Here is a 144,179-nt window from a genome sequence, read left to right on the forward strand (position 1 = left end):
CTACTGCCGGTGGCATGGCTTCCCTCTCAGGAGAAGTGCTCTATGATTGTTCTTGAGACTCAGCCCCCCAGCTGCCGAAAGCTACGCTGGCAAGACAAGCTCATGTTCTGGATTCCCTTTTCAGGGTCAGTGCAGAGGACGGTGTGGTGGCTTTCACCTGGCCAGGCCAGATGGCAGTCCGTAGCCCCGTCAAAAAAAGGCAGGGCCATCAAGTCCCAAGCCAAGTTTTGCTCTAGCTGTTCTTGATGGACAGCCTGAAGCTGGGTTGGGAAGTCACAGTCTGGAGATCAGCGAAGTAGGGGTTGATGTACACTTCTCCCAGCATGACTTCGTCTTCTTCGTCTTCGCACAGGTCAAAGAAGGCTTTCAGGAGGCCAGGGCGGGTGTAGTGCAGCACTATCACCACCATTCCGATCAGGAAGCAGAGCAGCCCTGGAACAGAGAGACCGACGTTTGAGAAATGGCATTTGGGAAATCAGAGCGAAAACTTAGGGTGACCCTATGGAAAGGAGGGCAGGGCTCCTGTATCTTTAACAATTGCATAGAAAAAGGAATTTCATCAGGTGTCGTTTGCATGTCTGCATCCCCTGGTGAAATTCCCCCTTCATCACAACAGTTAAAGCGGCAGCAGCCATGCCCTCTTTCGTAGGGTGACCGGATACAAAAGAGGACAGGGCTCCTGCAGCTTTAACAGTTGTGATGAAGAGGGAATTTCACTTGGGGCTGCATGCATACAAATGACACCTGCTGAAATTCCTTTTTCTATGCAATTGTTAAAGATACAGGAGCCCTGTCCTCCTTTCCATAGGGTCACCCTAGAAAAGGGAAAGCAGTATGGCTATCTGGTAATCCTTGGAAGGACAGATCGGGACCCAAGTTTGGGCCTGAAGTTCTGCACCCCTGTCTCATAGGAATCGAACAGGAGTTCTGCAGAGAGGCTCCCTCCCTCCCCCACCCACCCACCCATCACTCCCCAAGAACCCAGGGAAAACGCATTCAGATTCGAACCTGTGGCGAGGGTGAGCCAGAAAGACGCCCCATAGGCCGGCTTCAGGGTGGCGTGGCCAAACTGGATGACGCACATCGGAATGCTCCTCCCGGTGGAGTAGGACAGCAGTGCAAAAATCATGAACGCCCCTGTGACGAGGCTCATGTAGCCACCATAGACTGGCACCGGCATGGAGTAGAGCATGTTGGAGACGAGCCATGCGCAGAAGGCGACCCTGCGGGGAAAAGGAAGCGCCCAACATTTAACTTTGCTCAGGGGGCGGGGCCATGCCATGCCATGCAGGAAGTCCCCAGTTGGCCCCTGACGTCTCTAGCTGAAAGGGTCAAGGAGCTGTGGCTGGGAAGGAAATCTTCCTACTATCCAAGACTCATGAAGCTGATTGGCAGGAGAGTCAGGACAGGTAAAAGGAAGGACCTCTTCACACAGCGCATAGTTAAACTATGGAATTTGCTGTCACAAGATGTAGTGACGGCTTCCAGTTTGGATGGCTTTGAAAGGGGTTGGGCAAATTCCTGGAGGAAAAGACGATCAGTGGCTATTAGGGATGATGGCTCTATGCTACCTCCTGTATCAGAGGCAGTATGCCTGTGTACACCAGTTGCTGGGGAACATGGGCAGGAGGGTGCTGTTGCACTCACGCCCTGCTTGTGGATTTCCTGTCAACAGCTAGTTGGCCACTGTGTGAACAGAAAGCTGGACTAGATGGACCTTTGGTCTGATCCAGCCGGGCTCTTCTGATGTTCTAAGCATTTTTAGAGCCACGCTGTTCCCCTTGAACAGCTGGTTGGCCGCTGTGTAAACAAAAATGCTGATGGACCCAGTGGAGGCTGGTATCTTTGACTTCAGCGGGGCTGTGGATCCATTCCGGGTTTCAGTCAGAACCAGCCAAAACTCTAAAGAAGTTATCCCAGGTGCTGAACTCTGCCCCCAAAGTACGTTGAGCACCTAGGAATGACTCCAGCCCCGTGGCCTTCCGTCATAATCCTACGAAGAGGAAATATCCCCCTGCACTGCTAAGCTACTTGGCAGGGAAAGGGGGACCTCAGTCCTGCAGCTTCTGCTTTTCCTGCTGTTGCAGAAGCTGGTCTGCACAGAGCTGTTTTCCTCCCTACAAACAAAAATCCTTCCCTGGAGACTTTCCCTGTTGAGCAAGAGTTGAGGGAAGAACATGGGAGAAAGTTTCTAACAGCAAGAACTGTTCACCAGTGGGACAGACTCCCTCGGGAGATGGTGGGCCTCCTTCGATGGAGGCCTTTAAGCAGAGGCTGAACAGGGGTCTTGTCACTGCGGGATCCCTGCGTTGTATTGAGTAGGGGGTTGGATTAAATGACCTCCAAGGTCCCTTCTAATTCTAAAATCCTATGATGCAAAGAGATGCATGCGTATCGAGTCTTCCACGGGCCCCAAATGTTCTCCCAAGGGGCCTTGTCTTTCCATTCTCCATCCGAGGGTCGCATCTTTAAGAGCACGAGGCCCACTCACCATAGGGTAGCAGACGCATAGTGGCCGGCCATCCTGTAGAGGGCATTCAAGCCACAGGGGCTGCGTTCGCTGAACTTCTCTGCCACGTAGAGGATCGGGTTGGGCAGTCCCCGCTGCAAGCCTTCCTTGAACTCGTAGTCATAGTCGGATCCAAACCACCAAGAAAATTGCTCGTTGTAGTTGATAGTTTCGTTGAGCTGATCCACGGGGCTCCCTGTGAATGCAAGGTGGAGTAGGGTTTAGAAAAGGGGAAGGGATAAAGAGGTACCCAAGCAAGGCTCAAAGAAAGACCCTTTATCCACCCCTGGGCCATGACACTATCATGGTTTCTTGACACTATCATGGTTTCAAGCTGGTTTAGTTCAAGCAAACCCTAGTTACCATTAATCACAGTTTGCCAGATAGGAAGAAATGACAAACCATGGTTAAGCGATAGCTGGCATGAAAGCTTCCAAAGTCTTCCTCGTGGATGTGCTACAGGAGAGGGGAGAGCAATGAAGACTCACCAACCAGGGTGACGTTGACTCCGGTCAAACCAATGTGCAGTCCGATATCTGCATGCACCACAGCAGGGCTGAATGACTTGTAGGAGGTGTTGGCCCTCACCTGCCCGCTCTCCCAGTCGGAGGTGAAGTGGACAGCTGCAAGAGATAAAAAGGTTCCATGAGTATCGGGCATGAGCCAGTCTCCATTGTGATAGCAATTCCGCAGGATTATCAGGATCATTTAACCCTTTAGGGTGCAATCCCATCCGGATGCCAAACTCAGGGGCTGACAGGCATCCTATGCATAGCGGGAGAAGCAGCAGAGCTGATCTTCACCTCCATGCTCCTCCAGCTCTGCATTTTTGCTAGACGGGCATTTCTGCCCATCACCACTGGTTGGTGGGTCTTCATTGACAAAGGCAGGAGGGAGACTTCCAATGGCATTTGGGCATCAGCCTAAACCAGGGATGATGGGAATTTTGCCCGTCTTGCTACATCTCCATGGGGGGGGGGGAAAGGCTGGGGATAGCTCAGGTCAGAGATGGGGAAGGATACGTACCAACAATTACTCCTCCAATAAAAAGACTTGCAATGACCCGGAACAGCCAGTATAACCGCTGTCAACAAAAGAGATCAGAACGTCACAACTGGAAGAGAACTTGGCGTTTCTCTTAGATGGATTTCTGCTGCTGATGGCATCTCCCAATGATACTGTATATCCCTACTTTTAACAGCAGCCTTCCTCAACCTGGCGCTGTCTGGATGTATTGGACTATCCCTCGAATTATCTCCAACCAGCATGGCCATTCGCCATGGTCACATCTGGAGGCAGGGACCAGGGCTGGGCGGGGTGGGGGGCAGTGGGGCCAGTTGGCATGGGCCTACAATTTTGAGTTGGCCTACTTCCGAGTCCCCCTGGTAGAGGCAAAGGGGGGCCCTTTGGTAAAGATTTGTTACAAATCAGCTCTCTTGTGAGTGAGCAGTACTAACATTGACAAGGCAAAGTGGCTTGATTTTTCTGTTGTTGATGATGATGAATTTGCCCAAAGAAAAGCACGTAAAGCATTTCTGAATACATCTTGAATAAAAGCGCTTGCCATTACCTTTTTTTTAAATAAATCATTCTAGTTCATATGTATTTAGACCTGATTAAAAATACTTAATGAGCAGTTTGAAATGAGGCCTACATTTCCCATCTGGCCCGGGCCTATTACTGGCTTTGCTCGGCTCTGGCAGGGACATCAAGTTGGTTGGCCATTAACTATGTTAGCTGGGTATTATGGGGATAGATGTTGGCCGTAAGTGCTTCCCCCCACTCCACAGGGTTCCAGATAAGAGTACACATATCTGGAATCCTGCAGTGGGGAGTAGACGGGGTGAGCTTGGGCCAAAAACAAATTTCTGGAGGAGAAAGGGTTAAGCACCCTCCCCATTTCTGTCTCTCATTTACTCAGAACTACAGTCCTGCAAGGTTGGTTTTCATTTAAACACACACAAACCTTGAGGCTTCATTATACGGATCGGTCATACTACTTGATGGGGCGCCTCTCCCAACCTAAACCTACCTGGACACAATGACCAGCATCAGAGGCCTTCCTCCAAGGGAGGCTAGGAAGGTGGCAACAAGGGAGACGGCCTTCTCAGTGGTGGCCCCCGATCAAGGAATGTTTTCCCCACTGAGGTGTGCTTGGCGACAAGACTGCTACAGTTTTGACACTACATTAAGACTGCCGTCTACTCCTAGGCATTTGATGGTATAGGATGGGGCATTTATATCACTTGTTTCTATCAGCTCCAGTACTTTATTGTAAAATTTTTAGCTGTTTCAATTGTTTTAAATTTGGCATGTTAGAGATATTATATGATATATTATTATCAATTATGATCAATAATTCAATTTATACCCTGCCTATATACAGAATATCCTAGGAGACATTATCTTGCATTGTGATGTGTATTTTTTGTCAACTTCCCAGAGAGCTTCAGTTATTGGGTGGTATAGAAATGAAATAAGCAAATGCAATAAAATAAATATGCACAAAAGGAGCCACGGGCAGCAGTGGTACTCACAGCTCTGCCACGAATTCCAGGCAGGATCAGGAGGAAGCTGGCGGCGATGACCAGGAAGACAATGATGACAATGATGAGGTCAACATCAAACACGAAAGGCTTCCTGGACTGGGGATAGAAGGGGTAGATGCCATCGAAGAGGGTCATTTTGAGGCAGGCAGGATCTATGGAAGGAGACAGGGGTGGATGATGAGCCAGAGATTCTTAAGGCACAATCTTATACATGTTGAGAGAGAGAGAAATACTCCCAGCATGGTTTGCCTTTCCCATCTTTGAAAGGTATGCAAAAACCCCGCTGGATGGTGCGAGGCAGTCAGTGGGCTCTAAAAGGGAAGGTGAGGAGGTGGGTCACTTTTCTCTCCCTCCTGTAGCTTTCCCCCAGCTGAGTGGATGATGGGAGTTGAAGTCCAACACACATCTCTGGAGGTGCCAGGTTGGGGAAGGTTGGGGCGGGCATGGGAGGTTGCATTCCAGGGACCCAAAGCAGGGGGGTTCAGGTCAATCATTCAGGTAGAGTTAGAGCCCTGGGAATAATGTGTATCAGACAACCTCGAACATGCCCATCAACACACAGTGAAGGCTGGTGGCTCCGATTTCAGTGGGGTTGTTGATCCGCTCTGGGTTTCAGCCAGAACTCTAAAAGAGCTATCCAGGGTGCTGAACCCCATTTGGACCTCACTTTTAGAGCTCGGATAGAACCAGCTGGGATAGTTCCTTTTGAGTTCTGATTGGTTCTGAATGTTCCAATGATGCTGCTTCTCCTGCACACAGCAGGAGAGAGCAGCAATTCCGAGTTTAAAAACACATTGGACTTAATGAGGTTTTTTGTTGTTGTTGCGCAAGGAAGGCCAGAAGGGGTGGAAGGCGCACAGGAGGCAGATGAGGTCATGTGAGGGACCTGAGCAAACTCGGTGAGTGCCCTGTAAGGAGGGTGCTCCATCGTCGGATGGAGCTTTGAAACCAAGAGTGGGTTCACAGCCCCATAGAAATCGGAGCCTCCGCAGGCAGGGTTGGGTGTTTTTAAAGAAGTGTTAGACCAGGCAGAAAAATGGTACAGAGTGGGGAAACCGGGTTGGATACTGTGCGCAGCAGTGGCAGCATATATAAACACAGATAAGGGTTGGAAATTGATCAAACCACCCACCGCTTTCTGGTATCCGAGGGGGGGATTGGGGGGGGGGGAGAGAAACAGGAAATGTGCCCCTCTTTTTCTTCTTCTTCAGACTGCTGCCTTTTCAGCCAGTACTGCTCTAATTCAAATTTGCCGGAGGAGGGGGGCACTTGGATTGTATGTGGAGCCCCGCTCCCCCTCCATTAATGCAATTTCACCTAAAACAGCACAGATATATTCCTAGTCCCCTTTGGGTGGCTTTTTTCAGGGCTGGGCTAGGGTCATCCTGGCCTCCCCCTCAAAAAAAAAGTCTTTGCCCCTCCTTATGTGTGTGTGTTTTCCAAGCAAAAAACGTTAAAACAAAATAATAATAATAATAATAAACAATAATAATACAAATTTGTCTTTAAACGGCCTGGAAACAAGATTAACTGCCTCCCTACTTGTGGCCAGCACTCCACCCCCAGGACACTTAGGCGGGCGAGGGCCTGCCCTTGAGGGCTTCGAACATAAGAACATAAGCGCCATGCTGGATCAGACCAAGGGTCCATCTAGTCCAGCACTCTGTTCACACAGTGGCCAACCAGCCATCGGCCAGGGATGAACAAGCAGGACATGGTGCAACAGCACCCTCCCACCCATGTTCCCCAGCAACTGGTGCTTCTCCGACTTTCCTGTCCAGCTGCATATCCCACTGGTATAGTATCAGCGGCAAGTGGCCTCCTGTGCTCCCCCAAAGCCAGATCTGTTAGGCACCGTCCCATTTTCGCGTTATGTTCCAGAAGTAATATTAGAGCGAGTTACATGTACAAACCGTGTAGAGTAAGCTAGGTTCTGGGTCAGACTCTGCCCCAACGCTGTGCCCAGGGGAGCTCCAACTGGGGGGGGGGGGTTGCGCTTCATGAGAGCTGCCGCCCAAACTCTCCTTCACCCTCCTGTGATGTGGGGCAGATACCCTCGTGGAGTCTCCCCTGAAGCCCAGCAGGAGTAAACCCAGGCGTCCGGGAGGGGGGCTCCAAACAGATCGCCCCCTCCTTCCTCCCTTCCTTCCATCCCAAAGCCGCAGGGAAAGAGTCTTCCCCGATGTACAGCGTCACTTGCCCCTACATCTCTCTTTAATGGCCAAAGGGAACGAGGCACTCTCCATATGCTCAGAGAACGCTCCTCTGCCCCGGCTGGACGGGACTACGCTGCTCCAAGGCTCTAGAACTCCCTTCCCAGGGAGGCTAAGCTAGGCTGGCTCCCTCTGCGCTACAGATTCGGAGGCAGGCAAAAACTTTTTTGTTTCAGCAGGCTTTTGGAACTATATTGGACCTGTGTTAATGTACTGGATCCCCCCTCCCCTTTTTAATCTGTTACAGTTGTTTAAAATTTTTAAACATGTTTTTAATTTTACTGTAGGTTTAATTCTATTTTAACTTTTGCAATTTATATTTATATGTTTGAATTGTACATGTCTTAATCTTGTAAACCGCCTTGAGTCCCAGTACTGGGAGAAAGGCGGGATATAATAATAATAATAATAATAATAATAATAATAATAATAATAATAATAATAATAATGCCCTTTGCCCGGCCTTTTGTAACACGACATGGCCCCTATTTAGCGCACCTCGAGGGGGCTCGCAAGGTCCTTGCCCCCCCTCCCCGACGGAGCCCCCTCTTTCTCCCCACCCCGTCGGAAAAGGCGGCGCAGGCGCGTCCCGGAGTGCGCCCCCCTCCGCCCGGCCGCGGAGCAGCCGCCCGGGAGACTTACCCGCAGGGGCTTCCGGAGCGCCGTCGTCTAACCTGCTCCCAGAGCAATGCTGGCCTCGAGCGCAGGGCGCCGCTCTTATATAGCGGCCGGAGGGGTCGCATGCAGGTGCTATGCAAATGAGGGCTCCTTGGCTCCGCCCCCGCTTCCTCCTGGGTCCGCCGCGACGGGGCGCGCGGCATTTCAGACAGACGCGGAGGCGGCAGCAGCAGCAGCAGCAGCAGCAGCAGCGCAGGCAGCGCGCTCGGACGCAGCAAGCGAGCGGCGACGGTGGCAGCAGCAGAAAGGCGCCGGCCAGGTAAGGAGGCGACAGGTGAGGGAGCGAGTTGCTTGCTCGACGGGGAGGGCCGCAGATCCGCCGGCTGCCTGTGAAAGGAAAGCAGGGGTGGAGATCTGTTTCCTTCTCTGCTGTCAAGAGAAGGCAGGATGACCGCAGCGCCTTTTTGCCTGCAGCAATGAAGGCAAAAGTCCCGAGAACTAGGCAGGCGGAGGAGGAGGAAGAGGAGGAGGAGGAGGCTTTCGCCAGAGAGGAATCTTTCTTGGCCAGAGACAGCCCTACACTAGCTGCCAGCAACTGGTGCACTAGGCGAACCCTGCCATTGGCGCCCCACAAGCCCTGAGGGCAGATCTAGGCTGAGTTTTTTTGGTAAACTAGGAAACATTGTGAACCTATTCGCCATTGAATGATTTTAAATCATCATTATTTAAACAGTCATAATTATTCGGGTTTTCTACCCATCTGTCCAACCTATGTTTCTGAGATCACATAAAATAGAGACACCAAACGTTCATATTATCATTATTATTATTATTATTATTATTATTATTATTATTATTCCCCCTCCAATTTGATGCCCCACTTAACTGGGTGCCCTAGACGACCACCTCGTTCGCCTCTATGGACGGGCTGCCCCTAGTCTTGTCAGAACAACTGATGGTTTCCACATTGCCTGGATTTATTCCGGGGGTGGGTTCTGAGGCTCATGTGAGGGGCTTTGCTATTGATTGATTGATTGATTGCATTTCTGTACCGCCCAACAGCCGAAGCTCTCTGGGCGGTTTACAAATTTAAGACAATTCAAAACAAAATAATAGTATAAAATCATAATATAAAATACAATATAAAAGCGCAACCAAGATAAAAACAGCAGCAATGCAAAAATACAGATTTAAAATACAAATTAAAAACAGCAAAGTTAAAATTAATTTATAGACTGTTAAAATATTGGGAGAATAAACAGGTCTTCACCTGGAGTCTAAAAGAATGTAATGGAGGTGCCAAGCGAACCTCCTTAGGGAGCTCATTCCACAGCCAGGGTGCCACAGCAGAAAAGGCCCTCCTCCTGGTAGCCACCTGCTTCACTTCCTTTGGCAGGGGCTCACGGAGAAGGACCACTTTATTTGAGCGTGTTTTGATCTCTCCTCAAAACACACTCAAATAAAGTTTCTGAGCTCTGTCTAGCATTCAGGCAACATCCTGCTCTGTTGTCTTTTCCTTTCTAGCCATCATTCTTACAGAAATAACAACCAAAGTGGAACTTTACAAATATATATTTCACCCTTGGAGGGAAAACTTTTTTGCAGAAATAATTCTCCAGCCCTTTGAATCGCCATCACTGCAGTCAATTATGCAACGGAGGAGTAATATGCCAGACTGCGTCCTTTGGTCCAAATCATATTTCATTCGGACTTAGCAGGCTTACAGACCAGACTTTTGCTGCCTTATTGATGGCATTTTACAGGGGTCTAGGCGACGTTGCCGTATTCCTTTTTGTAACTCTCCTGTGTTTTCCCAACGCTTTTTCCATCTTTTTTCTTACTGCAGAAAATCCATTAAGGGAGAGATAGAATAGCTCCAAAATGCCTCTTGATTGGTGATTCGAGGAGTCCACCCCAATCTGAAACCATGCAATGGACTATAGATCCCATCATCAGTTACCATGCTGCTGGGGCTGATGGGGGTTGTAGTCCAAAACATCTGAAGGGCACCAAGTCAGGGAAGACTGTAGACAATACTGAACTGGATGGAACTAAGGTCTGACCATATAAGGAGATTCCTACGTTGATCACTGGCTGCTTCGGAACACAGTCTATTATACTTTACATGCTTGCTGTAGGGGATTTCTGCCCAAAGGATGATGCAGCTCAAAGAAGAATTGGGCACATCCTCGTTTTCTGTCTGACATCTAGCAGCCTGGCCCTAAAAATGTTTAGAACATCAGAAGAGCCCTGCTGGATCAGACCAAGGGTCCATCTAGTCCAGCATTCTGTTCACACAGTGGCCAACCAGCTGTTGACAAGAAACCCACAAGCAGAGCAACAGCACCCTCCTGCCCATGTTCCCCAGCAGCTGGTGTACACAGGCATACTGCCTCTGATACAGGAGGTAGCATAGAGCCATCAGCACTAGTAGCCACTGATCGCCTTCTCCTCCAGGAATTTCCCCAAACCCCTTTTAAAGCCATCCGAATTGGAAGCCGTCACTACATCTTGCGATTTATTATTATTTATTTAAAACATTTATATCCCACCCTATAACATTAAGATCTCAGAGTGGCATAGAGATAAAAGCATACAGTATAAAACAATAAATATGCACAGTTAAAAACAAATTAAACAATATATTTATTGTTAAACAATATATTATTTAAAAGTAGTTAAAAGAGTTAAAACAATGTGCCAGTGAGTTTAACCATCAAAGGCTTTGTTAAAAAGCCATGTTTTTACTTGGCGTGGAAATGAAATCAGTGTTGGCACCAATGTTGGTGATAGCAAACTCCATAGTTTAACTATGCGCTGTGTGAAGAGGTCCTTCTCTTTACCAGTCCTGAATCTGCATGGGATGACCCCAAATTCTAGTATTATGAGAGAGCGAGAAAAATGTCTCCCTCTCCACATTCTCCACACCATGCATAATTTTGTACACCTCTATCAGGTCTCCCCTTAGCCTCCTTTCTTTCCAAGCTAAACAATCCCAGCTGTTTTAGGGGAGTTGCTCCAGCCCTTTGATCATTTTAGTTCTCTTTTCTGCACATGCCAATTTTTTGTGAAGTTTGGGTTTTTCCGCAGAAAAAGTAACAGGAGAGGTGTCGTTTTCTTCCACAAAGCAATGCTAGGAGAAATGAACATTTTCACCTTGTGCATCCTGGAAAGATTGGAAAAAAGGAAAAACGAGTTCTCAGGATGCAGATATTTTATTTCAAAAAGCCCAATACATTTTGGCCTGTATTTTATTCAAAGGCCTACCTCAGGGGGCTGTAATGTAAATAACAATACATTAAAATACAGTAAGGATAACACATCCCCTTAAAATGATTTTGTTGTTTAAATTAATTAGGCACATTGCCCCATCTGAAAGTTTTGAAACTTTTAATATTGCCCATTGCCACTAGGGGCAGTATACATAGGTATTATTAAATGCATATCAAACTGGTTTACACAAAAACATAAAATACAAATCCTGACATGTTAGAAGATAGTATCTGAAGAATTTCCTCTAGCAAGATAATTGTCTCCTGTGATGATCTATGGAGACTGAGAAAGGCAACATTCAAATCCATCCTTATATTCTTGTTCATTTTTTGCTTCATATATATATATATATATATATATATATATATATGTATATAGGAAGGTGTTTCCATGTGGTTGCAATTAGTCCAAGGTCTCATTGTAAGACACTACCGCCACTGCTGTAGGAGACTGTCTGCAAATAATTGCTGAGTCACAGGGGTGGCAGAAATTCAAGGTCTTCATTCAGGCCACTCGGATTCAGAGATTTTAATTTAAGAATCCATTTCATTTCCCTTCTTAATAGTTGCTTGTCGTCATGTGTATTAAGTCTATCCAATGCCCAGAATTTTAAATCTGCACAGGAAAGCCTTGGTGAGCTACTTCAAATCATCCAGAGATCTACTAGTTGATAAATACAGGTCTATCACTAGTGTAAACCAAATTGTGCTGGATAGATCAGTGGTCTGACCCTCCTAAGTTTCTAACTCTAGTCTAGAAGTATGTCCCAATGAGTTTAATGGGAATGATGTGTCTTTAGGATTGCAGCCTAGGATGTTCTAAGCATGACAGTGACAGCTCTGTGTGGCAAATAGGTGCATTAATTGCCAGGAACCCAGCGTTATCAGTCACTCCCTACCAAGAGGGAGTCAGTGGGAAATCTGGATTGTAAAGAACTCTTCAGCACTTCAAGTGCAGGATTCACAACCAACTGCGACAACAGAAGTATGATGGATTTGTGTTGCTCTCAAACCCATTAAACTGAATTCACAGTCAGATATGTCAGCTTAGAAAGAATGTTCTGAATCTCTGTGATTTTTTTCTTTCGACATTGGCAAATGCGCCCACACCCCTGAATGACTCACGCACGGTAGTTATTCCAAGATATATTTATCCAACACAAATAAAGTTACCTGTGTTTTTTCTATCTACACCCTTTCAGATTCTTTTCTAAAGTGAGTTCAGAGTGTGTTGCCAATGGCGAAAGTGGGCTCGTTTCAGGGAAGAGTTGTATGACGTGAAGTATGGCATGGCGTCTGCTGGCTGCTTGCCTGGACTGTAGCTTCTGACGTCTCATCCTCATAATATCTTCAAGTAATAGAAGACTCATAAGAGGGGTGCCCGTGCAGGCCTGGAATATATTAAGTTCTAACTGGTAAATGGAATGAGGTATCTTGTATACTCCATTCTGGCTGGCTGGCACCCTGAATGGAAGCACTTCATGCTGCAACATTTTGTTGCAGGTCCACCACTTGTATTTAACATAAACATAATATTTTTCTTTTCTTTTCTAAAAAAAAAATTAAATCAATACAAGAAGGATAGGTGCAAGGGTGACCTGATAGCCAATGTAAGTGCCATATCTATGTTAACAATTAAAGGAAGCCAAAGACTGTGCCCTGTGCCAAAACATCCTTGTTGGCAGGGTGCAAACGTTACAGGTGACCAAAGGAGGCAGAAAAAGCGAAGTAGTTAATACTAAAGTAATCACTGGAACTGTGCGGAAAGTAAGTTCATTGTAGAAGAAAGCACAGAGGTACCGTATAATTCTCTGGAGAAGGCAAGCATGTGGATCACAATTAAAAGTGCTTCGTAGAAGTTTGTCAATTAACTGACAGACACCTACAGGAATGGGATCTCCACCTCTATTGGTGTAATTTCCACAGGGGTAGCTGTGTTCATCTGTCGCAGCAAAAACAACAAAGAGTCTAGCGACACCTTAAAGACTAACAGACTTACTCTGCATAAGTTTCACAGACGCTGTCCATTTCATCAAATGCATGAAGTATTAACTTCAAATTGGCAGATTTATATACACATGCTGGTATGCGCAGGGCCGGTGCCAGACTATTTTGTGCCCTAGGCAAGGCGAGCTACTTGCACACACACCCCAAAAATGCCAACTTCGATTTTTAAGAACAGACGTTTTGTAGAAAAAATAAAAAGCACAAAACTTGAAACTGCTAAATTTATATTTTAAATTGCAAGAATAAGTAATAATCAATCTTAGTTTATCTTTCACAAATACAAAAGAAAATATTTTGGCACACAAACCATTTTGAACTAAAGGGCACTCAGTATAATGCGTACCTCTGCCACTGACAACACAACATTAAAACCTTTTACTTCACACACTTTTAAGTACTACACCCCTCTGAAGTCTGCACCCTAGGCGGCTGCCTAGTTGGCCTAATGGTAGCGCCAGCCCTGGGTATGCGGACAGGAGAGAGAAGCGTAAAATGCGTTGACAGGAGGGAACTGAAATGCAAAAATTACCGACAGCGATAGCACCTCAACAGTTGCCATTAACAATGTTGTTCGGTGATCACACAGGTATCATTGCCATGGCGAGTCGATTAACATGTAGTGTGATTTTAAAATACACACACACACACCAAACTTTGTCCTTATTCAAACCAGTGGAAATAAGGTTGAAGCTCTTGATGAATTGTACAACAGGAATTTTGCGCTGATGTCTGTCTTTGACATTCTTTTGTTCAAGAAGTCATTGACAGAGTCTCCTGAGATGTTGAAATGTTCCTCTGCAGAACGCTGCCATTCCAAATGTCAGATTTGTGACTATTAATTCTTTTGCACAGAGACTGGCCTCTTTGTCCTATGCAGAATGCAATAGGACATTCCTCGGTCTCGTATAGCAATCCCGCAGAACTTCAGAGATACTGGAAAGTGTACCAGGGTCAAATCTCATGGAGGTTGACCATTTGGTGGTAGAGAGAAATTAAGGATGGGCTTTCCGTTAATATCTGTAATGCAACTTCAGGGGCTGTTTGTGTCATTCATGGGTGTTCAACTTTATGGCAGGGAGACCCACGTGGCATAGCCAGGGACGGGGGCAGGAGAGGCACCTGTATTCCTGTAATGCAGTGTGGTGTAGTGGCTAAGGTGTTGGACTGGGAGTTGGGACATCTGGGTTCTAGTCTCCACTTGGCCATGGAAACCCACTGGGTGACTTTGGGCCAGTCACAGACTCTTAGCCCAACCTACCTCACTGGGTTGTTGTTCTGAGGCTAAAATGGGAGAGGAGGATGATTATGTACACTGCCTTGGGTTCCTTGCAGGAAAAAAAGTGGGATATAAATTAAATAATTTTAATAAATAAATTTAATTAAATAAATAATTCCCTCCTGTGGAATTCCCTGCCTTTGGAGGTCAGGCAGGCTCCGACCTTGTACTCCTTTCGGCGCCTCCTGAAAACATCTTTATTCCAAGAAGCCTTTCTTTAACATGCAGCCTTGGATTTCTGTTTTTTGCTTCTTTTTAAATTTTGTTTTAACTGTTTTATTCTGTTTTTATTTTCATTTTACCTTGTATACCGCTCCGAAATTTTTTAATGGGGAGCGTTATATAAATATTCTAAATAAATAATAATAAATACTTCTCTGTAAGGAACTGTATGAAAGTTTCAAATATTACCAGGTATCACAGGATGTATAGAGGAATGTTTCTACATACTCAAAAAGCTCTTCTACTCAAAAGAACAGCTTAATGCTGGAAGAGATAAAACAAGTAAGATTACAGATTGGCTACAAGCAGGGATTGCTCCAAAATTTGTGTTCTTTTCTTTTCTTTTGATTTTTTAAAATTTAATTTAATTTTTATTATCAAATAAAATTGGTTGTTTAATAATGGTTTTAATTTTTGTGAACCGCCCAGAGAGCTTCGGCTATTGGGCGGTATAAAAATGTAATAAATAAATAAATAAATGCATTGCTACTTGCCTCCCTTCTTAAGAGACTAGAGAAAGAGTTGCAACAAGCTTCATATGCTGTAATTCAGGGGTGAGCAGAAAGTAGATCGGGCTCTACTAGTATATGTCTAGATAATTTGCAGTAGATCTGCAAGGGTTTCTGCTCCTAACCAGCAAAACAAAATGTAGTTTCTGCACACACACACATACAGACCTGGCTTAAATTAGGTTGCTAAAAAAGAATCGAGAGGAGGGGGATTTTTGTGTAAAATGACTTGTGAGCTTAATTCTGGTACTAATCACAAATTCCTGGGTTGGGCTTGTGCTCAAAAGCACGCTGTTCCTTATTTCTTATTGTATAACTGCTAGCCTGAACCACCATTTTACGCCTGGCTCTGGTTGGTGGAACTCACAGTTCTAGTGAAAGCAAACGAAAGTAACACATTCAATCCAGAAAGACTGAAGTCTACTGTAGTGAGGCTAACATATACTTTGGATTTGACTCGTGGCACCCTTAGCCAACAGGATAACTGCTACACTGACTTAACTGTGTGTGAAAAGTAAGCACGGGAGCACTGGGTTGAGGGGATCATGCAGGTGTTATAAGGGCAGAGTAGCCAAGTGGGGAGATAACCTGGTTCAAGCCATTCTGCCCTGCGTGCAATTTCAGTGATGCCCAGTCAATTTCGCCTGCGTTCTACTTAATCCGTGCTTTCTAGTCAACTTTCTCATAAGTGATTACTGCAACCTTTTGGTTATATAGGGAGTGTCCTATGGTCCTTGGCCCATCCAGCTCACTTGCTGATGAACTCATCTAGCTGGGTGTTATTCTTGACCAGTCCCTAACTATGTTATCACAGGTGGGGGCTGTGGTCCGGAGCTGCTTTTATCAACTACATATGCTCTGCCAAGTTCGCCCCTTTCCGTCAGAGGCTGACCTTACCATCGCAGTCCAGGCCCTGGTTACCTCCAGGCTGGACTATTGCAACCTGTTGTGTACAGGGCTTCCCTTGAAGCAAATCCAACGCCTACAGGCTGTACAAAATGCAGAAGCCAGGTTGGTCAAGGGGATCCCGAAGTGGTCTTCTATCACTTTGGCGCTTCGGGAGCTCCATTGGCTGCCGGTGGCTGCTAGGGTGCGCTACAAGGTCTTGTTGACCATGTATAAGGCCCTGCATTGCTTGGGTCATGGATACCTGAGCACTCGCCTTTCTCCTGTGTCTCACCACTGGCAGAGTCGCTCTCAGGAGCAGGGCGCCCTGATGGTCCCCCGCTACAAATTGGAATGTGCGGGGGCCAGGGCTTTTTCAGTGGCTGCCCCCCGATTATGGAACAATGTGCCACTGGAGATTAGACAAGCTCCCACTCTCAATTCTTTCAAACGCCTTTGTAAGGCGTTTCTATTTTCACAAGAGTTTGGGGAGAGGGTGGTTTAAACTGGGTTGAGGGGTTTTAATGGATTGAGAATGAGGGTTTTTAATGGAATCGTCTTAATGTGGGTTGAGGGTTTGTAATGGAATTGTTTTACCAGGACAATACCAGAAATGGTGAGGTGGTGCTATAAAAATGCTTTCAATAATAATTAAAATTATTATTATTATCATCATCATCATCATCATTATCAGAATGTATTTATTTATTACATTTGCTCAACTGACAAATGCCTTCAGGCAGTTTACAATCATAATCCACCCACCCAAAAAACACCCCACAATAAAATAACAAGCCATATATGATAATACCACAATGGATGTATCAAAATCTTTAAAACGTTAAGGGCACAACCTAATGCATGTTTAGAAAGAAAAAAAAGTCCTACAGCTCCCAGCATTCCCGAGCCAGCTATGCTGTCTAGGGAATGTTGAGTTGTAGGACTTTTCATGTTGCTGTAGTTGTCTGATTATGCATGGGACTGCGTCCTTAAACTATTAAAGATTAGATAGCCGTCACTAACGTTGATTAAAGATAAAATGCCTGCAGGAAGAAGAAGGTTCCTCTTCCTCATAGTTACCTATATAGTCATCCAACTCCGTTGCCTATGAGGCCAGACCTTTGGTCCATGTAGCTCAATTTTGTATTCTACCCTGACTAGGAATGGCTCTCCAGCCTTTCAAACTGGGGTCATTCCCAGCCCTGCCTGCAGATGCCGGGAATCGAACCTGGCACCTTCTGCATGCAAAGCAGGTGCTGTGTCGCACTGGGCTACCATCCTTCCCCAAAGGGGCCTCCTTCCTCCCCTCCACTTCTCGCGATCTTCCTCCTTGCAGACTTTATATTCCCTTTTCTTTGTAACACACAACTGCTCAGCCAAGGAGAATGTTTAGATTCTGCATTCTCAGAAAGAGCTGTTTTGCTCTGAAGAGTTTCTTGGCATCACTTGCATGCTGATGGGCGTCTTTTAGGTGCCGTATTTCTTCAATTCTAAGATGCACTTTTTACCCCATATAAACATCTTTAAAAACGGGGTGCGTCTTAGAATCGCGGGTGTGTCAGGTTTTTTTTTCTGTTGGTGGTACTGAAATTAGTGCGTGTCTTACAATCGATGGTGTCTTACAATCGAAGAAATACGGTATTTGCTGGATCCTCTGTCTGTAGAGGCAAAAAAGCTTCTTTTTGGTGGATTTGCACCCACCCATGTATGCTTTCAGTGATGGGAAGAGATGCCTTTTGAGTCTTATTTATTCGATTTCTGTCTTACCCTTACCCCCTGCAAAGAGTTAATAGCTGATGGGAGATCCGAACCCGGGTCTCCCCACTCAAAGGACAACCCTCTAGCTACTATAGCAGGAATAGGCAATGTGGCGCCCTCCAAAAAAAATTGACCACAATTCCCAGAATCACTAATCATTGGCCATAGTGGTTGGAGCTTATGGAAATTGAAGTCCAAAACTCCTGGAGGGCACAAAGTTGCCTATGTTTGCATTGCAAAATAGTTTGTTTTAAATAGCATTGCCAGAATGATAGATGAAGAGGATCAGGGGTCTGGAAACAAAGCCCTATGAGGAGAGACTGAAAGAAGTGGGCATGCTTAGCTTGGAGGAGAGAAGATTGAGGGGAGACATGATAGCACTCTTCAAGTACTTGAAAGGTTGTCACACAGAGGAGGGCCAGGATCTCTTCTCGATCATCCCAGAGTGCAGGACACAGAATAATGGGCTCAAGTTACAGGAAGACAGATTCTGGCTGGACACCAGAAGAAACATCCTGACTGTTAGAGCAGTACGACAATGGAACCAATGACATAGGGAAGTTGTGGGCTCTCCCACACTAGAGGCAATCAATGTGCAGTTGGACAGCTATCTGTCAGGGATGCTTTAAAGTGGATTCCTGCATTGAGCAGGGGGTTGGACTCAATGGCCTTATAGGTCCCTTCCAACTCTACTATTCTATGATTCTATGGTTGGGCTTCATTTAGGCTTGGCTTAATATTAAAAAGAGCCTAAATGCAGACACTACTGTCACCAGTGCCAACCTGCAACATATCCCTGGAATGTGTGAAATTCAGTAGTATATTTGAAAGGATATATAGATGGTCTTCCCATCACCACTGAATAATCGCGGCTAGCGAGATCAAGGGAAAGGGCTTTTGGATGAGAAGATGCAACACCCAGACAGATTTGGACCAACTCCTGGTCTCTCTGATTTGCATTATGGAGGCACAGGGCTCAGTAGTAGAGCACGCGCTTGGCATTGCACAAGGTCTCAGGTTCATCTCTAATTAAAGGTGGGGAAGATCCCTGCCTAAAATGCAAGGGAGTCCCTTCCATTCAGAACCTGCAATAGTGGGCTGTATGAACTGACCATTTCACTCACTGTAACACAGGTTCATATGGTCAGCTAAGCACACATCCCCTGGAGACTGTAGATGCTACCATCCCAAGAGATCTCAAAGCGGAAACTAGGAACCTGACTTCCGCGTGGCCGGTATTTGTCCCTATTGAGGCTTTTAACAGCCATTCACCTGGCTGGGTGCAGCAAGTGAGAATCTGTGTTTGTAAATTGGAGTGAATTCATAGGCAGATTGGCTAGTAATGGTATATATGCACTACTTGCGCTAGTGATATCTCAGAACTTGATTTGTGGGCTAGTAACTTTTCCAAACTTTATTTGAAAGCCTGTCCACCCAGTTCATTAAAAAAAAAACTGGTTTTGGAGGGGCTACATATTACCTGTGGTACTGGCCTTACCACGAAGAGCAGGGTCATGTGACCCACAATACATAATGCTTGTGTTGTGGTTGTTGTACATAATGGTTGATATTATAGAGTACAGCTTCTGTCAGTTGTTCTAAGCTCCTCCTCCTTTTCTGGGCACAGCCGGGCACGGCTCTCCCACACTAGAGGCCTTCAAGAGGCAACTGGACAGCCATCTGTCAGGGATGCTTTAGGGTGGATTCCTGCATCGAGCAGGGGTTGGACTCGATGGCCTTATAGGCCCCTTCCAACTCTACTTTTCTATGAGTCTATGATTCTATGATCACTCACCAGATGAGATCTCATGCATGTTAATTGTTCCTTCAAGGAAACATAACTGCCCGTTTCCTCCTGGTTTGGACCATGAAGCTGACAAGGTGGCGATTGCTCAAGGCGAGTGATTTCGGCCACTAAGTTCCAGGATCCCTACTTTCTCCACCCTGCAGGCATCACTGCAACTGAAAGGAAATAAGCCATAGTTCCTATGTGCAGAGCACTTAAGGGAAAGCCCCGGTTTTTCATCTTGCTCCCTTCTTCTTCCTGCTTAGAGAGAGACCAGTTTTTCTCCTTCTTCCCCTCCTTTCCCCCCTCCCCCCTCCTTGATCCATTTTGTCAAACTTTCCCTTTGCTAATAACCCTTTCCTAATAACCCGGGTCTCACGCAACAGTCCAGTTAAGTGAAGGGTAAGATGAGTCCTCGATTCATGTAAGCATTGCTGATCCAGGGAAGTCCCTTCAGGTTGGGTGTTTTAAATGCGGCCAACCTGTTGATATATATCGCAATTACCGCTCCTCACTTCCCTGCAGGCTGCATTTTGGAAACCTTATGAAACCCGGTGACCCATCACCTCAGCACATGCCAAGCATTTCTTTTGCAAAGATCCGCCCAGGGAGCTTCGGCTATTGGGCCGTATAAAAATGCAGTAAATAAATAAATAAGACCCACCCTTTACAAAAGACCCATTCTTTACGGAGTGTAAGATCCATTCAAAATCCAATGGGTATATTTGTAGGAGAGGGGGGAAATCACCTTCAGCCACTTTCCCAGGTTGGCTGCTTTGGCTGCCTATACGTCGCCGAGCCCAATTCAAGGTGCTGGTTTTAACCTATAAAGCCTCACACGGCTTGAGACCACAATACCTGACGGAACGCCTCTCCCGACATGAACCTACCCGTACACTGCGCTCAACATCTAAGGTCCTCCTCTGAGTGCCTACTTTGAGGGAAGCTCGGAGGAAGGCAACAAGGGAGAGGGCCTTTTCTGTGATGGCCCCCCAATTATGGCTCGCCTGGCGCCAACATTGTTACCTTTTCGGCACCAGGTCAAGACCTTTCTCTTCTCCCAGGCATTTAACAGCATTTAACAACATATGCTAAGTTTGTTTGTTTTTTTAATGGACCCCAGAACTGTTGTGGTTTAAAATGGATACTGTTTTATACTGTTGTTTTTATATATTTTTGATGGTTTTAAATTTTGTATATATATTTTTCCTTTTTTAAAAAAATGTTCACTGTGTTTTAACTTTTGTAAACCGCCCAGAGAGCTTTGGCTATGGGGCGGTATATAAATTTAATAAATAAATAAATAAAGTATAAACAGCCCTGGAGAGAAGCAGCTCAAGATGTCAATGGCCAAAGAATCCAATTTATTGGAAGACCTTTGGCCTGGCCTGTTATTCAGAAGGCTGACTTCTTCTGCTTTGGTGTAATCAGAACTCCCAGGGTTGTTAATCGAGAGCTGTTATCCTGAAGAATCATCTCCAGATGGAGCTCTGCCTCTGTTAACCGCTAGGGCTCATTCACCCATAAATAGTTTCCTGCCTTTTGGCCCAACGCTTGATTCTTTCCTACACGGATGATGGTTGCCTCTTCTGGGTATCTCTCCAGCCCTCTGTGTCATTCCTGATTCGGTGATGCAGCTGAGTTTTGATCTGCTCTCCTGGGCTTTGGCAGAACAGCTTAGCTGAGGATGAAGCGTGTCTGAGAGGGAGCCGCTGTGGCCATAGCAAAGCCGGGGAGGGATCATTTGCAAGGCTAAACAAAGGGCAAGAGAGAGGGAAACTCTAGGCTAGGAGCAGGCAGGCATTTGATGCAGCTGTTTACTGACTTCCCCTCTTAAAGATATTGTCTTCTCTTTTGGCAATACCAGTTTTCAGGCAACAACTTTCAGAAACGACTGGCTAATAAAAGTACAACCAGAATATTTATTTATTCATTACATTTTTATACCGCCCAATAGCCGAAGCTCTCTGGGCGGTTCACAAAAATTAAAACCATGATAAAACAGCCAACAGGTTAAAAGCACAAATACAAAATACAATATAAAAAGAATAGAATAGAATAGAATAGAATAGAATAGAATAGCACATTGAGAATGGCCGGGGGTTTTTAGCACTGAAAGCCAACTCAGTCCTCCATCTTAACGATAGAGGCACTCCAGTGCCTGTAAAATAACAAAGCAAGCAACACTCTTTCACCCATCTTGAGAGCTTTTTAAAGAGGGCTTCTAGAGTTACACGAACACTCGAGCTGAAGGCGAGCGCTCAGCCATGATACCACTCCATTTTGAGGACTCGTGGAGCCTTTTGAATTTGGGGGGAAAACAAAACAAACCTAGTAAATACCAGCAGGCTACCTCTCTGCAGTCTTTCTTTACCATGACATGAACTGCTTTTCTGCACGCACGCTCCACACACATCCCTTTCTTTCTTCCCGTTAGATTTAGGTTATTTGTTTCTACTGCCCAGGGAGCTTCGGCTATTGGGCAGTATAAAAATGCAACAAAATAAATAAATAAATACATCTCTCTTCTCGCCTATGGCTTGCACGTAATGCTAACTCACAGTTTATTTAACCCATGGTTGGTTGCCCTACTCAGGGTTTGACTGGTAGACAATCAAACAAACCACAGTTTGTTTTCTCAATCCCTGGGTTGTTTGTTTCCTTCTTCCTTCATCTACTGCCTCCCTGTATCCCAAATGCCTTTGGGACACTGTAGTCCTGGCATGTAGAGTTGTTGTTGTTGTTGTTACCATATTTGCCATCATGTCTGTAGCCTGACAAAACAACCAATGAACAACCCACGGTTTGTATGTAACAATAATCCATGGTTTAAACAACACAGACTTCACAACCCAAACATAAGCCATAGATTTTCTTTCTGGGTTGTTCATGGTTAACGCAGCTGCATTCACACATCACGACAAACCACAATTCAACAACCCAAACCATGGGTTAGTGTTATGTGCAAACTCAGCCACTGTGTCTAATTTTAATGGAAGGAAGGAAGGAAAGATTCCACTGCAATATAGCTGTCCCAATTCCTCTTCACCCTCAGTGATTGATCTCAAACTCCATACAAACACAAAACAGTTTGGTAAGGGAAGGATGCAGAAGTCTCCAGACACGTTCCCACACCCCAGTCAAATCGCACCCTGAAGCATGCTCGAAGTCCTACGTCTGGGGCACCCTTCTTTGTGGGCACACATTCCTGACTGCAGATAATTGCACCTCCTACAAAGTGCTTCTCCTGGCACAAAACACAGGCTAAGAGTCCCATCTGCTGTCATTCATATTTATAGTTAATTATAGGAGAAAAGTCCCCAGGTATAATTATTTGTAGATGTGAAATTGCACTTGCAGAGTTAGATAATGGCTTGAGACCTTTGTAAAGGAGCAGAGAAGGTTTTTAATTTTCATTGTTTCTGATGCATAGAAGATATAGGAAAAGATCGACATTTTTCAGGCCGTGGTTAAGAGCATCACACTCAGTCTTAGCTATGTTTCCTCTTCCCAAAGTCATGAATCTGATTCTTGGAAAGTGCTTTTTTTTTAAAAAAAAAAATACAACTAAGAATTGTGATAGTTTCCACTTGAGTGTGTGGAATCTACCACAGACTGGAACTATATGAATTGAACTATATGAATTGAATTGTGGAGCCCAGAACTGGATGCAATACTCTAGGCCTCATCTAGAGTATTGCGTCCAGTTCTGGGCTCCACAATTCAAGAAGGACGCAGACAAGCTGGAGCGTGTTCAGAGGAGGGCAACCAGGATGATCAGGGGTCTGGAAACAAAGCCCTATGAAGAGAGACTGAAAGAACTGGGCATGTTTAGCCTGGAGAAGAGAAGATTGAGGAGAGACATGATAGCACTCTTCAAATACTTAAAAGGAGGAGGGCCAGGATCTCTTAGCCATCCCAGAATGCTGGACATGGACTAATGGGCTCAAGTTAAAGGAAGCCAGATTCCAGCTGGACATCAGGAAAAACTTCCTGACTGTTAGAGCAGTACGACAATGGAATCAGTTGCCTGGTGAGGTCGTGGGCTCTCCCACACTAGAGGCCTTCAAGAGGCAGCTGGACAACCATCTGTCAGGGATGCTTTGGGGTGGATTCCTGCATTGAGCAGGGGGTTGGACTTGATGGCCTTAGAGGCCCCATCCAACTCTGCTATTCTATGATTCTATAGCTCAGTGGCAAAGTACATGCTTTGCACGAGCAACATCCCAGATTCAAGGGATGAGCTATCTTGATTGCAAAAGAGGGGGAAACTGGAATTTCATGGCCATTGTTCACTGAAGGCACAGAAAGAAGAGGGCTCATCTACACCAAGCAGGATATTCCACAATGAAAGCAGTATGAAAGCGGTATATAAAAGGCAAGAGCCACACTATTGCTTTATAGCAGTACTTGAACTGCACTGCAGGATCTACACTGCTGCTTTATAGTGGTACTGAAGTGCACTGACAACTGTTGGGGTCCATGATGCATCTGCACCAAGCAGAATATAACACTATGAAAGTGGTATGAAAGCAGTATATGGTATGTGCCATGGGTCCCAACAGTCATCAGAGCACTTCAGTACCACTATAAAGCAGTCGTGTGGCTCCTGCCTTTTATATACCGCTTTCATACCACTTTCATAGTGGAATATCTGCTTGGTGTAGATGAGCGCTGAGGCTGCCAGTGGTCCGGGGATGACGCTTGCCTGCCTTCCTCTCTGCCCATCCCCATGGCGTTGGGCTCCTATTGGCCCTGCTTCCTTCCTTTCCAATAGTTATTGTCAAAATATTCAAGACTTTGTGAATGCCCTGATGTGGCTACCCAACTAAAGTTTCAAATAAAGTTCTTCCTAACTTCCATCAGATCACAGAATTTAGATTCTCTCTGTGCAAATGTTGATATTGGGGGATATTGCAATGTGTGGTCCAACGAGAAGATTAAGTATATGAATCATGGCCACAGCCATGCCTACTGTGGCTGCGGTCATATCAACACAGGAAAGAGACAGCTGAAAAGTCTGTGTTAACATGCCCAGATCTGAAATTAACGCCTGTGTGGCTGACGTAAAATATTCCTGGAGGGAAACATTGCTCTCTTCGTGGACAGCCGATATTTGTATATTAGCCAGCCAGCCTCTGTTGAGGCGCCTCCATGTCAATCACTCCACAATATGATGAATTGAAAGATGACAGAAGCATCTGTGCAGCGAAAACAGCCATTACCGTCTGCCCTAGTAATGCCTGTGCTTTGTAAAATGTCTGTATCTTGTCAGCCTCCCTGGAATCAGTTTTGATGAAGGGCAGCATAAAGTAAATAAATTAAGTAGGTGTTAGAATCCTAGCATGGCCATGTATCCTCTTTTACCCAAAACAGTCCTCTATCGGAAGGTGCCTCTATCCACAGGGCCGGTGCTACCATAGAGGCCACTCAGGCGGCCGCCTAGAGCGCCAAGGTAAGGGGGGCATCGAACACCGTACCTGGAAGCTGCTCTCCCATAGCGGCTCTGAGAGGGCTGCTTCCGGGTGCGCCAGTATGAAGCCACCTGCCCGCCCCAGCATCCTGGCTTCGCTTTGGCTGGGCACCCACCCAGCCGAAGTGAAGCCACACCCACCCACCCACCCACCCCAGCATCCTGGCTTTGCTTTGGCTGGGCGCCCACTCAGCCGAAGTGAAGCCAAGCCACATCCCACCACACCCCAGCATCCTGGCTTCGCTTCGGCTGGGTGGGCGCCCAGCCAAAGCGAAGCCAGGACGCTGGGGCAGGCAGCTTCGGAACGGTGCGCCTGGAAGTCACTCTCCCAGAGCAGCTTCCAGCCGGGCGCGCCATTTCAAAGCTGCCTCCCTCCAGCATCCTGGCTTCATTTCGGCTGGGCGGGCGCAATGGCGCCTCGCGCCCAGGTATGCTGGGGTGGGTGAAAGCAGCTCACCTGCCTAGGGCGCAAAATAGTCTGGCACCGGCCCTGTCTATCCATTTAAAGATAGACAACCATAAAAAAACAGTTGCCCAACCACAGGGAGCACCTGGACAACAGACTGAACACGCAGGCAGGCAAGTAAGCCGGTCACAGCCTTCTGCACTATGTTGAGATATACAATATTTCTCTTTAAATTATCATTATTATTTCTAAATTTGCATGTATACATATAAATCAACACATGCACATTTTATGCAAACAACTGTCTTCTCCCGTCCTCATTTATTTATTTATTTATTTATTTATTACAATTATATACTGCCCCATAGCTGAAGTTCTCTGGGCGGTTTTCTGCATGTTGACATGTAATGATCCCTTAGACATGAAAACAACTGTTCCGAAGACTTTCTCTGTAAAGTAAAGGTTTTCACTGGCATGGTGAAAATGGCCAGAGCTGCAGAGACCACATTTAATTGATTTCCATGGGTGTAATGCGCAACCTCTTTCCCCCCCCTCTTTTTTTTCTTTTTCTTTCAGGAAAAAAATCCCCCAAGGGAAATGTGGGTCAGCCCCATGGGTGGAACCAAAATCCGCCACTTTGTTTCGCTTTGCTTTGTCCTGGCAAGTTTGTGGCACCCTACTGGTAAGTCAGTTTGATTATTTCGCTATCTGGTTAACCATTCAATATTTCCTTAGAAAAAAATCCCCCTAGACCTGTTACTCCACCAATAAGGGGGACTGTGAGTCATAAGAACAGGAGAACATAAGAAAAGCAGTATGCATCAGACCAAGGCTTCACTACTGCAGTTTTCCAAAGCGGCCATCCAGATTCTGTGTGAAGCCCACAAGTATGACATAGGGTCTATAACATCCTCTTGCTCATGTGTACATAGGTGTACTCAGGGCTGGTGCCAGACTATTTTGCGCCCTAGGCAGGTGAGCTGCTTTCACCCACCCACACCCACCCCAGCGTACCTGGGCGCGGGGTGCCATCTCACCCGCCCAGCCAAAGCAAAGCCAGGACACTGGGGTGGGGGGGCCGGAGGGCCGGAGGGCGGCTTTGGAACAGCGCACCTGGCCAGAAGCCACCCCAGTGTCCTGGCTTCGCTTTGGCTGGGCGCCCACCCAGCCAAAGTGAAGCCAGGACGCTGGGGTGGGGGCCATGGCTTCACTTCGGCTGGGTGGGCGCCCAGCCAAAGCGAAGCCAAGACACTGGGACAGGCAGGGGGCTTCAGAACGGCGCGCCTGGAAGCCGCCCTCTCAGAGCTGCTGTGGGAGAGCGGCTTCCAGGTGCGGCGTTTGGTGCCCCCCTTACCTTGGCGCTCTAGGCAGCCGCCTGAGTGGCCTCTATTGTAGCACGGGTCCTGGGTGTACTGCCTTTGATCCTGGAGGGGGCATCCAGCCATTGGAACTGATGACCAGCGTTAGCTTTGTCTTCAAGGAATTTGTCTGATACCCATCTAATCTGAAGTCTTCTTACCTAGTAGCTATCACCACATCCCATGCCAGCAAATTCTGTCATATAACTTGGCGCTGTGGGAAGACATCCTTCCTTTTATCAGTCCTGAATCTCCCACCATTCAGCTTCATTGGCTGGCCCTGGGTTCTAGTATTATGAAGGGACCTGCTATTATCCACTTCCTTCACACCATACATAATCTGATACAGCTTTATCATGTGTCCCCTTCCCCAAGCATTGTAACCTCCAGTCCCCTGCAAAATTCGGTTGCTTGTTTCTTCAAGTCATGCTCTTGGGGTTAGCATAGAGATGCTTCAACGGGCTTGGTCCAAGCTGTGATCTTGAATGTTTGGCATCAGAGTTTTTTTTCCTACTAAAAGTTGTTATTGGTCATACACTCAAACACAGACAGCTCTTCCATCTATTGGTGTACAGGAGGAAAAATGTATCCTTCCAATGCTGAAGTATCAATATCTTGGCTGTTCAAAGGCCAATTGGTGGTGATTCTTGAACAATCCCCACACACTGGGATAGAATTTGATAGGATGTCCACAGGAATATTTCAGTAACTAAAAGCTAACCTACATGGTACATTAAATGTGTAGATTGTAGCTGATCCTATTTTTTAAAACTTTAGTGTAAATGCATGGGACCCTGATCAGGATTGGGACCACCATAGGTGGGTGGGTCAAACCTTCCCACACAGCTGATTTCCCTACCTTAATTCAACACACACACACACACTATGCAAGGTCTAAAGAATTGGGGACAATTTTAGGGGGCAAAAGCATTTGGATGGGGGAGGTTGAACATCTCCCCCCCCACACTACCTGTGTGTGGCAGTCCTGATCCGGAACGGGGGCCCATGCACATAAACTATAGTATTAAAACAAAAAGTTAGGCTCATGCATTTAATGTAATGTTTGGCTTAATCCTAACTTAAGCCATACTTCTAACCTGAAGAGGTCTCTCTTGCTGTGTTTTGCATTCAATGGCCACTGTGAGGAGCCATCGACACGCAAAGCCATTCCTTCCAATATGCCGACCCCAGAGTGCCGATACTTTTCATCAAATCCCTTTCCAATATTTCCTTTCTGGGCTGTTCCTTGCCTGCTTTGTTCTCAGGTGCCCAAGAGAATATCCGCTGGGAAATTCAGCGTTACGACGGCTGGTACAACAACCTCATGTATCACAGACACAACTCTGCAGGTGAGAACTTTGGGATGGGGACGTTCAGCCTTCACTGCTGTCGCCGTCTGTTAATACAGGTGTCGCCGAAAAAGAAGGAGAGCATCCCCCACCAAAGGTGGCAAAACGGGATGTGGATTTGGACAAACTTTGCACATACTAATTCATATAGAGATGCACATTTAAAAAGAATTAGTATTATTTGAATTAAGGGTGCAAAATCCAGGTCTCTTGAGCTCCCAAGTCCAGTTCTCTGGGATTCCCCAGATGCCTTCTTTCCCCGATCTTTGTATGGTTTCCCAGATTTGTGCAATATAACCCCTACTAAAAAGTTGAGATGCCTCTGCTGTTACAGGCAGTAAGACCTTTAAGCTGCTATAGGCTGGTATTTTTGACCCCGCCCTTTTGCCTTTGGCCACACCCACCACTGGAATGTGGACCCTGAGAGCTTGTCTGAAATGGAATTTGACCCGTGAGCTGTAATGGGTTCAGCACCCCTGGTTTAGATAGAAGTGCAATATATCTCCCCAGAGTGGTGGAGACTGTGGCCAGGTGATCCGTGTGCCTACCTGCTCAGTCTGCTGTTGATGGGAATTTTCAAGGCCTTCCTGCTCTTCTGCCTTCTTGGGGTTTTTATCTGGGACAGTAGCTAGCTACGGCCTAGCTAGCTACGGCCTAGATAGCTACCTAGCTAGCTATCTTAGGCCTAGCTACGGCCTGAGATAGATTTCTTGTTGGAACATCTTCGATTGGATGATTGCCTGAGAGGATGAGTCACCTCGGGTGTAGAATTTTGCAGAATGCCTACAAAAAGAGGACTGTCCCCTGACAGACCTTCAAATGGAGGGCTGTGCTCAATAAACTAGGATACGTGGCCACCCTAGGCTCTCACTGCTGAATTTAAGTGCATCTTGAAGGAGCGAAGTCCCTGTCCCAGGAAAGCATATGGCAGCCCAATGGTGGCAGATGAGTTATGGTTTCGTGCACCTCAAGTCGACCTATTCGTTTCCTACCACCAGGATCCCAACTGTCCCGGCTGCTCCATGCCAACTACGCAGACGGTGTGTACCAGGCCCTGCAGGAACCACATGTCCCCAATGCCCGCAGACTCAGCGATGTGGTGGCACGGGGGAACTCGGGCTTGCCTTCTCAGGAGAACAGAACCGTGCTGGGTGTCTTCTTTGGTAAGTTGGAGTAAGTGGGGGACCTGGTAAAAGTAATGAAATCAGACCAGTAAATAAATGCTGTATAAATATATTAAGAACTGCGAATGCAGACCAACAATTCATGTGTGTACAAATAACTGCAATTATACTAGAATTAAACTGCATAACATCAAATACATACAATGAGAGACATGATATGCAGTTATGAATGAGGCCTTAGCTAGACCTAAGGATTATCCCAGGCAAATGGAGGGGTCGTCCCTGCCTGCTCCCGGGATCCCGTGTGTCATTTAGATGCACAGGGATGATCCTGGGATGATCCCGGAATATAGGCCTTGTCTAGCCATGGCCTGAATGAAATATTATTATTATTATTATTATTATTATTATTATTTATTTATTTATTTATTTATTTATATAGCACCATCAATGTACATGGTGCTGTACAGATAACACAGTAAATAGCAAGACCCTGCCGCATAGGCTTACAATCTAATAAGTTGTAGTAAACAATAAAGAGGGAAGGAGAATGCAAACAGGCACAGGGAAGTGTAAACAGGCACAGGGTAGGGCAAAACTAACAGTGTAAAGTCAGAACAAACTCAATATTTGAAGGCTATAGGGAAAAGAAAAGTTTTGAGCTGAGTCTTAAAAGCAGTGATTGAGTTTGTAGTTCTCAAGTGATTCTGAAGTGAATTGGAAGCCAATGAAGAGATTTCAGAAGTGGAGTGACATGGTCAGAGCGGTGGGCCAAGAAGATGATCTTAGCGGCAGAGTGGTGGACAGAGACCAGCGGACTGATGTGAGACGAAGGAAGGCCAGAGAGAAGAAGGTTGCAGTAGTCCAACCGAGAGATAACCAGTGCGTGAACGAGAGTCTTGGCAGAAGAGACAGACAAAAATGGTCGAATCCTGGCAATATTATACAGGAAGAAACGACAGGATTTAGCTACTGCCTCGATGTGAGGAGTAAAGGAGAGCGAGGAGTCAAATATAAAGCCAAGACTACGAGCTTCCTTGACCGGAGTAAGCGTGACATCGTTGACAGTAAGGGAGAATGAGAGGTGAGGAGAAGGTTTAGGAGGAAAAACTAGCAATTCACCAGCAGCAAGTATGGACATTGTCTATCTAACAAATGTAACTATCTGTCTAAGCATTTCTATCAATCTTCTACACTACAAAGGCTTTCACCAGCAGCAAGTATGCATATGACCACTTCTATCAGTCTAGTTTGAAAAACATGGATAGAACAATCTGCAAGACGAATACTGTCTATCTAACAAATGCAACTATCTGAGGCCTAATCTACACCTACCGCCATTTTGCAATGGAAGCAGGATAACTGTGAGGCTTCCCACTTCTGCGATTGTCCCTCACAGGGCACATGCGAGGGAAGTTTCTTGTGAGTAAAGGAGAGCCGTTGTGGGAGGATGGGCGTGCCGTGATGGCGCTTCTGATGGTGTATCGGGAGAAGAGGGCAGAACTGGACAGATGGATACAGGGCACAGAGATGTGCACCAGCATCCTCCAAGACGCGCACCAGCGCAAATACACAGAAACTCAGGGGCAGATAGGCACTGTGTTGAAGATGCGCTCCTGCGCGTCAATATGGTTGTGTTAAAAAATAAATACACATGGTCAGCTCCAAAACATGGTGATAGCCGATCAAAAACGGTGCCGAAAATGGCGGCCGCCCACTCTCACACACGTCCAAAACCGCCGGACACACCCGTGACACTGGGTTGGCTGTTTGCCAAGTGTGGTTGCACCAATAAAAGACTGTCCTCCATTAAGTAGGATACATGGCCACTGATGGTCCCAAATTGATGCATGTAAATATGCAGTAATACATGTAATTCTTTCTGATTACTGGTCACAGAAAGATGGAGTGTCAGTGTGGATTTGCACAAGTATCTGAAGTTCATGTAACGTGGAGGTTGTAATTCACACAACTGCATGGCCCTCTTGCTTGTTCCCCTTGCTCATACCCTTGGATTACGGGATTAACTCCAAGGGGATTAGTGCCTTGGATTACATCTTTTGTGCAGTCTCTCAGGAACACTTCTGTCCGTCCCTCCATACAGATTTCTCCTCCAAACCTCAGAATGATTTGCTCTCTTAAACCCATTTTTCTGTGGGTTCATCATATTTGCCCGTATGAGTTGGGCACCTCTCTAGCAGCTTGACTGTTACTAGGTATGCCTTTCTCCCGAGGCCTGAGTCACGCTTGGAGCATAATCCTTCCAAATATGTTGAAACAGGCCCTGGATTTCTCAGAAGCCTTCAGCTCCTCTCTGATGAGGAGAAGGATGAAGAGGAAGTAGGTTTAGCCAGTTATTTCCTCCATAATTGCCACTGATTCAGAATCCTTTCCACCTGCACCAATTTGGGAGAAAGCCTTAGGCCTTAAAAGCAGGATTTTGGAAAGCTATGAGCAAAGGCTACAAGCAGTTTCTCTGACCTTACTGAGGCCGTAGATAGACTTAAGGTTTATCCCAGGATCATCCCGGGTTCGTCCCTGCCTGAGCACTGGATGCCCTGTGTGGCACTTAGATGAACAGGTTTGACCCCAGGACAATCCTGGGATAAACCTTAGGTCTAGCTACGGCCTGAGATAGATTTCTTGTCGGAACATCTTCGACTGGATGATTGCTTGAGAGGATGAGTCACCTCGGGTGTAGAATTAAGGCAGTCATATAGTGCTTGTATCCAGCTTTGAAGATGTGTAATTTGGGATAGATAAACTTGTCTATTCCTGGTCTGGATCAATTTCACCTGTAAATCTGTTCTGTCCCACTAATCTGCAGATTGACTCCCAGAAGGGTAGCCCACTCTGTGTTGATTTTGTTGCAAATTTATGTATTCTTTCAATCCTTGCGAAAAGGTGTAGTTAACTATGAATGTCAATGCCAGCACTGGGTTTGGGAGGGCAAAGCATCCTCAATGCACCCCCTCCCTGAGTGAGTCTCCCCTCTCACCACCATTGTCAAAAGCTGCTAGGGTTCTTCACCCACTTTTTCATGGGCCTTAACCCATACTGCTTAACCACAGAATGGTTAATGGAATGCATGCATTCCGTTAACCATTTTGTGGTTAAGCAGCATGGTTTAGCGTGTTGTTTGAACAGGGCCACCATTGCTACTACTTGCTTGCTTGATGGGTAGAAAGCCAGGGGATAAGTAGGCAGTGTCATCTACAGATCCTCCTTCTCACCACCATGGCCTAGACCAGAATGAGAGGCAAGGTATAGATGTACTGATGGCCACCAATTTCAATGGCTTTAAAGAGGGGTGGGATAAATTCTTAGAGAAGCCTATCAATGAGTACTAGTGCTGATGGCTATGTGCTACTTCCAGTAGCAAAGGCAGTACACCTGTGTACACCAGTTGCTGGGGAACTTGGACAGGAGGGTCCTGTTGCACTCGTGCCTTGCTTGTGGGTCCCTGGTCAACAGATGGTTGGCCAATGTGTGAACAGATTCCTGGGCTAGGTGGACCCTTGATCTGATCCAGCATGGCTCTTCTTACGTTCATAGGTAAACAATCAGGTTGCAATGGTGAAGAACAGAAGCAACTCCAGGGGAGTCTTGTCAGTGGACCCCTGCTAGGGTGTGGTCCCTCAAAAAGTGCCCAATCGTGCCTACCTTTGGTGCCAGCCCTGATGTATGTAAATGCTCATTTCCAACTGTGTTTGAAAATACACATTCCTAAACCTACTTCCTCTTCTAAAATACGCATTTTGAAATGCATTTCAATACATTTTTTGAACCAAGAACTGCATCAGGCTATTCTGGACATGCAAAAGGCATTCCGGTCCTCACACTAGTCCAGGGGAAATGGGAGGGAATCTACACGTCGTACTGAAGGCGCTTGCATGCGCCCCCAGTACGCCCCCCAAACGATGGTGTAGATTCTGCCTACCTGCAGCCCAGAAGAGACGGAGGAGGCGGCGGCTGGGGAATCCGGCCGCATCCTTGCCGCCGCTGCCGCCGCCTCCCCGCCAGCCTCCTGCTGCCGGGGTAAGAGCGACCTGGGTCGGAGAGCTCGGCGGAAGCGGAAGCTGAGGTCTCCGACCCGGGTTGCTCTTACCCCGGCAGCAGGAAGCCGGCGGGGAGGCAAGGACGCGGCCGGATTCCCCAGCCGCCTCCTCCTCCGTCTCTTCTGGGCTGCAGGTAGGCAGAATCTACACCATCGTTTTGGGGGCGTACTGGGGGCGCATGCAAGCGCCTTCAGTACGACGTGTAGATTCCCTTCATGTCAGTTCACATCAGAATTTGCGAAGATTAAAGGCATCGCTAGTTGTAACATCCTTAACAGCAGTCGCAGCAGGTTATTCCTTGAAGGTCAATGTGGTCTCAGCTCCTGAGAATTCGCTGGATTCAATTTCACAAGCTCTTCAGGTGCCATGTGTAATCCATCCCCTTCTTTTCTCCACCCACCCTTTTGGGTATCGGGCAGGTTTTCACGTCCTTTCAGAGATCTTGGAAGCCGAGATGCCCGGCTGCCCGGCTGAATTCCTGAACTTGGCTATCCCACAAGGAGACCCCATCTTTGACCCTTCAGGCTTGGGTGATGTTGTCCTGCCCTTCCAGCGCATGCAGTGGGCTCCAGGAACTGGACGAAGCCCCAACAAGCCCCGGGACCAGGTAGGATCCCCTTGTAGAGTCATTTATTTATTTATTTATTTTATTTAAGGATTTTTATGCCCCCATTCTGCCAAAAAAGGCTCTCACGGCGGCTTACAAAAGTATTTCTTGACAGTCCCTGCCCACAGGCTTACAATCTAAAAGACATGACACAAAAGGAAAGGGGATTGGGAGGGAGGAGGAGGAGGGGGAAAAGGAAAGCAAATTCAGGCACTACAATCTTAGTTGGAAAGTTCAGCAGTTACAGGTGACAGCAGGAGGGAGGGGGCTCTCAGCTGGAGCTGGAGCCAGGCACGGTGGAGAGGTGCCCGGCTGCTGCTTCCTCCCTCACTGGTGGCCTCTGCAGAGACAGTTGGTAGCAGGAGGGAGGGGGCTCTCAGCTGGAGCTGGACCCAGGCACGGTGGAGAGGTGCCTGGCTGCTGCTTCCTCCCTCACTGGTGGCCTCTGCAGAGACAGTTGGTAGCAGGAGGGAGGGGGCTCTCAGCTGGAGCTGGACCCAGGCACGGTGGAGAGGTGCCTGGCTGCTGCTTCCTCCCTCACTGGTGGCCTCTGCAGAGACAGTTGGTAGCAGGAGGGAGGGGGCTCTCAGCTGGAGCTGGACCCAGGCACGGTGGAGAGGTGCCTGGCTGCTGCTTCCTCCCTCACTGGTGGCCTCTGCAGAGACAGTTGGTAGCAGGAGGGAGGGGTCTCTCAGCTGGAGCTGGACCCAGGCACGATGGAGAGGTGCCTGGCTGCTGCTTCCTCCCTCACTGGTGGCCTCTGCAGAGACAGTTGGTAGCAGGAGGGAGGGGGCTCTCAGCTGGAGCTGGACCCAGGCATGGTGGAGAGGTGCCTGGCTGCTGCTTCCTCCCTCACTGGTGGCCTCTGCAGAGACAGTTGGTAGCAGGAGGGAGGGGGCTCTCAGCTGGAGCTGGACCCAGGCACGGTGGAGAGGTGCCTGGCTGCTGCTTCCTCCCTCACTGGTCATGTGGTCGCACGGGACGTTTCACAGGGGGCAAAGGGTAAATGGAGGGTGTGTATTGAAGGGTTCATGCAGCTGCCACACCGTCAGGAGAACAGCCAGATCCAGTGGCCAAGGGTGCAGGAGGAAATCCTCTAAAATGGATTGGGGGCATGTGACCAACTGGAGGACCTTGGAGGGCCAGATTTGAAGGCTCCTGGTATAAAGTAAGTTTCTGTCGTCAGAAGCCTCAGCAATCGAGTCTCACCTATTCAGAGATTGGGAAGGAACCAACTCACCTGCTCCATCTCTCTCCCTTCCTTCCTCTCTCTGCCCTGCTCCCCTCCCTCTCTTTCAACAGGTAAACGGAGTGACAGGGTGGCTGGACGGCAGTGCTATCTATGGCCCAACCCATTCCTGGAGTGATTCTCTGCGGAATTTCTCACGAGGGAGGCTGCTTTCCGGAAAGGATCACAGCTTTCCGAAGGAGACTGAGGCAAACAGCTTAATGTGGAAGGCTTTGGACTCATCCACAGGACAAGGGGGACCCAAAGGGATCTTGGGTAAGAAAAGCCGGGATACAGCATCTCTCTCAGCTGGAGTCAAGAGCCAAGGAGGGAGATGGTGAAGCCCTACGCCGCATCTTTTCAGGGGCTCAGAAACAGGACTATTTCACAAGGGCGACCCTGTACACCTCTACTCAAGAATCATAGAATCATAGACTAGTAGAGTTGGAAGGGGCCTAAAAGGCCATCAAGTCCAACCCCCTGCTCAATGCAGGAATCCACCCTAAAGCATCCCTGACAGATGGCTGTCCAGCTGCCTCTTCAATGGGCCATACTCCCAAGTGAGTTGTGTGCAGGGTTGCAGCCTCACATCTTTGTTAATTGGCCCTCCTCGAACTTGGCTCTTTTCCATGTGACATTCAGTGAGCACCAATTCAAAGATGCAAATAAATTAATACATTATGTGGTACAGCCGCCCCGGGGTTGTGCTACTTCACATAGTCCTGCACTACCGGTGGGTAACGCTTGTTTGAGTTCTTCCATGGTATAAAACAAAACTCCATGCACTTAGGAAAATTGCTAAACTAGACTCCTGCTCCCTGACACACTTGCTTTCCATAGGCAGGGAGTTCTTGACATGAAGGAGCATTTATTTATGGGACACAGAGGAGGGGGAACATTTATTTATGTGACATGGAGGAGCTGTCCAATCTAAATTCTAAAGTGGTACCAACCCACCATTTCTGAATGTGTAGTTTGGCTGGCATGTTATGAATGGGCAAGCCCCAGCCTCATCGCAGCCATTTTGTGAGAGTGCCCATGACAAAATTCCAAATGTGCCCACCAACCCAAAAGAATTGGGGGGCCCTCCATCCGTCTCAAGTTATCTTGCAGAGCATCTTCAGTGCTTCTCTGATATCTGCCCCACAGACACGCGTCTCGTTTCCTCGTCCTCTCACAGTTCTCTCGGATTCCCTCCCCTCTAGATTTTGGAAATGCCAAAGGAAATGAAAACCTGTTCCTGCAGGCAACAAGCATTGTGTGGTTCCGCTACCACAACTACTGGGCAGAAAAGCTTGAGAAAGAGAACCCTGGCTGGTCGGATGAGGATCTCTTCCAACACGCACGCAAACAGGTTGTGGCTACTTACCAGGTAAGCGAGGCTCAGAAGAAAGAGAGAGGCTGCTCTAAATAAATATCTGGAAGCCTCTATGAGATAAAGAGCTTCTCGGCCAAGTTTGGATCCCAAGGGAAGCTCGGAGGATGGCAACAAGGGAGAGGGCCTTTTCAGTGGTGGCCCCTCAGTTATGGAATGATTTAACAGCATATGCCGCGTTTTTTAACTGACCCCAGAATAGTTGCTTTAAAATGGATATTGTCTGTTTTTGTTTGTATTTTATAGTTTTAAATTTTGTATATTTGTATTTAATGTTCACTGTTTTTAACGCCCAGAGAGCTTCAGCTATGGGGCGGTATATAAATGTAATAAAATAATAATAATAATAATAATAATAATAATAATAATAATAATAATAATAATAGGTCCTCCACAAGCTATCTTTAAGGAAGGGGCCATAGCCCAGAGGTGGAGCACATGCTTTCCTGGCAACCCCAGGAGAGCAGGTAAGAATGTAAGAAGAGCCCTGAGGCTGATGTAGTCCAGCACTCTGTTCACACAGGGGCCAACCAGCTGTCGGCCAGGGACCAACAAGGCAGGACATGGTGCAACAGCACCCTCCCACCCATGTTCCCCAGCAACTGGTGCACACAGGCTTACTGCTTCGAATAGTGGAGGTATCACTTAACCATCAGGGCAAGTAGCCCTGGATAGCCTTCTCCTCCAGGAATTTATCCAACCCCCTTCTAAAGCCATCGAAATTGGTGGCCATCACTACATCTTCCATAATTTAACTATTGGGAAGAACCTGGGTAAACAGTGGATAGTCAGAATCAGATTTGGGTGAGCCCAGGTTTCCCCAACCTGGTGGCCTCTACATGTCTCGGAGTACCACTCCCATCACCCCCGGGAAGCATGTGGATGACGGGAGCGGCAGTCCAACACATTTTCCAATTGTCGGGTTGCAAAACGCTGCGCTAGACAGACAAATGGCCTGGCCTGGCGTGAGAGTGCTTCCCGCGTCCCGATGTGCCACAGTCTCCTCCTTGCTTTTCCTAGAATATCATCCTGTACGAATGGCTGCCGACCTTTCTGGGGAAGGAAAGTCTGGCGCGTTATGAAGGTGAGTGGGTGTTTACATGCAGTGGGCTGGGATGCTGTGTGAAAGAAGGGGGGGGTAAAGCATCACACCTGATGGGGAAGGCAGCAACATGCGCTCCGGTGAATGCAAAGCCGCCATTGAAAGGCATTTTGCTTGATTCTTTTGAATCTGGGTAGGGCAGGGGAAACTGGAGTTCATTACAACTTCCCAACATATAAGTACCTATGCCATGAAACGTGTGATTGATGTATTATTCTTCCCTCATGTAGGAATGTTGATTTATTTATTATTGCATTTCTTCCATTATGGAACCCTATATACCATGTGGGGGGGGCGTTCTAGGGATGTCACCCATCCAAGCACTGACCTCCCCCAATCCTGCTTAGTTTCTGCGAAGTGGCTGCATCATGTACCTTCACACCATGCCCTGGAACTTTTTGTTATGTTTAAAGGGGTTCTTAGGTACCTCTGCTCTTCCCCACTGAAGTTCGGTGCCAATGTTGCTATCATTTTGGTGCTAGGTTAAAACATATTTCATAGAATCATCAAATAGTAGAGTTGGAAGGGGCCTATAAGGCCATCGAGTCCAACCCCCTGCTCAATGCAGGAATCCACCTTAAAGCATCCCTGACAGATGCTTGTCCAGCTGCCTCTTGAAAGCCTCTAGTGTGGGAGAGGCCACAACTTCCCTAGGTAACTGGTTCCATTGTCGTACTGCTCTAACAATCAGGAAGTTTTTCCTGATGTCCAGCTGGAAACTGGCTTCCTGTAACTTGAGTCCATTTTTCCGTGTCCTGCACTCCGGGATGATCAAGAAGAGATCATCATTTATTTGCCCAAGCATTTTATAATATGCATACTTTTGAAAAACGTGCACAAATAAGCTTTAATTCGTGGGAGAAGAATGCATACATTTCAAAGGTGTGCACAATTGATGCATACATCTTGGAAAATATGGATGGGTTTTCATGTGAAAAGAAAAAAACCCAACACTTGTAATCTAACACAGACTCAACTAGGAAGAAGCTTTGAGATGGAATTCAGAGAACTTTAGCGAACTCAAGGTTTGCTAAGTTGCACATCCCTGCTTCTGAATAGACACACATAGGATTGCTCTGTAGGAGGGGTTTTCCCCCCTTCTTGTCTTCTTCTTTGTCTTCTTGGACAGGGTGTTCCAGTGCTGAAGTGTATCATGGGATTCCACACACCTCTGCCCAGCAATCTTTCTTTGGCCAAACACACAAACCCTGTTCAGGCCATGTATCTGTGTTGACCAAATGGCCATGAGACAGTGGGCACGATCCTGCTGCCTTCACTCTCTTGAGCTGCCCTCTGCCTCGTAGGTTACAAGCAGCATGTGGATGCCAGGATCTCTCCTGAATTCTTGGTGACTTCAGCACTCTTCCTGGGCACCATGATCCCTTCCGTGGTCTACAAGAGGTGAGTAAAAAACCGTGTGGCCATCTTATGCATCTGCTGATACATCTGTCCCATGAGCAGACCACTATGGCATGAGCCTTGAGTGCTAGTTGTGGTAGAGTCATGTTGCAGAGGGGCTGTGGCTCAGTCAAAGAGCCCGTTGCATGGGGAAGGTCCCAAGTTCTATCCCTGTCCATCTCTGGCTCAAAGGATTATTTATTTAATGATCTAAACCATTTTTATCCTGCTCAGAGGGCTTTGGGCATCATACTCATCCTGCACAGAGTGTCCCGGTCATCTCACTTCTTTTCATAAGTGTGCACAAGGGGTGTGCCGGGTGTGCCCAGGCACACCCTAAAGTCTCAAGCAATAAGCACCAAATTCGGGGGCCATTGAGTAGGGATCCAGAGGAGGATCCAGACACAGCAGGAACGGTCCTCTGGCTGCCCTCTGGCTGCCCTCTGGCTGCCCCGCTGCCTCCAACAGCACACTGTTTCTCCCAGCAGTAGGATTGAAAATGAGTCGCTCAGCCGGGAGCCTCTCTGCCGGGAGCCACGCTTCAAAGAGGCCAGGAGGAAGGGTCTCGAAGGCTAATATCGCCTCTTAAGCCCCTCCTCTGGCCAGTGTCACTACAAAGCCCGACCAGTGCTGGGGCTTGACGAGTGTCTCCTCATTCTCCCTCCCCCCACCTTATCTGCAACGGCCCTCCCACAGTCCGTCAAGCTGAATGCAGAGTGGGGCATCAGTGTCCATAGTGCTTAATAAACGAATGAATAAAAATAATATCCTTTATTACTGAGTATTCAATAAATGTTGACCTTTTTTAAAAAAAATCCAACGGTGCACACCCTGATGAAATGTGCTGTACCTGCCCATGCTTCTTTGGTTTACTTTCAGGGGTCCGGCTTGCCATTACCGAGAAGGGAATGACAGACTACGACTGTGCAACAGTTACTGGAACCGACAGGTAAGGGGGCTCACCTCTTCGGGGCTATCCGTGAGTGACTGAGCACACAGGCAAGGCAAGGACAATTTTCTTGAACACGTCTTCAGACCATTTCCAGCACTTTTTAAAAAAATAATAATATTTTAATCTCCAATTCTTTTATGTTTGGACACTTATGTATTTCGGCTTTGTTTTTAAGGACGCTAGTCGGACGACATGTTAAGCCACAGTCATTAAGCTTAGCATGTCATGTGAACCATTCTTAACCATGGTGGCTACATAACCATGGTTTAACCACGCTCACAAATCACTTGCTGCAAAAGGGATAGCAGCCTAACCGTGGCTTAGCGTGTTGTCTGAACAGGACCAATGTGTGCTTACGATGTCTGAAATGGTCTGAAGGCGTATCTTGTAAAATTTGACTTGACTTGGCTAAGTGCACATTTCTAACTCAAGGAGCAGCCCTACCCATGTTTAGACAGAAACAAGTCCTACCACGACCAGCATCCCCCATCCTGTCCTTCGCCTCAGGCAGCAAAATCTCTTGGGACGGTTCTGATTCCATGGGTGTAGCAAATGACAACAGCAAGAAACGTGTCCGGTTCTGGGCCAGGTCACATTTTCAATAGGGTCGGGTCAGGTCGGTTTCCATCAGCTGTGCTTTACATCAAGGGTGTTGAACCTCATTCAGTCTGAGGGCCGAATTCTATTTCTGAGAAGCCCTCAGGGCCGCATTCCAGGGGTGGGTGTGGCCAAAGGGGCGGGGCCAAAAATTACCTGTATAGTTTAGCATGAAACTCTTCCTGGTAGTAGCTGAGCCTTAGGAGATACATTTCAGCCTTTTAGAGGGGGAGGGGGGATGCACAAAAGCCGAGAAACCGCCAAGCATTTAGTGGGTAGAGGGAAAGAGTGGGGCCAGGGGAAGGCTGTATGGCCACCTGAGGAACCAACAGAGGGCCAAATGTGGACCCAGAGCAGGCCGGATTTGGCCTGCAAGTCTGAGGTTCCACAACTCCGTCTTAGGTTTGCTTGTTTTTTTTCTGTCCTGTTTCAGAATCCCAGTCTCAAAACAGCTAAGGATGTCGATGAACTGTTGCTGGGCATGAGTTCTCAAATTGCCGAGCGAGAGGACAACATTGTGGTTGAAGATCTCAGAGGTAGACCATCCCCCCTTCATTCCTTTCAGCGGCTCTCGATTATTTGAATATCTGTCTCTTTTTGGATGCTCCTTAGGAGCAAATTCATCCTTACTGCAAGCCTGAGGAAGGGCAATACAGAGCAAGGAGCTGTTTGTCCAAGATTTGCCCAGGAGGAATTACTGTTGAGGGGCTACTAGACCATACTGGGCCAGATGGACAAACAGTTTGGCCCTGGGCAGCTTCCTATACTCATACGGATCTCCAAGTCAGCCATCATCATCATCATCATCATCATATGTCCCACTAGTTCTAAAGTTCAGAGATGAATGTGGATCCTTATTTAAACAGAATGGCACCATCCACACATGAGAGGGAGATTTCAGCAGGCTTGGGGGAATCCCAAGATTTGGAGAGGTCCCCAAAATCTTTAGGAAAAAGGCCTCAGTGGCAGGGGAGGACCCCAAAAATAGCTAAAATAAAGACTGAGCACATTAGCTGACGCTTGAGAGGGGAGAAATCAGAGATGCAGAGGGGAGGGAGGAATTGAATGGAGCATCTTGGAAAAGGGCAACCTGAAGAGGAGCACTTTGCTCTGCAATAAAAACCATCAACGTAACCAATGAAAACTTGCCTGAACCCCAAAATTCTGCAGAAATAAATGGGTTTTGAATGGGTGCGTAAATGACAGCCAAAACACTACTAGAAAAGAATTCTATAGCCAGAGTGCCACCACCAAAAAGGCCTTGCTGTATGTGGTAGGCCCATGGGTCACATTCCTCAAGGACACCACAAGCAAAGCCTCCCTGGCTGGTTTTAAATCCCAGGGCGGGCTTTAGCAGTGAGGAAGGAGTCAGATGCAAGAGTAAACAAGTGCAGCAAGTAAACCTTTTGGTGTGAAAGGGGAAGGGACTCAGAACCAAAAAAATGTATAGCAGCTATCAGAAATGTGGGAAGCGTCACCTTAGCCTCTTGGATGTGATTATTTGCTCCTTCTGCCGGTCCTTGCTGGACAAGATTCCTTCTAAGACAGATACCCCATAATGGCCATGATTCTGCTCTCTGCAGGAATTCTTCTGTTTTGCTATGCCATGGGCGTCCTGTTTTGTGTTTCCTCTCCAGATTACTGGTATGGGACGGTGAAGTACTCCCGCACGGACTTCGTGGCCAGCTGGATTCAGCGCGGCAGGGACCTTGGATTATCCACTTACAATAAGGCCAGGGAGTTCTTCAAACTCCAGCCCATTCATACATGGCTGGATATCCAGCAGCAGAATCAAACGGTAACCCTATTCCAGAGGAGTTAGGGAGGGGGACAGGACAGTAAAGGGCCACCATTTGTCCACTGCCAGCAAGGCCTTGACGGGGATGGAGAGTCTTCAGGAGGGGGGGTACACAAGGGCCGCCCTGTGTTTCTTTGCTCTAGCCCCCACGAACATCTGATGCCTGGAAAAGAGAGAGGCACAGCTGGGCAACTCTAACATCTTGCTGCAGAGGGACAAAGCTTGTGCCTGCATGACATCACCAGTTTCCAAAAACAAAAGAGAGAGAGAGAGAGAGAGAATCAGGTAGTACATGAGGAGGAAGGCCTCCACCTGAGACCTTGGGGATCCATTGCTGGCCTTCTTTCAGTCCCACCTTCTTCACATGCACACTTGGTGGGAACATGGGAGAGGGCCTTCTCGGTGGTTGCTCCAGTGCTCTGGAACTCTCTTCCCGGGGAAGCTAGGCTGGTGCCCTCCTTGATGGGCTTTCGGAAGCAGGCTAAAACTTTTTTGTTCCAGCAGGCCTTTGGAGAATAATCTGGCCCTCCATCTATGTTAATGTCTTATAATTTTGTTGTGTATTTTAAATGTTTATGGCTTTGTTCCCCCCCCCCCATGTATATTTTAAACTTTGTAAGGCCGCCTTGAGGCCCAGCATTGGGCAAAAGGCGGGATAATAATAATAATAATAATAATAATAATAATAATAATAATAATAATAATAATAATAATTATTCTAGGCTAGATGGAGAAGAGTTTGACATGGTACAAGGCCATCGTATATTTCAGTACTTTATCGCTTGGGTCCAAGGACCATTGCAAGATAAAAACAATATCAATCATTAAAATAGTAAAAGGCTTACATACATTAAGAAGATGGATAAAATCTTCTTAAGATTTTATACAGCCATAAAACATTGCAATTAAAAGGCTAAAAGACGTGTTAAAATATTGTCGAGGTGCAATTTTAAAATGTTCAGATCTCCGAGTTACTGTGGCCCTTTACAGAAAGAGGAATAGAGGAACTTTTCTCTGCACCGTGCAGCTTTAGTCACAAACGCTGCAACCCTTTGAACAATGAATTGATTTTCCAATTGTAGAAGGAAGGCCAGTTTGTGTGATATACCCCGATATTTCATTTTCTTTAGAAAAGAATCTAAATTATTTTCTTTCATATCGGAGTATAACCTATACTCAAGCACGTACTGGGGCAGATCCTCCAGAACTGGATCTCCACAAAAACACAATCTCTTCTGTACTGGGATGCCATAATATCGCCCCCCTCCCCCATTTCATCATTGTATCCATTTGTTCAAAACGTAATCTAATAAATCTGTCTGATCTTCCATTTTCATGGGGAATGACAGGTGTTTTTCATATCGGTGCTGTCGTTTTGTACCTGGGTACAACGCAGTTTCCTGTGTCTGTGCAACCACTTCACAGCTTCAAAGCTCGCTAGCGCCCCATGAAGGACTTATGGAGATGTGCAAACTCAAAAGCCAAAAAGTACTTTTTCCCTAGCCTCTGTTTTGTTTTTCTGGGGGATATGGTGGGGTCACATTTCAAAGCCTTTTGCAGTTTGATGTTTACACTGAAGCTGGTACAGTTGCCAGATTCAAAGATGGAAAACCTTTACATACCAGTGTGGGAAGCTTGCAATGTGGGCTTCACCGATCCACAGTCCACTGGGACACAGGCCACGCCCACTTTATTTCAAGCCCCGTCCACTTGTGTTTCTGGCCCCACCCGTGAGCGGAACATTGGGTCGGCCACTGTGTGAACCGAATGCTGGATGAAATGAACTTCCGGTCTAATGCAGCAGTGCCCTCCTTATGAAAAGAATTTAGAACTGCAACAGACAAGGAGGAAAATGCCTTAATAATGTCACTGTGTTTGCATTCCATAGATAAACACCTGTCTGAGCCCAGAAATCTGGTTGCGTAGGTAATGCTGAGATTTTAGAAACTTTAGGGCTAAAGGACGGGGTGTACATTTTTGAAATAAATAAAATTGTTGGCAATCTTATTCATGATGCATTCTTGGAATACGTGGGGAAAGGCCCAGAATCAGATTTCAAAGCTGCATGCACAACCAAATTCCTGAGCACGTCTGGTAATGTTAGCTATAGAACGCTGGCTTTTGTTCAGAGAGGGCAGAGCCTGCAATGGGCCAAACAGTTTGACCTGCTCTATAGGTCCTGTTTCACATAAGAAGAGCCCTGCTGGATCAGACCAAGGGTCCATCTAGTCCAGTACTCTGCTCACACAGTGGCCAACCAGCTGTCAACCAGGGCACCACAAGCAGGGAATGAGTGCAACAACACCCTCCCACCCATGTTCCCCAGAAAATGGTGTATGTAGGGTTACTGCCTCTGATACTGGAGGTAGTACATAAGCATCAGGGCTAGTAGCCATGGATAGCTTCTCCTCCAGGAATTTATCAACCCCCCTTTTAAAGCCATCCAAAGTGGTGGCCACCACTACATCTTGATTTAGTGTAGTCCATAGTTTAACTCTGTGTTGGGTGAAGAAGTCCTTCCTTTTATCTGTCCAGAATCTCCCACCAATCAAGCTTCATGGGATGACCCCAGGTTCTAGTATCACGAGAGAGGGAGAAAAATGTCTCCCTGTCCACATTCTCCATGCCATGCATAATTTTGTACACCTCTATCATGTCTCCACTTACCCTCCTTTTTCCAAGCTAAAGAATCCCATAGGGGAGAAGCTCCAGTTTCTTGAACATTTTACCTGCCCTTTTCTGCACTTTTTCCAGCTTTGCAATATCTTTTTTGAGGTGTGGTGACCAGAACTGTACACAGTATTCTAAGTTTGGTCGCACAATAGTTCTGTATAAAGGCAGTATGATACTGGCCATTTTATTCTTAATTCTCTCTGCCCAGGCTCCCTGTGCTCTGGGATCAAAGGCCTACTTTTATTTTTATTTTATTCGTTTATCAAGTTATGAGTCACTTTTCAGCCCCAATAGGGCCTCCAGGGCAATTGACAATTAAAATTTAAAGAATATTTAGTGCTCAATCCTACGCATTTTTAGGGGAGGAAAAGACCTACAACTCCCAGCATGCTCCAGCCAATAATTCCAGAGAATTATACAACTTTTTTCTGTCTAAACATGCATAGGCTTGCAGTTTTAAAAGAATTATATCACTTTATAACATCAGCAGTAGAATGAAGAGCAGGAGAGATTATTTTTAAAAAAAACCCACCATAGTGTGGAGCTAATACAAGTAGGCCAGAAACCTATACATACTTACCTGGGAGTAAATCCCATTGAATTCAATGCTGCTCACTTAAGAGTAGGGTTAAACTGTTAAATTACTAAAAAGCCATATGATGGGGAAATGGTTTAACAGCCTGCTTAAAACTGAACTAAGTAGGGACGTTCTAACTTGGTTCAGGAGAGAGTTCCGCAGCCAGGGTGCTACCACAGAGAAGGGCCTGTCAGTCATTCCCACCAAGGTAGCCTCTTCTCAGCTTGTCCCCACAGCCAGAATAACGTGTGACAAAAAAATTAACAGTGCTACCCAACCACCCTCCTCTCCCGCTGATTGTCCAAGCTAATCTTCTGGTTCATTCCTAGCTTCTCAAGGAAATTGAGAACATGTATAACAACAACACAGACAGCCTGGAGCTGCTTACTGGAGCCCTGCTGGAAACAGACAGAACCCTTTTCCATGCCATCATGGAGGACCAGTTTCTCCGTCTACGGGATGGAGACCGGTTTTGGTTTGAAAACACCAGAAATGGGTAAGAGCCCATCGACTTTCCAGGAATACTCAAGCGCATGGTCCACCGGACATCCCCAGAACCTTCTAAGTACTAAGGGGAAGAAATTCATTCAGTTTGCATTTGTGAATGTACTTAATTTTGCACTCTGGAAGCAATAGGCGACATTCGGTTAGTCTTCAAAATTCGCACTTCTCTGAATTTTGCAGTGGAGTTGTTCCATCAAAAATGTGTGCAAAAATGTGTGCATTAGGAAAAAGTACACATATCATCCTGGAAATAACATTAAAAATGCATTCTGTTAAGATAATGGTTAGCAAAAGTAAAAGTAAAAGAGAAGTATATTAGGCAAATTTGTATACAAAAATGCACACATCAGGAGTAATGCACACAAACATGGCTTAGAATTTCCACTGTTTTCTCAAAGTTCGGGATGAAATGAATTTAAGACTGGGGGGATTCTCAAAATTCGGGATGTAACAAACTTAAAATGGAGGAAATTCTCAAAGTTCAGGATCTACCAAACTTAAGATTGTGGAAGTTCTAGAAGTTTGGGACAAACTGAGCATAATTTGTTCATCACTACCGAGGCTTCACCAAGCACTTTTTGTGTGTGTGTGTGTGGTTTCTTGTCTGTTCCTTAGGTTATTCTCATCTGAAGAGATTACAGCCATTCGAAAGACCACATTCCATGATGTCCTTGTCAACGTTACCTCTGCAGATTCAGGAGACATCCAGGGCAAAGTGTTTGTCTGGAATGATGGTGAGTGTTGACATTCTGTGCTCCTGACAGGTGGGAGTTAGTATGAAGGCCGTACTTTGTAGCATCTGCACCGGAACCATTCGATGACCTTTGCCCACATGCAGATGAGAATTGTGGGAAGACTTACCTTCCTCCTCCTCATCTCATCTATTTACCTGTAGGCTGCTTTCCACAAACGTGTGCCCAATGCAGCTCGCTACCTATCAAATGAACAGCAGTAAATGTAACAACGAGATCGAAACAAATACAATAGAAACCATTTTTTAAAAAGCCATAACGTTGGCAGATAAATACGTAATAGAAATACATACAGAGGCTCCGATTTCGGTGGTGCTGTGAATCCATTCTGGGTTTCAGAGAGAACCAGCCAAAACTCTAAAGGAGTTCTCCAAGGTGCTGAATTTATTTTGGGCATTCAGCCTTCTCTGAATACATACAATACTGAGTAAAGGACAAATAAACTAAGCTCATTTCAAGATGAAATTAAGCACTCCAATAGTTTAGAGCAGGCTTTGAATGGAAAACATGGTCAAAGGGGGTTGCAAATTTCTTCCCTGCTGGCCATTGTCCCTCAACCTGCCCTGTGATGTTTGCAGTGGGTGCAATTTTATGACATTCTTTCCATCTTGGTGCAAGAGCAGTTTTATTGATTTTGGCACGGAATGGCAACATCTCAGTCTGTTGTTGCAGGATGGAGTCATTTCCAGAATTGCAACATACCCCCCCTTGCTTACCCATGTCTGTAAATCCAGATCTCCTCAAACCACCTGTCTGTCTGCTGCAGGAAGAGACAGAGAGAGAGACAGAGAGAGACAAAGAGAGAAACTGACCATGTGTTGTGGCAAAAGCACCAGTGTCCAAGCAGACTCCATTTCAGTTGCCCAGAGTGCCTGAGGCAGTTTGGCATTTGACCCTGATGGCTTCAGAAATTGGACCCAGTCCATGCTGGAGTGGGTCTGGGTGCAAATTACGATTCATATGTTTGCTGGCTTGCATGCTGCTTGAAAGACCCCTCTTGGAATGAAAGGCCCAAGTGTCCATGGTGCGCTGACATTCTGCCTACCTTGTCTCCCTTCCCAGGACATCCGTGTCCCCCAGCCCCGCAGGAGACTGGAGAAGAGCTGCCCTCCTGCGTGGGCCTCACCGTGCTAGATTATTTCCAAGGAAGCGCAGCCGGATTTGGGATTCTCATCACCGCCCTCTGCTGCCTCCCTCTAGGTTTGTCTCAGTCCACGTTTTCTGTTTTCTTTACATCCCGAGGAGGGGTTAAGTCAAGGTCATGTCCTGAAGAGTGCCAAATACCGAAGCCTGCCTGTGTTTATGAGTTTACCATGAGCCAGTGTTCCTGAGTTTGAAGTTGGTCTCACGGGGAGCTGGCCTGCAGCAGTCCAATGTCGGTGCCATGGCTGATGCATACTAACATCATGCTTACCCCAGACTGATGAGGGCCAAGGATTCATGCTGCAACTGAACAGAGAACGGCAATGTGGCAAGGTCTTCTGGCAGAACCCAGCATCTCCAGTTAAAATTGGACCTATTGCTGGAGCCAACGTCCACCCCCCACCCCCCCAAATTGACTGCTCAGAGAGCAGGAGGTAATGGAGGCAGTGGCAAACAAGACAGGCATCAACACCTGGGCCCCCTTGGGGCTGATGCTGCTCACCACAGTATCCTTTCTTTATTCACTGAGGTCGTCAGAAGGTATGCTCCTGGTGGTTCCGCATGGACCTATGGCCAGGTTGGAATCCACACAGAGTAGCGCCTTCAGTGTGGTGGCCCCCTTTCTCTGGAACTCCCTGCCTCTAGAACTCAGGCAGGCATCAACACTGTTGTTTCTGGCCCCTCCTGAAAACATCTTTATTTCAAGAAGCTGTGACTTCCCCCGCCGTCTAGACTTGTCCCATTGGTGTCTCTGCAGTGAGTTTGTTTATCGCCTGGGTTGTTGCCGCTTTCCGGAGGAGATCGTTCAACAAGCTGCAGAAGAAGCAAAACCCCTGCGACAGGGCAGAGGTCTCTGCAGAGGGAATACAAGGTGAGGGACAACACGAAGCATCTGGGCCCCAAATGCTGCAGGCAAGCCAAGTATTCGAAGTATTAGAAGGTGCAAATGCCTGGGAGAATGTCTTTTGCCAATCAGTGCTCAGGAAACAGTCGAAATTGTGATGTGCTCCCCCATTTCCCTGCTCTGTCCCCAGGGAGTGTGCTACTGGGTCAAGATTCCTTTGGATGAGAGAGTGCTGGAGACTGCAGCTGTCTTCACATAAGAGTTGCTTTATTTGCAAATATGCAAGCAGAGCATACGTGGAGGCAAAAGCAAACCCACTGTCCACATCTGTCCCCCAGAGAGAACCCCAAGGTGTTTCTCTTTCAGACATCTCTCCCTCTGTCCCACTTCCTTTCTCTGCTTCGCAGAGAGCATCCTCAGCCGTTAAGAAGCATTTGTATCAGCTGCATGGTTACCCACTGGCTGCACTGGCTGAAGATGTTGGTGCTTGTATTTCAACAAATTAGTAAAAGAAAATGATTATTTAGATTCGTGGCGCTTACTTAACGGGAATAGGCCTGGATTCTCATATTTTTCCCCAGTTCATCATACATACTCCAGGATAGATCATATATTTGTTTCAAAAGACTTTGCAACGAGGATTTGTAAAATGGAAATGGGGGTAATAAAAGTAACTGATCATGCCTTGTTAAGTTTAGAATTTACAGTTAAGAAAGATTATAAAGAGGCATATAGATGGAAGTTGAACACAAAGATATTGAAATACAATAAAATAGTAGATAAAATTCGGAAGGAACTGTCGGAGTCATGGGAAATTAATGAAAAAGGAGGAACAGCTGGGTCAGTCATTTGGGACACCATGAAGGCTGTAGCAAGAGGAATCTGTATTAGAGAAACATGTAGTTTAAAAAGACAACAACGTGCAGAACAGGAAAAGTTAGAGATAGAAATTAAAAACTTGGAGGAAAGATATTGGCGAAGTAAAGATAAATATAAATTAGTGGAAATACAAGCTAAGAAGAAACAATTAGAAAATTTAAATATAGAAGAGATTCAAAAGAATTTAATGTATATGAAAAGGGAATATTTTGAAAACAGTGATAAGAACTCGAGGTTGCTTGCCAAGCTCACACAAAAAGAAAAAGGGAGGAATGGGATAGAAACGTTGAAAGATAGCCGAGGGAATTATTGTCATGCAATGAAAGCTAAAATAAAAATTTTTCAGGAATTTTATCAGGAATTGTACAAGGGTAAAGAAATTCAACAAGAAAAGGTGGAGGAGTATATTGGAAGGTTTATAAAGAAGGAAATAAAATCAGAATATAAGGAGTTAATGGAGTCAGTAATAACTCAAAGAGAAGTTGAAGAGGTTATTGATAAGTTAAAAGTGGGTAAATCACCAGGAGCAGATGGTTTGGGTCCAGAATATTATAAGGTCTTCAAAGATTGTCTAGTTCCAAAATTAATGGAACTTTATAATAGGATATTATCAGGAGAGAAGATACCTGAATCATGGGAACATTCAGTGATAATTCTGATCCCAAAACCAGATAAAGATTTGACTAATCCCGATTCTTATAGACCTATTTCTTTAATAAATCAGGATGCTAAAATTTTTACATCTATTATGGCCAAACGATTAAATAAATTCTTGGCAGAATATATAGGAGCAGATCAATGTGGGTTTGTGGTAGGAAGACATATGCATAATTTAGTGGGTAGAGTTTTAAATGTAATAAATGTAATAAAAAAAGCAAATATTAAGGCAGGTATTATGGCATTAGATATTTTTAAAGCTTTTGATTGTGTGAGCTGGCAGGCACTAAAGAGTATTATAGATAAATTGGGATTTGGAAATAAATTTAAAAATGTAATAGAACAGCTATATTCCCAAAATACGGCGGTAGTGGTGGTAAATGACGGACTTACTGAAAAGATACGACTAGCCAGAGGAACAAGACAAGGATGTCCGCTCTCGCCGGTCCTGTTTGTAATGGTTATGGAAGTTTTGGCGAAGGCACTAAGGGAGGATGAAGAGTTAGAAGGAATTGGAGAGGTAAGGGAAATAAAGTTAAACATGTTTGCGGATGACACTTTATTGACCATTAAGAATCCATTAAGAAAGTTAGAAAGAATTAAATATCAGTTGAGGGAATTTGAGGAAATTACAGGGTTAAAAATAAATTGGTCTAAATCAGAGATGATGTTGTTTAACTATACCAAGAAGGAAGAAAAGGATTGGGAATTTAAGGGAATGGAATTGAAAGTTAAGAATGAGATTAAATATTTGGGAATTAAAATTACAAAAAATTTAGAGAATCTTGAAAAGGAAAATTTAACGAGGTTAAAGAAAGAGGTATTAGAGAAATTGGAGAAATATAAAAGATTAAATTTATCTTGGTTCGGAAGAATAGCCTTAATAAAAATGAAGATATTAGCCAAAATTAATTTTGTATTTAGAATGTTACCTATAAAAATATCAGAAACCGAGATAAAAAGTTGGCAAAATATTATTAATAAATATTGTAATGGAGAAAAGAGAGCAAGAGTGAATAAAAATAATTGGTACCTAAGCCAAAAAAAGGGGGGAATGGGTCTCCCAAACATAAAATTATACTACGTAGCAAATAGATTAAGACATGTTGTAGAAGCAATTATGGGAGTAGGAGATTTATATTGGATGGAAGAAAAAACCATAAATAAGGTAGAGATGAATTTGGAGAATGTTTTTTTTAAAGACGGAGGAAGAAAGTGGGTTGGAAGTATAGATAATCCACTCCTGAGGACTCAATGGGAAATTTGGAGTAAATTTAAAGGGAAGCTGCTTCCGAGCAACTCTCCCTTAGCACCGATAATAATGTTAAAGAATTTCCCAGAGGATCTAAAGGGTAGATTATGTAAAATATTAAAAGAGAAAAATAAAATAAGATTAAAGGATTGGGTAAGAGATATTAAAACAAGAGAGGATATGGAAAATTTGTTAAAGGAGAAGAAGCTATCTTGGTTAGAATATGGTCAATTAGAGCAATGGAATAAAAAGTGGATTAAAGATAATAGAATGTGCAGAAAGATGACGAGGTTTGAAGAATTAGTAGTAAGTAAGGAGGAAGGGAAAGGAGGGAGTATAGTTTCAAAAGGATTAATGAGTGAAATATATAAAATATTGTTAGAGAAGGAGTTTAGAGAGAATACAGAGAAAATGGTTTGGGAATCAGATTTGAAGATACAAATAGGGCGACAGAGCTGGGAGGGACTATGGAAACAAAGAGTGTTGAGAAGTTTATCAGTAAGAATAAAGGAGAATTATTTTAAAATTTTATGGAGGTGGTACCTAACCCCGGTTAGATTGAATAAGATAAGTGATCAACATTCAGCAAATTGTTGGAGAGGATGTGGGGAAAAAGGAACGTATTTACATATGTGGTGGCAATGCAAATATGTACAAAGATTATGGAAGATGGTGTTTTCAGAAATTGAAGAAATAGTGGGAATGAAAATAGAACAAACACCAAAAATAGCATTGCTGTCACTATTTGAAGATATAAAGTGTGGAAAAGGAACTATAGAGCTGATATCGAGTTTGTTGGTTGCAGCACGATTGATGATAGCTAGGAACTGGAAGATCCAAGGGGAATATTCTATTGAGGAATGGTATAAAGTAGTATGGGACATAGCCATTAATGATAAACTGACATGTAATATTAAGTGGAGAAAAGGCGTAACTAAAATAAATGAGTTCGAAGGAATCTGGAAACAGTTCCTAGTGTTCGTGTTTACTAAGGGAAGTGGGAAACCACCAGCAGAAGAAATGATTAGATTTTGGACTCAAGAATGATCCCGAGGTGGGGGGTGCACATTTATGTTAAGAATGAAGATGTTGTAGTGTGATAAGGCATATGTAATAGTTTTTGATATTTGTACTCAACAATTATTCAATATGTATGCAGCAGATATTTGATGTATTTTTTTTTCTTATTGTGTTAGTTTCAGTTATATTTTGGAAATGTTTATCTATGTTTATATAGTGTTGAAAATGAATAAAAATTAAAAAAAAAAAAAAATATTCCTTTGGATGAGAGAGTGCTGGAGACTGCAGCTGTCTTCACATAAGAGTTGCTTTATTTGCAAATATGCAAGCAGAGCATACGTGGAGGCAAAAGCAAACCCACTGTCCACATCTGTCCCCCAGAGAGAACCCCAAGGTGTTTCTCTTTCAGACATCTCTCCCTCTGTCCCACTTCCTTTCTCTGCTTCGCAGAGAGCATCCTCAGCCGTTAAGAAGCATTTGTATCAGCTGCATGGTTACCCACTGGCTGCACTGGCTGAAGATGTTGGTGCTTGTATTTCAACACATCTGGAGGGCACCCTAAACGGTTTGGGATCAGGTTACTTGAATGGGCAACTAGTGGCCCTCCAGATGTTTTGGCCTACAATTCCCATCACTCCCATGGGAGCTGTAGGCCAAAACATCTGGATGGTCACTGTTTGCTCCCCGCTGCGCTATATGAAACTGCCTGGGCCTTAAGATGGGCTACAGAAATCCTGCTCACAAACTCACCATTAATGCCAGTGAAGTTGGTGGGCACAAGAGACAGAGCCTTTTCAGTGATGGCCCCATATCTGTGGAACTCCCTCCCAAACGAGGTGTGTCTGGCTCCCTCCCTGTTTGCTTTTAAGAAGGCTTTAAAATCTTTGTATTTCAATCCTCTATTTACTGAAACGATAAGTTGGACTTTGAAGCTGTTGTTTCTTTCTGTTTTAAATGGTGATGCGGTTTCACCACTCTGATTTGAAACGGGTTTGTGCTGCTGTTTTGAGTTCCGTGCTTTTAGATCATTGGTTTTGCATGTTTTTATTGTATCTGTTGTAAACCCTCTTGAAAGAACTCTCATTTTTTCCCCCCAGCCTTTGAATGGCAAGACCCCAAGGCTCCCAGCTCTCCTGTCTACCTTCAGCTGCATGAAGACAAGGTGATCAAAGTGCTTGACTGCAAGCTGGCCGTGCTCCGAAGCATCACTCTGAAAAGCCAGGAGCATGTGGAGACCTTCTTGTCCTACAACAAAGGCTGCAAGACTTTGCTCCTGAAGATCCCTAAAGAATATGACCTGGTATGCTATGTGTGTCATGTCAAAACGACCATGTATTTATTCGTTCACACTGAAAACAGTTACATCCTGCTAAAGGCTAAAAGGACAGGAGCTAAATGAATGTTTCTGGGAAGAGCCTACCGCAATCAAGGTGCCACCACAGAGAAGTCCCTTTCATTGGTCATCAACCACCTAACCTCCAAACTCATGAGTTTCTGAAGCAGGGCCTCTGAATTTTATCTAATGGCTCAGATGGGACAAGGTGTCCTTTAGGCTATTTAGGGCATTACAGGTCAAAGCAAGCACCTTGAGTTTTACCTGGAACCAAATTGGAAACCTTTTTATGCCTTTTAACTAGAGATAGATGAATCCGTCTATATCTTGCCCATGCAAGTTTCACATGTATTCAATCATAAGTCCATTCCATCCCGCTTTTCCCCAATAAAGGCATTTTTGTACACAACCTTTGAGTCAGGAACAGCACTGCAAAATTCGGAGAAGTACCCAATCCGAAGGATAACTGCATTCCAATCCTCATATTAATCCAGGAAAGTGAATTAGGCTGGTGTGAATGCAGTCCCAATTTTTTTCCCCCACCCCTACTTTTTACACTGGTGAGAGATGAACCATATAGCAAATCCTGGGTAGACTCCTATTTAGAGTGGACCCATTGAAATGCATGGGACTTAAATCCCACTCATTTCAACCGGTCTATTCTAAGCAGGACTTCAGTTGCATTCAATCCCCGGTGCAAGTTTCGAAATGCTCTTCAAAGGTGGATCCAAGTACCATGCATTGCAATAGTCCGGAGGTCCACCATGTGGTTCAAGAGGGCATCCATGTGCCACCTTGGCACCTGTCAGACTCCCTGCCGTTCCTGATATCATGTATTTAATTGTTGTTTTTAACTGGGAGGTTGGCATCCTGCAAAGCAAAGTGGTACTTGCTAGCACCACGTTAATTTGGGTTCAAACTAGTGGTTTTGTCTTTAGGAGCTCAGATGCCACCTCTTTCTTGTACTGAAGTTCTAGGGCAATTTCCATTTTTACAGTTTCTCAGTTTGCCTTCTAGACAACAGCACTTCACTCTGTTCTGTTTTTGTAGCAGGTCCCAGCTGTAGTATCCGTTGCTTCCTTGTTTATGTGTGTAGAAGAGACTAGATAACAAAAGCTCTCTGGCTTATACAATCTGCTTGAGCTGAGAGCTTCTCCATCTCATTGTCTCACAGGTGTTGCAGTTTCATGGTGAGGCAGAACGCAGGGACTTCCTGGAGCAGCTTAAAGCCTACCTGGATAAATACAGGCTGTCTCTCCACATATCTGAGATGAAGGAACAGCAGCTGCTGAAGAAGGCCGTGACCAAGGAGCAGAGGAAGGACATCCTGGAGATTTTCTTCAGACATTCATTTGCCCAAGTATATGAAGAAGCTTCTCTTTTTTTATGCGTGGTGGTGGTGATTTATTAAAAGCACTTTTATCCCACTTCTCAGCCTCAAAAGCTCTCCCAGAATTGCCAGTATGCAATTCATAAAAATAAAACAGCCCCTTCCCACAAGCTTTCGATCTCAAAAGACATAGCACAAAAGGAAAAGAGATGGGGAGGGAAGAGGAAAAAATATACTGCACAGGGATTTACAACTACAGTCCTGTCAAGTGTTTTGTGCAAATCAACTATGTGGAAGGAACTGGTTACATGCAGTCTTTGCCTTTCCCATGGGGAGAAGTGAGGGGCGAGTGGAGCCTTCAAGAACCACTTCAAGGCACTTCTTGAGACAGCGGTTTCAGTCTGAGCCAGTCTCCCTCACCCTTCTCTGCGGGGCGGGGCTTCAGGAAGGAGGAGGAGCCTCAATTGGGGCCTCAATGGGCTAGATAGGGAAACTAGCTGCAAATACAGGACTCGCCAAGCAAAAAGGTGACGGAAAGTTTGTGGTCAGCCTTGTCCAAGACTCTTGCGAAAATGTGACATTCAAAGAAAATCCGCATTTCCAGAAGCAGTTGCTGCTGCTTCCTTGTTCTCCCTTTGTGAGAGCTGGTTGGTTTCATTTGTTGGAAATTCCTCGCTTAGCCTTCTGTTAAATACTGAGCAAAGCCAGTTACGTAACGTCGCCTTGAATGATCGCATAGATGTTCTGAACTATTGCAATGTAGGCTGAACCTCCATTGAGAAGTTTTAACTAATATTTGCAGGGCAGGGCAGAAAGAGTTGTCCCAACTTTGTTTAGATTGCTGCAGCTCTCTATTGTAGGAGGGTCTAGGGTTACATTTCTTGGAAGCTAACCAGGCCTTCTCTTTTCAGGTTCTAGACATTGACAAATTAGATGCCGGAGAGCTCAACCTAGAGACTTCCCAGAAAGCCAAAGAAGCCCTGAAATGTGAGCTAAGCAGGGCAGAGTTTGCAGACGCACTGGGCCTCAAGCCCCAATCCGTATTTGTGGACTCCATGTTCTCTCTTGCCGACAAAGATGGCAACGGATATGTCTCCTTCAGGGAGTTCCTGGACATCTTGGTGGTCTTTATGAAAGGTGAAATATTGGTACCCTCAGACTGGAATGGCTGGGAGGGAATCGTCTGAAGTTCAGCACTGGAAAACAGGCCAAATGTGTGTTACCAGAATAAAATATGAATAGTTGTACACTAGCTATCTCTCTGTCTAAAACCTAGATGAAAGCATGCAAGGTAAGATACAATAGAGGGCCTCTATCCTTTCAGAAACTAAAGCCATAGTTAGACGTAAGGTTTATCCCTGGATCGTCCAGGGGTCAAACCTGTTCATCTAGGTGACACACAGGGGATCCAGTGCTCAGGCAGGGGCGAACCCTGGATGATCCCAGGATAAACCTTAGGTCTAGCTGTGGCCTAAAAGACTCCCCTCTTTCTCCCAGAAGCCAGACCAAAAATGGTGTGTCCTCTCTTCCCTTTTGCCACCAAGGCAGGGCCGACCCTCCCATGAGACGGTTTGGTTAAGCCAGAAGTGAGCTGTGCTTACTTTAGGGTGGCCACTTACAAATCAAAGAGGAAGTGCATTACCCCAAAAAAGAGGTGAACTTGCATAGCATTTGCTTGTGCTAGGTTATATGAATACACGTACATAAGGAATAGTGTGCATTCTTTTCTGTCCCTTGACCAGGATCTCCCCAAGAGAAGTCCAAGCTGATGTTCACAATGTATGACATAGATGGGAACGGTTTCCTTTCAAAAGATGAATTCTTCAGGATGCTGAGGTATCTTCTATAGCTTTAGGCACAGAATGTTGGCCATTCCTGGGCCCTTGTTGGAGGAGAACATCTGGAGAACTTTCCAGGCTCTGGAATAAGTATGGCAGGGAGACGTTAACCTGCATTCCAAGCCAAGTTCCTCAGCTGAAATTTGACTTCTGTGTTTGTTGCTTCTGGTTGAAAACCAGACCTTTGTTTTCCTCGCTATTGTTTTAGCTTAATGCCAATAGCTATGCCTTCAGAGAAGCATTTCAACTTTTTAGAATGGGGGACGGGATGGGAGTGGGGAGTGCACAAAATCTGGGAAAGCAACAAATGATAGCTGGTTGGAGGAAAAGGATGGGTCAGAGGAAAGGACGTGGCCACCTTGGGATGGTTGGAGATAAAACCCAGATGGGCCAGATTTGCTCCACAGGTCTGAGTGTCAACACTCTTACTTTAAAGTGGCTAGAATAGGGCTTCTGACCCGGCTCCTCCTCGTTCAAACCAGGTCCTCTGCATTTACACAAGTGGTACAAAGCAGGGATCAAACCTACATGCAACTTGGCCATGCACAGCCCTCTCTCCTGTTCTAGGTCCTTCATTGAGATCTCAAACAACTGTCTCTCACGAGACCAGACCGAGAAGGTCATTGAGTCCTTGTTCAAGGAGTCAGGTTTCCAAGATAAGGAAGAGCTCACCTGGGACGACTTTCACTACATGCTGCGCGACCACGACAATGAACTCCGCTGCACTCAGCTCTGTGTAAAAGGTCAGCAAAAGCAAAACGGATAGCCCAGGCTAAGCTTTGGAGGTGCTTAGGGAATGGCCGCACTGGCGGGGAATGATGGGTGTTGCAGTCGAAAACATCTGGAGGGCCACAGGTTGGGGTATAGGAACTTGCCTAAGAGGTACAAGTTCACCGCCCCATGCCAGCTGCACCCAAACATCCTTACATGCGACTGCACCAGCTCTGTCCTCTAAGCGTAGAATGCAACTAAAGTCCTACTTAGTGTAGCCCCATTGAAATGAATGGGACTTGAGTTAGTTATGAATAACTTCAGTCCCATTCATTTCAGCGGGTCTATTCCGGCAGGCCTACCCAGTTGAATTTTAAATTTGCCTTTTAATAATGTGCTGCTTTTAATAATGTATTAGTTTTAAATGTTTTAATTAGTTATATGATGTTTGCATTCGTGTTGTACCCCGCCTCAATCCAGAGGGAGAGGCAGGTAAAAAATAAATTTATTATTATTATTATTATTATTATTATTATTATTATTATTATTACTATTACTTCGATTCTAAGACACACTTTCCCCCCCATATAAACATCTCTAAAAATGGGGTGCGTCTTAGAATTGTGGGTGTGTCTTAGGGTTTTTATTTCTGTTGGTGGTACTGAAATTAGTGTGCGTCTTACAATCGATGGCGTCTTACAATCGAAGAAATACGGTATTATTATTATTTGCACTTTAGTTGCATTCTACCCTAAGTCCCCATCTCTTCCCTACATTGAGCAGGGAATTCTGAAGGTGGCATTTCACAGAAGCTCAGGCCAGCATATTTTAGCTTAAAGTTCTTAGTGCCAAGAACTAAATCTTAGGAAAGGCATTTGACCTTGATGAAAAGACTTCATCAAAGCCAGAAACCACCAAATGATTGATGGTGGGGGGAAAGAGGGAGGGGCTGGGGGGAAAGGGTGTGGCCTTCTGGGGAACTCCAGAAGGGGCAGGTTTGGGCATGAGATTTTGCTGCTGCAAACAATCAGGAACCTGCTTTATCAGGGCTGCTTATCACGTCAAGGGGTCTATTTGCATTCAGATGAACATGAACAGAACCCACCCCCCTCAGAACTCCCATTCAAGATGGGGTGATCAGGGACATCGGGGGCAGGTCTGGTATGCATGGCCCTGTCACTTTCACAGGTCTCCCTGTATCCTATTTGGCCTTCCGTCTACCTTTTCTATTGGGAAACAAGATGGCGGAGCGATAGTCCTTTGCTCTGAGAATCCAGTCCAAGAAGTCAGTCGGCTCCTTTCCTTCCCCCCTCCTAAGCTCTTACAAAATCCTTGGTGGCATAGGCGTGCGCAGCACATTTCATTAGGGGGTTCAGCCAGGGATTTTTTTTAAGGTAAACATTGATTAAATATACAGTAATAAAGGACTTTTTTTCATTCATCAAACAAACAAAATAAATGAAAACTGAAGTAAACTGTATTTTTTAATTAACAAGTAATCTGTACTTTAAAAATACACATTTTAAAATGGAGACTCTGAATACTATTTTTTTTTGCTGTAGTGATAACCAGGCATATATAAAGACACAGTCAATTTTCACCATCTTTAAATTTAATCAGATAATGACCTAATCCAAACTTTCTAAAACAGATTCACATTTAAAACAGATTCTATCACATTAACGAGTGTCATCTTAAGTTCCAGCACCATACATAGAATACACCATACATAAAATGCCCTAATAATGATTTTAAAAGATTGCCCTGTGTGCTGCTGAGCAAAGAATTTGGAATGAGGTCCAGGAGAGAGACTTCTGGGGTGAATATAGTGAGGACGAGGGGTGGCTGCGAGCCTAGCATAAGAGAGGGCTGGCTGGCAAGATTTGGAGAACTTGTGGGAGTGTAGGAGATCTGGAAGTAGGGACATCTCTGGAAGGCCGCAAAGGGGCTATTGGCAGAAGACAGGAGATGAAGGAGAAAAGAGAGGATGGGAAACCGTCACAAGGGCACATCAGTCTTCTTTACTGATCAATTGTAAGCCGCTCCGGGAGCCTTTTAGGCTGAGGTGCGGGATAAAAATACTCTAAATAAAAATACTCTAAATAAAATAAGGGCAGAAGAAGAGGATTGGTGTAGGGGGAGCCCTGGGGAAAGAAGAGAGAGAAATGCCCCCTATGTGTGGGGGTAGAAGAGGGAGAGAGGGTGCAGACAGGAGAGGTAGGAGTGTCCTGGAGGGGAGGGGAGACAGAGGTAATGTTTAGCCTTGAGGAGAAGCCTGAGGGGAGACATGATAACATTCCTCAAATACTTGAAAGATTGACACACACAGGAGGGCCAGGATCTCTTCTCGATCATCCCAGAGTGCAGGACACGGAATAATGGGCTCAAGTTAAAGGAAGCCAGATTCCGGCTGGACATCAGGAAAAACTTCCTGACTGTTAGAGTATGACAATAGAACCAGTTACCTAGGAAGGTTGTGGGCTCTCCCACACTAGAGGCATTCAAGAAGCAGCTAGACAACCACCTGTCAGAGATGCTTTAACCTGGATTCCTGCATTGAGCAGGGGGGGTTGGACTTGATGGCCTTATAGACCTCTCCCAACTCTATTATTCTATGATTCTATGAAAACAGTAGTGTAGATCCTGCTTGAGACACCTGGGCCCTGTACACCTAGGAAACCCAATGTATGTTGTTCAGTATCTAAATTATAGCCAGCTCTTGCCAGGGCTGGCCCAAGATATTTTGCTGCCCAAAGTGGAATAGCAAATGACATGACCCCCCACCCCACCCCCAAACTCACAGTGCAAAGCCAGTAAAGTAATTTTGGCACTTGAGGCCAGTGGACAACAGCTTATTATGCCATAATAAAGTTGTGAGTCTTCCAGATCTCACAGGATACTTTACGGCTTTTGAACACAAAAGAAGAAGAGGACTATACCACAACCTGGCCTTGTGGGTCATGTAACCAGCAAGTACAGTCCAGAAAGGAAATCCAGACACAAGCAATTCAAGCCAAACCACACCACATACCCACATACTGTATTATTTTGCCCCAGTCCAAACATTGGTGCTCATATTCCTTTTTGCTGCAGTGCCACTTCTGCCCCCTTGACCCAGATAAGGGACCTGGGCAGCTTGGAAGAAGCAACAAGTAAAGAAGGCCTATGGCACTCCACTGAACATGTCAACAGCCAGTCTACCCACTCCTCCCCTTGCCAGGAGTCACGCTGCCTATAATGGCAAAGTATAGTAATTGCCTGGGCATCTCTCTCTGCATAATCAGGTAGTAGCTTACAATGGTGTTAAGCAATTTTAGAAACCATATGTAATAGTCTTATAGACCCCTTTATGTCTTAAAATGCATTGCTTCCGTTCAAATGGCAGATATATCTTCCACACTGACAGCTGCTACATTCCTGATACTAGACCAATAGTACATATATGATTCAACACATGTGAGGAGTTTCACATTTAAAACTCATTTAAGGTGCAAGCCTGTGCATATTTAGAAAGAAAAGAAGTCCTACAATTCTCAGCATACCCCAGCCAGCCATGCCAGCTAGGGGATTCTAGGAGTTGAAGGACTTTTTTCTGTCTAAACATGCATAAAATTGTGCCTTTAACTTATCATGTCACACTAACAGGAATACAGGAATCAAATAGGATTTCCTTCTTCAGTGGGACACACTTACTTAGGAGTAAGTACCATTTTGTTATAGGAAAGGATAATATTTTTTGATTTAAAATTTAAAAATAACTATCACCTGGTATCATCATTATCTACTTATATAGCACCATCAATGCACATAGCGCTGTACAGAGTAAGACAGTAAATAGTAAGACCCTGCCGCATAGGCTTACATTCTAATATGCACAGGCTTGCACCTTAAATGAGTTTAAAATGTGAAACTCCTCACATGTGTTGAATCATATATATACTATTGGTCTAGTATCAGGAATGTAGCAGCTGTCAGTGTGGAAGATATATCTGCCATTTGAACTGAAGCAATGCATTTTAAGACATAAAGGGGTCTATAAGACTATTACATATGTACAGAGTTTTCCTATGGAAGACCTGGCTGGTTCACTGTTGTAATTATTTGATTGGGACTGAAGTAGAGGGGCACTAATTTTGCTGTACTTATTGTCTTTAAATATGGTTAAATATCCCAGTGTGGGATGTACTTAATATGGTTAAATATCCCACAGTTACCTTGCAATTCTATTTCTACAATTCTTTTTCTCCTGTCCTTTCTTCATCCTCTCTTCATTTTCAGGCTGCATCCGGTGAACATTTACCTCAGAGTAAGTTTGATTGATCTCAGTGGGGCTTACTTCTGAGTAAACATACATAGGATTGTGCTGCAGCTCTGTTTTAAAGTGACACAAGATGCACACATCCAATGTTTACCAAAAGAATGGCTTGAAAAAAGGGGGATGGACACCCTAAAATAAGCAAGGACAGATAGGAATTGTTTTTGCATGCATTCTGAAAAAGGTGCTGCTGAATGAACCCTCCTTAGCCAGGAGGTCCTGGGGGGGGGGGCATTGCAGTTCTCCCCTCTTCCCCCTTTCTTTTCTCTTGCTGGAGACCAGACTGGGGTGGGCGGTGGGGCAGCGATGAGGAGAGAAGGCACGCAAACATGCAGCTTCTCCCTCTTTCTCCCAAACATTACAGTACCTGCAGGGCTGATGGGGAGAGGAGGGCAGCAGCTCCGAAGGGGGGAGGGCCCCAATCTGCAGCTCCGGGCAATCTTACTGGGTAGACCATCGGATCAACAGCCTCAGCTTTTCAAGGAGGCGTTCCTCCCCTTCCTCCCTCCAGTTCTCAAAAATATCAATACAGCAACAGCTGAAATGTGCTTAACACCACAATACCAAGAGGCTTACTCAGAAGTAACTCCCCGCCGCCTTGGAGAGGATTTGCTTCCAAGTAATACTTGTCAAATTAAAAACAAAAATAAAACACAGCTTTTTATCTCTCCCAAATTTGTCAGAATTGGGAACCTAATTGCCACATATGAAGACTACCAAAACATATTAAAGAAAGCCACCGGTAACCTTTTGGAAAAAAAAAATATAACAGAAGAATAGGCAAAGATTTTATTCTCTGGAAAGTATTTAAGCTGAGCTCACAGAAGACAAGACATTTTACATTAAAGAAAAAGAGAGAGATACAGATGGTGGGAACCTCCTGACGTGTGCTTATCCCCAGGATAGCAATACGGCACAAACACAATCCAAAGCCCATGTTTCCTACACAAAGCCTCCCTTGGAGTAGAGCTTCGTTTGTTCTAGGGGGCTTTTGCAGGAGAAGCAATCTGGGTTGGGCATTATTAGAGGTTGCGGAGGGGGAGGTGGGCGAAAACCAAGCAGCTGAGGATGGGGAATGGACACGGGGGCCACGTACCTTCCCTGGCAGCGCTGCTGGCCTCCCGCTGCTACTCCCTCCGCCTCGTAAGGTGCTGCTGCTGCTGCTGCTTCTCATCCTCCCTCCTCGCGCTGCCCACAGCTCTGGCCCTCGCGCCGCCGCGCCTCGTGCTTCTTGCTGTGCAGCTCAGCCAGCAGCCGGGGTCTTCGGCGCGCTCTTGAATCGCGCGAGATCTCGGCTGCTGGCTGGGAAGTCTCGCAGGAACTCTTGCAAGCCTTCCTACTTCCTGTGAAAGTTGGCTGGGAAGCAAGGCTGCAGAGCAGCTGCGGGGCTGGGCCGCGCTTAGAGGAGCTCGGGCCAGAGCAGCGGCGCCTCGCTTGTCCTCTCTCCCTCAAGTGGCTCACTGTGCAGGCGGGGCAAACATGGCGGCGGCAGCAGATTAGGGGGTTCATTTGAACCCCTTGAACCTGCTGTGCGCACGCCAATGCTTGGTGGCGATAGTACACTTAACATTTCCTTTCTGTCTCCTAAAGGTGTTTCTGACAAATTCAGACAAAATGAGATAAATCGAGTCTCTTTCATAAACAAGGACAGAGAAAACAAGTAAGTAGCTTGCTCAACCCCTGATCTTCTGGTGTTCCCATAGGATGCGACTCACCTCTTGGTTGGGTGAATCTCAAACACTGCCCAGTGCCTGACTCCCCCCAGGCTGTACAATTAATTTGCAAAGGCTTTCGCTTTGGTTACAGTCCTTTACACTTAAGTAAGACACAGCCTAAGACCCATAGACACGGCAGGTAGACGCCAAGGTAGTCACTCATTGATTAGGCATTTTGTGGTGGTGTCCACAGCGTGGTCTCAAATTCCAAAACGTGCCCATGGATCCCAAAAAGTTGGGGACCCCTGCTGTAATGCAAAGCAGTAGGGGTAAGAGACGAATTAATGGTCCTTAAACTAGACTAAGTGTTCCTCTATGTATTTCATGGAGAGGAGGTGATGGTCATCATTATATCCTCACACCTATTCCTGCCGCAGTATTCTTCTAATACTGCCCCTTTGACTGAACAGTATGCCCCACTATTACTCCATGTATTACAATCCTTCCACATGAGAATCCTTCATCCAAAGCAAGGAACTAAGGGACTGAGGTTGAACCTCACATGTGAAAGTAAGATGTGTGGGGCCTACACTTTCCCTAATATAGCTATGGTATTTGGAGAAAACAAAATTCTAATGAAAAAGAGTACATTCTTCTAGCTAAAATATAGGTAGCACAGACCAGCCAGGCCCCTCCCTTGAGAACGTGGCTGTAGTTTTTTAGAAACTGCTTGTGCAGGAAGGGCTTGGCCTTTTCCACCTAAAATATGTAGCTTAGCCTTTCCTTGAGAACAGAAATCGCATGAAATGCCCATGTAAAATGCATTGATTCTATGTCGTGTCACAGATAAGCTTCTTCTCTGGAAAGTGATTATCTGCTTCCTTGTAGCTTGCTTGTTAACCAAGAAGTGCCCCTGATTCTGGGTGGGGCTGTATCATCTGGGGAAAGCCAGGGGCCAGACCTGCGGAAGAGGCCAGGCAAAAAGTAAGTGCTTCAAGTGTATTACCATAATATATGGATAGCATGCTCATATCAACACTATACTCAAAGCCAGTGTAATGAAATGGTTAGAATTCTGTGAGACAATCAGGGTTCCTTTTACATCCTGGACCCCCTGAGCAACTCCTTTAGGATCGCTGCCTCCTGAAGAGTCCCACCTTCCTTTTTACCTTCTGCGTCCCAATAACATGGGGTTTAGGCTGTAGACATGGGGTAACTGGCACACCAGACACTTTTGCTCAACAGTTTACTAATATATTAAAATGAGCAAATTACAGCAAAAGGTCTTTAGTCAATAGAGCTGAGTGGTGTTTTTATTTGTGTTGTACCCCGCTTCGATCCAAAGGGAGAGGTGGGTAACAAATAAATAAATAAATAAATTATTATTATTATTATTATTATTATTAAAAGGCATTAAAAGAAAATTAAAGTTGCAAAAACGCAGGGTTGGTTTTTTTACCCTATGCTGCACCTAGACTTTTCAAGCTGCTTCTTTCTGCACCTTCTTCATGCTCTGGTCTTTACCTGGTTCTTTTCTGGCTCACTCTATCACTCTTTTATACCCTCTTCCCCGAAAACAGAAAGTACTGTTTCAACCTTGAAGAAATTAAACTTAACCAGGGAATGAATCTCCTCTCAGGGATACCCTCTCCCAACAGGGAAAAAAACCCAACACCAGGCTTCTAACCCTGACTTTATTACCTTGCTTATGTAGACCTCAAACCTTCACAGGGACCAAGAGCAGGGAGAGCCAGGTGCAAATCCTCACTCAGCCACAATGTAATTGATGTCCCTGGAGTAATGGCTGCATACAAATTTGATAAATAAATATAATTCGTTAAAGGTGGCGAGTGTCTTTCCATGCTCTTGCCTGAGGTTTGTGTATTGAAGCCCCAAACCTTGGGTGACTGTGGCATGTGTCCATTTTGCATGTTACATTGAAGGCTCAAAAAGGTGCAGTGAGGACTACATCCCTATCCGTACTTACCTGAGGGTAAGCTCTGTAGAACTCAATAGGTCTTCTTTCTGAATAGACCTGCCAAGGATGGTACTGTGGGGGCGGATCCGCACATCGTCCCCAGAGCGCATCTATTCGACCCTAGTGCACTCTGAGGACGATAGTCTGTACTTGCCTGTAAAAAGAAACGACGATCCGCTACCCAGCTTCCTGCTTCCTGGCCGGCTCGGAGAGCTTTTTTCGAAGGAGGCGGGGGAGAGAGCTTCTTCCGCTCTCTCCTCCGCCTTCTTCCGCCGAGCTATTCCTTCCCGGGTGGGGAGCAGGAAGCTGGGTAGCGCTGGCGGTGGCGCCGGCGCCGAGGACGTCTCATCGTCGTTTCTTTTTACAGTCAAGTACAGACTATCGTCCTCAGAGTGCACTAGGGTCGAATAGTTGCGCTCTGGGGACGACGTGCGGATCCGACTCTCGCAAGCATCGTAGGCTTGCATTGCTTGGTACGTGGAAGAAGGAAACAAAAGAGAATATATGGCTTCTTGCCTTCCCAAGACGCTTTGTCCTGTTGCTGTACAGAAAGAAAAGAAGCTGCAGCATTCTCTTAAAGTACAGAAAGTAAACAAGCATCCAGGGTGATTTGCATTTTGTCTGATTTATCTCTGGAATGTCCAGCCTTCAAGTGCGTGGAGAGTAGCATTATTTCCCTGTGATGGACAATGCCTTCACATTTCACATCTCCACCCTTGATCTAGAATCCTGAGGTGGGTTGTTATCAGTTGGTGCTCGACTCAGCGTTTAGGCAAACAAATCCTTCGCATTATGTACACTGTAAAACTTTGCTTTAGGTATGAGTTGTTTGCCTTGTGGTCAACTTCGAAACCACAGAACAGGGCGAAGCATTGCAGGATGTCCAAACCGATCATTGCCTCCATAGTAACAAATCCTCTCAGAAGCTCAATGCAAACGTCGAAGGAAGACAATACCAGCCCTGTTCAGGCATTTGTGTCTCCAGACTGTTAGCTATGTGTAGAGAGGAGGTGGAGACAACCCTGTTCATCCCACTCTCTCTCTACCACTATACCTGATTGTCCAGGGTTCTAAATTGCGCGGGAATTAGGGATCTCAGAGAAATCGGCAACGGAACCAAACAAGTTTGGATTTTTATGAATCCGACCTCTGGTATCCGCAGCAGAACAGATTTTCCCCTGTCAGGCAGAGTCTGCTGACTTGGAGATGGTTTTCCTAACCTTTGGGAATTTTGCGCACATTTCATCGTAGAAAAATACACAAAAATAAAATGTAAAAATGGCAGAAAATACACATTTCCTCCATAAGCTAAAATGTGAAAATGCACATTTGGGGGGGGGAATGTGTCCATTTGCGCACATTTGCATTTGCGCAAATCTGGAAACTAGGGGGGGAAACTGATTTTCTCAAGAGGCGGATAATGGAATGAAAAGTGCCTGACAATCCACAAAATGCAGATGGGATGGAATTTGCACAATCTGTACATCACTAGTGGGAACCCTACATGAACTGCCAGCTGCAGATGGTCAAAGATATGAAGGGCAATTCATTTTTGTTGGAGTATCTCATCAGGGTATTTTAAGAACCACTTCCTTCCGTATCAACCTCTCCGCTTGCTTAGGCCTTCACTTGAGGGCCTACTTCCTGACTGTTAGAGCAGTACAACAATGGAACCAGTTACCTAGGGAGGTTGTGGGCTCTCCCACACTAGAGGCCTTCAAGAGGCAGCTGGACAATCATCTGTCAGGGATGCTTTAGGGTGGATTCCTGCATTGAGCAGGGGGTTGGACTCAATGGCCTTGTAGGCCCCTTCTAACTCTGCTATTCAATGATTCTACTTTGTGGGTCCCCCCACCTGCCATCTCAGGTGTGACAGGACGCCGAGGGAAACAGGGCTTTTTTAGTTTTGGCACCTAGGAATGCTCTCCCATTGGGAGGGACATATTTGGTTCCCTCACTGCTTGGCTTTATACACTCGGAGAAGATGCTGCTTTTTCAGAGGATGTTGGTGGAATGAAAACGCCCTTGATTTTCCAGTTGTTGATGACTTGGCTGTCTATCAATGATCATGAAAGGAAATGTGCATGCGTCCATCTTGTTCATTCTCACCATCCCCGTGTTACAGATTATCCTTTCCTCAACCACATCTGTACACAGAGGCACGGAGGGAGAGGTACCGGAGGAGCAAAGTCCATCAGAAGATCCAGCAGTTCAAGCGTTTCATTGAGAACTACCGTCGCCACATCATCTGCGTGGTGATATTCTCAGCCATCACGGCTGGCGTCTTTGTGGAGAGGGCATACTGTGAGTTACCAGCCTACTTAAGTCCACCGAGACAGATGCTGGGGCCAAGACCTAAGGTGGCCAGCCGGGGCCAGAACTCCACATCCTCATGCAATGAGGAAGGAGGATTTCCCCTCTCCGGGGAAGGTAGCAAGTGGCAGCCACGGCTAAGAAGGCCACGTACGTATCTGCTTGCAGCACACACTAACGCCCCACTAAAAACAAAACCCACCTGCTGCAAGTAGAGCTTATTAATGGTTAACTAGGGAAGTTTGTTGCTAAACTTCCTGGTCCTGCTTTTTTTTAGTGGCTGCTGTAGTGGCTCAGACCTGTAGGGCCTGGGTCAAAGCTTTGAGCTCCAGTGCTGTTGCTGAAAAACAGGGGTGGGAATCCCGGGGCACTCTAGACCAGCTTTGTCCAGCCTGGGGCCCTTCAAATGTTTGGGACTACAACTCCCAGCATTCCTGACCATTGGCCCTACTGGCTGGGGGGATGATGTGAGTTGACATCCAAACCATCTGGAGGATGTTGGGTTGGGGAAGGTTGCTCTTCTCCAACCCGTTGTCAGACTCCAATTTCCAACATCCCCAGCCAGCAAGGCTGATGATAAGTGAGTGGTGATGGAAGCTGAAGTCCAGAAAACCTGGAGGACCGTAGGTTCTCCACCTTTGGTGTAAAAGGAAGAACCTGAATAGTCCTCCACTCATCCAGATCCCAACTCCACTAGGCACACAGTAGAGATCTGGAGGGAAACACTCTCAGGAATCTGTACCTGGATCTATATTGTATTATATAGTCCCTTTGGGCCATTTAGAATTGGTTTGCCTGGCAATGTTGTTCTTGAGGAAGTCGCAACGGGCTTGTCAGGCACATTAGCATGTTTGTAATCTGAGCGTGCCGAAGAGGGATGGCGGAACCCTGAACGGTGCCCTCTCCTTCCGGCCTCCGTGACCAACGGGTTCTGCTCTAACCCTAGATTATGGATTTGCATCGCCGCCCACAGGAATTGCAGACACTACCTTTGTCGGCATCCTCATATCTCGTGGAGCGGGAGCTAGCATCTCCTTCATGTACTCATTCATCCTGCTCACCATGTGCCGAAACCTCATCACTTTTCTGCGGGAAACGTTTTTCAACCGCTACATCCCGTTCGATTCCGCCGTGGACTTCCACCGTTGGATTGCAACCGGAGCCTTAATCTTTTCAGGTAGACCTTTGACTCTGGGCACGCAAGGAATCAGGATCCCTCACAAAGCCTTTCTTGGTTCTACATACGCATGGAAGGCAATGAGGCCTCACTGTGGTTGTGCCCCGCCCCACCAAGATGAAATTCCAAAACCAAACTCGCTTAGGAGAGAGAAAGCAGGGCAAAAAATGATGCTAGCATAGTGTTCCTTTCCATCAGGGATGGGCAAAAGGTAGATCTGGAAATACTGGTAGATCCCCGAATGATTTGCAGTCGATCAGGAAGAATTTCTGATTCCCAATTGTTTCACCGTGGCAATATCCCCATCCCCTTCCCTAAACTATTCTGCTGAGATGAGATGCAGAAAGCTTGGGCTAACCAGGATTATTATTACTGTATTTCTTCGATTGTAAGACGCCATCGATTGTAAGACGCACACTAATTTCAGTACCACCAACAGAAAAAAAAAACCTAAGACACACCCGTGATTCTAAGGCCACAGCTAGACCTAAGGTTTATCCTGGGATCATCCAGGGTTTGCCCCTGCCTGAGCATTGGATCCCATGTGTGTCACTTAGATGAGCAGGTTTGACCCCTGGACGATCCAGGGATAAACCTTAGGTCTAGCTATGGCCTAAGACACACACCATTTTTAGAGATGTTTATATGGGGAAAAGTGTGTCTTAGAATCGAAGAAATAGGGTATTATTTATTATTATTTATTACATTTTTATACTGCCCAATAGCCGAAGCTCTATCACAAAAATTAAAACCATGAGGAACATAATAAAACAACCAACAATCTAAAAACCCAAATACAAAATACAATATAAAAAGCACACCCAGGATAAAACCACACAGCAGAAATCCAGGAATGCATGTGTTGAGAATCAAGACCTGAATAGAGTTCACAACCCTGCCATGCAAGCATCCAGTCCTGGCATCCCCAGTCATATAATTTAAGGAAGGGGAGTCTTCTCATTGCTATTATTATTAAACAACTGGGAGTCATGCCGCAGCGAGAGAGTAGCAAGCAGGGCTCCTTGGGGGCCTTTTAAAAAGTGTAACGCAATGTTTTATTTATTTATTACATTTTTATACCGCCCAATAGCTGAAGCTCTCTGGGCGGTTCACAAAAATTAAAACCATGAGGAACATAATAATAAAACAACCAACAATCTAAAAACCCAAATACAAAATACAATATAAAAAGCACAACCAGGGTAAAACCACGCAGCAGAAATTGATATAGGATTAAAATACAGAATTAAAACAGCAAAATTTAAATTTAAGTTAAATTACCGTATTTCTTTGATTGTAAGACGCCATCGATTGTAAGACGCACACTAATTTCAGTACCACCAACAGAAAAAAACCCTAAGACACACCCACGATTCTAAGACACACCCCATTTTTAGAGATGTTTATATGGGGGGGGGAAGTGTGTCTTAGAATTGAAGAAATAGGGTAATAATAATAATAATAATAATAATAATAATAATAATAATAATAATAATAATAATTTATTTCTTACCCACCTCTCCGATTGGATCAGGGAACAACAGCAAGCATAAAATACTGATTAAAAACATAGTATACACTGTTAAAATTTAGGTGTTAAAATACTGAGAAAATAAAAAGGTCTTCAGCTGGCGGCGAAAAGAATTCAGTGTAGGCGCCAGGCGGACCTCTCTGTGTGTGGAGGGACTGAGCTCAGTTCACTTCCGGCATTCAGAACCAATTTCTGGGCTCAGAACTCTTTAATTCTAAGTGTATGTCTTTTCAGTGGAGGCTGGTGGTTCCGATTTCCATGGGGCTGTGAATCCATTCTGGGTTTCAGTCAGAACCAGCCAGAACTCTAAAGGAACTATCCAAGGTTTTCAGTTCCCATGGTCCTTTAACTGTGGCGATAGCTAGACCTAAGGTTTATCCCTGGATCATCCAGGGGTCAAACCTGTTCATCTAGGTGACACACAGGGGCAGGATCTACACTATTCATTACACCGTTGTTTAAGTGCATTGTTGCGTCCTCCCTTGCTACGTTACAAAATGCAACTTGAGCCCAGTCAATCAAAATACCTTTTCTTCTATCGTTTTACCCAGGCACACTCTTCTTTAGAACGTTCTTCATTAGCTCTGAAGTAAACCTCCTTCTTCTGGTGACTCTGAGCTAGACCTGCCGGGATAAGCTGGCAGGGAGGCGGGGCGACGCGTAGGGACGAGGGAAGCCCTGCAGCGTCTTAAAGGGGCCACGTGCGCCCCAAAAGATAAGCGTTTTTTTAAAAAAATTAAGCCTCTGTCCCCTCTTTCACCGCCCTCCCTCCCTCTCCCCCTCCCCCTTGTCGCGTTGTGCCAGCTCTCCCTCCCCTAGAAAAGCCCTCACGTCCTAATCAGGAAGCAAAGACCATGGTCACGAGACATGACTTTGAAAGACGGCATTGAATACAACGAAAGGTTGGGGCACATTGTTAGTTTTAAAACGATTTTAACAGAAAGTGGAACGGTTTTAAAAGTCAGAAGAAACGTAACAACAACAGCATCACGTGACTGCTGACGTCATCTCTGCCAACTTGTTACGTTTCATCTAGACAAGTGTAGACGGGCTCAGGGGATCCAATGCTCAGGCAGGGGCGAACCCTGGATGATCCCAGGATAAACTTTAGGTCTAGCTGTGGCCTATGTATCATGATGGTTAACAGAAGGTTGGAACAGCTTTTAAATGTGTTGGTGTAGATGCATTCCTCTGCCTGTCTTTGCATCCTGCAGTTCTGCATACTTTGGGCCACATCGTCAATGTCTACATCTTCTCAGTCACCCCCCTCAGCATCCTGTCCTGTCTCTTTTCCCACGTGTTTATGAATGATGGGTGAGTAGTGAGTATTTTTCTCCCTGTGATAAATAAGAACACAAGAATGCAATGGAAAGGGTTGGGTTGGGTTGGACCTGGAGAAAAAACAGAGGCCATTACCTATGAGTAAGTGTGCAATTTGGCTTGTTTGGGCCACTGTTTGGTGGATTTTGGCACATTCGACCGACCTTATCGATACCCTAAAAGACATCTCCAGATAGTGTTACGGGGCATTCCTGGGGGTGGGGGGATCTTCTATATGTTTACTGAAGCAGGGTGTGTTGAATTGCAACCTGCACAAGATAAGAGTGGCCACTTCACACCCACCCACAAAAAAGAGGAAACGCTTCACGAAAAAAGAAGGCAAAATTCTCCAAGGTTCCGCATAGTTTTGATTGTTTTGAATTGTTCTTAGTGCTTTTAAACGTTTCTCCTGGTTTTAGTTTGTCAATGATTTAATACATTTTAGCAGTGTATATTTAGTGTCTTACATTGTTCTGATTTTATCTGTATGCTGCCCTGAGACCCCAATGATAAAAGGGATACAAATATTTTAATAAACTAAATAAATAAATAAATAAATAAATATTAAGGCTTTACTTCATGCCACTGCTGGTTTCTTTTCTTTCCAGATCACAGTTTCCTCCTAAATATTATTGGTGGTTTTTTGAGACAGTCCCAGGTAAGGGCCAGTGCAGAGGAAGGTTCTAAGGATGCAGCAAGACCACACGGGGTGGTCCATTGCTTCCCCATGTGTCCCATGTCACCCTCTCTGTCTCTCACAGGCATGACCGGAGTGCTGCTCTTAGTCATCCTCGCCATCATGTATGTCTTTGCAACTCACTATTTCCGGCGAATCAGCTTTCGGGGGTTCTGGATCACTCATCACCTCTACGTGGTTCTCTATATCTTGGTAAGTAACGTTCAGACCCTGCCTCTTCCCGAAGAAGAAGAAGAAGGAGGAGGAGGAGGAGGAGGTATTTCTTGCCCGCCTCTCCATTTTGATCGAGGTGGGGAACAACAATAAACAATAAAACACATAATACTCAATTAAAACATAATATACATTGCTGAAAACATCCTAAAAAACATCCTAAAAGCATACTAAAAGCACCCTAAAATTCCAGTGGATAGGACTGCTGGAAGAGATCAGTCTTTATAGCTTTCTTGAATGTTAGTAGACTGTTAAGTTGACGAGTCTCTTCCGGCAGGCCATTAGTAACGATATGACCGATACCCACAAGGCATAGGGATTTCTGCGACAGAGGTTTGCAGATTCTGCAATTGGCATGGGGGGGGGGGCGCCAAAGACAAAAAGGTGGGGGCAAAATGCCCCAGACACCAGCATGTTTAGATGCTACCATAACTAAGCCTTAGGAGGGGCATTTCAGCCTTTTGGCCCAAGCCCCTTTGGCTCTCCTTCTGCCCACTTCAGCACAGTCACGGAAGAAGGCGGTTTCTGTTCTGATGGAAGTCTTGGGTCACATGTCCCCCCAGGTTATCGCCCATGGCAGCTATGCTCTGATCCAGCAGCCCCGCTTCCACATTTATTTCATTGTCCCGGCCCTCATCTATGGCGCAGACAAACTCATCAGCCTGAGCAGGAAGAAGGTGGAAATCGGTGTGGTCAAGGCTGAACTCCTCCCATCAGGTACGTAGTGGTGCCCCGTAACCATTTCTCCATTAGAAAGCAGGGAGGGACCTCCTGCCCTGGATCTGTCATCAACAGCATCTAAGGCCTTAGCTAGACCTAAGGTTTATCCCGGGGTTGTCCCTGCCTGCTCCCAGGATATCCTGTGTGTCATTTACATGAACAGGGACGACCCCGGAACGATTCCGGGATAAACCTTAGGTCTAGCTAAGGCCTAAGATTTCTTTTTGCCTCCCTCTCTCTTTTCTCCCTCCTTCTCCTCCTATCTCTCTCCTTTCCTTCTTTTTTTGCTCCCTCCCTCCCTTCCTCTTTTTCTTCACTTATTTCCTCCGTTTCTCCTTCCCTTTCTCTCTCCATTCCTTTCCTTCCTTCTCTTCCTTTCTCCCTCTCTTCCTTCCTTTTTCGCTTCCTTCTTCCCTCTTTTCTGCCCTTCCTCTTTCCTCCCTCCCTCTTCCTCCTCTTCCTTCCTTTTCCCCTCCCTCCCTCCCTTTCTCTTTCTTTCTCTTCCCCTTCCTTCCTCCCTTTCTCTTTCTTTCCCTTCCTTCCTTCCTTCCTCTCTAATGGACGGCCACCATGTCTGCAGTGCAGGAGTAGCTGCTTACCACAGCATGTGTCATGTCTAACCCTACTGTCCCTGTTTTGGGAGAAGATGTTTCATGTAATCAATCAGAATCAGATTGGGAAATAGAAGAGGCAGCGCCAGACACCAGCCAGCCTGTACCAGTGGGGGAGGAAGCTCTCACGGGTGATTCCCCAGCTGGAAGTCAGCCCTCTCCAGAGCTTATCTCCTCAAGGCCAAATCCTACATACTCAGTGGGAAGTGAGGTTACTTCCGGAGGTTAACGTCCCAACAAGCTAGCTGATGCTAGTGTCCGCCGGAAGCTCAAAAGCATGGGGCAGAAGGAAGGAGTGAGAAAGTTGGTTTGATTATGCCAGAACCTGCCTCCGCACCAGGCTCACTGAAGTTACAGGCATTTGCGAAGTGGCTTCCTATTCTTCTTGAGTGGACAATTGTCTTGCTTAGTTTGCATAGTTTTGCCCAGGGGGACGTTTCCAAGAGGTTAGACTCTGTTCAGGTAGAAGAGACATTTGTTGCTTAATAAAAGCTTTGTGGATTACTTAGCAAGCCTCGTCATTTGCCTCCCATCAAAAGCAGGAGTGTTCTGAAAAACATGACAGCACAGCTGGCTTACATCTTTAATGGCAGCCACTCAGCACTCTCTTTTCTCTCGGCTCAGGTGTCACTCACCTCCAGTTCCAGAGGCCCCAGGACTTTGACTACAGGTCTGGACAATGGGTGCGGATTGCCTGCCTGTCTCTGGGGACCACCGAGTACCACCCCTTCACCCTGACCTCTGCCCCCCATGAGGACATGCTGAGCTTGCACATCCGAGCAGCCGGACCCTGGACGACCCGGCTGCGAGAGCTCTACTCCCCCGAAAGCATCGCAGAAATTGGCAAATATCCCAAGGTAAGGGCTGTTTTTGTTCTGTTTCTCCTGGCATAAATTTTGAAAAGTAGTGCAAAAATGTGTTCGATAGATGATTGGAAGTATTTGGAAGAACTCCCCTTTCTGGACTCCCTTTTCCCCACCCCATTCTAAAAGGATGAAATGCAGTAAGAACAGGGCCGGATTTATGTACAAGCTAAACAAGCTACAGCCTAGGGCCTCACATTACGAGGGGCCTCACGTTAGAAATTTAGAAAGAAAAAAACATTTGCAACGTTTACAAAAACCAAAGAAAATGTGCAAAGAAAAATTACTTATTGTGATTTACATCTAATTTATATGTTATAACCTTATATTATATTGTTTAATTGTATTGTGTGTTTGACAAACTCCTAAATAAAGAATGTGCACACATATAACACGCATTTTAATACCTATATTACACGACTATCAAATTCTGCTTAATTGTACAGCCTGTATTTTGCATTTAAAACATTTATTATCTGTTGAAGAGGGAAGGGCCTCACTCAGGTTATAGCTTAGGGCCACAACAAATTTAAATCCGGTCCTGAGTAAGAATGACTGGCAGCAAGAGCTTTAAGGTAAAGTCTGCTGGTGTGGTTTTGTTTTTGTATTTGTGGCCCTATGCCTTTGACTCCACCCAGTTTTCCTTTAGCCCTGCCCACTTCTAGAATGGGGCCTTCGAGAGCTTCTCCGAAACGGAACCCAGTTCTTCGGACGAAAGAGGCTCTCCACCACTCTCATAGGCAGAGCTAAACTCTTCCTGACCCGGGCTCCACGTGAGTCCAGTTCTGGGCTCCACAATTCAAGAAGGACGCAGACAAGCTGGAGCGTGTTCAGAAGAGAGCAACCAGGATGATCAGAGGTCTAGAAACAAAGCCCTATGAAGAGAGACTGAAAGAACTGGGCATGTTTAGCCTGGAGAAGAGAAGATTGAGGGGAGACATGATAGCACTCTTCAAATACTTAAAAGGTTGTCACACAGAGGAGGGCCAGGATCTCTTCTCGATCCTCCCAGAGTGCAGGACACGGAATAACGGGCTCAAGTTAAAGGAAGCCAGATTCCGGCTGGACATCAGGAAAAACTTCCTGACTGTTAGAGCAGTGCGACGGTGGAATCAGTTACCTAGGGAGGTGGTGGGCTCTCCCACACTAGAGGCATTCAAGAGGCAGCTGGACAACCATCTGTCAGGGATGCTTTAGGGTGGATTCCTGCATTGAGCAGGGGGTTGGACTCGATGGCCTTGTAGGCTCCTTCCAACTCTGCTATTCTATGATTCTATGAGTCCTCTACCCTACCATCTGAACAAGGGAGGTTTTCTCTTCCTCTCTGTCTCTTCACAGCTCTACCTGGATGGGCCTTTTGGGGAAGGGCACCAGGAATGGAACAAGTTTGAAGTGTCGGTGCTGGTGGGAGGAGGCATCGGGGTGACACCCTTTGCGGCCATCCTCAAAGATCTCGTCTTCAAGTCCTCGGTCGGCTCCCGGATTCCGTGTAAGAAGGTAAGGTGGGAAGAATGGAGGCGTGGTGGAGCTTTTCGTATTCTTTGCCCACCGGTGTGAATGTGCACTCGCCTCTCGTAGTATGGTCCTCTTCTCAAAGTATCAGATGGATCTCCCGAAGCAGTTAGTAGAGGAGACATGTCTCAAGAGAAAACTGGGTGCACTTGGGACTCAACCAGTTCGCATTGGAGCCAGTGTAGTATAGTGGCTAGAGCGTTGGACTGGGAGTCAGGAGATCCGAGTTCTATTCCCCCACTCGGCCATGGAAACCCACTGGGTGACTTTGGACCAGTCACAAACTCTCAGCCCAACCTACTTCACAGGGTTGTTGTTGGGATAAAATGGAGAGGAGGAGGAGGACTATGTATGCCACCTTGGGTTCCTTGGAGGAAAAAGGGCGGGATGTAAATGCAATAAATACAAATAAATACATAAATTGAACCTAGCTAATCTCACTTCCGAAACAAATGTGTGGTGGAATGAAATTAGGATTGGAAATATGAAAAACAGAAACAGGATTTGACAGCTCCACTGACACCTGTTGACCACCAACACCACTCTGTTCCAGATAAAAGGGATAAGTTAGCACAGTAAGGGAAAGATCTTACCCGGCTTCAGTTGTCCATGCTCTGGTAACCTCCAAGTTAGATTACTGCAATGCCCTCTACGTAGGGCTGCCTTTGAAGACGGTTCAGAAGCTGCAGCTTGTGCAAAATGCAACGGCCAGAGTAATAACAGGGACCAGAAGGTTCGAACATGTAAGACCCACTCTGGCCCACTTGCATTGGCTGCCTGTATGTTTCCGAGCCCAATTCAAGGTGCTGGTTTTGACCTATAAAGCCTTACACGGCTTGGGACCACAATACCTGATGGAACGCCTCTCCCGATGTGAATTTACCCGGTTACTACGTTCAACATCTAAGGTCCTCCTCCGGGTGCCTACTCCGAAAGAGGCTCGGAGTGTGGCAACGAGGGACAGGGCCTTTTCGGTGGTGGCCCCCAGACTATGGAATGATCTCCCTGACAAGGCTCACCTGGCACCAACGCTGCTATCTTTCCGGCGCCAGGTTAAGACTTTCCTCTTTGCCCAGGCATATGGCAGCACATCTTAATCACCCACATGTTTATTTTTTTAACGGTTTTTAATGCTTTATGTGTGTATGTTCTGTGTTTTAAAATTTAAAATTTTGTATACTTTTTTTTATCTCAATTTTAGAATTTCTGTAACCCGCCCAGAGAGCTCTGGCTATGGGGGCGGTATATAAGCGTAATAAATAAATAAATCTTTGCCTGAGACCTTAGAGAGATCTGCAGCCAGTCAGATACTGACCTAGATGGACAAAGACCTGATATTACGCAACTTCCTATGCTCCGATTTCGAGATTGAACATAACACAAGTTGAACCAACTATCTTTATTAGTGCTGTTGAAAGTGAAAGAACTTTCACAATGCAATCCTGTCCATATCCACTCAGAAGCCGATCCCATTGCATTTAATGGGGCTTACTCTCAGGCAAATGGGTATTGCATTTTAGCTTTACAGCTCATTCCAATGCATGTTGAGACAGGAAAAAAGTCCTACAACTCCCAGGATTCTCCAGCCAGTCATGTTAATCAGATTAGAATGAATCTGCATGCGTTTTGCATATGACTGAAACAATAGTATTGTTTCTTTCCTTTGAGATGAGGTGTGTAAAAGACACAAAAGATGCTTTTTCTCAGAAAAAGTGTTCCCCCTTGCTTAAGATTTTCCTCCACCGCGAGGAAAATATGTACTTTGTGTATATGTAGCATAATTATTTGTTTAAATATGGAACTCACTACCACAAGATGTAGTGATGGCCACCAATTTGGATGGCTTTAAAATGGGTTCGGATAAATTCCTGGAGGAGTAGGCTATCCATGGCTACTACTTCAGATGGCTAAGTGCAACCCCCAGTATTCGAGGTGGGAAGCCTGTGTGCACCAGTTGCTGGGGAACATGGGTAGGAGGGTGCTGTTGCACCATGTCCTGCTTTGTTGGTCCATGGTCAACAGCTGGGTGGCCATCGTGTGAACAGAGAGTTGGGCTAGATGGTCCGATCCAGCATGGCAGTTAGTATGTCCTTATGGTCATTAGTTGGAGGTGCCTCTTCAGTCAATTTTAAAAAATAATAATGTTAATCAGTGAATTGATAACAGGTCACAGCCCTACAGCTGGAGCCAGATTTAGTCAGAGTAGTGACATTGGAATCAATGGGATTTATATTAGTAACCTTACCCACATTCGCCTTGTTCCTAGATCTATTTCATATGGGTGACTCGAACTCAGCGGCAGTTTGAGTGGATGGCGGACATAATCCGCGAGGTGGAGGAGAATGACCAGCGTGACTTGGTCTCTGTGCACATCTATATCACGCAGCTGGCGGAAAAGTTTGACCTGCGCACCACCATGCTGGTGAGTCGTCTGCTAGGGCTGTACGAGAAATTCGGCTCCATGCGTTTCTGACCAGAATTTGCCCTGTTTGCAGCCCTGAACCGGAAAGGGAGCTCGTTTTGGGGAGCAAAGCTCACACAATCCTGAGCTTGGGGGTGCTGATTCGAAAAATGCATACTTTAGCACCCCACCCCACCCCAAAAAAATGCACTTCAAAGCACACATTCTGAAGGAAATGCACATTTTCATGCTTACATCAATGGCGGAAAAATAAATAAATACATAAATAATTTCTTACCCGCCTCTCCACTTGGATCGAGGCAGGGAACAACAGCCAATATAAAACACATAAAAACTGATTAAAAACATAGTGTACATGATTAAAACATCCTAAAAGCATCCTAAAGTTCCACTGGGTAAGCCTGCCAGAAGAGATCAGTCTTTATTGCTTTTTTAAATGCTAAAAGACTGTAAAGTTGATGAGTCTCCTCCGGCAGGCCATTCCACAGTCTGGGAGCAGCAGAAGAGAAGGTCCTCTGGGTAACAGTTGTTAATCTAGTTTTTGCTAGCAGAAGTAGATTTTTCCCAGAGGACCTGAGTCTGCGGGGCGGATTGTACAGGAGAAGGCGATCCCGCAGGTAGCCTGGACCCAAACCATGTAGGGCTTTAAAGGTGATAACCAACACTTTATACTTTGCCCAGAAACTAATTGTATTTTGATGCATTATTTTAAAAACATGCACCAAAATGCATACTTTCCCTGTTCGAGCAACACATTTTTAAAAGCTTGTGATTGGGAATGAGGCAGACCAAACTTCGAGGTGGAACTCAGAGAATCACCTCCCATCCTTCGATATGTGGAAGTTTTAAGGCCTTGTGTGCTGCGTCTTTCACTCCCTACTGCATAGGACAGATCAGAATAGGGTTGTAGCCATGGAGGAGAGGATGAGGTGGGACTCTGGCCTCCTGGGAGATATTCCAGGCCCCTCCGTGTATGTTCAGCCCTTATTTAAAACTCTAAAAGTAAGATTCTAGTCCCTTTTACATACAGAGATATTGAAAGTTCTTCAGCTGGTTCTTCTGTCCAAGGAAAGTAAAGGCATGGGGAATGATTGATCAGTGTAATGTAATGGCTCAGAAAGAGGGCTACAAATCAGGACGTCAACAGTTCGAATCTTGCCCCTGCCTGCCGTGAAACCCCTACATGACTGCTGCCTTCTCTCTTTCTAGTACATCTGTGAACGGCATTTCCAGAAAGTCCTCAACCAGAGCTTATTCACAGGCCTGCGCTCCATCACCCACTTCGGACGGCCACCGTTCATCCCCTTCTTCTGCTCCTTGCAAGAGGTCCATCCTGAGGTCAGTGCCAGGGATGGGCCGATGGATCCTGGGAGCAGCCAAATTATAGAGGGACGGGGCATTTGTGGATTGCAGGCAAACGAAGGTTTCCATGGGACAGAGGGAGCCTCATTTATTTATTTATTTATTTTATTACATTTATATACCGCCCCACAGCCGAAGCTCTCTGGGCGGTTTACAACATCATGCGTGCCAGGTGTGCGTGTTAAGAGGGCACAAGATGCTGCGTTATCCCAGTTCCAAACCCTTGACCACCTGGCCCTTAATGGTCTACTTTGACCAGGAGTGGCTTCCCAGAGATCCAGGCAGAGGGGTTTCCCTGTCATCTGCTTTGCCAGATCTGTTTTAACTGGCTGTTGGTTGAATGTCAGAGCACCTGCTTTTGCATGCCATGATGGTCCCTTCTGTAAGCTTTCTAAAGGCCCATTTTCACTGCTCCCTGTGCAGCTGCAGCATCCCACTGGTGTCTAAGAACCAAACTGGGCATTCTGTGAGGTGAGGCCACCAGGTACCCTCCCTACGTTTTGGACTACAGCTCCCATGATCATCAGCTAGCAAGGGATGATGGTGGTTATAGTCCAAAATGTCTGGAGGTCACTAGATAGGGGAAGGCTGATCTACAGCAACCTGTAATTTAAGATGACATTTCCTCTGGCTCTTTTTTACACGTGCTGAAGAATGTGAGGGTATAAACCCGAGGTGGTGGAATGACCTGTACCATCTAAGGCTGTAGGTGGAGAAATTGCATTTTTAAATACTTTCCTGCAACAAACAAACAAAAAACTGAAAAAACAAAACCTCCCTGCTAGTAGAAATCTAGCACAGCAAGTATTGGACCTTCTTCCCTGAGATGTTAGCTTTTAACTAGCAAGGAGGTTTTGTAGGGGAGGGGCTGTAGCCCAGTAATATAGTGCGTGCTTTGCATGTAGAAAGTCCCAGGTTAAATCCCTGGCATCTCCAGTTAAAACTTAAACGATCAGATAGCAAGCGACAAGAAAGATCTTTGCCAGAGATCCTGGAAAGCAACTGCTAGTCAAAGCAGACAATATAGACTTGATGGACAGATAGTCTGGCCTCATATCAGGCAGCTTCCTATGTTGTTGTTTAACACAGAGGGTGTTCAAAACTGGCATCCCCAGTTGCAGCCAGAAGTAGTAGAATTCATGCTGCCCCCTTATTCTGCTGCACGCTTGGACCATCCTGGGTGGCTTTAAGGCATAACACAGAGCTTAGAGCTTGACCTGGAGATGGGTGAGAGAGCTTTATTGTGCTCAGACTTTTTTTAGGTGGGGGGGCATCTCCCTTATTTTGAGAATTCTTTTGGTTTTTTTGGTTTCAGGTCAAAAAGATCGGCGTGTTCAGCTGTGGTCCTCCAGGAATGACAAAGAATGTGGAGAAAGCATGCCAGAAGATCAACAAGCGTGATCAGACCTATTTTATACACCACTATGAGAACTTTTAGCTCTTCTGTAGTCTCTGCTTCACTTCCGTGGGGGTGACCGTTCATTCATCTCCCCAGCCAGGTCTTTGACTGCGGAGAGTTGTTGGAGGATAGGTCAAATTCTTGCTTTTAACATCCTGAAGACAGCTGTGTTTTTCGCCTGTACCAAGAATCTTAATGCCACTTAGGCAAGAGACATTATTGATGCTTGGCCATGCTGATATGGACAAGGAACGCTTCAGTGCTTGGATCACTTTGGGACTCAAATATGTAAATCCTCAAAAAACAAAAGAGTCTGGTTAGCCTGTAACCAAAAAAAAGTAGTGTTTAATAAATAAATGAATAAAAATAATGTCCTTTATGCTTGAGTTATTCAATAAATGTTCATCTTTAAAAATGAATAAAAATACAATTCCCCGGGTGCACACCCTAATGAAATGTCCTGCACATGCCAACACTCTTGGGAGTTTGTGGTGGGACATAGAGAAGGAGGTGATTGCTAAAGGAATGTAGGCCCAAACATTTACTACTACTACTACTACTACTACTACTACTACTACTATTATTATTATTATTATTATTATTATTATTATTATTATTATTGCATTTATATCTCACCTTTTTTCCTCCAAGGAACCCAAGGTGGCGTACATAATCCTCCTTCTCTCCTCCATTTTATCCTCACAACAACAACCCTGTGAGGTAGGCTGGGCTGAGAGTCTGTGACTGGCCCAGAGTCACCCAGTGGGTTTCCATGGCCGAGTGGGGACTAGAACCCGGATCTCCTGACTCCGTCCAACGCTTTAGCCACTACACCACACTGAATTACAGTTTATTATTTATTTATTTATTTATTTATTTATATAGCACCATCAATGTACATGGTGCTGTACAGAGTAAAACAATAAAATAGCAAAACCCTGCCGCATAGGCTTACATTCTAATAGAATCATGATAAAACAATAAGAAAGGGAAGGGAATGCACCAAACAGGCACAGGGTAGAGTAAAACTAACAGTATAAAAGTCAGATCAAAAGCAGGTTTTAAAAGCTTTAGAAAAAAGAAAAGTTTTTAGCTGAGCTTTAAAAACTGCGATTGAACTTGTAGTTCGCAAATGTTCTGGAAGAGCATTCCAGGCGTAAGGTTTACAGTTTAGAATTATGCCCAGAGCCTATTTGGAACATAAAAGCTGGTTTAAAGATTTACATTTAAGTAACTGTGATTTGTCTTAAAGGATGTGCACACACTCTTAACCAGTTAGCCTGAGATTGAAGGGTACAAAAACAGTCTGCAAAGATGTATTGGCTTTTTTCTTCCTGTTCTGAAGGTGGCTTTTCATCCTAGTTCATAACCAAGGCTTGACGATGGCTTGCCTTACAAAGTGAAGCCACCGTGGCTTTCCTTCTAGCAATAAGATTAACAGGAAACTAAAACTTGCTGTGTGCCTAACTGAAACCAGCCTCAGTAGTCCGTCTTTTAAATACAGATCTTTTAAACATGAATAGCGATGGGATTTCAACTTGTTTGTTATTTTAAAAGTCATTTTGCCTCTGATGTATCATTGCAATCAGATTCCCAAATGGATGAAAAAAGGAATATTAACTAGGGTCCTTTCCTCCTAACAGTGTCGACCGCTGGTGTGGTTTTTTTAAAAAGTGTAATTTCACCTTTTAACATTTAAGCAACACTCTGCCCTGCCTTCTGTATCCTAGGGTGGCCAGTTATGCATTGCTAAAAAAGAAGAAATTAATCACCCCAGAAAGAAGCCACCGATTCTTGTGGCTTCTTGCCTGACAGTGCATGAGGTTTGATTCACATGCACCAGCCTTGATGAAGCCATATCCGTAAGCCCCAGGGCTCTTTGCAGCAAGGGAAGGCTATAATTATTGTCTAGACAATGAGCAGCCGGATGTGTTCTGCAAGGGGACTGCCACGCTCTTGGTTCAAAGCGCTTTGGGTTTTTGCTACTCTTTCCACCAAACTGTGCAGAACAACGTAAGATCAGCCAGATAATCCCCTCAAATCCACGGGGATTTAAGAAAGATTTAGAGTGTCGAGGAGAGGCTGCTGGGCGTTTCCTTTTCCTTTTTCATACAGAAGAGCTTAAAACATTCTGATCCAATTGGTGAGTTCTGCTGTCATTGGTTTGTCATACAAACATAAAACCAGCATTGCCAGGCTGCTCTTTTGCATGACAAATGCCTCTCTTGCGTTTCGTTTTCTTGGGGCCAAACGACCTGTGATATGGGGGCTCCATGTCAGATTTCTCCTGGAATCTTTTTTGTTGATCACGTACCAGTGCTAGAGAAGGAGGAGGTGCTAAACCTTGCCCAAACACTCTGTACCTTCCTCTGCACCACCAACTGCTACTACCCCACTGAGGGAAAAATACAGGTACCTGTGTCCACACACCCCCCCATCCCCAGTGGAGACTCACCTATTGACTCAGGCATTCCCTGACTTGTATTCGTACTGCACTACTCTACTATCCTGGTGACATTTTTAACATAATTATTATTTTATACCGTTTTTATTTTGTATTTTGTATCTTTTTATGTAAACCCTCATGCTAAAAAGGTTGGTTCCTCTTTGAATGAAAGAGAGACTGAAAGAAATGGCCATGTTTAACCTGGAGAAGAGAAGATTGAGGGGAGACATGATAGCAGTCTTCAAGTCCTTGAAAGGTTGTCACACAGCGGAGGGCCAGGATCTCTTCTCAATCCTCCCAGAGTGCAGGACACGGAATAACGGGCTCAAGTGACAGGAAGCCAGATTCTGGCTGGACATCAGGAAAAACTTCCAGACTTTTAGAGCAGTACGACAATGGAACCAGTTACCTAGGGAGGTTGTGGGCTCTCCCACACTGGAGGCATTCAAGAGGCAGCTGGACAACCATCTGTCAGGGATGCTTGAAGGTGGATTCCTGCATTGAGCAGGGGGTTGGACTCGATGGCCTTGTAGGCCCCTTCCAACTCTACTATTCTATGATTCTATAAGATCTAGCCTCATATGTGAAAGAAATGGGATGTGAAGGTACTCCACTTTCTCTAGTATAGCTACAGTATTTGTGGGGTGGGAGTGGGGATAGAATTCGCATGAAAAGTGTTGTGTTCAGGGCTGTTCCCCTTAGTGAACCACCCATAGAGCTCCGGCTATTGGGCGGTATAGAAATGTAATTAATAAATAAATAATAAATAATAAATAGTATGGGGGAAGGAGTTTCAGGCTATCAATTGGAATCAGATTCTAAAGCAAAAGAAACAGGGCTAGAAATGTGCCAACCTACACAGGAAGTGGGGGAGGAGATTCTCCCAGGCTTTTCACCAGCCAGCGATGAATCTTCACCAGACTTTATCAGTAAAAATGCTAACAGCTCACGAGTCTGTGGGAACTTCGCAATCCTCAGAGTGGGAGGGGACTTCAGAGTTGACTGATCCCAGAGTCCGCCACAGATTCAAATGGGCTGAGCTAAAAAAAGGTGAGAGGCAATCAGCTCAGCTAACTTCTCACCACATGTTTCTTCAGAGGAATCCTCCCTGAAGTTAAGAGACTCAGGGGAAAGACCTTCCCTTTTGTTGAAAGGACAATTGTCCTGCTTAGTTAGCCATGTTTTAGCCTAGAAGAAGGCTATCAATGGCTACTAGCCCTGATGGCTCCAGTATTCGAGGCAGTAAGCCTGTGTGCACCAGTTGCTGGAGAACATGGGTGGGAGGGTGCTGTTGCACTGTGTCCTGCTTGCTCATCCCTGGCTGACGGCTGTTTGGCCACTGCGTGAACAGAGTGCTGGACTAGATGGACCCTTGGTCTGATCCAGCATGGCTCTTCTTATGTTCTTATGTTCTTAAAGTTCCTAGTATTTAACCTCTCTTCAGGTGCAAAGAGATATTAGTTTGCTGAATAAAGTTTTGTAGATTATTTGACAGACCTCTTTATTGTCTCGCACTGCAGTGGGGGGGGGGGGTTAGAAACATGACAAAAATGAGTTCATTCTTCTAGTTGAAATGTAGGGAGCACAATTGTAGGGCCCCTCCCTTGAAAACATGGAATGCTTTGAAACTACTTGTGCAGGGAGGGCTGGGCCTTATTTATCTGTCACGGCCTGCCTCTTTTTTTATGAATGGTGATAAAACCAAGGTGCAGGTCAAGTGTATTGGTTGCTCACTGTGTCATAAGACAAGCTTCTTTTCTAGAAAGTGATTATTTTCTTCATAGCTTGCTCTTACCAGGAAAAGCTCTACATATGGGGAAACGGCCAGGCAAAAAGTAAACGGTTGAAGTATGTTGTCATATATGCTAATACTGGACGAAATCCCACAGATTCTGTTGTGCAAGTGGGACCGACCAGTTGCACAACCAAGATTTAGCACTTTCCAAGGGAAGCCCTGAATCAAGCAGAAACGCTTATTTCTCAATTGGACAGGTTGACGGAAGTCCCTTATGTAAGCTTTGCAAACCTGCCCCGTTCCAGAAAAGAGCATTTTCACTCATTTCCAATTGCCCCAGAAGTCCTAAATCTTCATCCTGCAAGTGGTGGGCATAGATGGCTGACAGGAATTGGTGGGGTATAAGAGAATCAGAGGAGTCTCGTGGGATTCTCCCCATTGTTCTCACATTGCCACTATTTATTTATTGTTTATTTTATTTATTTATTACATTTATATACCGCCCCATAGCCAACGCTCTCTGGGCGGTTTACAAGAGTTAAAAACAGTAAACATTAAAAAAAGTATACAAAATTTAAAAACCATCAGAAACATTAAAAAAAACAACAGTATAAAAACAACAGTGTCCATTTAAAAACAACAGTTCTGGGGGCCGTTAGAAAACAAACTTAGCGTTGTTAAATGCTACACTGAAAGCCAGTGCAAAGTAATGGTTGAACTTTTGTTGGACTAAGAGCACAGAAAACCAGTCATAAATTTCCACTCATCCATGACATATCCCAGATAAGAATGTAAGGATATCTTACATTGTAACTATATTATTATGATGATGATTATGATTAATAATCATCATCATCATCATAATTACATTCATATACCGCCCCATAGCCAAAGCTCTCTGGGCAGTTTACAAAGATTTAAACACTGAACATTAAAACCCGATATACAGATTTTAAAACCATAAAAAGCATAAAAACAGATTACATACCGAGACAAACAATACCTATTTAATACAACTATTCTGGGACCAGTTTAAAAAACTCAACATATGCTGTTAAACGCCTGGGTGAAGAGAAAAGTCTTGACCTGGCACTGAAAAGATAACAATGTTGGCGCCAGGCGAGCCTCGTCGGGGAGATCATTCCAAAATCAGGGGGTCACCACTGAAAAGGCCCTCTCCCTGTTTTTAAATTGTGTATGTTACAGGGGTGGGGGTTATATATTATGTTTTTGTTTTGTAATTTTTGTGAACCTCCCAAAAAGCTTTGGCTATTGGCAGTACAGAAATAAAAGGCTTAGTTATTGGCAGTAAAAGCCTTAAGACACCGTAGGCTGGTATTTTGGGGGTAAGTTTGGCCCACCCCCTTTATCTTGGGTCCTATCCAACACCAAAATGTGGTCCAGGAGAACTTCTCTGAAATTGAGTTTTGCCCTCTGACTGCAATAGGTTTCTCAGCCCTGGTTTATGGCATGGTGGTTTTTCTACCACAGACTCTGGGCCTTGCTAGACCTACCTGATAATCTGGCCAGGAGTTGGGGCGATGGCGCACTACAGCTAGCGCGCGCCATCATCCTTTTCCACACGTAAGACGTGACGGGGCAAGGGGAAGCCCCGTCGCGTCCGCCATTTTGTTTTCAATTAAAGGGCCATGTGCGCAGGAGCGCACCGCCGGATAAGGTAAGTGTTTTTAAAAATAAATATAGGGTCCCCACTCCCCCTGCCCCTGATCCCCCCCACAATGCCTGATGCCCCCTTGCCCGCTCACTCGCCCGTCCTCCCCCCTCCCCGATGCCATCCCCTGTCCTTCTTTCCCCCATCCCCGATGCCCTGTCCCCCGTCCTTCTTTCTCCCATTACCCCTCCCCGATGCCGTCCCCCGTCCTTCTTTCCCCATCCCCGATGCCCAATGCCCTGTCCCCCGTCCTTCTTTTCCCCCTCCCCCCCACCCCGATGCCCGTGCCCATCCTTCTTCCCCCATTCCCCGTCTGCCATGCCCTTGCCCGTCCTTCTTCCCCCCCCCTCTCCTGCCGGGTCCGGCCTTTCCCCCGGCCCCTATCTCCCCCTTGTGATTCCCCCCCCGCTGTGCGCTGAGCGCTGAGCGCTGTGCCCAGTCCGTGGCTTCTCCCGGCTACTCGCGAGTAAGCAAGCAGCCGGGAAAAGCCACGGACCCTGCTAGACCTTCCACAGCCCCGGCCTCAGGCCGGGGCTGTGGAAAAGCTGGGCCGTAAGCGAATCCTCTTATCCCGGCTTAAGGGAGGTATTAGCCCGGCCTGACCCCGGAATCCCCTGTGCATCATCTGGATGCACAGGAGGGAGACCGGGCCTTACACCGCGCTAACGCCTCATCTAGCAACGGCCTCTTTCTCACCATAGGATTGCTCTGGAAAAGCAACAGGGCCCTGTATCCTTATAGTTTCCCTCATTTCCTCTAAATTCCCAAGACACTTTCGATTACTATCTGTCCCAGAAGAAGTGGCATAACTTCTCTGAGACGGATCCCAGTGACCATGTCTACTTCTGTCCCTCTTGCGTTTGTCTTCTGTGGCTTGAGCTACTCAAGACGGCTTCTGACTGACTTCCTCTTCACCTTGATCGCAACACCAAAGTCCGGAAGATAAGACGCCCTTCATTCTACGGAAGTCGCTTGAAAACACAATGCTAATGTAAACTGAACGCCCCAAAAGAAACCAAAAGATCAATAAGAAATAACCACACCCTAATGCTATAAAAAAAACTTGTGGTTTTTGCGGTTTCTTGAGAAATTTCAGCCATCATCTGAGGGACACATCTGGCATGGTGATATTAGCAGGATACCTTAGCAAAGCAATCCAGATTCTCTCAATTCAGTTCCAGTATTACAATAGCAGTGTGATTTTTGCGGTGGGTGGTTATTGTTTTTATATATGGACATTGGAACCTGAGTCACTTTTCCTCCCTTAATGTGACCAAAGAGCAACATTAAAACCAACGCCAAATGTCACAATGTTCTCTGCAAGATTTCAACTTCTCCACTATGCTTTATCAGGTTACTCAATGTCAAACAAAATGGAGTGATGAAAGAAAGCTGGGCATAATTACCCCAGGATCTGGGAGAAGTTATTTATGTATTTATTTATTTATTGCATTTGTATACCGCCTAATTGCCAAAGCTCCCTGGACAGTTCACAAAAATTAAAACTATTCAAAGTATAAAACAAACAGTATAAAAACATGATATAAAATACGATATAAAAGCACAACCAGGCTAAAATCAGCAGCAGTGCAGAAATACAAATTTAAAACAGCGAAGTTAAAATTAAATGTACAGACTGTTAAAATGCTGAGAGAATAAATTGCAAAATGCCCATAATGGCTGCTTCCCCACCCCATTTTTGACATTATAATTACATAGTTCTGCCTCTAGGCACTAGTAGTCTGAGAATTATTAAATGAAAATATGTTTGTGCATTTCCTTTGAAGGGTGGAAGAACTTTACATGGGATCCAGCTGACGTAATTTAAAAAAACAAACCGACTTATTAAACTTTAAAATGTATTTATTTATAGGAATGAAATTTAAAAATAAATCTACTGTAATAGTTCTTGGAAGAAAATGTTAGGGATAAATGTGAAGCCATTTTGATGTCATCCTTGGTGTTCAGTGTCAATAACTTGAACTTTTGATGTTGGACAGGTGATGAGCTCTTGAGAAAGCAACATGACTGAAAACAGGCCATTTTTTAAAAAGGTGTAAACAGAAGAAAAATAAGCAAAATCTTTCTGGTACATAAAGAAAATGGCAAAAGTGAAAACAAAATAGAAAGATGCTGTTTTTTTGAAAGATCCTTTAGCATTTCTTTAAGTTTCAGGTTGAAAACACATAACGTCAGATCAGGCGCTGAACCATAGAGCGATAGGAGACTGTTTGTCATGAAGCAAATAAACATATTGCTTTGCTATTAAAGCTTGAGCACTGAACTCTTTTGAAGTTTCGACATTTTCTGCACATCTCCCCCACTCAAGCTCCAGGGTTGTTGTTGTTTTAAAAAATGTACAAAATTGGTCTGGTAGATATGCACCAGTTGCTGGGGAACATGGGTGGGAGGGTGTAACTGGGTGTACATCTTGTACACCCAGGGTGTACATCTTGTAATTGCACAGTAACAAGATGGGGGATACTTGGCTCAGCAATACTACAAACGAGAAGGATCTTGGAATATGAGCTGAATATGAGCCAGCAGTGCGATATGGCTGCAAAGAAGGCAAATGCTATTTTGGGCTGCATTAATAGAAGTATAGCTTCCAAATCACGTGAGGTACTGGTTCCTCTGTATTCGGCCTTGGTTAGGCCTCATCTAGAGTATTGCATCCAGTTCTGGGCTCCACAATTCAAGAAGGACGCAGACAAGCTGGAGCATGTTCAGAGGAGGGCAACCAGGATGATCAGGGGTCTGGAAACAAAGCCCTATGAAGAGAGACTGAAAGAACTGTGCCTGTTTTGCCTGGAGAAGAGAAGATTGAGGGGAGACATGATAGCACTCTTCAAATACTTAAAAGGTTGTCACACAGAGGAGGGCCAGGATCTCTTCTCGGTCCTCCCAGAGTGCAGGACACGGAATAACGAGCTCAAGATAAAGGTAGCCAGATTCCAGCTGGACATCAGGAAAACCTTCCTGACTGTTAGAGCAGTACGACAATGGAATCAGTTACCTAGGGAGATGGTGGGCTCTCCCACACTAGAGGCCTTCAAGAGGCAGCTGGACAACCATCTGTCAGGGATGCTTTAGGGTGGATTCCTGCATTGAGCAGGGGGGTTGGACTCGATGGCCTTGTAGGCCCCTTCCAACTCTACTATTCTATGATTCTATGGTGCTGTTGCACCATGTCCTGCTTTGTTGGTCCCTGGCTGACAGCTGGTTGGCCACTGTGTGAACAGAGTGCTGGACTAGATGGACCCTCGGTCTGATCCAGCAGGGCCCTTCTTATGTTCTTAGTTTATGTCACAGTTACATTTGATGGCAGTAATGAAATGTGTGTCAAGCTATAAAGATGGAGGCTAAGGTTGAGACGTTACCCAGTTTTACACAAGTCTGCAAGGGATGGAATTCCCCCACTTGCATCAAAGCCATCCTTTGCCCCTTGGCATTTCACTCTGCAAAGAAAGTAAACAAGGAAGTTGTGACTTTACAAGAAATCAGTGATGTCCAACATTGAAACAACACTTTGGGTAGGTCCCTTCTTAGCTTTGAAACCGTAATGATTTTTGCCTCAGGCTATAACCAAAGTTCCTGCAGGGCTGGATTTTCGAAGAGATAATGCTCTCACTGGAGAAAGACTGCATTTAACTCCTGCTCACCCAGAACGTCACACACACACACACACAGCCTATTTTCAGTGCCACAGCTCAGTCTGAAATTAAAAAAAAAAGTCACCTCCCAACATATGTGAAGTGTCTTCCCTTTACCATTGAACAGGGCCCACTCAAGACATTTTGCTGCCTGAGGACAAAATGGTGCCCCCTCCCATTCCATTTACAAAAGCTAAATGGACTGGCAGTTTAATCTTTCTTCAGTACTGGCAAAAGGACAGCACCCTCCAGCGCTAGTTTAGGGGGTGCAGGGCAGGCTTTGTGGCCCACCTCTCTCTTTCTCCCCTTCAGCACCTTGCTGCCACCTCCCAGCATCTGACGTCTGAGACAAGTGCCTCATACTGCCTAATGTTAGGGCCAGCTCTGCCATTGAATGACTGCATCAGGTACCATGAATCTAGAATGAATGGGAAAGGCTCCAACTCAGACCTCCATTCAAGCTTGAGTCCCAGTACCATTGTGGGAAGTATACCTTCATGTCACCATAAACACACGTTTCTCCAAGCACAGACAGTGAGGCAGCTAAGTAATTCTAAACCCTGAACTTAAGGTCTGGGGGGACGGGGGATGCTATTAGATGGCTATATGTCCTACTTCAGTTGTGAAGTACACTATTCTACCATCCTGAAACACACTAAAGGAAATCACCAAATACAAAACAAAAGCCTGCCAAGACAGATTTTAAAAGAATACTCTTGAGCACATGCAGAGTCACATTTTAAACTCACGTGAGTCACAGCACCATCATAACTTATAGGAATAAAATGAAGTAAAAATGCTTTGAAGAGGGTGTCTGTAGCCACGTACATGCAGTCATTTGGTGGACCCTGGAATTCAGGGCAATGAACATTGACGCAAGTTCTGGAAAACAATAAACCAATTCAGATAAGTAAACCAGCGAAGGTGAATTTTATACTAATTGACTCACGCAGGAAGCTTGTAGGTTCCTGGAGAGAAGCCACTTGAGCGATTCCATTATTTTATTTATTTATTTATTTATTTATTTATTTATTTATTTATTACATTTTATACCGCCCAATACCCGAAGCTCTCTGGGCGGTTCACAAAAATTAAAACCATAATAAAACAACCAACAGGTTAAAAACACAAATACAAAATACAGTATAAAAAGCACAACCAGGATAAAACCACGCAGCAAAAATTGATATAAGATTAAAATACAGAGTTAGAACAGTAAAATTTAAATTTAAGTTAAAATTAAGTGTTAAAATACTGAGAGAATAAAACGGTCTTCAGCTGGTGACGAAAGGAGTTAGGATTTGGTTAACTATCCGGATGTGCAGTTCCTTGCCATTCTCAGAATTATGTATTCACAGTGAAACCTCCAGTATGCCTATGCTTTTGCATGTGTATTTATTATTTTCACTTTGCCAAAGTTCGTGAATTTGTGCCTGAATTGGTGGAGACACTGCAGCCTATATTGTCAATAGGTGTGAGAAGTTTGAATTGAAACATGTGTGTTTATATTACATGTCTTTATATAGATCTTTTCAAATACCTTTGTATATGTTAAAGCACTGAAGCAAGCCGATGGTCAAAATGCATTGGGTCATTCCTGGTATTGAATGATATGATTGTACAACTTGCTTCCACTCTCCTTTATTGCTTAGTGACTGTATATTTGTAGTCTGCAATGATAAAGCAAAGCTAGCAGACTTTGTGGATATTATTCATCTTCACCAGTTTATTTATCCCAGCTGGTTTATTGCTTCTTGGTTTGGGGTGGAGCTGTATTTGCTGTTTGGTCTGGCTAGCTCTAACTGGACCACTGAGTACAGATCAGTGAGATTTCCTTAAGTCGCAGTTGAAGAATTCTCTCCTCTTGGGAACTTAAAAGGAAGTCCAAATTTAAATATTGCAAAACCTTTCTTCTTGTCTGGCTTTCATTGGTCAGGGCTGGTGTGTATGTATGTATGTGCATTAACAGCCCATCTTTCTGTAAAAATAAATAAAATCAAAGTAGCCAACAATAGCCAATAATCAATTAAAGGTGCAATCCTATGCAGGTTTAGGCAGAAAAAAGTCCTACAGACTGCCCCTTCAGACAGCCATACTGGCTAGGTCATGCTGGGAATTGTAGGCCATTTTTCTGTCTAAACATGGATAGGATTGCACCCTAAATCTACACATAAATTAACTGTACAAAACGCACCAGGAAAAATGTGGTCTAAGAACACAGATTGAAAATCAAAACAACAGGTAGATCTTGGCCGCCTTGAGGCCCAGTATTGGGCAAAAGGCAGGATACAAATAAATAAATAATGGATCTGACTTAAAAGCCATGGTAGTAATGGAGTCCATAAACTGACTTCAACTTACCACTTGGCCACCGCAAAAGCCATTACTTGGTAGTTCTGGATTCACTTTGTGAAAGATTTTCTTGGTTTATATTGACCTTCCCCAACCTGAAGCCCTCCAGATGTGTTGACCATGCTGACTGGAAATGATGGGACAACAACTGCATTGAGAAAGGCTGGTCTATATTAATCAGGAAAACTATCCAGTCAAAAGCCACACAACTCATATTTCTTTTTTTTTCCTGTTGTCTAATATTATACCAACATAATTTAACAGCACCTTGCCTCTGTGATTAAAACATTTTCAATAGCAGTAACCTCTGAGCACGTCTTTTATAATAGTTTGTTGTACACTTCTAACTCCTTTCTAGTCCATTGCACCCTTAAAATGTAGTAATTGTTGGTGAAAACAGAAACAAGCACTGAGTGGTCACCATTTCAAAACATGATGGCTAGTCTAACCAAATGGGGAATCAGTGTACCGCCACCAGGGCTGACCAAAGACAGTTTGCTGCCCGACAGGACAGACAAGATGGCGCCTTCTTCCCATTCCATATAGAGAAACTGACTGGATTGCCAGCTGAATCTTAGGGCATAGCTAGACCTACGGGTCTAGCGTGACGGAGAGGGAGGATCTCGCAATATGGTTATCGCGAGATCTCCCCCTCTGTCTACACACGGCACGCGACGTCCTAGAAGGAAGAGGATGTTGCCTGCCATTTTTGTTTTCTTAAAGGAGACAGGGCACACGAGCACTTGAGTGAAAAACAGTACTTTTTTTAAAAAAAAATCCCACTCACCCACCCCATCCCCTGCTCCCAGGATCCTCCGTGCATCATGTGAACGCACAGGGATGATCCCAGGGCAATCCCCAGGATTTCAGCAGGTCTAGCCATGGCGTTACTGAATCTCACTGTGGTACAACACCATCCTCTTACACAACTGAGGGGAGCAGGCTAGCCTAGGGAGCCCTGAGCAAGCCGTGTGGCACGCAGCGCTGTACTCCAACATCTCAGCGTGATCTCTTCCCCTCAGTGTCTATCATCTGAGGCGGATGCCTCACTCTACCTAACAGTACAGCCACCGCATAATTTCATTTCATATCATTTATTACATTTCTGTACTGCCCAACAGACGAAGCTCTCTGGGCTGTTTACAAAGATTAAAAACCTTAAAAATACAATAGCGTACGGAATATAAAAGCCATTTACATACAAAGATCTAATATGTCCTATTATTATTATTATTTATTTATTTATTTATTTATATAGCACCATCAATGTACATGGTGCTGTACAGATAACACAGTAAATAGCAAGACCCTGCCGCATAGGCTTACAATCTAATAAAGTTGTAGTAAACAATAAAGAGGGAAGGAGAATGCAAACAGGCACAGGGAAGTGTAAACAGGCACCGGGTAGGGTGAAGCTAACAGTATGGAGTTAGAATAAACTCAATATTTAAAAGCTATAGGGAAAAGAAAAGTTTTTAGCTGAGTTTTAAAAGCTGTGATTGAGTTTGTAGTTCTCAAGTGTTCTGGAAGAGCGTTCCAGGCATAAGGGGCAGCAGAAGAGAAAGGACGAAGCCGAGTAAGGGAAGTGGAGGTCCTGGGGCAGGCGAGAAGCATGGCATCAGAGGAGCGGAGAGCACGAGCGGGGCAATAGTGTGAGATGAGAGAGGAGAGATAGGCAGGAGCTAGACCGTGAAAAGCTTTGAAGGTCAACAGGAGAAGTTTATATTGGATTCTGGAGTGGATTGGAAGCCAATGAAGAGATTTCAGAAGTGGAGTGACATGGTCAGAGCAGCGGGCCAAGAAGATGATCTTAGCGGCAGAGTGGTGGACAGAGACCAGCGGACTGATGTGAGACGAAGGAAGGCCAGAGAGAAGAAGGTTGCAGTAGTCCAACCGAGAGATAACCAGTGCGTGAACGAGAGTCTTGGCAGAAGAGACAGACAAAAATGGTCGAATCCTGGCAATATTATACAGGAAGAAGCGACAGGATTTAGCTACTGCCTCGATATGAGGAGTAAAGGAGAGCGAGGAATCAAATATAAAGCCAAGACTACAAGCTTCCTTGACTGGAGTAAGCGTGACATCGTTGACAGTAAGAGAGAATGAGAGGTGAGGAGAAGGTTTAGGAGGAAAAACAAGCAGTTCAGTTTTTGCCATATTAAGCTATTATACAGCTTTTCCCCGGTCACTCTCCTGAGTCTCTTATGATTATTTTACCTCAGGGTACCAATAAGCGTATTACTGAGCAAGTGGCCAAATTTTTTAATCTGGCTATTCTCATTACACCACTCATGGATGTCTGATCATTATTTTAAACCTACTGTTTAGCATTTTTACACATTTTGTATCCTTTCTTTTTACCGTCATTTATTCTAATTAACGTCTGTGTACTTATATGCTGTAACAGTGGACTGTTAACTGTAAACAAAGATTGATTGATTGATTGATACAAACATATAAACAGACAAAACACACACACACACACACACACACACACACACACACACACACTCACTCCAAGCTATTAAGAACAAATTGATAGTGAGCCCCTCAGGGATTCTGAGCCTGTCAAACCTGTTCTTTGTAAAGACCACGGGATCTTATTCATATTTCCAAAATCTCATTACTTCTTCTGGGGGTGTTTTCCCTCTCCCCTTTAATAATACAAAGTCTAAAAACTGTTTCCATATTCCTTCAATGATTTTGAAGGAATATGGAAACAGTTTTTAGAATTTGTATTCTTAAAGGGGAGAGGGAAAACACCCCCAGAAGAAGTAATGAGATTTTGGAAATATGAATAAGATCCCGTGGTTGGAGGGAGCACATTTATGTTAATTATGATTATGTTAAAGGGAATTAAGTTAGAACATATGTTTATCAAATTATTTACTTTATATTATTGTGTATTATGTGGTATTGTTTTATATTGTATTGTTGTATTGTTTGGATGTATTAAAAAGAAAAAAAAGAAAAAAAAAGAAAAAGAAAACAAATCGATGTACTTCTGGGGGGGGCGGGGAATTAGCAGAAAACTGATTTTTTATTTTGCTGCTTTTACACAATCACTGCTTCTCCTCCATCCTAATGAGCATTAATCTGTTTTACTTACTTCAAGCCCCTCTTCAAAACACCTTTTCCCCATATGCTTCGGGAACATGCCCCTAGTGCCAGTGCCCAAAATACTTGCCATTGAAATAATTGCATATTCTTCCTCTGTTTTCAGATAGTGAGCCCCTCAGGGATTTTGAGCCTGTCAAACCTGTTCTTTGTAAAGTCCTCTGTACAGAGGTGATATTCTATGAATATATGTTTCTACATCCGGGGATGGGAGGAATTAGGACATGTCTTATTGTACAGCTAGACTAGAGCTTACAGCTGACCCACCGCCCATAAAGTTGAGACCACCATACAAAAGCAGCCGCTGCGTAATGCAAGGTTATCCATTGTCATTTTATTTATTTTAAATGTTTCTACACCACGCCTTCATCCAAAAACTGGATTTCAGGGCAGAGTACATAAAACTAACCAACACTACCTAAATTACACATCATAATCAACCTTGAGAGATTTTTTTAAAAAAATGAATCAACAACTAAAACCATACAAACAATTTAAAATGCCAGGTTGAATTTCAAAAGTCTGAATCTAGAGATGAGAAACATATAATGCTGGTGCAAGTCATACCTCCTTCAGGAGAGTATTCTAGAGTTGAGCCATGGCTAGACCAGGCCTATATCCCGGGATCATCCCTGTACATCCAAATGACACACAGGGGATCCCGGGAGCAGGCAGGGACGACCCCTCCATTTGACCGGGATAATCCTTAGGTCTAGCTAAGGCCTTGGAGAGCCACAATATTTTTTAAATGACAGCCCTGTTGATGGAGGTGCATATGATGGTGACAGTTAAAATAACTTTGTGAATGGCACAGCTTGGCACTTAAACATAGATGAAAAAGAAGGCAGTCCATTGCATAAAATGTGCAGGTAGGTATAAATGTGGATTTAGAACTAATACTATAATATAAATAGAACTGCAATACATCTCCCCAGAGTGGGGAAGTTCATAATCAGGTGAGCTCTGTTCCTGTTAATCTGCTGTCTAGGTGCTAACTGGTGATAGGCAACTTTGGTGCCTATTCTCTTTTCTTAGGGTTCTGTATTTTAACTCCAGCTTAGACTGGGAAGTCCTTCAGATACAGGATGCCTTCAGATAGAGAAGCAAAGGTCATAGTGCTGACCATAAGAAAAATTCCAAAATCCATGTTGTTGCAATACCTTTATTAGGCCAACCAAAAGATTACACATAAAAACTGTGCAAGCTTTCAAGATCTCCAGATCTCTTCTTCAGGCAAGATGTTATATAGGGCAAGAGAGTGGACAGGAAATGGGGAGGGGCCACTGGTCACCTTCTTCCCCTAGCCGCTCACCTATTTACCTGCCTTGTATAACGTCTTAACTGACGAAGAAATCTAGGAATATCAAAATCTTGCACTATTTATTGCATAATCTTTTGGGCGGCCTAATCAAAGTATCACAGCATCGTGGATTTTGACATTCTTCAAAAAGAGGACTGTCCTCTGTGAAATAGGACACATGACCACCATGAAAAAAAGATCCTTATTTAAGTGGCAGTTGCCAAACTAAGTCATACCCAGAAGCCAATTGAAGGAGGAAGCAAATTCTCATTGGTAATCATTGCTTCACCCTAACCACAGTCCCTGATTTCCAAATCAGCAAGACCAAGTTTACTTACTGCAGCTGCCTTAGGGAAATATTGCAAAGAGAACAACAGAAACACAAGGGCCTGAAACAAACAGGGAGATAGGCCTTGCAATCAAGACGATATTGTGGAAAAATAGCAAGCCATATGGCCCGTAGAGGAATACTGAGTGAGGAAAAATGAGTGGCCTCTCTTGTGACTCCACTGCACAACAACCTGGTAGAGGTGGACTGGTAGTCACTTTTCAGTGTTATCCAGCCATTTGTCATCACCCATCCTGAAAAAGTGTAAATTTGGGGTGGGCAATTGCGGCCCTGCAGAGATGAAGGATCACGGGACCCCTGGTATAAATGAAACATTCAGATCTACTCCTACGGAGTTTGGCTTTAACAGCAGCAAAAAGAAGCAGAGAAATACTACAAGGTGACAATTTGCAAAATGCATGTTTAAAATGAGCCCCACCCTTTCTCTTCATATGTTTCCTTGCACATTAATTCGCACTTTTCTTCATTTATATTTCTTGCAATTGATAGATGCCCATGTTTGCATGTAGTCACAGTTTCCCACAACACGTGGGCCTGCAAAGAAAATGTTCATGGGGATGGTCTTTGTCCACCTTGAAGGTATCATCTTATTTGCATTGTTATGGAATTCTTGCTTCTTTTTTTAATATCTCGATTCATTTGTGTAGAGACATCACTGAAACAAAACAGCCAGCTGAAAACATGTATCATTCAGCTAATTTGCATAAAGGTGCCCAAATTTGGAAAGGCGGGTATTTGCACTCAGAAGGAAGCATGGCAAAGAGAATTCAGAAGAAAGGGGTAGCAGTTAGGGGGGGCACTTACACACTCCCCCCCCCAAAAAAGGCCATGCAATGACGAAAAAGAGGACACGGAGGTGCACAAAAAAAGTACATGCTAATTCAGACCTGTAGATGCATATTTCAAAATAATGACTATAATTTAATTGAAAATGCAATACATCTCAAAATAGGGGTGTGAGGGAGATCAGGTAACCTGTGCGTCCAGGTGTTGCTGATGGGCAACCTCAAGGCCCAGCTCTTTCTTCTTATGGATCATAGAATCATAGAATAGCAGAGTTGGAAGGGGCCTACAAGGCCAGCGAGTCCAACCCCCTGCTCAATGCAGGAATCCACCCTAAAGAATCCCCGACAGATGCTTGTCTAGCTGCCTCTTGAAGGCCTCTAATGTGGGAGAGGCCACAACCTCCCTAGGTAACTGATTCCATTGTCACACTGCTCTAACAGTCAGGAAGTTTTTCCTGATGGCCAGCTTGAATCTGGCTTCCTTTATCTTGAGCCTGTTATTCCGTGTCCTGCACTCTGGGAGGATCGAGAAGAGATCCTGGCCCTCCTCTGTGTGACAACCTTTTAAGTCTTTGAAGAGTGCTATCATGTCTCCCCTCAATCTTCTCTTCTCCAGGCTAAACAGGCCCAGTTCTTTCAGTCTCTCTTCATAGGGCTTTGTTTCCAGACCCCTGATCATCCTGGTTGCCCTCCTCTGAACACGCTCCAGCTTTAAACCTGACATGGATTGTACAGCCCTTCAATGAGAGGGCTGCTCTCCATAAAGTGGGACATCTGGCCACTCTAGCAGAAGTGGAGACAGGACATGAGTTGCAAGGTGGCCAATCTTGATAAAGCAGCAGGATATGTGCAAAGGGGTTAGTGGGAAACGTGTCAAAAGACCTTTCACAGAACGAAAAGTGCAGCCCGCTGCACACAAAAAGTATTGCTACCAACAGCTTCCGTCTTTCACTGGCGCAATCGCCGTAGACATCTGGTTGCAAAGGGGCATAATTGTTGCACAAGTTCTTTGCCCTTAGGGACGAAATCCAATCAGCCCCTAAGCACGACTCCACACTTCAGCGACAGAGGGTTCAAAAAGCGCTTTATTGATTATCATCAAGATCTGAGTCTCTTGAAAGCGAGCAGTCAGACAGAGAAATAGGGAATTCAGCACAGCATTTGAAGCCTGCAAAGGGCAGTTCCCAGTAGCAGCATGAGCCAATCAGAACGTAACACTGGAGCATAGCTAATCTTTGCTCTACTGTAAGCTAACTTTTGCCTGGAGCCGAGACTATTGTGTTCGTTAGATAAGACAGATATAAGGAGACCCCCAAGGAGACACCCTCGCGTACGTGATGCCTCGTTTGCTGCTTAATGGCTGCTTCATAGTTTCCTTTAGAAAATGGAGGCACCTATGCTAACATTATTACTCAGTAAAACACATCTATTTCCATGGCCATGGCTAGACCAGGCCTATATCCTGGGATCGTCCCGGGATCATCCCTGTGCATCTAAATAACACACAGGGGATCCCAGGAGCAGGCAGGGACGACCCCTCTATTTGCCTGGGATAATCCCTTAGGTCTAGCTAAGGCCCATGTTACCCTGAGGTGTTTTTTCTTTTCTTTAAATGACATTTCCTAGGAATTAGTGCTCAAAGCAGCCAAACCATGTGGTGGTAGCTCACCCCTTTCAAGAGGCCCTGCCTGGATATGTTTCTTTTTTATCTGTGAACAGAGCCAGACTAGCAGAAGACAGAATCAGTATCATGACCCTGGTGAGTGAAATATATCATTAGTGGTTTCTGTCCTAGGCACTTGCTGAGCACCCAGGATTTGGGAGTCGCAGGTTGTCCGTTAGGCACTTTGCTCTTCGAAATTCCAGCCCAAGCCCTTAATCTCAGCACTTGTCGAAACAGGTCTACAATCATCCCATTCAGGGTTGGGATGTGATCAGGAAGTGGCTCTCTTGACACCAGCACTCACAAAAAGGACAGTTAATCTCTCCAGGATTCAAAAGCAGAATATTCAAGCACAGTTGCAGGGAATTTATGCTCAGAAGGGACATTTCCCCTTAAGAAAGCACCTGAGGCTTAGTGGTAATGAATATTATTGGGTAATGAATATTAGTGGTAATGAATTGTTGACGACCCCCCTCTTCCATCCTTGGTGCCCTCCAGGTGTGTTTTACTACAACCCCCCATCACCCACAGCCAGAATTGGGGATGATGTGAGCTATAGACCACCAGGATGGTGCCAGGAAATATCCAACTAGGATGGAATTGCAGCATTTTCCAGCAAAGGGTACATACAAAAGCCTAAGGTACTAATGTATCATCTGTGAGAGAAATAGACAAGTTCAAGCAGAGCCCTCCTCCAAAAAGGAAATATTCCTTCTCCATAGAATAGGATGTACCTTTCTTTAAGTGCCATCTCACCACACCCTCTTCACATATCAGTCATTTCTTGAAGAAAGAGCTCAATCAAAACCCATGCAGAGGTCATCCCATATAAACAGTAAAACTAAGACACATTCGAGCAGCTATCACAAGTGATGATCTACATGTGCCCTCCAGACGTTGGACTACAGGTCTCATCATCCCCAACACCATGCCCCATGCAGGCTATGGGTGATGGGGATTGTAGTCCAACACACCAGGAAGGCATCAGCTTGGAGAAGGTTGATCTACAGTTAGGTTTCATGCTAGTTCAAGACAGGGAAGCTCTTACTGCTTTGCGAATTTGGAAATGGTCTGTGACGTGGCTCCAAAATCTGCATTAATGGAGTGTGGGGAGGAGAGATTATTAGAGGAATAAGACCCAAGTGTATCGAATAGCAAAAATATATGGTCACAGCAAACACAGGGTACTGGCCTTTTACTGGGCTCAGCTATTGCAGAGGTGGGAATGCATATTTGTGTGCTGCTCCCCCATATAAAAACTCCCTAGGCTAGATCTCTACTCCATGTCAAATATATATACTAACTGATCTCATTTCTCTGAGTCCTGGACTTTTGGTAGCCAAGCAGTACCACCCATGCAGAAGACGGAGGTACCAGCGTGCTCAGGGAAACTATGGGCTCATCTACACCAGGCAGGATATTCCACTATGAAAGTGGTATATAAAAGACAGGAGCCACACTACTGCTTTATAATGGTATTGAAGTGCACTGCAGGAGCTACACTACTGCTTTATAGTGGTACTGAAGTGCACTGCAGGAGCTACACTACTGCTTTATAGTGGTACTGAAGTGCAGACAACTGTTGGGGCCCATCTACACCAAGCATCTACACCAAGCAGGATCTAACACTATGAAAGTGGTATGAAAGAGGTAGATGGCATGTGTCATGGGCCCCAAGAGTTGTCAGTGCACTTCAATACCACTATAAAGCAGTAGTGTGACTCCTGCCTTTTAAAATCTCTTCACTGGCTGCCAATTAGTTTCCGGGCGAAGTATAAAGTGTTGGTTATCACCTTTAAAGCCCTACATGGTTTGGGTCCAGGTTACCTGTGGGATCGCCTTCTCCCGTACAATCTGCCCTGCATACTCAGGTCCTCTAGGAAGAATTTACTTCAGTCAGCAAAAACTAGATTGACAACTGTTACCCAGAGGACCTTCTCTTCTGCTGCTCCCAGAATGTGGAATGGCCTGCCAGAGGAGACATGTCATCTTAACAGTCTATTAGCATTTAAGAAAGCAATAGAGGCCTCGTCTACACCAAGCAGGATATTGCACTATCAAAGCAGTATATAAAAGGCAGGAGCCACACTACTGCTTTAGAGTAGTATTGAAGTGCACCGACAACTTTTGGGGCCCATTAACATATACCATATACCACTTTCATACCGCTATATCCTGCTTGGTGTGGCTCCTGCCTTTTATATACCACTTTCATAGTGCAATATCCTGCATGGTGTAGATGAGTCCTAAGACTGATCTCTTCCGGCAGGCCTATCCAGTGGAATTTTAGGATGTTTTTAGAAGGTTTTTAGGATGTTTTAACAATGCAGATTATGTTTTTATTCAGTTTTATGTATTTTATATTTGCTGCTGTTCCCCACCTCGATCAGAATGGAGAGGCGGGTAAGAAATATTATTATTGTTGTTGTTGTTGTTGTTGTTGTTGTTGTTATTTTTATTATATACCGCTTTCATAGTGGAATATCCTGCTTGGTGTAGATGAGCCCTGAGATTTGCAGAAGTACAAAAAAAAATTATTTAGGGAAAATATGTGGGTGGAGGGACGAAAGGGCCACAGCGAGTTCTAGTGGCACAGCACCTGCTCTGCACGCAGAACGCGCCAGTTTCGATCCCCAGGCAAACCCCAATTTGAAAGGCTGGAGAGGCACAGCCGCTGTTTGTTGACAGTCCTGGATTAGATGGACCCAGGGCCTGACTCGATATAAGGCGACTTCCTACGTTGCTAGCCCAATGAGATGCTTAGTGGGCATGGACTAAGTGGGGGGGGGTGGAAAACTGGGTAGTGCTGGAAATGCATTATCCTGGAAGAAGGAACGGCCCGTTGGCTGGAACACTGGACAGGAGCATTCCATGCGGCAACATTTCATTGCAGGCCCCAGCTGCAGTTTTGTACATTCGGGGCATTTGTTATACTGGGGAAGGAAAGGGAAAGGAACCTCTCGTGCAAGCACTGAGTCATTACTGACTCTTGGAGGGATGCCAGCTTTCGCTGACGTTTTCTTAGCAGGCCTTATAGCGGGGTGGTTTGCTGTTGCCTTCCCCGGCCATTATTACCTTTCCCCCAGCTAACTGGGTACTCATTTTACCGACCTCGGGAGGATGGAAGGCTGAGTTGACCCGAGCCGGCTTCCTGGATCCAGCTTCTGCTGGGATCAAACTCAAGCCGTGGAGAGAGTTTCAGCTGCAGAAACTGCTGCTTTACCGCCCTGCGCCACAGGCTTAATAAAGGTTTGAAACAGTACAGCCCATCAACAGCTGCATCCCGTACCTGTTCCACATGTTTCAGCTCTAGGACTGTTATCATCCAGCCTCTTCTACCGATTTCAGTCATTCATCTGATTCCAATGATTATTTTCTACCTTAGAGAACTTAAAGTTTGAAAGAATTCCACTTAATATTTGCTTCCTAGGCAATGTTGTTTGTTTGTTTGTAATTTTAAGGCTCTGAACATCTTGAAATGACAAACTTTTCCTGTCTATGTACTCCACCCTCACTAACAAGAGAACACAGTGGAGTGTTCTGGGTGGGTGTTTTTTTCAGGGATTCTGGTCGTTGGGATCACATTTCAGCATAACTTTTATCCCAACTCTTTTTCTGGTTGTCTCAAAAGCCTCCAAAGCCTTTTCCAAAGGAAAACGATGTGTCACCAGTGGCTGAACATTCACTGTTTTTGATGCAAGCATAGCAATCGCCATGGGCCACCTGCAAGGCAAAGGGGAAGGGGGATAAATTAAGAATTCTTTCATTCTCTCTGGCCCTTTCTACACTGGCCCTGTTTTTATGCTGTTCTTATGTTTTTGGTGGTTTTTAAATTTTGTATACTTTTTAATGTTTACCATTTTAAACTTTTGTAAAACGCCTAGAGAGCTTCGGCCGTGGGGCGGTATATAAATGTAATAAATAAATAAATATAAATAAATAGTACACCTAAGGATTATCCCAGGCAAATGGAGGGATCATCCCTGCCTGCTCCTGGGATCCCCTATGTGTCATTTGGATGCACAGGGATGATCCCGGGGGGAAACGCAGGTGTAGAAACAGCCAATGTATCACTCTGACACCAGGTAGATATCAGGGTGTCCATTCCTTCCCTAAACCCCATGTGAGGTCTTTGGTTGGCTGAATATTTATTATCTTTCTTTCAGACTTGGTATGCTCAGTGTATTATATCTCTGTACAGTGATTAAAATGCTTTTAACCTGATTTAATATGCTGTTATCTGTATTTGTTCCGTTCTGCTCCAATTCAAATTCATGTTCTCACATGGTGCTATCTCCGTTTCCACGCCCCATGATAAAATGCTACAGAAGGCCCGTTTCTTTGGCTATGTGGTTTTATTTGAAGGCCTCTCACTCCTCCCTACTGTCTAACTATGTTCTTATAGAAAGAAACAATTGCACTGTTTAAATTTAAAAAAAAAACACCACTGGGTATTCCTTCTTCTCCATGCTTCTCTAGATTAAAAAAAATATTAAATCCAAATACAATGTTCCAAGTACAAACTGTAGGCAATAAATGTGCATACTGGTGTTTTCCAGTTCTACGTATCATCCTCATCCCTTTTCTCATCATGGCCTGGGCCAGATGTCCAATGTGATATTAGAGCAACCTTCCCCAACCTAGTGTTTTCCAGATGTGTTAGACTACAACTCCCAGAATCCTCAGCCAGACCTCCTGGTTGGGGATGCTGGGGATTGTACTCCAACACACTGGAAGGGTGCTGGGTTGAGTATGGCTACATTGGAGATTGGTGGTCATATCTCCTGTGTACCTGTATTTTCCCTAGCAGGTTAAATAGCAGCCGTGCTGTGGCAGGGGATTTACATCAGGAAAATAGCACTGGGAGTTAAACATCATCTTCCCTTACATAGAATCATAGAATAGTAGAGTTGGAAGGGGGCTATAAGGCCATCAAGTCCAATCCTCTGCTCAATGCAGGAATCCACCCTAAAGCATTCCTGACAGATGGTTGTCCGACTGCCTCTTGAAGGCCTCTAGGGTGGGAGAGACCACAACCTTCCTAGGTCATGAGTTCCATTGTCACCCTGCTCTAACAATCAGGAAGTTTTTCCTGATGTCCAGCTGGAATCTGGCTTCCTGTCACTTGAGCCCATTATTCCGCGTCCTGCACTCTGGGATGATCGAGAAGAGACCCTGGCCCTCCTCTGTGTGACAACCTTTCAAGTACTTGAAGAGTGCTATCATGTCTAACCAATTCTCAAGGCTAACCATGCCCAGTTCTTTCAGTCTCTCTTCATAGGGCTTTGTTTCCAGATGGACCTGACCTGATTCAAGCTCCCCCCCACCCACCCAATCCTCATGGCTGCTTTGTTTTTTTAGAAAAAAATAGCAAGAAAGGAGATTTGATGCTGAATCATTTGGCCCTTTGCTGTTTCCCACTGGAGTTACAAAAGGTATATGGCTTTCTCCTATTCATATCCCAGAATGGGAGTGGGTAAAATAATTGGCTCAAATTTCAACACGAAGTTACCGAATTTGAACTTCCTGAACCTAAATGCAAACCGAAACACAGTTAAGCATTGAAATTTGCAGTTTTCGAAAGTCCAGGATGCAGTTCACCGAAAAGAAATGCATACAGAAATGCATGTGTTTGAAGAAGCGCACACACAAAAATGTGCAGATTTGAAATGGTGTGTTTAAAATACGTGTACGTGTGTAAAAATGGGAGAAGGCGCGCTGACGGAAATGCACTTATTTTGAAAAATGTGCAGGAGAAATACATAGGAATTTTTATGTGGGCAAAAAAGATAAGAAAGACATTCACAGTCTGATGCGGAAATTGGATGGAGCGAAGTGAGCGGTGAAAAAGTGAAAACTTGAGTGAAATCGCACTTGACAGATTTGCCCGTCTCTGTTCCGTAGCAGAAACTGCACACTCTCAATTGGCATTGTTTTACGATTCTGGTATTCTGTCAGAGGTGGGCAAGTGTGGGAGGTCTAGGAAAGATTTTTGCCCCCCAGACCCACCCATGGGGCTGTACTCCCCCCTCCAAAAATTGTATCTGTAGTGGCTACAGTGCGCTAACAGGCCAAAATTAGCTTGTTTGCAATTTGACTATTTTGGCACTCCGTAGCCACTACGGATTAGGGCTGTGCAGGGCGACACACACACCCAATCCACCTTGGAGGCCGATCCGGAACCCCCGAAGCAGCCCCAATCCACCTCAAACCGTCTGAGGCGACTCGGGAGTTTTCTGGGTGCCGGCTGCCGGCTGCACAGCCGGCACCCAGAAAACTGTCCCCACTCTCCTGGTGCTTACGCAGTCTGCCGCCGCAGATGGCGGGACCACCAGGTAAGCCCCCCTCCTCCTCTTCCCCTTACCTGCTCCGCCGTCCACCGCAGTCTTTGCGTTTGGCGGCTTCCACTGCCACTGACACATAAGACAGGAAGTAGGCCTACTTCCTGTCTTATGCGGCAGTGGCAGTGGAAGCCACCAGATGCAAGGGTGGCAGCGGATGGCGGCGGACGGCAGAGGCAGGTTAGGGGACTGGTGGGGTGTTAGGGGGGCACCTCCGAAGCACCAACGCAGCCCAAAGCTTCAGAGCCAATTGGCTTCAGCTTCGGGTCGCCTCAGACTTCCCCCAAACTTGTTCGGATCCGGTTCGGGAGGGTCCAGATCAACCCAATCCACTTCAGATTCGGGGTTCGGACCCGAGGCAGTGCACAGCCTTACTACAGATACCATTCCTCTCCCCGCCAAATTATTTTTTACAAAACTGGGAGAGGACAGCATATTATGTACATAATATAGAGATGGGCAATATGCTGTCCTCTCCCAGTTTTGTAAAAAAATCATAATAAATCTTTCTGCATGCGGCAGGCCTTCCATTTTCCTCCCAGAGTGAAATTCAAAAATAGATCACCATTCGCTCCTCTAGATCTTCAGCGAATACTCACGTATTGCAGTATCGAAATATCCCTCGGATATCCACCTCCCGCACAGCAGCATTCACAATGGGCAGCGTGACCATTTCAGGCCCCAGGCCCACCAAAACCAGTGTCCCTCCAGAACGGGTTGCCTGAAGACAGAATGGGACGGCCAAAATGAATGTACTTCACCTACAAAAGTCGGTGAACGAGGACTCTTTCTGGCAGAGCAATTACAAGAGCCAGCCAGAATTAAAAGCTCAAAACGGGAACCTCGTATCATCATAAAAGGAAATAAATTTGCTTCTAAAAATGCCAATTATTTATTTATTACATTTCTATACCACACAGCAGACGAAGCTCTCTGAGCGGTTCATGAAAATTAATGGAAAATAATTGCAAAAACAGACAGACTTTACCTGGGGTCTTAAAGGGCCAGATGGACATAAGAACATAGGAGGCTGCCATTGGTCCATCTAACCCAGTATTGTCAGCACTGACTGGCAGCAGCTCCCCAGGGTTTCAAGCAGGAATTTTTCCTATCCTGGAAATGCCCAGGATTGAAGCTGGAACTTTTAGCATGCAAAGCATGTCTTCTACAACTGAGCTAGGGCCCTTACCAGGGGCCATGGCATATCTAGGCACAAGTTCCATCATTTGGGTGCCACCACTGAAAAGGCCCTCCCTCTCCAATAGACAAGCACCTAGTCTGACAATGTGGGGAAACCTGGAGAAGGCCCTCCATTGAAATTCTTAAATGATGGGGAGGTTCCTGTGAAAGAAGGCATTTTTCAGATGTTATTTTTGGAGCAGATTCTTGCTTCAGATGTGGGGGACTATAAACTCTGAGTATGTTTTAATGCAGGGATAGGAAACCCCAAGCCCACCGAGCCGAGCCTCCTTTCCCCCCCCGCCCCCCAGCAATTAGGTTTGAAAATAGCTTTCATTTGGCACAGGCAGGCTTTTTGCAAGAGTAAATTGACTGGTGGGGTGGAGGTGATCTGGGGAGCATAATGGACCAGCACCATGAACTATCATTCTCTGAGGATTCCACACTCTCATCTCCAGAAGAGCCTTCAGATTCAAGAGAAGACTTGGCCATGGAAAGACATCACAACCCTTCCATCTCCCCAGAACCCACTTTTTCAAAGGAACCGCAGGGGTCATCCCACCTCTCCCTGCATTCAGAGGAGGTTGCATTACCTTCCTCAGATTACGAAGTTGCTAGCATGCCACAACCACTCCCATGTTGTTGCAATCTGAGGTTTCTGAAACAGGACAGGCCACTTCAAGGATCAAAGTCTAAAACCAGCTCCCTCCCTATTTAAGCTTCAGTCTTGCTCTGATCATTGTTGGAGCAACATACAGACAACCCTTTCCGGCTGTTCCAGCACCCCTTGGAGCTGTCCGGGGTGCTGATCTCTTTCTGCCTTGCTTCCTGAGGAACCAGCCCCTTCTCAAGGTCAGATCCAATAGCACAACCCTGCAAAAGCATCAGCAGAACTTGTGGCCTGAAATAGTATGGTGTGGACAGAACTGGGGAGGGTTAATACACCCCATACACCATGACACCTGCCCAACGTCCCCCCTGGACTTCAATTAGGCTTGGTTAAAGCCTCTCATTAGCTTTCTCCTCCACCATCATTGCTGTGAGGGTGAGGATAATTTGTGTGTGTGTCGATGAGTATATGGGTGGGTGAGAAATAGAGTGTGGCCCTACGCACTTTTGCTTGACCCTTGCCCACCTCTGGCATGCAGCCCACAGGAGCTTAGCCACAAGGCAACAGGGATGTCAGAGGGATCTGTCCAGGAGTGAAGTTCGCTCAGCTTTCATCAGCTCGCCCCCACCCCCACCCCGGACTTCGGCTCACTTAGCCGTGAGCTGGCCCGACTTGATGCAAATCGGGTCGTGAAAGCTCAGGAATTTTCGGGGCTGTCATTTTTTTCTTAAATTGCCATTTATGCAAATTGCAGGGGGAAATTCGCGCAAATTAAACAAATAACTACCCAAACCGCGCAAATTACGGAAATTGCAGCTGTCATTTCCGTAAATAGAGATTTAAGGGGGGGAAACCCGAGAAAAGTTCCTGGATCTCCGGAAAAAGCCCATGGCTTGGCTCACAAATGCAAACCAAGCCGAGGGCTCAGACGAAACTCAGCGAGTCTAAAAAGGGCTGGGTTTCCCTGAGAAGGCCATCCACACAAGGGAATGAAACCACCAGGAGGAAGACATTTCCCCAACCTGATTTAAAGCTCTTGGCATCAACAATCATTTCACAGGTTTTCTCTCATTTCCTACAAAACGAATAACCTCTATAGTAAAGGATGCTCAACCTCAGGCCTGTGGGGCAAACCCAGCCTGCCTGGAGGTCCTAATCCGGTTTAGGGGGTCATCATATAGCCATGCTCTTTCTCTTGGCCTTATCTCCTTCCTGCCAAGCACCAACCATTTGCTGATTTCCCAGTTTCTGCCCAGTTTTCCCCCCATTCTAAAAAGTTGAAATGCTTCTTCTAAGGCAATGGCCTCATCTACGCCAGGCAGGATATTCCACTATGAAAGTGGTATATAAAAGGCACTGACAACAGTTGGAGCCCATTGACACATACCATATACCGCTTCAATAACACTATATTCTGCTTGGTGTGGCTCTTGCCTTTTATATACCGTTTTCATACCACTTTCATAGTGCAAAATCCGGCCTGGTGTAGATTAGGCCTTAGTTACTGGTGGGAAGATCTTTAACCTAAAATATGCTGGCGCTTTTTACATTTTTGGACCCAGTACCTTTGGCCCCACCTTTTTCTGTCTTCTGCTCCTAAGAGGTTAGAGGTAGAGTTCAACACCTTTGCTCTACGAGGAGATTAAAGATGAGCCCAGATCTAAAAGACACTCACGTATATTCCAGCCTGGATAGAGGTCTGAGCCCCAGTGCACTCCATGGTAATGTCAGGCATGCAACCAAGAAGATTTTCCACCATATGGGCCACTTCCTCAGGGCTCTCACTCTTTACTTCGATGGTGAAATCAGCCCCAATTTCCTTAGCCTTTGCAAGCCGTGGGGCAGATAGATCTATGAAGGGAAAATGCAGATCAGCAAAAGTAACAAATTTTTCCATTACACTTGCAGGGATATAACAGCACATCGGCCACGTCGTAACAATCTCTCTCAAACACAACCGTGTGGGAGACGCTGCCACTGCTCCGATATTCCCACCCAAAATAGTACAGTCTCTTGTACATATGGTTTAGCTACAGCCTTGTTTTCAGTGAGATTCAAACCCCTTGCCTGAGCTGTACTATAGGACTGTTTTCTGGTCTGCTGAAATTACTTTTTTTTTCAGTTTAACATATATCTCCAAGGTACTCAGGGTGGCTAACAACCCAAATAAACACAGTAAAACACAAAAAAACCATTAAAATTGTAACTCTAAAATTAGAAATAAGAACATAAGAAGAGCCATGCTGGATCAGACAAGGGTCCATTTACTCAAGTGGCCAACCAGCTGTTGGACCAGGGCCCTACAAGCAGGACATGGTGCTGCTGCATCCTCCCACCCATGTTCCCCAGCAACTGGCTCGCTGCCCCTGATATTGGAGGTAGCCCATAGCCATCAGGCCTAGGAGCCATGGATAGCCTTCTCCTTCAGGAATTTATCCAACCCCAATTATTTTAAAGCCATCCAAATTGGTGGCTGTGGCATTACCCCACAGTTCTGTTCCCTTAGGTATGTCTGGGCCTTTGTATGTCTAGTGAGTGCAGAATGTTGGACTGAGTGGGTGTGGCTGATGATGCTGTGAAAGGGGGAGGAGTATAAATGGGGGTTGGTTAGTTGGTTGGGAGTGGGGAGTGTCCGTTAGGATTGTCAGTGGTGTGGAGAGTGAAAAGAGATAAGATTTTAAGAGACTTAAGATTACTGTTTTTATTAAAACTAGTAGATTAAGCAGGTTAACTTGAATTTGAAGTAACTAAGATCTGTTAAAACAAAAATTAACATTTTATTTTGTTTTGTTACCCCAAAGCCCATGTCTGCTTGGCTTTATCACCTGCTCTACAGTTACACCTTATATATAACCTTCAGCTCATTACATACACAGTAAAACCTTTTCAGATTCTAGCCTTTTACCCTCTCATATGAGGGAAAGGTTGTGTTTTACCCTACCCTCAGGTTGTTCAAGTGGTGGAGCTTGGCTTGAGGAGGGTTTGTGTGCGACAAGGCCTGGTGTGTGAGGCCTGTGTCGTGACAGTGGCCCTCACTACATCTTGTGGTAGGGAATTCCATAGTTTAACTACGTGCTGTGTGAAGAAGTCCTTCCTTTTATTTGACCTGAATCTCCCACCAATCAGCTTCTTGGGATGGCCCTGAGAAAATGCATAATAAAATACAACAAAGCCATCACAGCAATACAGGTAAAACAACTTGCCTATACCCAAAAGCTTGTACAAATAAACACATCTTTAATTGGTGCCTGAATCTCATGAGCATAGGGGACAGCCAAATCTCTAGTGGATTAGAATTCCATAAATGGGGTCCCACCACCAAGAAGGCTCTTCTACATGTAGTAGTTCTACAGGCCACTTTCCTTCAAGGCATCAAGTAAAGCCTCCCCGGCTAATCTTAAACTTTAAATATGTCATGGTTCTGCCACAAAAGATTGATTGCACATTTCACAATGTGCTCACAGACACACACAAAAGCAAGGTCTATCTTGTCTTGGAGCTGCAAGCTCCAACAATGAAGCATGTTGCATAAAAGGTAATTAGGAATCCAGGGAGCTAAATAAATAAAAAGGTAACTGTTACCAATAAGGAAGATACAAAGTGAGTTCACAATGAACTTTCGGGAATCGTTATCCAAATGTAATTGGCAAAGCAGTTTGGATAACATCCAAAGAGAAAATGCTGAATTATAGCTCATCACCAGAGATGAAAAGGATTGTGTGGGTAACGGAGAGACATCAAACTGTCTTATCAAAGGTCAGACCAAACTTAAAGTTTTTGCTTATCAATTAATGAGCAAAAAATATTTTGTAAGGTATAAACATTAAATCTGCCAAAGACGTATATCAAAATTAATTGCACCTAACTTGAAAAGGGTATGTTTAAGTTTTTGTATGTTTGTTTGATCATGAAAGATGTAGTTAGAAGTCAAGACTGTGAACTTAGATTTCTTGAGACTGCAATTAATATCATGGGCATCTGTTGGCATTTTTCCGGGGGTGGGGGGGAGGCAAAGCTGCACAGAAGTTTGTGTTTGTAATTTGCACACCTAGTGTGCACTGCTACAACACACCTGTGCACTTTACTCGTGTGTGCTCTTTGTTGTTTAGAATAACATTCCCTTTCACCTGGAGGACCGAATTCGGTTTTGGAGAAGGTCTTATGGGCTCCATTCCAATGGAGGGCATGGAATGAGGAAAAATGGCACACAATTGCACAAAAACTGAAAAACAGCCAAGACGGCAGGGTAAAAGGGCTGATATAATAAACATCATATGACTATGACATCAGTATACATATATACATGACAGAGTGAAGGACGTAGACAAGCTGGAGCGTGTTCAGAGGAGGGCAACCAGGATGATCAGGGGTCTGGAAACAAAGCCCTATGAAGAGAGACTGAAAGAACTGGGCATGTTTAGCCTGGAGAAGAGAAGATTGAGGGGAGACATGAGAGCACTCTTCCAATACTTAAAAGGTTGTCACACAGAGGAGGGACAGGATCTCTTCTTGATCCTCCCAGAGTGCAGGACACGGAATAACGGGCTCAAGTTAAAGGAAGCCAGATTCAAGCTGGACATCAGGAAAAACTTCCTGACTGTTAGAGCAGTACGACAATGGAATCAGTTACCAAGGGAGGTTGTGGGCTCTCCCACATTAGAGGCATTCAAGAGGCAGCTGGACAAGCATCTGTCAGGGATGCTTTAGGTTGGATTCCTGCATTGAGCAGGGGGTTGGACTCGATGGCCTTGTAGGCCCCTTCCAACTCTGCTATTCTATGATTCTATAAAAACAGGTTCATGTATTTGGCAATAAATTGCTGAGCAAGGGAAGACTTTACAGGACTCCGGATTTTACGCCTGTTTTGCCACAGCTTCCTCAGAACCTCGCTATCGTTACTACAAAACATAACATAATGCAAATGAAAATAAATCCCCACACTGAGGTTACACATACGGAATTTGAAAATAAGCTAAGGATAATATGAATTGCAGCTAAACATCTGTAACTCACCGCTACTAATAAGCTAGTGCCGTGAGAAGGCGAGGCTGTTTGTTTTGGGACATCTCCCATCAAGATCTAAAGAACAGAATCAAACCTTCCGATGAATTGTTCTTATCTTGTATATTTGAGCTTAACATTGAAATTTCACAAGCCTCTTGCATTCCATGGCGTTTTGACCTGTTTACTTTTCTCTGTGCGTGTGTTTATTGACAAATGCAGAATATATATATATATTTGCCCATTGTGGCTAACATTCCATGCATCTGACAAAGTGAGTTCTAGTCCATGAAACGTCATGCTACATTAAGTTCTATATACACTTACCTGGGAGTAGGTTCCATTGAACTCAATATGACTTTATTTCTGAGTAGATTTCTGAGAATCGCACTGTATAAAGTTTATTGTGCCCTTTAGCACTGCTGGGTCATTCCTTTTCCACATCCGGCTGGAAGTGGAATTAAAACGGGGCTTTGACACAGCACGTAAGCTCTGTAGCGTGCAATTCCCATGGCCAAGATCCTCACATGATGTTTATTTAGAAGTAAGGTGGTTTCAGCAAAGCTCCCAACGTTAATTAAAAGCTTCCTGCTTGCCGCTTTCCCCTCTTTTAGAGCTTCCTCCTGAGGTCAGCAGTGGAATTACTAAGAGGTAATATAATAGCCCTCTTCAAATGTTTGAAAGGCTGTCCTGTAGATGATGGAGCAAGTTTGTTCGCAATTGTTCCAGAAGGTAGGACATGAACCAATGGATTCAAATGACAAGAAAGCGAATTTCAACTAATCATTCAGAAGAACTTCTGATGGTGCAGACTGTCTGAGAGCGGAACAGATAAATGGAAGCTACTGGCTCCAACGTCAGTAGGAATGTTGAATCTGCTCCGGGTTTCAGTCAGAACTGTTCAGAACTCTGAAGGATCTACCTAAGGTTCTACCTAAGGTTCTGCACCTTGGAAAACTCCTTCACATTTCTGAATGGCTCTGGCTGAAACCCAGAGCCGATTCACCACCCCACTGACATTAGAGCCTCCATTGGAACAGATGCTCCTATATTATCATTATTATTATTATTAGTAGTAGTAGTAGTATCCCGCCTTTTGCCCAATACTGGGCCTCAAGGCGGCCTTACAAAGTTTAAAACATACATTGTAAAACCTAGGAAAAGAACTGTACAATATATATATATATATATATATATATATATATATATACATACACACACATACATACATACATAAACGTTTAAAATACAAGACAAAATTATAAATCATTAACATAGATGGAGGACCAGATTACTCTCCAAAGGCCTATTGGAACAAACAAGTTTTAGCCTGCTTTTGAAAACCCATCAAGGAGGGAGCCAGTCTAGCTTCCCCGGGAAGAGAGTTCCAAAGCACTGGAGCAGCCACCGAGAAGGCCCTCTCCCGTGTTCCCACCAAGCGCACCTGTGAAGATGGTGGGACTGAAAGAAGGGCTTCTCCAGAAGATCTCAAAGCACGGGCAGGCTCATAAGGGAGAATACGGTCTTTCAGATAACCTGGACCTGAGCCATGTTAAGAGATTTTTAAGCAAAAGCTGAATGGATGCAGTAGTAATGGATTTCTTGCAACAACAGAGGAGTAGAGATTATGGTGTCTTGAGTTCCCTTCCAACTCTATGGCTCCTCATGCATAGATAGAACTGACCATCCATTTGCCTAATTCTGGTGATTCACAAGAGTAGAAATTCTTGGAATAACACCAATATTTTCCTCAGCCTCATACTGGTTACATCAACTGGGATTGTTTAGCTTGGGAAAAAAGGAGGCTAAGGGGAGACATGATAGAGGTGTACAAAATTATGCCTGGGGTGGAGAATGTGGATAGCGAGACATTTTTATCCCTCTCTCAAAATACGAGAACCCAATTGGGTCATCCCATGAAGCTGATTGGTGGGAGATCCAGGACAAATAAAAGGAAGGCCTTCTTCACACAACGCACAGTTAAATTATGGAACTCGCTACCACAAGATGTGGTGATGGCCACCAATTTGGATGGCTTTAAAAGGGGGTTGGATAAATACCTGGTGGTGATGGCTATCCAGGGCTACTAGCCCTGATGGTGGTGTGCTACCTCCACTATTCGAAGCAGTAAGCCTGTGTGCACCAGTTGCTGGGGAATATGGGTGGGAGGGTGCTGTTGCACCATGTCCTGCTTTGTTGGTCCCTGGTCGACAGCTGGTTGGCCACTGTGTGAACAGAGTGCTGGACTAGATGGACCCTTGGTCTGATCCAGCAGAGTTCTTCTGATGTTCTGATGTTCTTACTTAATCCTGCATAAACCTGGGGAACAGAACTTCAAGTAGTTAAAACATAAAGGGCTGAATAGATTGAAGTGTTTCTTACCACTCATGACTACTTGTGCAGCTCCCATTACCTTTGCAATAAGCAAAGTCACAAGCCCAATAGGTCCTGGGGGAAAAACAAAGGGTGAGGGAGGAATGAGGCATTGTACTTATTTATTGCATAGATTTATATATACAACAAAATAATTAGCATTAAAAAAAAACACAATCATAAAACAGGAACAATAGTTTTAAAAGCCTGGGAGCATTATTATTATTATTATTATTATTATTATTATTATTTATTTATTTATTTATATAGCACCATCAATGTACATGGTGCTGTACAGAGTAAAACAGTAAATAGCAAGACTCTGCCGCATAGGCTTACAATCTAATAAAATCATAGTAAAACAATAAGGAGGGGAAGAGAATGCAAACAGGCACAGGGTAGGGTAAGCAGGCACAGGGTAGGGTAAAACTAACAGTATAAAGTCTGCACACCATCAAGTTTGAAAAGGTCTTTGTCGGGCACTAAAAAGACAATAGAGTTGGTGCCATTGCTGCTGCTAGATCTTATTTTAGTTTGTATTTTGATTTTATATGGTGGTTTTAGACCTTTATATTGAAGCATGCTGCATTCAATGGTTTTAATTGTTGTGAACCGCCCAGAGAGCTTTGGCTATTGAGCAGTATGGAAATGTAATAAAGAAATAAAAAAGCTTAGAAGGAACAGAGAATTCTGGGATTTGGCAGATGATGTCATTGTGCCAGCTGATTAAAAAATGTCAGGGCTGCATCCCAGCAAGCCCTGGCTACACTACACCACTGATGATAAGTGGTTCCAAAGATTATATCCAGGACAAGCAACTGTTTTCGTGGCATCCCCAGGGCAGGTATCATGTAAAGTCCCCTTGGGCTGAGAGGCAGACATGGGACATGGAAAAGCAATGGAATGCAGAACAATGACTCTTCCATACCAGCACCACAAATGAAGACTTTGCTCCCCAGAGTCACTCCAGCTCTTCTACAGGCATGGATCCCCACAGAAAGGGGTTCAATGAGGGCACCTTCCTCAAAGGTGACATTATCTGGAAGCCTGTAACAAGACAATGCGGGGAGAACTTTCACAAAAGGGCTGTCGAGCGTAAACGAAAGCTATACTTTCCTTCTCCAGAATCGACGTCCTAAAAGCTGGATGCCTGGTCTCAGGTTGGAGAGGGCCGCTGTATAATACACAGTTAAGCCTTTGCTGTGGGACTACAAAGGCAAGCAGTCAGAAAAGAAACATACATTTAGGCAGGAGCTTCATTTTCATCATAGCCGTCCTGCTATTTCCCTTGGACCATTTCTTGAGTTCTTCTTATTGGGTCTTCTGAATTAATGGCTCTACATGACATTCTACTGAAACAAGACATTCCAACACAACACATATCTCCCTTCCTATCCACCGGTCAAAGTTCCGATCTCTGTTCTGAGATGCAGTCCCACATTTCTACCTATTAACTCAAATTTGGGCGGCTTAACCTTAAAACCAGGCATGCCTCCAAACCATTGAAGCACAAACATTAACTGTCTGAGGGTGCCATCCTATGCATGTTTAGACAGGAAAAAAAAGTCCTACATCTCCCAGCATTCCCCAGCCAGCATGCATAAGATTGTACCTAAAAGACAGAGTATGATTTCTTAATGTAAATTCCAATGGAAGCAAGTTGCTTGCTACTTTTCTAGTTAACTGGTAATCCTTGAAATTCACAGGTCAGTCTAATCATCCATCTGGGTTCTTTTTCTCTCTCTCTTTCAGCCTTTCAGTGTTAGCTAATACTTAGTTTTTTTGAGTAAGAATGGAAGAAGCCACTGGGCAACCATCCATAATCCTGTCATTCATTACCACCTATTAGAGATTCAGTGACACTCAAAGAAGGAGGATGAAGCTTATGCCAGGTGCCTAATCCCTTTTGAACCTACATATGCAATTATATCTCAAAGCTCTTGGCCACAAGAAATTCAAGGTTAACTGCATGCAGGGACAAAATCACCTCCTTTGTTTTAAACTTGCTGCCAATCTCATTTATGCTCTCTCACTCGTATTATTAGGTCAGACTGTTACCCAGCCTTCAGGTATCCTTATTTGGTGCTGAAGAATTCTATTATTTTTGGAAGACCCTTAATTACCGGACCCCTAGAATTTTTTAAACAATTCCCTGAGCATTTTTTTTTTTTAAAAAAATAATAATTACAGGCACCAAAATACTTTTTTTTCTTTTTTGATTTTGATTTCTTATTATGTACATTCTTTTGGTTAGCTTTGTTTTGTTAACTTTATTTCAAAATAAAATTAAATTCCGTGGCGGGGGGGGGGGATCCTCTCTTTTCCTCCAAACGATCTCAGAGGAGGAATTCAATTCAGCTAGCCTTTCCCCACAACATGCAATCCCCAAGAAGTATTTGCAACTAACTTGTAGCAAAAGTTGGCGTCATGGTTGTAATAGCGGCACAGATTCCCGTCGTCAGGAGGGGTTGCACAGAAGAAGATGGTTGGAGACAGGTTGTAACGCCCAGTTTTGCAGTATTCGTCCACCTCTCGAGGAACTCCAGGCTCAATAGCCACTCTGTCACCTGGGAAACAATAAGAATGCAGCAAGATAAAAGACTGGGTAGATTGTCATGCAAAGATCTGATTTGTACTTAGGCCTCAGCTAGAGGAAAGGGCGACAATCTCGCAATTTTATGATTGCAAGATCGTCGCTCTCGTTTATACGCGGCGTGCAACATCGTGGCCGCCATTTTGTTTTAGTTATTAAAGGAGAACGAGCGCACGAGTGCTCATCTGCGAAACAGGAAGGTTTTTTTCAAAATAATTTCCCCGCTCACCCCACCCCACCCCCGAGGAGCTCTGTGCCCCATGCCCGGCTCCTTGCAGTTATTCGCGAGGAGCCGGGACAAACCGCAACGCCCACCCACAAGTTCCACAGTCTCAGGATCAGCCTGGGTCCATGGAAAAAAAGGACAAGAAAGGTAGGGCAAAATCCTGGGGACCTGGAGGGATCATCCCTCCCTGCCCCCAGGATCCCCTGTGCGTCATCTGGATGCACAGGGATGATCCCAGGGCGATCCCCGGTATAAGCCCTGGTCTAGCCAGCAATCAGGCGACAAGCATTCTAGGAAACCACATCTTGGGGTGATGCAGTTCAATATTCCAGTGTCCCCCGAGTGGTTAGAATTTCAAAGTGAGCTCCAGACCATTTCACTCACATTCAGGAGTTGCCATCTGCCCAGCCACACCTCCATAGAGGATGGAGCGAGGTTAGACAGTAGAAGGGCCGTGTTCACCTACCTCCATCCTGAAAAGTTGGGTAAGTCCCCGACTTTTAAAAAACAGGGCTTCTCTGGAAAGCCCCACGATAGCTTCGAGGTGGCCGCTGCGTCGTATAATCAACGTAGCACCATAGCGGAGCCAACTAAGGGCTTCTAGAATGTTTAGGCAGCCCCTATGATCTGGGAGACATCCTCAGCTCACCTTTCTTCAGTTTGGTCACTGAGGACCCTACTTTGAAGACAGTTCCTGAAGCTTCATGGCCCAGCACCATTGGGCTCTTCACAACAAAATCCCCAATCCGCCCATGCTCCCAGTAGTGGACATCAGAGCCACAAATCCCGACCGAATGCATCTTCAGCAGCACCTCTAAGCAGAGAAGAGACAAATCGTAGAGTGAAATCTGCGCAAGGAAAAGTCTGTTATCTGCGGCACAAAGACATTAAAGAGCTTTGGCGATTTAATTTATTTATGTATTATTTATTTATTACTTACAACATTTCTATACCACTCCACATCTAAACAGATTCCAGAGCACTGAACACAAGAGATTAAATGATACAAAGATAAAAAGAATAAAATATGGTATTCTTTTTCCCCCTTTTTTTTTAAAGAGTGCCAATTAAACCATGGCTGTTCAACCAAGGAAGGCTTCCCAGAAAAGAGCTGTTTTCAGGAGGCTCCAAAACCAACACTGCGTTGGCACCTGTGTGACCTCCAGTGGCAGGGAGTTCCATAGGAAGGGACCACCACACTGAAAGCTCTTCTCCGGGTGGCCTCCAGTCAGGCAATAGGGCCATGTGGAACCACCAGGAGCAGGCCCTCTTCTGACTTCCATGATCAGGCAGGCTGATAAGGGAGAAGTCTCTCACTCTCTCTGTTGGGCAGTGTAGAAATTTAATTAATTAATTAATTAAAAATGAAATAAACTAAAACAAAGATGATGGTTTGGCTCCAGATTCGCTCCTCCTTAAAAGTAGGCCCATTGAAATCAATGGGGCATAAGGTAGCCAAGCAGCTTACATCCCATTGAGTTCAGTGGTCAACTCTAAGGGTGCCTAAGTCTGAATTCTACTCAATGTCAAGAAAATAATGGAAGCCTTGAAAAGCGGTTGGCTTTTAAATATTTGCGTTTCAAATTATTTGCTAATTAGAAATGCCTGCAATGTTGACATTTCTTTTCCTGTTCCTTTCCAGAAGACGTGTAGAACATTACAGAGATATGTTATCAAGTGCAGACAAGTTTGAACTGCAGTCAGTTGAACTTGCCAGTCGCTGCCTAGTTTCGTTGGTTCCTGTCTCAAGTTACCTGCCAAGTCACACCTGTACTTTAATCCACTTGCCCCATTCTCTTTGTGATTAGGACAACTACTTATTTGGAGACAGGTCCAATTTCCTTAAAAATTCCTGAGGCACATTGCCTTGCACTGTCACCTTCAGAACTACTAGAACCCAACGGGGTCATCCCATGAAGTTGATTGGTGGGAGATTCAGGACAGATAAAAGGAAGGACTTCTTCACACAGCGCATAGTTAAATTATGGAATTCACTACCACAAGACGTGGTGATGGCCGCCAATATGGATGGCTTTAAAAGGGGGTTGGATAATTTCCTGGAGGAGAAGGCTATCAATGGCTACTAGTCCTGATGGCTAAGTGCAACTGCCAGTATCAAAGGCAGTAAGACTGCATACACCAGTTCCTAGGGGACATGGGTGGGAGGGTGCTGTTGCACCATGTCCTACTTGTGGGTCCCTCCTGGTCATCAGCTGGTTGGCCACTGTGTGAACAGAGTGCCAGACTAGATGGATCTTTGGTCTGATCCAGCAGGGCTCTTCTGATGTTTATTTATTTATTTATTTATTTTTATTTATTTAAGGATTTTTATGCCGCCATTCAGCCAAAAAAGGCTCTCATGGCAGCTTACAAAACTATTTCTTGACAGTCCCTGCCCACAGGCTTACAATCTAAAAGACATGACACAAAAGGAAAGGGGATTGGGAGGGAGGAGGAGGAGGGGGGAAAGGAAAGCAAATTCAGGCACTACAATCTTAGTTGGAAAGTTCAGCAGTTACAGTTGACAGCAGGAGGGAGGGGGCTCTCAGCTGGAGCTGGACCCAGGCACGGTGGAGAGGTGCCTGGCTGCTGCTTCCTCCCTCACTGGTGGCCTCTGCAGACAGTTGGTAGCAGGATGGAGGGGGCTCTCAGCTGGAGCTGGACCCAGGCACGGTGGAGAGGGGCTTGGCTGCTGCTTCCTCCCTCACTGGTGGCCTCTGCAGAGACAGTTGGTAGCAGGAGGGAGGGGGCTCTCAGCTGGAGCTGGACCCAGGCACGGTGGAGAGGGGCTTGGCTGCTGCTTCCTCCCTCACTGGTGGCCTCTGCAGAGACAGTTGGTAGCAGGAGGGAGGGGGCTCTCAGCTGGAGCTGGACCCAGGCATGGTGGAGAGGTGCCTGGCTGCTGCTTCCTCCCTCACTGGTGGCCTCTGCAGAGCCTTTCTTAACACCAGTGCTGAAAGAGTTGCACTGGCTGCCAGTTTGCCGCTCAGCCAGGTTCAAAGTATTATATAAAGCCCCTAACAACTTAGAAAGATCACCTCCCCCTGCATAGACCAATTGGACCACTACAATCTTCAGGGGTGACCTTGTTGTCCGTGCCACACCCTGGTAGCGATACAGCAACAGGCTACAGCAACAGGCCTTCTCCGTGGTGGCACCCTCCCTCTGAAATGAATTTCCTTCTGTAATATGTCAAGGAAAAAACAATCATTTGCTTTCCATGATTATTAAAGGTGTACTTGTTTGTCTTGGCTTTTCCCAGTCATTCATTTGTCTAAATGTTGTACTGCTTTTATAATGATGCATTGTTTTATCATTTGTTGTAAAGCGTTTGGGGATTTTTAAAATGGGAAGTGGTATATAAACAGTTTAAAATAAATAAATAAATACAAGCATAACATACATACATACATACATATATATACAGACCTACCATTAGGACCTGGTTCAGGTACTGGTCGGTTTTCCTGCAAGGAGACAAAATAAACAATATTCAGCTTGCACAAAACCTTGCTGCTGTTCACTCCAGGATTATATTATGGGCCAATTCCGGCAAAGAACATCAGGAAATAACAGCATCAGAAAAAAAGTCCATTTTACTTCTATAGTCATGGCGCAAAAGCACACGTGCTCAGACTATTATTATTATTCATTTTTATTTTTTTAATCAGCGCTGGCAAACATTGTAACATATGAGGAATATAGAAGGAGAAGGAACAGGCAGCTACTAAGGCCATAGCTAGACCTAAGAGTTATCCCTGGATCGTCCAGGGGTCAAACCTGTTCATCTAGGTGACTTAGGCCACAGCTAGACCTAAGGTTTATCCTGGGATCATCCAGGGTTCGCCCCTGCCTGAGCACTGGATCCCCTGTGTGTCACCTAGATGAACAGGTTTGACCCCTGGATGATCCAGGGATAAAGTTTAGGACTAGCTATGGCCACAGAGGGGATCCAGTGCTCAGGCAGGGGCGAACCCTGGATGATCCCAGGATAAACCTTAGGTCTAGCTGTGGCCTAAGAGGAGCTTCTCAGTGGTGGCACCCCAGTTTGCCCCCCCCCCCCCCGTAGAGGCTTGCCTCGTGCCAACACTGTAGTCTTTTCACCTTTGTATTTTCCCAGACTTTTTAACCCTTCCAGCATTGTTTTTAAATGTGTTGTTTTGCTTTTAAATCTTTACACCACTGCTGGTTTTTACTCTGCTTTTTATACTGTTTTAAACTTTTGAAAGTTTTCTATTTTATCATGTTGTGTTTTGAGGGTTTAACTTTTGTGAACGTTGGCTATTGGACAGTGTAGAAATGTAGCACGTAAGTAAATAAATAAATGAAGCATTGTAACGCATGGAGTGGCAGCTTTGGGGGGAGGCTGAGAAATGTTATATGTGCTCCATCTGGCAGCTGAAAGGGGGGCACCATTAAGGCCAGGGTCTAAAATTACCTAGCTGTACCACTGAAATCTACTAAAGTACTTGCCAGTCCAAGAATCAATGATACTTCGTTTAGACTCGTGGAATACTGCTCAGAGATAGAAAATTGAATGAAATAAAAACCAATAGAGGTATCTGATCCACTCATGGGTAAACCATGGAGCATTTACTAGACAGTGCTGATAAAAACCCAGTGGGAACAAATGTTAACTTACATGTCATATGGTTAGACCCAGAAATGTTCGCCTAAAAAGTATGAGCTTGATCCTAATTTAAGTTTACTCAGAAGTAAATCTCACCACATTCAAAGTAAATTTTTGAAAAGCAGGCATACCCATTTAACTGGGAACAACTTCAGTTGAACTCAAGGGGGACCTACTTCTGAGCAGACATGCAGAGATTGCATTGTTAAACTTTCTAATTTTGCTCCGGTGACCAGATGCTTCCTAAGAATTTAGAAGATGAGATTATTTGTCACATAAGAAAATGAGTAATGCTAATGTAGGGAATGAAACTTGAGCAATAAAAAACAAAGTAAGTTAGAATCATAGAATAGTAGAGTTGGAAGGAGCTATAAGGCCATCGAGTCCAACCCCTGCTCAATGCAAGAATCCACCTTAAAGCATACCTGACAGATGGCTGTCCAGCTGCCTCGTGAAGGCCTCTAGTGTGGGGGAGCCCACAACCTCCCTAGGTAACTGGTTCCATTGTCGTACTGCTCTAACAGACAGGAAGTTTTTCCTGATGTCCAGCCGGAATCTGGCTTCCTGTAACTTGAGCCCATTATTCCGTGTCCTCCACTCTGGGAGGATCGAGAAGTGATCCTGGCCCTCCTCTGTGTGACAACCTTTCAAGTATTTGAGGAGTGCTATCATGTCTCCCCTCAGCCTTTTCTTCTCCAGGCTGAACATGCCCAGTTCTTTCAGTCTATCCTCATAGGGCTTTGTTTCCAGACCCCTGATCACCCTCTTTGCCCTCCTCTGAACACGCTCCAGCTTATCTGCATCCTTCTTGATACAGTTCTCTTCCCATTGGGCAGAAAACGCCAAAATTCATAATGTGAACTAACATTTTCTGCTGTTTTCCAAGTCACCTTTGAATGCACACCACTTTCAATCAGAGAAGGAATACTTGGGTTGGGACCACCCCCACCCAGCCCAATAATACAATTAATAAATTCAGTGATACTGAGGCAAGAATTACCCCATGTCCTCCTTGCAACAAGCTTCTGAGCACTCTATATACACTGTCCAAATTTTAAAACTCCGAAGAAATTGCATGCAGTCTGGCCTCTTTGCCATTTAAAGCTTATAAGTGATTCAAGAAGAAGAAGAAAGTGAGATAAATATCCCTAAAATGTCTGTGGAGGTGAAGCAAAGCATGAAAATATTTAATGTTTAACCAGTGAGCAAATATATCATTGATTCTGGGGGCAGGTAGATATCCCAGAATAGTAAAATCCCAATCATCTAAAAATCTGATTGTGGCACCTAGATTATTATTATTATTATTATTTATTTATATAGCACCATCAGTGTACATGGTGCTGTACAGAGTAAAACAGTAAATAGCAAGACCCTGCCGCATAGGCTTACAATCTAATAAAATCATAGTAAACAATAAGGAGGGGAAGAGAATGCAAACAGGTACAGGGTAGGGTAAGCAGGCACAGGGTAGGGTAAAACTAACAGTAGAAAGTAACAGTAGAAGTCTGCACAACATCAAGTTTTAAAAGCTTTAGGAAAAAGAAAAGAAAACTCCCATTTCTTTTTCATGCCTACTCTTAAAGATTGTGATCCTAGCATTTAGAAACGTGAACTTGTCCAAAACACCTTTCCCCAACCTGACACCCTCCAGGTATGTTGGGACTACAACTCCTATCATCTTCCAGCTAGCATGGGGATGATGGGAAATGTGACCAAACACATCTGGAGAGCACTGGGCTGAGCTAGATGGACCAATGGTCTTGGAATAATAGTTTCCTGACCATATATAGGAGTTCTGCAGCTATGAACAGCCTGTGAAGCCTAACTCAGAAATAAGTTTGATTGGATTCAATGAGAGAGAGTGTGGTGTAGTCAGGGCCAGATTTACGTACAAGCTAAACAAGCTACAACTTAGAGCAGAGCTTTCCAAACTGTGTGTCGCGACATGTTAGTGTATCAGTTGCAGTGTGTAGGTGTGTCACGCGAACGTAACGAGAAACTTGAGTCTATGTGAAATAAGCAATACCAACTTGCATGCAGTTTTACGCCGTAAAGGTGCCAATTAGTATGGTGCACTAGTATATTCCCCTTCCGTTGTATCCATGTGTGCACACCACGGTCGAGGGATCATACAGGTACTGCGCATGCGCAGTATGCATAATCGGGTCGAAACAGCTGATTCTACGTCACTTCCGGTGACGCGGCTGTACCGGAAGTGACACATTAATAATAATTCGAGAAATTCCATGGGTCCAATTTTTCTATAGTACACCGTCTCAACCGCCGCTCGATCGCAGCTCGACAAAATTGATTCAATGTGAAAAGTCTTGGAAATGTATGTTATTATCTTGCAAATCATACATTTTTAAAAATATAAATGAAAGGTTTTCATGAGATACGTTGTGTCCCCATACATTTCGTTATTACAATTTATGTATGTGTCCGCATCTCTTATAAGAGGTTAGTTTAACCTCCGGTTTGCTAGTAAAACTGAATTACTGTGTCGTGAAATGATGCATGTCTAAAAAGTGTCACCAACATGAAAACTTTGGAAAGCTCTGGCTTAGAGCCTCACATTACGAGGGGCCTCATGTTCGAAAGAAAGAAAAAACTTTTACAACACTGCCACCTGGAAACTATAAACATCATACAAAATGAAGACCTCTTCAGAACAGTGTTATGTGGTTGGGGTCAGTCTAAATTATCTCCAGGGATCTCTTATGCAGCGCCTCTGATCGCAAAGAGATTGAGGATTTACCCCAGCCCGTATTTTGCATTTTAAAAATATATTATTTGTTGAAGAGGGAAGGGCCTTACCCATGTTATAGCTTACGGCCACAACAAGCTTAAATCCGGCCCTGGGTGGGGTGGTTAGAGTGTTGGACTGTGATCCGAGTTCAAGTTCCCACTCAGCCAGGAAGCTTACTGGGTGACTTTGAGCCAATCATTGACTCTCAGCCTAAGCTACCTACCTCACAGGGTTGTTGGGAGGATAAAAAGCAAAGAATTATGTAAACCGCCTTGGGTTCCTTGGAGGGGGAAAAAGGGGGATATAAATAATGAATACTTTTTTAAAAAATGGAGCTCACTCGGACGTTAACAGCACAGGGCTGTAGCCTGACAGTAAATCCCACTGGCGAGCACCCAAATAAAGCCCTCCTTCGAGTAGACCCATTGAAACTAATAGGATTAAGTTCGTCACTTAAAGTAGGCACGCGTAACTTAATCCCATTCGTTTCAATGGGTCTACTCGAAGGAGGGCTTTCGCTGGGTGCCGCCCACTGTGGCCCACGGGGCGTGCGCTCTTTGGTGCGTGGGTGGGTGGGTAGGTGAGTGGGAGCAGGAGCGCAGCCTAAACCACGCGCTCCCAGCCTCGCTCCGGCGGTACCCTGAGCTGCCCTGATGGGACCCCGGAGACCGCTTTCGCCTGTCCCGTCGCCCTTGCGCCCGCGACAGCGCAGGCAGGAGACCGCCACCTGCCCGCAGGCCTTTCAACCCTAATAAGGCGAGGCGAGGCGAGGCGAGGCGAGGCTGCCCTTCCCAGCCTACCCTTCCCACTCCGGGAAGCGGCGCCGCCGCCGCCTCCGAGCCGCCCGCCTACCGGCCCCAGGCGGCGAGAGGCGTCCGCTGGGGTAGGGGGAGAGTCCCAGGGGGCCGTACCAGGCGCAAGTCGCCGGCTTTGTGCACCACCACCGACAGGTTCGCCTGCGCCTCCGGAGCTCCCTTCGCCGCCGCCATTGCTGCCTGCTGCCGTTGCTCAGTGACGCGCCTCGGAGAGCCGCTGGCCGCCCTCAGCCTCGGCGGGGGACTTTATCCCCGGGGCCTCCCCGGGCGAGGAGAAAGAGGAGGGGGGAGAGGAGGCTCGGACTATGCCCAGGTCGGGGCCCAGCCAAGGCCATGCTTTGCGCGCTCAGCCAATTGCGCCTGGCCGGTTGGAGCGCGTGTTTCAGGCGCAATACAGGGTCTACACGACAGCTTTAAAGCGCTTTATAACAGTTTTGACAACTGTTGGGGACCGGGACACACTCCGTAGACAGATGTCAAAACTGTTACAAAGCGCTTTAAAGCAGTCGCGTAGATCCCAAAAAAACCAACCATACAAAAAGTGGCCCTAATTTAGGGTGACCATATAAAAAGGAGGACAGGGCTCCTATATCTTTAACAGTTGCATAGAAAAGGGAGTTTCAGCAGGTGTCATTTGTATATATGGAGAACCTGGTGAAATTACCTCTTCCTCACAACAGTTAAAGCTGCAGGTGCCCTGACTTCTTTTAAAAGGGTCACTCTACTATAGCTCCTGCAGCTTTAACTGTTCTGATGAAGAGCAAATTTCACCAGGTTCTCCATATATACAAATGACACCTGCTGAAATTCCCTTTTCTATGCAACTCTTAAAGATACAGGAGCCCTGTCCTCCTTTCCATAGGGTCACCCTACCCTAATTCAGGTGTTCCTTTATTATGATGACCTGCTTTTAGTATTAAGTGGCATTTTATACTTTGAATGTTTTTAATTTTTATGAACCACCCAGAGAGCTCCGGCTATTGGGTGGTATAGAAATGTAATAAATAAATAAATTTCCATGTAGGACTGGGTGAGGGGATCCTTCCTGAAACCCTGGAGAGCTGCTGCTGCTGCCAGTCAGAGTTGACAATAAAGGGCTAGATGGGTCTGACTCTGTCTAAGGCAGTTTCCTATGTTCCTATTGTATTATTTATTACATTTCTGTACTGCCCAATAGCTGAAGCTCTCTGGGCCGTTGACAAAACCATTAAAATACAGTATATAGAGTTTTAAAACAATTTATAGAAACACACAAACAGGCAACACACAAAGAGACAACATCTGTTACAACTTTCGACCTACCGTTGTGGTGCCCTATATTTAAGACTCACCATGTGTCTGTAATGCACCCAGTGGTACAGCTAGGTTGCTGGGGAACATGGGCAGGAGGGTGCTAAAGTACTCATGGACTACTTGTGGGTTTTCCAAAGGCAGCTGGTGGTCAGCCACCGTGGGAAAAGAATGCGGGATGAGAAAAGCAACCAATAAATACTTTAAATAAATAAATAACAACAGGCTTGCAGTAAGCAAGCCTGTTCTTATTTATTTATTTATTTATTTAAAATATTTATTGGTCGCCTTTCAGGGCAGAAGCATATGGCAGTAAAACACATAAAACCGGTATTGTTGTCCCCCAAATAGACCAGAGGATCCGTGCCCAGTGCGGTTTTTCCCCAATTAAGCACACAAGGATGGAGGATGCAACTTAATCTTTATTTCCCGAGCTGCAGCAAGGGGTGCCAGGCGACAAACCGCAAATCAAGCACCCCTTTCAATAGTTTCACACATATGTATATAGTCTTTGGTTTCAAAAAGTGAGTTAGTATTTCCATTGGTCAGTTTCACTAGCTTCTATCAATGGGTTAGCCTTCTATTGGTCAGTGTTGCTGATGAGCTAAGAAGTGTACATTTCATTGGTCATAGCTTACACACACAGGCTTTGAACTTCTTTCTCCATTGAGGAATTTGCATTTGGCACGGAGCAGGCATAGGCAAAGGGAGGAGTGGGGAGGGGCACTTCCGCAAGTTAAAGGTAAGAAATTCCCTTTGCAGGCATCGGTATGGTATTAAGAAGACAATAAAATATGAATACAAAACAATGAAAACAAAACCAGCAGTTGAAACAGCAGCAAAAACAATTGTATTAGAAGAAGACCAGAGTAAAAGAATATGTTTCCAAGGCCTTCTTAAAAGACTGCAACGTTGGAGCATGGTGGGCTCCCAATGGCAACTTATTCTAGAGCTGGTCAGATAACTTTTAGACTCTGGACGTAATAGTCTGATGGGCCTTCCATTTAGACCGCCATATGCCATTTTATTTATTTATTAGCATTTATATATCACCTTACCTGCTTTAAAAAAAAAATCATTGAGGTGGTATATGACTGTTTGCTGCTCTCCTGCTGCAGCGTGACTCCCAATTGTTTAATAGTAATAGCAACAAAAAGAGTCCCCTAAATTATATGACTGAGGATGCCAGGAATGGATGCTTTTATGGCAGGGTTGTGAACTCTATCCATTTCTTGATTCTCAACACACACATTCCTGGATTTAGAATTCTTTTGTTCTAAGCATATGTCTTTTGCATCAAGCTCACGTTGGTGGATCTCAGGGTTCTAGTAAAAACCAAAATAGATCCCACAAGCCTGAAGTCTGCTCATTTATTTATTATTTATTTATTTAAAATATTTATATCCCGCCCTATATTACTAAGATCTCAGGGCGGCGTACAGATAAAAACATACAGTATAAACTCATCCCTGGCATACATAACTAAGGGCATGTCTACACCAGCCTTATATTCTGGGATCGTTCCTGTGCATCCAAATGCCACACGGGATCCCAGGAGCAGGCAGGGACGATCCCTCCATTTTCCTGGGATAACTCTTAGGTGTAGAAAGGGCCTAAGTTGCTCAGTAGAAGGCAGGTCTTAATTTGCTTTCCCAGTGCTTGTCTAAGAGCCCTGAGCTATCAGAATTGCATTTCTGCCACATCCATTGGAGAGTGAACTGTGAAAACCCATCACCAGACTTAGCACCTTAATCAGCTGATGATGCTAAGGGCCAGTCTGGTTCCAACGGACCTTGTAAACCCTAACCACAGAGCTTGATCTTCCAGTACATTAGCAAAAGAAGGCTGACCCTGGCTAAGTTCTTCTCTTCCCCCATGCCTAGCCAAAAAAGAGGAAATGCATCACCAAAAAAGAAGGACTCACATTTACATAAAATATGCATGTGCTGATGGAAATATAAAATTATTACAGTAATGTAAATAGAATTGCAATACATCATCTCCCCATAGGGGGAAAGACTGCAACCAAATAACCCCTGTGCCCTGCTGCTCAATATCTGTCTGGTCCTGTGCTCACTGTTGATGGGCAAGTTCAAGTCCTCTGCTCTCTTGGATTCTTATGGTTCCTTATCTTTATATTGGACTTGGACCAGACAGTCCTTCAAACAGAGGACATCTTCAAATAGAGGACTGCCCTCTGTAAAAAAGGATATGTGGCCACCCTACTTGGAATTTGACCGTGCTTATGCTGGATTAAACTCTCCATTTGACCGTTCTGATCCTTCGTTTGTTGTCACTTTTGGACTTCAAAATGCCTCAGACTGCACTTCTCATGTCTGGCCCAATTGGACCAATACTCAGCTTCATAGAATCATAAAATAATAGAGTTGGAAGGGGCCTATAAGGCCATCGAGTCCAACCCCCCCTTCCTTTTGATTCCGAAACCTGTCCTGCAGCACCCAATCCTGATAGACCAAGACAATATGTTTAGACTGCAGTCAAACTGTACATATTTTGTAACTGGAATCAGCTTGCTAAGCAACAAGAACTAGATGAAATATGGGACACCATGATAATGTATAAGTTTCCTGAACTGGCACAGTTCTCCAAAACCCCACCCAGAATAGAAATGTCATGGTTCTCTTTCATACCATATGTCAAGTCCTTGCCCAACTGTGCAGTAACTCCCAGCCAACTGCAAATATGTATCTATGTAAACTAAGTCAGCTGGTAACTCTTTCCCCCAAACTCTTATCGTGGCTCAACTTTGCCCTGGTTTGCTCCGTATATGTTTCAACCTCGCTCTGCATGGAAGTGTTCCCGTCAACTATTCAACAACAATAGCTAGTTAAGATGTAGAAGGCAATGATGAACTTACTCAATAGATCCACCTGTCCAGAAACCCCACCCTTGAAAGAAATACCCGTGGTTTGATTGCCTTTTTATGTCAAAAGTCCTTGCCAGCTGATCAGTGAATCCCAGACAAATACAAACCACGGGTCTAGCTTCATAGTTTAAGGTGGCGTAGTTTCAGTGCTCTATTGTAAAGCCTACAAATTTTATTTGTCTTAAGATCAAGACGATTTGCTCTACTTGGCTAACATTGCCTCAGCATTGCTTCACTCAATTTCTGGCATTGATGAATTTCTCAACGTTTACCTGGCTCCTTCCTTCACAACCAACTCCCCACTTCTATTTACCCCTGACCTAACTATGTTTCTACTATATAAGCCTATTTGCATCATTATATAGCCATTTATTATCTGCCTCTATGACAGCCCATTATAAATCCTCTTTTTTCGGTACACTAATATTTCTTTCTCATTCAGATACATGCCTCCTTTAAAAAGTGTTTGATATTAATATTTCTCATAAAGCACTTAATAAAATGTTTATTAGCCATTCTTCATCCCAAGCTCTCAGAGCAATCTTTGATTTTAAAAAAAATACATTTATATGTATTTGTGTATCTTTATATATCTCAAAATAGTGGTTCTATAATACCACCTACAGCTCTCTGCAAAAACAATAGACTCCAATCTAAGGCCTCATCTACACCAAGCAGGATATAGCACTATGAAAGTGGTATGAAAGTGATATATAAAAGGCAGGAGCCACACTACTACTTTGTAGTGGTATTGAAGTGCACTGACAACTGTTGGGGCCCATTGACACAGACCATATACCGCTTTCATAGTGCTATATATTGCTTGGTGTGGCTCCTGCCTTTTATATACCGCTTTCATACTGCAGTATTCTGCTTGGTGTAGATGAGGCCTAAATCTGCTCTGATCATCCCACGTACCAAGAATTTTTAAAAAATGTTGATTTTTTTTTTTTTTAGCTGTATCCACAAGTAATATGTACCGATGTGGTCTTAGAAATGATTACAGTTTGATGCTGCTGTATCCTGTGCCAGATGGAAGATGTTCATAAGTGTGGAGAAAGAGATGTTACTTCATTTGAGGCTGGAATGAACTCTGACATAACTGTATGTACTCAAACCTGGAAGGATAAGGACTGGTTAAATTTTATGCAAGGAACTGGTGCACAAAATAACAAGTCCAAGCGCAAAGATTTGAAATAAAGTCTGCTTGCTCTGGGGTAGTATGTAAATAGCTAATGCCGGAAAATAGCTAATGCTGTATCTGTAATCAAGAAAGAGAAAGAAAACAATTAAAATAACTGCAGACATGTTAGTTTGATTTCAGTTCTTGATAACACCAAGAACAAATATTAAAGGAAAGAAGAAGAAAAGAGCAAATGGGTTGGTAGCTAAGAGCATCTCTACATTAAGGGGGAAAACTGCACCCTTACCATTTTTCCTCTTTTGGTGTCTTTCCCCGTTGACTATGGCTCCTTTAAATGCAACCAGTGGTGACCACACGGTTTGTAATTGAAAACTTTCCCTCTTGGTAATGCTCCATAAAGTTAAATGAAACAGCACCATCTTGTGGCCCATGATATCCCATGATAATTTTAAATAGTGTATTATCTCTGATCTTTTTTTAAAGTGAGATTACCAGCTGAAGCCTCAGGAGATGTCCTGGAGGTTGGCGGCATCATGTAAAGGACACGTAAACTTCAATGAGTGGCCAATCATGAGCACTCAATAAATCGCTCATGTGGAGAAGCTCTCTGTATGCACAAGTCCATTCATCATGCCGGTTGGGAAATGCTGGAAGTTGTAGGACTTTTTCTGGCTAAACATGCATAGGATTGTGCTTAAACCCCTTTAAAAATATTTGGTGACCTGAATTTAAGATTCTGGCTCCTCTGCATGGATTCTTCTTTCACATGCCTGTATCATTAGTTTCCTCATCACAAAATGCTATAGCCTAGTGCTCTGCATATCAGACACCTGGTTTCAAATCTGACCATGGACTTAAAAGAGATGTATATTCATGAACACCTAGGTGCACAATTGAACCCTAAATTATGGTGACTCATAAGGAACTGCTTAAAGAGAAGATGACAGCAAGAATATCCATTTAAAAGAAGATATATGCACTGAACAGGAGGAGCTAATGGAATCTCTCATGAATCAGTCTCTGGAACTAACTATTTAGGGCTTCAACCTTTAATTGACTAATTGAAGAGGTAACCAACTTAAGCTGTAATTACACATTAAAAATTTCCTCCAGAATACTGGATGGGGCTTGCAAAAAGTCTCTAAAGCCACAATTCAATGCAGTTAAGTGCACTTAACCCATTGAAATCAATAGGTTTAAGCAGAAGGTAGTCCGGGATCTATTGGTAGATCTTTATATGGCTTGCAATAAATTAGCAAGGATTTCTGACTCCATTGTTTAATAATAGCAACTAAAAAAACTCCCACCTACACACAAACACATACAGTTAGGTTGCTGGAAGGGGGCGGGGGAGCTGGGGTTGGATTTTTGTGTGAAAGGACTAAGTCACAATCAGGTGAGCCCAGACTTGCACCCTTGTCCATTTTGGGTGAGAACCAAAACCAGGTCCTCTATAAAGAGCTTCCTGTTTTTCTCCTGGCTGCTGTGTGCATGGAGACTGCGCAACCCTGGAAAACAGCAAAACCCTGTCAAATACATCCACCAATAATAGCTAACCCATCATCTTCTTTCTCCCAAGGCTGGCCCTACCATTAGGCAAAGTGAGGCAGCTGCCTCAGGCAGCAGATGCTAGGGAGCAGAAAGAGCCTGCCCTCAGGTGCAGCCAAGGATATTCTCCTGTCGCCAATATCGAACTAAGATCAGGGCCAGCCCGCAACATTTTGCTGCCTGAGGCATAGAACAACATGGTGCCCTCTCCTATTCCATGTACAAAAGCCAACTAGATTGGCAGTTGAAGTTTCTATCATGACTGACGATAGGACTGCTTCCTCCAGCAAGCTAGATTAAGGGACATAGGGCATGCCACTTGTCATATAGCTCTCTCCTTCAATATCTTGCTGCCACCTCCCAGGATTTGCCACCAGAAGTGACCACCTCCCTCTTCCTAAAGTTAGGGCCGGCTCTTACTAAGCCCTTAGCTAGACCTACCTTTTGTTCCGGGTCAGAGGAGGGGAGATCTCATGTTGGGATTAACGCAAGATCTCTCCCCCGTTTACACGTAAGGCGCGACGACCTCAGGAAGAGAGGCATCGCACCCGCCATTTTTTAATTTTTAAAGCGACGGCAGCGCACGAATGCTTGTGCGCTGAAGGTTGGTGTTTTCTTAATTTAATTTGGTTTCCCCACTCCCCCCACCCTAACCCTCAGGAGCACTGCGCCCCATGCGCAGCTCCCGACTCCGCGCGAGTAATCACACGGAGCTGGGTGAAACCGTGGAAACCATGGGACCAAAGCCCGGGACCATGGAAAAAGCAGGCCCAAAGGGGAGGACTCTATCCTGGGGCAAGGGAGGGATGATCCCTCCCTGATCCTGGGATCCCCTGTGTGTCATGTGGACGCACAGGGACGATCCCGGTGTTCGCCCCAGGATATAGCCTGGTCTAGCTAAGGCCTAAGATTCAATCGTCTATCAGGCCAGCTTCTTACACGGAATGGCAGCAGCAGGAAATCTCATCATTTGCCTCCAGAAGCAAAATCCTTTGACTTGAGCCAGCCATGAAAGCTTTCTTTCTCTCATCCATAATTTTGAAAAGTTACCCTCAATTAATGAACTCTTGTGGACCTAGGACATCATTCTCTGCTGCTTGAATTGTGTAATTTGAATACTGCTTGACCGGTTCCTTTGTTTTGATCATATATATTTTGTATTCTATATCAGAAATCTTTTTTACAAATTGACTACATGAGAGGGGAGGGAACAAAGGGCTGTTAAAACTAACAGCTGGTCACAAGCATAAATGTTCATTTAAGTCCAATGATTTACGCCGCTAGTAATTTATTAGTCAGCTGTGCCACTCAGTCTCTTATCACATCTCTCAGTGAGCCTCTCAAGTTAATAATAATTATCCAAATCGACCACAAATCCCGTCTATTCACATGACCTAACAATTAGTCATACATTACCCATTAATAGAGCATAACCGTGGGGAGTGGGGAGTGGGAGAGAAGCCACCCTAACAATTTTTAAAAATAATCAAGATTATTAGCATGAGAAATAAATTAATACAGTTTGTGTTTATTTATTTATTTATTTATTTCATTTCTATACCACCCAATAGCTGAAGCTCTCTGGGCGGTTCACAAACTGTTATAAACGGAAACTGTTATAAACAGAAACTGTGCAAATACGTTGCAGAGAGCAAGATCAAAGTCATCAGGCCCTAGGTTGCTCCTAAGGAGAGCAACTTGGCACTACCCCCTTGCATAAGCCTCTGGCACATTGCCGCAAGCTGCTTGTGAAGGAGAGACTCCAATTAAACTCTCGTTTGCCCAGGCACCGCAAGAGAGTTGGCATCAACTCCCCAGCTGCTTTAAAAACAGTTAGAGGCTTGCCGTTGTAAGAAATCGTTCTGGTCACAGCTAGGGTGACCATATTTGGGAAACCAAAAAAGAGGACACCTAGTGTGCATGTGGGGAAGCAGCTTTCTGAGTCCTGCAGAAAGTACGTTATTCCCCCGCCACCTTAAAGAACCCGATTGGAGTGGAGGAGGGGAAAGGATTTCATTCTGCACCACCACCATCCACTCCAATTGGGGCCTTTTCTATAATGTCCACGAATGACCCACTTTCCCCTTTAAGACCTCAAGTGGAGCTCGGGGTGGGGGAATGATGTGCCTCAAGAAAGCATGTCATTCCCTCCTGCCATGCTAATGGCAGCCTTAAAGAGGAAGGTGTGTCATTCCAGGACATTATTGAAAATTATAGAAAATCCCCCCTGACACCATGGAAAGAACAAAAACCAGGACAAATCCGGGGAAATCCTGACAGTTGGTCACCCTAGTCACAGCAGAATCCAAGCAAGGCGGTGAAAGGAAGGAGGGCACATAAATATATTCCTTCCCCATGCTCAGATCTCCAATATCAGGCACACGCAGAGCTTTATCACACCAGCGTTATACTGTGCAATCACTCCAAATTGCATGCAAAGGACTCAGAAGTTTTCCACCTTATAATCTGCTTTGATTGTGTAGTACTCCCATGCAGCCTGCCTTAACTGTGCAATAAAGCAGGATTTTAAAGAAATGCTTACATCTGTGTAAGCTGTAAAGATAAAGACAGCAAAATTGGCACAGTAATAGATATTAGGGAGAGCTTTAAGCATACCAAATTTGAATTTAATTGGGTCATCCGTTGATTTTTTATGATTTTTTACGTTTCTCCCCTTAAACGCACCTCCTGGTATGCAAAGGATCTCTGTCACCCAGTAGCAAAAACAACAAGAACCGCGAAAGCTTAGCACTACGGGGACAATCCGAGGGAAGCAGGTACGTGGTATGAAGCTTGCAGTGTGTGGTCTGATTATGGAGAAACTTCAGCCATTTCTACACCAGCCCGGTGTGGAGGGAGGGAGGGAGGGAGGGAGGGAGGGAGGGAGGAGGATCTCACGAGATCCTGATTGTGAGATCCTCCCCTTAGTCTAAGTGCAGGCACGACATCCCAAGGGGAAGGAGGGTGTCACACCCGCCATTTTTTTTTAAAGGAGCTGAGCACACATGCGCACCAATGAAACATGAGTGTATTTTTTAAAAAAGAAGAAGGACCCCCAACCCCGCTTAGGGTTGCCATATTCTGAATCCACAAAACCGGGACAATTTGTTGGGAGGGGGGGAGGGCTAAGATTTTTTTTAAAAAAAAAACTGGGCAATATGTAAAGATATAGGGAAAGAAAGAAAGCTATCTAAGCTTCAGTTATCTAACACTGCAATCCTATGTGTGTCTACTCAGAAACAAATCCTATTAAGTTAAATAGGGCTTATTTCCAGGTAAGTACACCTTACCCGGAAATAAGTACGCCTCCTCCCGTATGTACCTGCCCAGACCCTAAGGTCATCCTCAGGGGTCCTTCTCCGTGAGCCCCTGCCAAAGGAAGTGAGGCAGGTGGCTACCAGGAGGAGGGCCTTCTCTGCTGTGGCACCCCGGTTGTGGAATGAACTCCCTAAGGAGGTTCGCTTGGCACCTACATTATATGCTTTTAGACGCCAGGCGAAGACCTTTTTATTCTCCCAGCATTTTAACAGTCTATAAATAAATTTTAACTTGGTGTTTTAAATTTGTAATTTTGCATTGCTGCTGTTTTTATCTGGTTGAGCTTTTATATTGTATTTTATATTATGGTTTTATACTGTTGTTTTATACTTTGAATGTTTTTAATTTTTGTGAACCGCCCAGAGAGCTCCGGCTATTGGGCGGTATAGAAATGTAATAAATAAATAAATAAAATAAATAAATAAATATGCATAGGATTGCAGCCTAAAGTACTTAAGCACCTGCAAATAAATAATAACAGTTTAAGCAAACAAACAGAAAAAAATGACACTAAATTACATTTCTCCGCTAATTCTCAAAAGCTAGAGGAGACTTCAGTATGGAGACTTACACTCCACTGAGCAGGCTCAAGGCACCATTTCGGAGGTTGGAATTTCTCCGGCCGGCTGGAACAGGAATCCGGGATTCTTGACTGACTGGCCAGGACATTTTGGAAATGCTTGGAAACCGTGACATTCCCGGTTTTCCGGGATGTATGGCAACCCTAGACCCTGCTCTCCCCACCCACTATTCCTCCCAGCCCAGTTCCTTCCTTCTACTGATCCCTGCTACTTGGGGGGGGAGAGGAGGGAAGAAGCCTGGACAAGTGGCCACACCTCCCGTAGTCTCAGGATGATCCCGAGACCACAGGAAGAATCAGATTTTCCCAGGGAGTACTTATCCCCGGGAAAACCCATTCTCGTCCCTCCTTCCTTCCAGGAGTCCCTGTGCATCATTTGGACGCACAGGGACTCAGCCATGACCAGCCCGCATTTTTGGGGTGGTGTAGAAATGGCCTTCAATTCATGTGCAGCCGTGGTGTGTATGGGCCAGACTAACTAGATATCATGCAATGTAAGGACCAGGACAGTTAACAAGGAACCCTACCACAAACTGGGTTATTGAAGGGTTGTTTAACCCTACATTAACCCACAGTGGCCAGATTCGTACAACATGTCAACAACAACACCCCGATCAGGGCATATTCAAACTGGTGCATGAACCTCCTCTTCTCCGTTTTATCCTCACAACAGCCCTGTGATGTAGGTTAGGCTGAAAGTCTGAAAGCCAATAGTAACCCAGTGAGCTTCATGGCCAAGTGGAGAATGAAACCTAGGTCTCCCCAATCCCAGTCCAACATTCTAGCCACTATGCCACACCCTCTCTTTCTCATTGACAAACTAAGAGCCAGTCGGCTAACTGGTTGACAGCTCTGGTCCTGTGTCATATTTTCATTAGTGACCTTGGAGAGAAGCATGATGAAATTTGCTGTTGAAATTGAAAAGCATTGTTCATAAAGATAAGCATCGGAAACCTCCTTGTGAGGATGAAGTAACAAAAAATAGAATGGCATTCCACAATTACAAAACGTGAAGTCAGGAGGTCATGCATGTCGCGATAAATAATAATACGGATGCTTGCTCTGTTCTAGAAACTCATCGGCTAGAAATGAGAGAAGGAGGTCAAGAAAGAGACCGGAGGATTTTGGTTAATCACAAGATTACTATTTGTCCCTATGTCAATGTGCCTGCAAAAGCAAGCAGAAATTCTGGGTGAATCATAGAATAGTAGAGTTGGAAGGGGCCTATAAGGCCATCAATTCCAACCCCCTGCTGAAACGGGGCCTGGCATTTTGTCAGATCCAATTCATCCAAACGTGTACTTGCTTTATCATTTCTTATATAGTTGTAATTATATTTGTTATATGATTGTATAAGACATATAGTTTTATGAAACTGGCAGGGGTGGGCAGCTTGTGGACTGCAAATCCCATAATGCCTTGCAATTGGTTGTACTGACTAAGGCTGATGGGAGTTGTAGTCCAATAACATCTGGAGGATCAGATCTGAGCCACCCCTGTATTAAAGGTATATCATGATATCAAGACCGTTGTACAAGGTACTGATGAGGCCCACTAAATTGCACCTCCCAACCCAGACACCATTACCTCTGAAAGACAACTCGGAAGCCTTGTTGCAGAGAAATGTGTCTTCCTCCTTTCCCTAACCCACGACCCTCCCAATGTATTGCAGTACAACTCCAATAATCCACAGCCTGGAATAATGGGAGTTGTAGTCCCAAGACTTGTAGAGGGCCCTAGGTCAGGGACAGCTGATGTAGAATGTTCACTTTTCAGATTCCTTCTGTTTTCAATAGCACTTTTTACCTTTTTTTGCTGAAAAGAACTAGAATTTTTTTTAAAATAGAAAACATTCCACACACATTCATATAAACATTTTCAGATGAATGCTGCTCTGAACCCTTCCAAGGGATCAAATAAATTCTGCTTTCTATGACCTTCATTATGATTTCCCTTATGAATGGTTCTTGACGATGAGCAATTGCTGCAAATTTTGCAATTGCCTAATAATTATGAACTTTGGTATTCATAAGGAAATGTTGGAGTATGGGTGTCAAAGTCTGTCCTTCCTTGGGTTTTCCCCACCCAGCTTTTGTCTTTTCACCTGTCTTTGCAAAAAAAAAAATAGAAACTCAGAGCTTAAGACAAAAAGCTCCATCACATCTAGTCAAAATCGTGGCTCCTGTCGCTTCTTCTTTCGCTGCTCCCACATCACTTCCTGAAAAGAGGAAGTAATTAGCCCTTTTCAGTCCGGTAGGAGAGAGCAGCAACCGGACTTAATGAGGGTTTTTTGCAGCGCAATAATGGCCAGAAGGGGCGGAAGACGTGCAAGAGGCAGACAACGTCATGTGAGTAATTCAAGAATGCCTAGTAACAAGCATGCAGTAAAACGCTCGTCGGATGGAGCTGATACAGTCAGCAGGAGGCTTAGGACTGAACCCAGGGAGAGCCCCACTTCTCATGACAGAACTTAGAATCATAGAACTGTGTGAAGATGGATGGGACCACACGGATCACCTAATCCAACCTTCTGCAATGTCCAGGAAAACCAACCCACTGTGGCTTCTTTTGAGGGTGACTTATCATGATGTGTGAACCAGCCCAGTGTGTTGATGTCATAAGCAAGCCTTTGCTTGGCTTAGCAATCCCACCACACTACTGAGCCACTGCCCAACGGATTGAAAAATAGAAACTCTGGCACTCCAAACTTGTGGCCAATCTCTGATAAACTTCCCTGTTGCGTTGTCTAAACTGAAAACTGTTGTTTGCAGGACACTGCCTCAAGGAAGGTCAAGAACAAAGGGGAATGATGGACAGTGATTGAAGACTTCATAGGTGTTTCCTTCCTGCCTCTTGCATTAAGCAAGAACATATTACGTATTCATTTATTACATTTCTATACTGCCAAATACTCAAAACACAATGGCCTGGTTCAGACAACACGCTAAACCACATTGCTTAACCACAAATTGGTTAATGGACTGTATTAAGGTCAATGCATTCTGTTAACCATGGTTAAGCAGCATGGTTTAGCCTGTTGTCTGAATGGGGCCTCTGGGTGGTTCACACACAAAAATTAAGGTAACACCAGCACTTTGAATTGGGTCCTGGAAATGAATCTGAGGCCAATGCAGATCACAGATCATTGGCATAATATGATCATAGAATCATAGAATAGTAGAGTTGGAAGGGGTCTCTAAGGCCAACGATTCCAACCCCCTGCCCAATGCACGAATCGTCCTTAAAGCATGCCTGACAGATGCCTGTCCAGCTGCCTCTTGAATGTCTCCAGTGTGGGAGAGCCCTTGACTTTTCTAGGTCATTGGTTCCATTGTCGTACTGCTCTAACAGTCAGGAGTTTTTCCTGATGTCCAGCCGGAATCTGGCTTCCTGTAACTTGAACCCATTATTCCGTGTCCTGCACTCTGGGATGATTGAGAAGAGATCCTGGCCCTCCTCTGAGTGACAACCTTTCAAGTATTTGAAGGGTGCTGACATGTCTCCCCTCAGTCTTCCATGCTCCAGGGTAAACATGCCCAGTTCTTTCAGTCTCTCCCCATAGGGCTTTGTTTCCAGACCCCTGATCCTCCTCCTTGCCCTCCTCTAAACCCCCTCCAGCTTGTCTGCATCCTTCTTGAAGTGTGGTGCCCAGAACTGGACCCAATACTCAAGATGAGGCCTAACCAGTGCTGAATAGAGGAGAATCAGTACCTCGCATGATTTGGAAGCTATACTCTGTTGTTTTAAGTTGTTTAGCTGTGTTTTAAATCTGTTATTGTATTTCTCCCTCTCTTCCGCTACCAAATGACACTGCTGAGGCCAGCAAAAGTAAAGGAAGCTTCAACCATTCCATTGTGCTTAAATCCAGCCCCATGACCTGATGAATTCTATCTTCTGAACTTGTCTGGGCTTGTTTTCCTCTGCCCTCCTAATCATTTTTCATTTTGTGTCATGTCTTTGGATTTGCAGGAGCCAAAGGCTCATAATTCCCCCAACACACCACAAAATTGCCCCCCAAATACATCCCAAACTGGCATATTTCCCTCATGTTGGAGTCAGTGGAAGAAATGAAAAATGATACCTCCTCTCCACCTCCTGCGGTGGCTACAGCAAGCCTAGCAATGTAAATCCCCCCCTACCCAAGAACAGGATTGTTCTGCTCAACTATGTTTGCAGAAATGTTTAATTTTTGCAGTGAGAAATATTCTAATTACAAAAGCTTATTTTTGTTTACTTACTGTATTTCTACTCTGTCTTTGTACAAAATTAGATTTTATAATGAGAGACAGAAGTACCAACCCTAATAACCAAAGGTTATGTCATGGAGAATTATATTCTTGTTCACTTCCCCCTTCATGTCATGGTTTTTCTTTTTCTGAAAAATCCCTTGTCGTTGTCAGTTTCCTGATGTCAAGCACGGTTCCTAGTTTGCTCAATACTGCTTCTGCGGCTAGGCTGGTTTGAAGGTGAATAAATGAATAAATATTAAAAACCTACTCAGGTGTGTACTAGACCTCTTTTCTTTTTTCTTTCTTTTTTTATTGGTTTGGTTTTACAATGTAAACAAGAAAATGACATTTCTTTGTGTTGCAGATCACAGGAAATTCCAGGTCTGTAGCCTCAGCTTCCGGATCACACAGAAAATATGACTGGAAATTCAAGAGACAGTTATATTGTTATGCAGGGTGGCCATATGAAAAGGAGGACAGAGCTCCTGTATCTTTAACAGTTGCATAGAAAAGGGAATTTCAGCAGGTCTTATTTGTATATATGGGGAACCTGGTGAAATTCCCTCTTCATCACAACAGTTAAAGCTGCAGGAGCTATACTAGAGTGACCAGATTTAAAAGAGGGCAGGGCACCTGCAGCTTTAACTGTTGTGATGAAGAGAGAATTTCACCAGGTTCCCCATATATACAAATGACACCTGCTGAAATTCCCTTTTCTATGCAACTGTTAAAGATACAGGAGCCCTGTCCTCCTTTTCATATGGTCACCGTAGTCATGACTAACTTAAATTTCATTCATTTATATGGATATGCTCCAAGTAGGATTATAATGGATTTTATCCAAAGATTACTTTAGTCTTTTCTACACAAAGCATTTATCGTACTCTCAACATACCCTACTCATGTTTGTTCTTGGGTTCTTTAGATGGCCTCATGATCCTCCACTTGTGCTTCTGTGTCTAACCAATACATTCAGTGAGGGGTGTTTTTTTTTTAGAACAGGAGAAATGTGAAATTAAATTGTGAAAGGAAAGAAAAGTGATTTCCTCTTGTGTATTCCACTATGCTACAGTGCCACCTACAGGTTATGAAGTGGAAATGAAATGCTTCTTCTGGAGTTCTTGGATCTCAATTCTGTGACAAAACGGGAAATAGATGCAGTGGATTAACAGCCTTGTGTAAAAAAAAAGAAAAAAGCTCATAGAAGGAATCCTGAATTTCATTGCAATCATAGACACTGGGCTGTAAGGGACACCTGAAAGGTCGTTCAGATTAACCCTCAAGCCATAACAATATTGTTTTTAACCAAAGAGTTTTGTGACACATTAAACAATAACAGATTTATTGTGCCACAAACTTTCATGATGTAGAGTAGCCTTTTAGAGGAATGACTGGCCTTGCTGGGTAAAGGTGATAGAAATTGTTGTGCAACACATTTGGGGAAGGCTGAAGAGCCCATTTAGTGAGATTCATGAAGTATTGCATTTATATGCATGCTTGTACATGCATGGATGGATGGATAGAGAGAGAGAGAGAGAGACAGACACAGAGAGAGACACAC

The 144,179-nt window shown here is 44.9% G+C and overlaps 3 protein-coding genes across 3 annotated transcripts; 1 reads left to right on the forward strand and 2 right to left on the reverse strand.

The window, feature by feature from the left end:
- Positions 1-232: 232 nt before the first annotated feature.
- Positions 233-5,193, reverse strand: DUOXA2 (dual oxidase maturation factor 2). The gene is made up of 6 exons (XM_063142866.1): positions 5,047-5,193; positions 3,536-3,593; positions 2,998-3,132; positions 2,492-2,705; positions 1,009-1,223; positions 233-432 (listed from the first exon to the last, which is right to left on the reverse strand). The coding sequence occupies exons 1-6, from the start codon at positions 5,191-5,193 to the stop codon at positions 233-235; spliced, it is 969 nt and encodes a 322-aa protein (XP_062998936.1).
- Positions 5,194-8,023: 2,830 nt separating this feature from the next.
- DUOX2 (dual oxidase 2) lies at positions 8,024-82,069 on the forward strand. Its single transcript, XM_063142363.1, has 34 exons — positions 8,024-8,208; positions 26,060-26,082; positions 28,107-28,190; positions 29,189-29,353; positions 33,792-33,979; positions 35,282-35,483; positions 36,413-36,579; positions 37,603-37,666; positions 38,989-39,085; positions 39,962-40,031; positions 41,065-41,167; positions 42,269-42,429; positions 46,009-46,175; positions 46,799-46,917; positions 47,998-48,135; positions 48,836-48,949; positions 53,828-54,030; positions 55,238-55,423; positions 56,305-56,530; positions 57,136-57,229; positions 57,799-57,974; positions 63,286-63,300; positions 63,848-63,917; positions 68,016-68,194; positions 69,150-69,380; positions 72,126-72,225; positions 72,840-72,889; positions 72,993-73,120; positions 73,705-73,858; positions 75,097-75,329; positions 76,674-76,832; positions 79,114-79,269; positions 80,479-80,607; positions 81,947-82,069. Exons 1-34 carry the CDS (start codon positions 8,024-8,026, stop codon positions 82,067-82,069), a joined length of 4,659 nt encoding a protein of 1,552 aa, XP_062998433.1.
- A 22,469-nt stretch (positions 82,070-104,538) lies between these two features.
- SORD (sorbitol dehydrogenase) lies at positions 104,539-127,836 on the reverse strand. The gene is made up of 9 exons (XM_063142271.1): positions 127,719-127,836; positions 122,859-122,892; positions 120,075-120,239; positions 119,014-119,173; positions 117,535-117,653; positions 116,616-116,681; positions 110,908-111,083; positions 108,043-108,164; positions 104,539-104,825 (listed from the first exon to the last, which is right to left on the reverse strand). The coding sequence occupies exons 1-9, from the start codon at positions 127,794-127,796 to the stop codon at positions 104,660-104,662; spliced, it is 1,086 nt and encodes a 361-aa protein (XP_062998341.1). The 5' UTR covers positions 127,797-127,836; the 3' UTR covers positions 104,539-104,659.
- Between the last annotated feature and the right edge of the window lie 16,343 nt (positions 127,837-144,179).

Source organism: Elgaria multicarinata, chromosome 16, assembly GCF_023053635.1.
Source record: "Elgaria multicarinata webbii isolate HBS135686 ecotype San Diego chromosome 16, rElgMul1.1.pri, whole genome shotgun sequence".
NCBI classification, from domain to species: domain Eukaryota; kingdom Metazoa; phylum Chordata; class Lepidosauria; order Squamata; family Anguidae; genus Elgaria; species Elgaria multicarinata.

Bases quoted from the DNA above. Each gene is read 5' to 3' on its own strand.
- DUOXA2 (XM_063142866.1), bottom strand. From the start codon at position 5,193: ATGACCCTCTTCGATGGCATCTACCCCTTCTATCCCCAGTCCAGGAAG. The intron at 3,133-3,535 runs GTACGTATCCTT...TATCTCTTGCAG, and splicing joins TATTGGAGGAGTAATTGTTG to CTGTCCACTTCACCTCCGAC. The intron at 433-1,008 runs GTTCGAATCTGA...TCTCTGTTCCAG, and splicing joins CTGGCTCACCCTCGCCACAG to GGCTGCTCTGCTTCCTGATC.
- DUOX2 (XM_063142363.1), top strand. From the start codon at position 8,024: ATGCAAATGAGGGCTCCTTGGCTCCGCCCCCGCTTCCTCCTGGGTCCG. The intron at 48,136-48,835 runs GTTTGTCTCAGT...GTGTCTCTGCAG, and splicing joins CCTCTGCTGCCTCCCTCTAG to TGAGTTTGTTTATCGCCTGG. The intron at 54,031-55,237 runs GTATGCTATGTG...ATTGTCTCACAG, and splicing joins TCCCTAAAGAATATGACCTG to GTGTTGCAGTTTCATGGTGA.
- SORD (XM_063142271.1), bottom strand. From the start codon at position 127,796: ATGGCGGCGGCGAAGGGAGCTCCGGAGGCGCAGGCGAACCTGTCGGTG. The intron at 116,682-117,534 runs GTATGGAAGAGT...TTTTTCCCCCAG, and splicing joins AGTCTTCATTTGTGGTGCTG to GACCTATTGGGCTTGTGACT. The intron at 108,165-110,907 runs GTGAGTGTCTTT...TTCTGTCTTCAG, and splicing joins CTATCCAGGCTGGAATATAC to GCAACCCGTTCTGGAGGGAC.